This window comes from Micrasema longulum, unplaced genomic scaffold (assembly GCF_059751315.1).
Source record: "Micrasema longulum isolate JH-2025_06_02 unplaced genomic scaffold, ASM5975131v1 h1tg001652l, whole genome shotgun sequence".
Taxonomy (NCBI): domain Eukaryota; kingdom Metazoa; phylum Arthropoda; class Insecta; order Trichoptera; family Brachycentridae; genus Micrasema; species Micrasema longulum.
Window position 1 is genome coordinate 1 of NW_028278831.1, and position 134,361 is coordinate 134,361.

General features: G+C 30.6%; 1 protein-coding gene across 1 annotated transcript; it reads right to left on the reverse strand.

Annotated features, from left to right (window-relative positions):
* Nucleotides 1-1,735: 1,735 nt before the first annotated feature.
* On the reverse strand, nucleotides 1,736-96,853 carry Osi17 (DUF1676 domain-containing protein Osi17). Its single transcript, XM_088237135.1, has 7 exons — nucleotides 96,510-96,853; nucleotides 44,041-44,846; nucleotides 26,845-27,057; nucleotides 10,461-10,717; nucleotides 8,155-8,306; nucleotides 5,163-5,357; nucleotides 1,736-2,184 (listed from the first exon to the last, which is right to left on the reverse strand). The coding sequence occupies exons 2-7, from the start codon at nucleotides 44,687-44,689 to the stop codon at nucleotides 2,076-2,078; spliced, it is 1,575 nt and encodes a 524-aa protein (XP_088093261.1). The 5' UTR covers nucleotides 44,690-44,846; nucleotides 96,510-96,853; the 3' UTR covers nucleotides 1,736-2,075.
* Between the last annotated feature and the right edge of the window lie 37,508 nt (nucleotides 96,854-134,361).

A 134,361-nucleotide genomic window follows, 5' to 3' on the forward strand; every position in this document is an offset into this window, starting at 1 on the left:
GATCTTGTTTCTGTATACTAATAAGAAACGAAATTCCGCTTTGATACCATGTGTGTATTAATCATTTCACTCCCCCGGAAAAAAAATGCTCAAATGTTTTTTTTATTTATTTTTAACAAACAATATTTTAATGAAAAGGCTGAATTCCAATTTATTGCAACAGAGAAGAATTTTTTTTTGAGATGGGAAGTCTATGCATTTACAGGGTTTGTAATCTGCCATTGGCTAGTTTAAGTAGCCACTTTACACACTGCGTAACATTCACCTTTCTATCTATGTTTGAAAATACATATTTTTTTCAATTCTTCCATCTGTTGATTTTTGTTTTTGGCATTGTCCCTTTCAGAATGAGGAAAGAGAAGTAATGTTAGACGATCTAATGGTTGTTACTAGACTGGTCTGGAATTCTGACTTCAGATTATTTACTCAGTTTTTTAGCTCTAAGGCTGAGAAATGGGAGATTCTCAGGGGCGCCCCATAGATTAGTGACCGATGCTTGTGAAATTCTCGTCTTTGAGAGAATTTGCAGAATGTTCGGAAAATAAATTGTACATATTCTCCGGGAAGCCTTATGTGTCTGGGAACGAACTGAACTAATATTTTGAGCTGTCCTTTGCCATCAAAGTAATATTGGTAACCCTTGGTGTTAAAATTGTCAAACGTAGTACTTACCTACTAACAATCCTTCCACTGTGTCTGGATCAAATTGATGTATAACCTTTAAATTAGCGGTGGTAAATGAAAGATTATGGAATTAATATTTTGTTGACTTATATAAAGGGCGTTGGAGTTTGGAAATTTTAAAATAATGATAATAATAATTTAATTTGATATTATTAAATTTATAAAATTGCTAAAACAGTGCAGAGTATTTTTTTAAAATTAGGAAATGTTTCAGACTATGAAAACTGAATTGAATTTGTGAAATGGATTTTTTAAATTAATTGTATTTTCACAATCAATTACGATATTCCGAAAAAATATTTTCACCTATATTTTTAAAAATAAAATTGTTAAAAAAATACGATTCGATACGAAAACGCAACGAGATTGGCCCTGACAATCGTGACGTGAAGAATAATATTCGAATGTTTATTTAAACGGTCACAATCGACAGTCAATATTCAACCGGAACACGACGTATTATGGGCGTGACTAATGTAACGACGCGTTTTCGCGGATACTAAAAATGATTATTTTAATAATATTTTTATACTATTAATAAGTGCAAAAAAAAAGTAATTTTTACTCTACGTATGTTAAAGAGTCTTATTGATTCACAAATTTAAAAAAAAAAAACATATTTTCCTATTGAGAAGAAGACAGGTCTCGTAATATATTGTTACGATCGGTTACGATGTTTTGGCCATAATTTTTTAATATTTTTATAATATATTTTTTTTTATTAATGAATTTCATAAAAGGAAAATGTTTTTAAGAAAAAATATTTACATATCTACTTTTACACATCTAGTAAATGTTATCGCTATAACTCTCCAAAAAAAACTAACTCTTGTGCTTGGAGAGTGACTTACTCTGTTGTAGTTGCTTATTGTTTATTATAAGTGTTTATATAATTTTAAAAAAGAGTACATGAGAAAAAAATAAAAACATCGGATATATAAAGAAAAAACATAAAACAATGCTACATTCATTTTAAATAAATTTAATGTAGTTTTTACACTTGTTCAAAAAATTTCTTTAGATTTACTTTAAATTTATTTATTGATATATATTTTTTAGTTCATTGGGAAGATTATTATAATTTTCTATACCTTTGAAGACAAAGCTATTTTGACCACGACTTGTGTGGAATTTAGGAATTTTAATATTATAATGGTATCTAAGTGACTTATTCATCTCAAATTCTTTTTTTTTTCTATATAAATTTGAATAATGGAATTTACTTAATAAAGAGTGTCTACTGTATGAACCTTAAATATTTTAATTGCGCAATAATAAAACAGGGATAACAATACTCAACTTAAAAAGAAATAAAATACGGAATAATCAAACTTGAATATTTTTTGGATCTGCTAGCCCTTAGAACGTGTGAACATATAAATACGAGTTTATCATTTTATATTTACCAAAGCCTCTTTCTCTGCTTGTGGACTAACAACTCTTCTTTGAGACGCAAAACCTGTATGTGGCGGCCCTTGGGGATTGCCACCGATTTGTTTCCTGAAAGGTGTTTATATATTAATTTCAAATTAATTAACAGCTAACATTTCTTCACTGACTGTACCGGTGTTAAGCCATTATAATTAACAGAAAGAAAATAATCAAGTAAATTTTATTTTATTGTATTCTATTGAAATAAACGGCACTTTGTGTCTTTTACATATTAGTTTCAAATACAGTAAAATATAAATATTTCAAGGTATAATTGTAAAAAAAATATCATTATTATTACAAAAGTTTAAAAATTAATATTAACCCTTCCGGCCCGAAGAGGGGTTTCTAGGGTCCACTCAGGTAGCAAAGGTATGTATTTCGTTTCTTGCATAATTATACCCCATAGCGTTAAGGGTGTGTTCAAATTATTATTAAGTATTTTTCAGCCGATTTTTTCCAACAATAATAATTATTACGATTCATTGCTTTACAGCTTAATGAATATTTTTTTGTTGTTAGTGAACAGTGTTCTGAAGTTTTGAAGTTAATGAACAACAAACAATTTTGATATTATTAATTTATTTTTGCACTTCAACAGGCCGGAAGGTTTCATTACAGAACATCCAGGCTTGGGAATAATCACATTTAATTTGGTTTTTTTCTCCCTGTGAATCAAACCTTACGTGCGTGAGTGCCTATTGATTAATATGTAAGTCAGTTCATACGTGTCTTTTTTACTATTTGGACGCAAATTTCCTGCCATAATAAAAAAAAACGGATTTCATGCTTTACATTTGACATGCATTCCCCTCCCAACTCTCCAGTGCTGTTCAATGTGTCACAATGCAAGCATCGCGATGTCGTTCAACATCCTCTCACAAAAGTATTTTATTAAAAAAAGGTATGAATGTCGTAGATAACTAAAAATATTATAAAACAGTTTTATTTTATTTTACAGAGACAAACAGTCGACAATGATATAATAATATTTGAAAAACACGGTTTAAAGACAGACCAGCGAAGTTTCTAAATAAAAATCACACATATTAAATTGTAGAACAACAAAATGGTGTGTTTATGTGTATTTGTATGAGACTAAGCGTAGAGGTATGTTTGAGTGTATTTTTGTAGGAGTAAGTGTTCTGGGCTGGTATTCCAATCGAAATTATAGCGCAGTATAGCGCGTTTTTACGTACTAAATACGCATTATAGCGCGCTGTTAACACGTTCGGAATACCAGCCCAGATGTGTGTAAATGTGAGCATCATTAAATAGCAAGTGGGATCGGTATCGCAGCCAGAAAAAATGAGTCTTAACTTATTTTAAAATAAATTAAGAGGCATGTTAAATATATCGATAGATAAAAAAAAAACATTATAGTTAGAGCAATAACGATAGAGGAAAGATAAACACTTATATGATAATTCGTCGCTTTAGTTCGTTTTTGTCCAACAGACCATTTTTAACGAAATTAAGTTAAGTGTACAGGAGTTCTAAGAAAGGCTTTATTTATAAAATTCAAATGAAAATTATTATTTTTAAAATTGTTAAAGGGTTTTTATGAGGTATGTTGTCTAAATGTGTAGTCATTATTTGTGTCTTTTTCGTTAAAAAAATTGAAAGCTCTATTTCTGCCGATTTGGTTTTTGGTCTGTTGGACGAAAATGAACTTAAGCGACGAATTGTAACATTTTAAATTATTTTGAGGTCTTATTTGACGCATTTTAGCTGGGGTATTTCTGGTATCTCCTCAGAACTCGCGGGTTTTTTCACATTCTGGCTCTAAGGGGTTAAAAAAATATATATAAATAAATACGAGGCGTATCCAGAAAGTAAGTGTACTGAGGCTCTCACGACCGGACGAATTGTATTTTTTACATGTTGGCTACATTTGCGTGTAGCCTGATCCTTTTTCTCCACAGCGAGACCAATTTAAGGTTAATACACTAAAAAGTGTCGACGCGACAACACGTTTCGTTTTTTTAAATGTCGATCCGATTTCCCGGCAAGTGAGAAATACGCGGCGTCATCCGTTATCCGTTTAGAAGGGAAAACCTCCGGTTGAGGTGTATTTCTCCACTACATCTCCATCGTTACTGGAGATAAAATTTGGGTTGCACACTACACGCCTGAAACCAAAAGGCAGTCTCAACAGTGGCGTCACACCTCAGACTCCGCCAAAAAGTTCAGAACCACAGCCAAGAAAATCATGGCATCCTTGTTTTAGGACTGTCATGGCATAGTTTCAATTTAATATATGCCTCAAGGGGAAACCATCAACTCTGCAAGATGCCGAGACGCTAACATAAATGCGGGGGGCGATTCAGAACAAGAGGAGAGGCATGCTGACAAAGGGAGTCTGCCTGCTGCGTGACAATGCCAGACCACACACAGCTAACGCTACGAAGGAACTGCTCGTCTCGTTTAAATGGGATGTCTTGAACCATCCCGCGCATTAGGGGAACCTAGCATCTTCAGATTACTATCTCTTTACCTCCCTAAAGCTGCACATGGGTGGAAAAAGGTTTTCGAACGACGAGGAGGTAAAGGAGGAGGTGGAAAAGTGGACGAAGGGGTTGTCGGGAAACTACTTCAAGGAAGGCAACAAGAAGTTGATATCCCGCATCACCACCTGCATTGAGAGGAATGGCGACCATGTCGAAAAATAGCTTACATATGTACAATGGTAACCACGTCATTTTTTTGTTTTAATAAAACAAATTGTAACCGACAAAAATTCAGTACCTTTACTTTCTGGATATGCCTCGTATCATAAAAATTCATCAACAAATAACAACAAAATGTAATATTACAGACTGTAGATGCCAAAATGTAATATTACAGACTGTAGACAGCCCTGTAGATGCCTAGACTTCTATATTACCTTCTCTTAAATGTTTTTCATCTCTGTTGTAATATGTTAATATTACAAAGTAAAAAATGTTTTTCACATTGATATTACAGTTTTTTTCTAATTTCTGAGTGAAATAAAATTTATTATTGTCAATTATATAAAATTTACGAGATGTGATGGAAATACTGACCTGTTGGCTTCTGCTTGCCTAATCAGTTTCTGTTCCTCAAAGTATGGGGAGTATGTTAGCGGTCTGGTGTTAGCCACCCCTGGAGCTGACCCCCCGGGCGGGGCAAGTCCCCAAGCCTTAATGTCATTCATGTCTTCCGGACGAGGGTTGAAGCCGGCCATTGCATTCCTATGAACGTCTGAGTAGCCGATGTATCTGCAAATAGGGAAGTTATTTTTTTTACTTATTAATACATCAAAGGTTCAAAAAACCTTTAAAAACAAATTTACAGAAATAATCACAGCAGTGAACCATAATTATGAAGTACATTATATAAAATATAATAGAATAATTGGAACTAAATAATTTAGTGAACATAAAATATAAAAAAAACAAAAAAAATATAAAAGATACGTCATCATCATCGTTCCCTTTCCACACTTAATGGCCGACATAAAAAAACATAACATCCAAAAAGAAACATAACATCTCTAAATAAAATATAACACTTAAAATCATGAAATATTATGTTCGAAATATAAATATTACAAAGTAAAGTTGTGAATAATTTAAGATAAAAATAAAGCGGTTAATATTCAACTAGATAATAATATTAAAATATTACATCAGAGATGAAGAACATTTTAGAGAAGGTAATATAGAAGTAACATTTACTATTCTGCCCATATTTGAACATCTATATCCCTTCGATTCTTTCATGTGTTGATGTTTGTTATAAACCAGCCAATGACAGGTAATAAGCCCTATAGATGCCTAGACTTCTATATTACCTTCTAAAATGTTCTGTATCTTTGTTGTAATATGTTAAAATTAACAGCTTCCCGGGGAGTTGAATCTAGTCGTTGTCTACAAATATTTGGAAAAACTCAAAATATTGTAGGTAATAAAAAAAAAGAAAATGAATACAAAAATAGTTCTTTATAAATAATAAGTTTTTTAGAGAATTAAGAAAACTTAAAATATCTAAATAACATCTTTATTTTATCAGTTGGTTAGAAGTTTCCATTTGGCAATACATCCACCAATTTACAATTAATACTCGCATTATGTCCAACATGTTAAAATAAAGAAGAAAAAACACGTTTTCAAGGAAACGTAGTTAAAATTAATTATATATATATTTAAAAAAAAACAGTATATTAATAGACTATCAAACTAAATAAAATAAAAATTCATCGGCCTCGTGGCGTAATGGTCAGCGCGTTTACTTTCCATGCAAGAGGTCTCGGGTTCGATTCCCGACATAGTTGAAATAAATGTTATTCAAAAGGGTGTTTTCTCACCAGAATATTACATGGTCCCTGGATTGATGCCTGAAGCGTAAGACTGATCATCTTACCTTCATGTCAAAAAAATGATCAAGATACGCTGCGATTGGTGTAAGAATGCAGTGCCCTATGCATTATTATGTGCGGAAAGGAAACGATGTTTTTTTTTCATATATTTTTAAGAAACTTTGCCGTACAATTTAATGTTCTAATTTTCACCGCGCACGTGAAAACATTTTTATATCCAATTTCCCGTAGGGCTAGACTCCTCATTACGTTACAATTCCGCCCGCGTCAACCTTAATCTGACCATCTCTTGTTACTGGTAAACATGAAATGGCGTAACACAGCTAATCTCGTTAATGTCCCTCTTTTATTTAGCAGCGGAAGTTGTAAAAATCATGAAATAATGATAAAACCGTGTTGTTTTAGTCACGCCATGACTGTTTTGTCCAACTCGTTGGATCTAAGTAGACCGAATTCTCTTAATAAAGGGCCTGAGGTATATTGTTACGGAAATTTACGTGACTGTTTAAATAATTACTATGCATCTCCTACACACGAAGTAAAATATGCTTAAATAACAAGGGTTTTGTTAGTGTGTGTACACATTTATGAGAGCAAAACCTAGAACAAATGTGTTAAAAAATATATCAAGAAAAGTTTGTCGTATCCACCATTTTTTAATGAGACCATCACGCGCTAGGCCAAATAATGTTTCTAAGCGAGTTTTCGTGGATCGTACGCATAAAAAAAATGTGTTTAATTTATTTAAAACTCAATTAGGTCAAAAGATGGCCCTGGCTCCCATTTATTAAAAAAGGAAAACAATGTAGACACGCCAATAGTAAATGTCCATAGTGTAATAATAACATACAACAATTACTTTATCTACTACACACACACTTAGGTAATAGATTTCTCTGGATCATGTCTAGTCTGCCTAACTAGGTACAACCTGTTTTAAGGCAGACATTTTTATGCAAAAATAAACAATAACATTACTACCTACTTGTTAATATAATAAACAGTTATAGAATATTAATTTATTAGGCATTTATTTTTAGTAAATTTTTTGATTTTTCTCGACCTTAATCCAGTAACCAATTTTTTACAAATTTATTCAATTGAATCTGGGTGATGGTTTCGCATTGTTTGAGTATCATATTGAATATTTTGGGGCCCAGAAACCTGAAATTTCTTAGCCGGAATTCAGAGTTTGTGAAAGAACCCATGACACATCCTCTAGTTTGACTTCTGGTAGTGTGGGATTGTTCCTTTTGGGATTTGGTAGAATAATTTGCTTTCACAAATATTATTATTCTAAAAATATATAATTTCCTCGTATCTAATATCTCAAATTCCTCAAATAACTTGATGCTGATGTACCTGAAGGGCTTTTTAAAAAATATTTTAATTATTGATTTTTGAGCGGATTCGAGAGGTTTTAATATTGCTTTATTAGTGCCTCCCCATCCTAATTTGCCATAAGTTATTTAAAAAAACGTTTCTCTAGTGCCATAATTCAGGGAAAAAATATGGAAATACGTCCAATGCTGTGTGCGGTATATAGTGGGCAAGCTAATATGCAAGATAATATATTAAATTAATTTAAATTAAAATGGTCCTGTTTTGCAGTCTGCCATTAAAAAATGGGTTATATAACCTGTGGGTAATGCTGACTACATCAGTGACATAAATAAACAGAAAGAAAATGCTTTTACTCTGGTCCAAGGCCGGGTCCTGAGAGCTGCCAATCTTGCTGGTCAGAATAATGGCTTTGGGGAACTCCCGATGGAGGGTACAGTCCCTGCTGGATAGGGGGATGCCCATGTTCCAGGTGATGAGGAGACAAAGACGGGGGTAGATGTGGTACCTGGAAAAAACAAACGCTTAATAAGAAAGCTTCCACCATCTTAATAAATACACTCTAGACTCTTAGTAGATCGTTGGAAACGTTTTAGTGATACTAAATACATACAAACGCAGTTTCTCCCTCAATTAATGCAGAAAACAAACAAATCTACATTGCTATGTCGTAATATGTAAACCTCATTTCTTATATTATATACATGCAACGGGAAGGAGTAAAAGGAAGGGATTTAAACGTTCCGAAATCAACTGACAATCAGACAAGGAATAAACATTCACATTCTATCGCTTCTTCACAATATTTAAAATAATCCCACTTCGCCTTTTTATCTGAGATAGCGCTTACAACCTCTATAGCAACATGGACTATCTCTTCGTTCTAGTAACGAGAGAACCCTTTCAATGTCCTTTCACCGCTCTAATTTTCTTGTCTCCTCTTTCACAGTAATAGCTGCTCGATTGTGGTATAATCTACACACTAATGTTGGAGACGCCCCTTCTTTATTTACATTTAAATCAAGATTGAATCTAAATCTAAATATTTGAGTTGTTCCTTTCCCCTTCTTTTCTTCCCATCTCCTTTCCTCTCTTCAAGTATTGTAATAATTTTTAAAAAATTGTGTAAAATTATAAAATTCATTATTTATTTTTTTATTTTATTTTATTTATTTAATTTTACAATACGCCCGAGGGGCATTTACAAAAAATATACAGTTAAGTACAAACATAGTGCGTAAAAATTTAAAAGATAAACAATGCTTTTTTGTATACATTTAGAAACAATAAGAAGCATACTGCCATGCAAAATAAAAATTGAAACTTTACATAGTAAAAAAGAAAAAAATAATTTTATATGGATATAATAAAAGTAATTGAATTAAAAAGCAAATTGTAAATAACTTGTAAAGAATTCAAACAAAAAAATAAATACATTTTCATATACTTATAAGTATAAAAAAATAAAAAAAATGGTATCAACAAATTATTGTTAAAAACAAATAATGAAAATTAGTTAACAGTAAGTATACATGTGAAAATAATATAATATACGGTACACAAAAATATTTGATAAATTAATATCTGAAAGAGATAAGATAATAATAATACACATCAAAAACAGAGAAAGAATTGTATAAAAAAGAAAGTTACGACATTAATAATTTGTTTCAAACAGTGCATTTAAGAACGTTTTAAAATTGATAATTGTCGTATTAAAAATGTCTATTTCACAAGTAAATTTGTTGGCTAAGGAATGTAAACGCGGAATCGGAGAGTGTCGTGCATAGTTAGTACCCACGTATGTTATAATATTATAATTAATAATATTAATAATATTATATTATAATTTATTTATATAACGCTTTATATACATATACAATTTATATACATATAGAGCGGGCATATTGCCTAAAGGCAATTTCTTTCTACCTACCCAAACCGTTCAGTTTGAGAATATTACAAATACATGGACATATTGAATGTTACAATTTCATACAAAAATTAAAAACAAAGATTAAAAAAAAAAAATACATGAAAATATTAACACTGTACTATGTAGAGAGGAGAGGGGATGGGAAGGAAAGAATTAAAAGAATATTTCCTTAGAATATGTCCATGTACTTGTATTTTTTTCAAACTGAACGGTTTGGGTAGGTAGGAAGAAATTACTTTAAGGCAACATGCCCGCCCTTGTATATATATTTATTGTATAATATTAAAATCTATAACCTACTTCCACTATCTATTAAAACAATTTGTAACGAGAAAATGTTTAAAAAGGCTATAAAAAAATGTGCAGCTAGGTAGAAGTAAAATGGATTGTCTCATTCGTCCATACTTATATTGAACCAACTGCTCCACAAGTGTATTGCTTATGTAAGGTTTTTGTTATTTTCATTGTGTGTTTTGTAATATAAATAATATAGATGTACATAAATACCTTGTTTTTAAATTGTCTGAATATTTGTTAATGATCTTCGTTTTTTTAAGTTAGTCTTCTTTGTGTATTCTCAAATGTTATTTAAAAAAAGTATAGTACCCCAGTGAGGTCACATTATTTTTATTATTAATTATAGTTTGTAAGCAAAAAATATGAATAAATAAATTAATATGTAAATGAAGTGTTAAAGTAAGAATAGATAAACTATTTTTCACTTACCGTATGATGAAGGTGCGAGATTTGATGATGGTGGTGGTGGTATTTTGTTCCGTGGTAGTTATTATGGTACCAGGAGCACAGCTTGAAGATGTGGGTCAAGGCGGGAAAAACGAAGAGCAAGAATTTGAGGAAAAGCTTCTTGGCGTTATGGACTCCTAGGAGCAGTGGCAGGAACACAAACAGCTTAAGTTTGATCAGCTTGACCACAACAACCACTGCAAGTACGGCCATCATAATCTTACTCTTTATAAAGTTTTCTGTAAAAATAAAAAAAAACTATTAGTAAATAATTTTTTGGGTAAAACAAACATTTTTATTAAATCCTTTAAACATACAATATGTAAAAGTCTATAGTATCTTTGTCAAAAAACGTCAGTACGCAACCTAGAACACCTGGTAACATCTTAATACCAAAATTTAAAACAACTACAGCACAACATTTTATGAGTAAAATGCTCCATTTCTGTGAGCAGAATAATATTTTTCTTTTATGAAATGAACAACGGAATTAAAAAGTGCAACCAGGAATACAACATATTTAAGAAAGAATTAAAAAGTCATATTCGTAATTAACATTTAAAAAAATGTTATGTTAACTTACACTTTTTTATTACACCTTCTACTTTATTTTTTATTTTGTTTTTTTTTTTTTAATTTCTCGGTATTTTGCTATTTTTCACATACATTAATTTTTTTTACTATGACTTTGAGTATGTTTTTTCCCCGTGTATTATGTTTTTACTTCGCATTTTACTTTACTTTACTTCGAGTTATTTTTAATGTTTTTTACAATGTTTTTGCTACATTTTTAACTATGTTTTCTCCACATTTATTACTTTGTTTTTACTATTTTTCTACTATGTTTCTGTGAATTAAATACTGTTTTTATATATTTTTTTGACTGTCTTAGAACGGAGTAAATAACCGTAGGTAGGCAGTCAAAGCTACTTTGTATAAATTATAATTTTGTGTATGTAATATTATATGATAATAAATAAATAATTATTATTTGTGTAGCACTGATTAAAAACATCTTACATTATATTTTTTTGTAATTTATGTTGTACTAAAAATATATACTAATTAAAAATAAAATAACACATTATTGTAAGATGTCACTCCTCATTGTGTACTCAAGAATAGAAAAATATCACATACTACGAATACCGATAAAAATATGTGAAATGTATTTTGAATATTTAATTGTATTATTAAAAATCAATTTAGATATTCTGAAGAAATGTTTTCCTAGAAAAAGTTAAAAAATATATATTTTTAAAATATGTCACTAGAAAAACGCGACATGTTTGGCCTTGATAGTTGCGACGTCAAGATTCATGACAATGTTCTTAACAAATTTGAATGATCAAGAATAAATAAGCATAAATCGTGACGTATAAGGGGCGTGGCAAATAAAATGTCCGTTTTGCGGAAATTCAAAATTACAAATTTAAAAATGTTTTTATTTTACTAATAAGTAACAAAAAAAAATTTTTTTACTGGACAGTACTTCATAGACCTTATAATAATTGAAATGTTAAAAAAAATTGATATTTTTTCTATTGTTTTTTTTTCTTTTACGTAATAGTAAACAAATTACAACAGGGATGGAGAATACCATAATCAAGGGAATATGGAAGTCCAGGCATTTATAGGGTTTATGATCTGTCCTGTATTGGCTGTTTTAAGTAGCCACTTTACACACTGTGTAATATTTACCATTTTGCCTATGTTTGAACATCCAAATTTCTTCAATTCTTCCATTTGTTGATTTTAGTGAAGTTAAAGAGCTGAAACCTTTGTTGTTGTGAAGAGATTCATCTGACCGAATTATGTCTAGGTTTTCTTACGTTTCAAATCAATTTTTCAATTTTTCAACTTTTTCTTGGACCAGTTGGTTTCATTACAAAATTTAAGTTTGTCCAAATGTTCGTAGACAAAAGATTGGATTTCACCCCCTCGGGAGTCATTAAGATTAACAATGTAACACTCTATTCCTGTTGTAATTTGTTCATCTTAATGACTCCGGAGGGGGTGAAATCCAGTCTTTTGTCTACGAACATTTGGACAAACTCAAATATTCTAATAGTAAACGTTAATGTAAATATGTTTTAAAATTATAATATATATTTAGTTGTTATATTATTACATACATTATTTTTTTAACTATGACAAATTTGTCATAATTATGAGTTAATTTAAAACGCATATAATGTTCCATTTTTTATGGAACTTCCGAATAAAAAGTAATTAAAAACATTTTTCTTCTAAAATGCAATGTTCTGTAAAAAAATTGAGTCGATCCATCGATTACTTTCCAAAATTTGCGGCCGCAAACATACCGAACCTAATTTTTTATACAGATAGATTTTACTGACGACTTTTATTTTATTTAAATAAAAAATATTTCGGGCGTCCAATCACCTATTTCTCATCGACTTATCACTCGCTAAATAGAGAAAGTTGTTTGACGGCAAGTAGTGGTCAGTGCTTGGCTGTAGTATTTGGATATATGACTAAGTATCCGTGTGAGTTTAACGGAATTTGCAACACTAATTTTGGGCATTCTTTATTCATCTTGTGATTTTGATGTGAACACCCGTTACATTTGCGTCTAGTATTTAATAAATCAATAGACTGTAAATTATTAAATTCATATTTAAAGCATTAACTTTATAAGCAATGTTTCATGTAACTAAGAAAAATGTTTACAATTAGCTGCTGCAAGTCGATAGGAACTAGGTTGTCAATCAAGTTCGAGATTAGCGAAAATTGACTAATTTGCTTTTCTTCCATACTTTTATTTGCGCGTTACATATCTTGATGTTTTAATGTTTTTTTTAATTATTTTATTTGTTGTTAATAGACCACAAACTAAGTAAAAACATTTTTTTAATGTATTTTATTATCATCGCTACGATTTTAAATTTATTCACATCTTCTATATAAATTAACTAGTCGGTTTTCATGTTCTTGTTTATTTTTGCTTTAAAATGTCTGCCTTAAAACAGGTTGTACCTACTTATGCAGACTAGACCAGAGAAATCTATTACCGAAGTATGTTTGTAGTAGCTAAAGAAATTGTTTTTTTTTGTTAATAAACCATGATTATTATTATCAAATATCTACAGTAAATGTCTGACGACGTAATATATACCGTTCGACGTACGATAGAATTATATTTATTTATTTATTTATTTATTCACACTCTTTATCAAAATACAATTCCATGTTCACTTTGCCCAGCTAACAAGGGTACATACCCCGTTCCAAGGTAGGCAATTACATTTTAATATATTATAATAGTTAACAAATTAATATAGAGCACAGACAAACAAAATATAAACTTATTCGGATACACATTTTGATTCATATACATACAGACATACACATATATACACACATATATACACATGTACATACACACACACGTACATACACCCATGCGCATACACATACATACATACTATATATATATATATATATATATATATATATATATACATATAGTATGTATGTATGTGTATGCGCATGGGTGTATGTACGTATATATATATATATACACATATATATATATATATGTTTATTTAAATTGGAAACATGTTAAACATGATTTTATATAATATTTCTAATGAGTTTTTGTAAAAAACTCATTTAGGGACATGCATATAACAATATTTATTTACAGACGTATTTATATTTTAAACTATTACAATTAAAAGCGTTTGAAAAAGTTTCAAAACATTACAAAATAAACAAAATACAAGGTATGGAAATGAATTCAAAATTACGTATACTTAATACAATCTATAAAATAAAAAAGAAAAATGTTAAAAACTTAAAAGTTTAAAAATTACATGTATATATACAGGGTGTTCTTTAAACCCTGTCACATCTGAAACCACGATGATCAGTATGAGCAAGAAGACATATTGGAACATTAAAATAAATTTTTAGAACTACTAAAATCTTAAAAAATAAAATAACGAAAAAAAAATGGTTGCTTACTTCTGCAGGGGTGAAACAAGGAGATGGGAGAGGGGAGTCTGATACACCGGTAACCGCATGGCATCGCCCCCTCGTTTCTCCTCTGCAGAAGTGAGCAACCATTTGTTTTTTTTATTTTAATTTTTTCGTTCTAAATATTTTTTTTAATATGCTAATATGTCTTCTTGCCCATACTGATCATCGTGGTTTCGGATGTGACAGGGCTTAAAGAACACCCTGTATATGCAAGCTAAACCAGAACTAAAAAGTTTTTAAAATTAACAAAATATATTTACCCAATACAGGTTAAAAAATAACAAAAGCGTATTAAAATTACATATGCATAATACAAGCTTAAAAGGTGTGAAAAAGCATAAAAATCATTTTAACAGTATTAAACATTACATATAAAAGAAAAAAAGGTAAAATTATAACTTATATGTTCAAGATGCGCATTAACTAACATTATTTATTCTAAGTCCTTTGGAAAAAATCATTCTACGATTCGCACGTCGTGTTTTTGTATTTTGAAATTGGTACTTTAAATTTTGGTGGCAATTTATTAAATTCATTGAAACCCATGTACTGTAAAGATCTGGTACCAAACTTCGTAGACTTCGCAGATCCAATATAAATATTATTTTTTGATCGAGAACTGTACTGATGGATGTCTCTATTGAAAGCGGGCTTTGTGTTACTGTGCATTGAGTCCACGCTTTATGTAACTACCAAATCCCGAAAAGAACACTCCCACACTACCAGAAGGCACACTAGAGGATGGGTCATGGGGTCTAACACAAACATCGAATTCGGGCAAAGAAATTTCAGGTTTCTGGGCCCAGAAATATTCAATATGTTACCAGAACATTGCAAAAACCATGACCCGGATTCAATTAAATAAATTTTGCCGGGTACTGTGCTAGTATGTACTAAAATCTAGCGATAGCACAGCATTGCCGGGTTCAGCTTGTTTAATATAAATAGCATTTATTTTCATTGCTTTGTTTATGTACCTACGTTTTATTCTGTAGAAATACTTGTAACCAATAGGTACTAATGCATACTAACACAACATAATCTGGGTAATGCGGACGGATGCTATAAACTAGAGGGAATTAGTCATACCTGTCATATTTTTATATGCATCATTGCCAGTCTCGTGGTTTAGTGGTTAGCTCGTTGGGGCAACGTGCAAATTGAACGTAGCTATGCAGAAAGCAGCCAGTCCACAATTAAAAAAAAAATAGATTTATTTATATGTATACGGCCTAAGCCAATTGGGAAATATATTTTTTTAATATATTACAACAGAGATGAAGAACATTTAAGAAAAGGTAATAAAGAAGTCTAGGCATCTACGGGGTTTATGACCTGTCATTGGCTGATTTAAGAGGCCACTTACACACTGTATAACAATCACCATTTGGCCCATATTCAAACATCTATATACCTTCGATCCTTTTATCTATTTATGTTTGTGAAGTTAAAGAGCCGAAACCTTTATTTATGCAGGTGAGATTCATCTAATTGAATTATTTTACCTACATGCTAGGCAACGCCTGAAAATCTTATTGTTTCAATTTTTATACTTCTTCATGGACCAGGTACATTTAAAAAAATATATTTTAAGTTTGTCCAAATTTCTGCAGAAAAGTACTGAATTCAACTCCTGGGGAGCTGTTTATATTAAAATATTACAACAGAGATGACGAACAATTTAGAGAAGGAAGACTTAGAAGTCTAGTCAAGACTTTAAAAATCATTTAAAATCTTGTCGTATATGCATATTTTTTTTGTATTTAAAAAAATAAATGCAAGCATCTACAATATTAATACTCTAGAATTGGTTGATTGCGTCTGTCTCTTATACTCGTGCACAGGAATTTGAGCCTTATTATCGTGGTATCAACGATAAATCAGGGCCATGTCGTGTGTTAAAATTGCTGCTGACACAGCTGACTGCTATCTTTTTTAAATACTTATTTTTTTCTTTTTTCATTGAATTGCTTACCCAGAAATATTTTTATGCAGACATTGAATATTTCTGTAAATTTTGTGTAGTTTTTGTAGCATTTTTAAGAATCATAGATTATTTTTCATTGCACTGAGATTACTCGGAACAACAAAAAAAATGTGACTCAAAGGGACGATATTTCTAGATAACCGAGATTTAAATCAACTAAGGCACGTATTGCCTAAAAGTCAGGCCTTTAGAGTCGATAAAGTGAGACCCGCTATCAAAAATACATCAATTGTTTGAATTTTTTAAACTTTATTTTACGCAATTCTCCTTCTGGGTCATACGAAAACTAAAGCGTAGTTCATACACGCGATTCAACTAAACACATCACTTGAGTTGTTGAATAACGACGCGAGAACGCGCGCACAAGTCAAGTTGAAGGTTGTCAAGGCGTTTACCGTAACATTGCTATTAAACATTATGACGTTTAAATATGGCTCCGTGAAGAGAGAGTTAGACCATTCATTGAGCAATTTATTTTGTATTACTGTGCTTTTTACATAGTGGTAAAAATTGTGTGGCATTTATGGGTAGGCTGTGGTTCTGGGTGAATGAATGAACTAAATAATAGGTTTGTGCATGTGTTTGTGTATCTTTAGTTCAATGAATTAAATGTCTTCCGTCAAATTTTGGAATTTAAGGTATAAGGCGCAAATTAAACGAAACCATTAAAAATGAAAACGAAAAAAGTGTTTTCATTAAGATGACAAGCTGTGGAAAGCAGTTTAATGAAAATGTTTTAGGTAATCCAACGTATTATACTTGTAAAATACTTTGTGTTATATGATTTGTAAAAATAAAATAAAAAAAATAAAATGCAGTTCCACCAAGAAATGTCAGTAGAAAAACTCAATATAACTTTATGAAAGTAAAAAAAAATAGGAGCCATTAGTTTTTGACTGACCCTTCGTATATATTTTATATTTATTTACAAAGAGTATTTTCTCTGCTCCAAAAAGTTACCTGGTTAGGTTAGGTTAGGTTAGGTTTAGCCATCATTTGTCCAGAAATCAATTCGCTATTGTAACTCCGAGTCTCATGATGACAGGAAACTGATGAGTCTCATATATTTATGGACAACCTAGTAACTTCAAACGAAGATTGTCAACGCCAGGCTTTTCTTAACAACGAATTTTGAGCAGGTATATGAGAGAAGAAATTTTATCGGAAAAATACAAATATTTATCTATCGTTACTAACTGCAAATTTTTAATATAACGTCGTTCGGCATGCAACACCGCGAATTCGACATTTTTGAAGTGATTTTTTGATACCATTCGATTCGTTATCTTTTTCTCCACAAATAAGCATCCTCATAATGTCAAATATTTGTATAAATCGTCATTTTTAAGGGCAAAATGTAATACCGCGTATGTTGTCTGCACTGCAACACCGCGAATGTGTCATGGCGGCCATAGTGTATTCACAGATTATATAGTACACGAGTGTATTTTTGACAGCACACCGAACGTACGCCTCGCTGCTTAAGCGGCCTCCGTGGTGTAGTGGTCAAGACGCTTGAATCACGCACGGAAGGTTCCGGGTTCGATTCCCGGTGAAAACACAAAAATTAAAAAATGTGATTTTTCTCAAGCCTGGTTGTTCTGTAATGTAATTCACCACTGTAATTGGGCCTCCTGGCCTGTTGTGGTGCAAAAAAAAAATGAAAAAAAAAAGGTGAGAAGTTTTTTCATTGTGTTTAGGTCTCCAATTTAACGGTAATTAAAAATAAAAAGTAATTATTAGTACTTATTTAAATATTTATTATTTATAAGTTTAATTATAGTGTAGTATTATGTACACAATGTGAAATTTTGTGACATTATAAAAAAAAAAAAAAATCTTAACATACTATTTTTATTATCTTTAAATCCTTGGAACCAATCATAGTTTCAATGGAAAAAAAAATTGTTTCTTAATGGTTGACCTAATATTATTTAGATGCCAAAAATGTGCAAATCCGCGAATGTGCAATTATTTGGCTTAAAAAAATGACACAACCGCGAATGTGAACGTAACAATTACAATAAAATGATTTCTGAATTAAAAACCAATAAAATAAACAAACAGGTATATAAAGCATTTTTTTATTTATTTCATTCATTACTTATGTAAATAACAACTTTATTCGCTCTCCTGAACATTTTGTTTCATGTAGCTTACGCGGTGTTGCCTGCCGAACGACGATAAATAGATTTTAATAATTGAAAAGCAAAAATTGAATGACGAAAATATAAAAAGATATCATTGTAACCTTGACACTGTAACCGAATTATGTTTGCCTACAACAGTAGTTAGGAATTTAACAGAAATGAAACCAGTTTTTTTCTAGAAAGGTAGCCCAGACGATGTCAATATACAAACATAACTGAAAGTAGAATATATAGAACATGAGAAAAATTTAGAACTTGTGTATATTTTTTATTGTTTTATTTCAATCAATAATGTTAGTAAACGTTTGTATGTATATAACTGCTTACCAACTTTTCTTTGTCTATCTAAATACCACCATACCATAAATTAAAAAAATACTTACTTGTTTATTTTTATTACCTTATACTTGTTTTTTATTTTTTACTATTATATCAAATTGCATTGTAGTATTGGCAAATACGCATTTCATAGATACATATTTTTATTTCTTATTTTTTCGTGATAATATATGCTTGCTGGTTTATTAATTTAACATAAAAATGTCTTTCTTGCTTACCGTAACACTTTATTTATTGTTGGCTTTATACTACTTTACTTATACTATTACTTATATCTTTGCATTTTTTGTTTATATGCTTACTGTTTTTTCTTGCATACCTTTGTTATTATTGTTTTTTTTTTTTTTACTTCGTCAAACTTTTTATCATATCCTTTTTAACTAATTGCACATTTTTTTTCTGTATATTTTATGTTTATTATTTAGTATGTTAGCATGTATTTCATTATTATTTTTGTAAATGCCTTTTGGGCGTTAATGAACAAAAAAAAATACTACCATCAGCGTCATAAACAAAAAGACAGATAATTGCAAAAGTCGTATTTTAAAATACGACATTTTTTACTATTTATAAACTTTATGCAAATTAAAAAAAAGCTGTAAAATTTAAAGAAAAAACACAGTATGTCAATTGTTTCAAAAGCATAAAACCTGTGTGTCATATCTAAACTGAGATTTTACTTATGGATTTCTAGGTATTTTTTTAAATATATTTTTTTTATACACTAAACGCCCATAGGGCTTTTAAAATACAAATTTGCTTATATAATACATAATAAAGTTTATAAACAAAAATAAGTAGCAGTTGTAGTAAGGTTAACAAATTAAGTTTATTTAAACATGTTTAGGAAGATATGATAGAAGTAATTCAAAAGTCCGTAATTTACTTGTTACAAAGTGTAATTCAATATATCTGAAAGAATTAAGAAAAATAAAGAAATTAAATGCAAATACACATATTTATATAAACAAATATAGAAAGGTTGTTTCGTCGCTATAGTAATTTACTAGCAAGGGAGTGACTAATTTAAACATTGAAAATGACACTATGTAAGTGATACCTAATAATAAAGCTAGATACTTTAAAATCAATGAGTTAGAGCACAAAAGCTGCTATTGTCAAATAGTGGGCAGACTAATTATACTTAATATTCGTAGAACTCAGGGGCAGTGTAAATCTAAATGATTTATTATCGTGTTGAGAAAATATGATTTATTTTCCAGAGCCTAAGTAGCTCGTAAATTGGCATAATTCGGAAAGATCCTTTGTCCTTAGTGTTTCCAATACGAACAAAGATATAATATAATGTTAGATACGAATAACACTTTATACAATGCTGTTAAACGACCAACGCACGTTTCTAGGCGTGTTGTATAGATTTTCGAAGGTGCAAAATGGCTATCCAAACGCCTGCTCATTGACTTCTGTAAATTACAAAATTTCTATTCAATTGACGATACTCATATATATAATAGATAACAATAGAGTGAAGTGTAATTAATAGTATGAGGTAATATTTCAACTCCTGCGTAGGGAACTAAGTTAAATAATTCAATAATAAAACTACATTCAACACCAGTTTGACATAAAATACTTGACGAAAATTGAGACGATAAAAATTGTACACAAAATTGCACTGAGAAACATACAAGACGATGACATAACATTAACAAAAAATGCCAACATACACAAATATAATACAAGACAGCAAAAACATTACAATTGCTTACAAAATTGCTCTGGAGATAAATTTAAAATCAACCAAAAAAAGTGCATGATGACACAAACCAGATGTGATTTCATATGACTAGACCTTATAATATTCCTTACATAATCCTAACGGATTTTTAAAAATAATAATAATAAAAAAAAAACTGTTATAATATTGTTTTACCAATTCCATGTTTATACTTCTTGAATAAAAGAATAAAATCATTCATTGGTCATTGGTGGAAAATATTTTTAAAAAAAATTAGACAAAACTCTTTAACGTAGTTTTCTTATTATAATTAAAATTCAATTCCGCCAATTGATGTCAGCGGTGAAATTCGATCTATTAATAAATATTCTTAAAAAAACATTACACTTATACAATACCACACAAATGAAATTTCACATTTTTCTTGCAATTCCACATTGTTGAATTGTGTTAGTTAAGGAAAAACCATTACTTTTAGCAATGATTTGAATTTTGATTTTTTTTTGTACTGTGTGTAAATTACATGTACCATTTTTTGCCAATAGACGCCTTGTTTTGGCACAAATTTATTGGCATTTAGGTGAAATCGAATTAACGGATAGAACTGAGCATAATTTGTTTGAAATAATTTTGTGTGGAAAATACATAGATTTTTAGAGAAAAATAAACTTTTGTATAAAAACTAATTAGAAATATTATAAATAGCTACTTAATATAATATTTGTTTAAATTTTGTTTTTTTTTATTGGATAATTCAACAAAGAAACATACTAGAAAAAATATAATTTGAAAGCATTCGTCCATACAATTTTACATGGATAATATATCTTCAATTACAGAATTACACAAAATAGATTTATGTATTAAGATGTTATACTTATTTTTGAACATTTTTTTACACAGGATACAATGCAATAAAAAATAAGTTGTACGTGTGTACTTATTAAATAAGATTTATTCCTAAGAGATTATTCGCAAAGGCTGGGAGAGTATCATAAAAAGTGACAATATTATTGTTTCGGCAGTATATATTATATTCCCGACACATGCGGGCCATAGTTGTGTGGTATGTAGCATTATTTGAAAATAGGGCAGTTTAAATATTTCCCGATGTCTGAGTGTTGTTAATTCCGCATTTATTTGTATTTTATTTTACTTTATAGTTTAATGTTTTATACATACATTTTATATTGAAAACAACGCGGCGTTTTATCAAATAAATAAAATGAAAAAGAGTTAGAAGTTGCTCGTAATTTGAATTTGAACATGATGTATTTATAATATGGTCGGCCTTGTAGTGTAGTGGTCTGCGCGTTTGCCTACCATGCATGTGGTTTCAGATTTGACATGAAATATTGATTTGAAAATGTGTTTTCACGCTAAAATATTTCATAATCCCTAGACTGGCACGTGAAGTGTAAGACTGATTATTTAACCTTCATGTTACAAAAATGATTTTATTTATTTATTTATTTCAACACTTTATATACATATACAATATATATACATATAAGGGCTGGCATTTTGTCTTAAGGAAATTTCTTCTTAACTACCCAAACCGTTCAGTTTGAGAAAATTACAAGTATATGGACATGTTCCAAGGATTTATACTGAATCTTTTAATTGTATGCAAAATAAAAACAAAAAATAACTTTAAAAAATAATAATTAACATTGTCCTATGAAAAAATGAGAGGAGATGAGAAGAAAAGATTTCAATCTTGATTTAAATGTAAATAAAGAAGGGGTGTCCCTAACGTTAGTGGGTAGATTATTCCACAATCGAGCAGCTACTACTGTAAAAGAGGAAGCAAGAAAATTAAAACGGTGAAAGGGTAATAAAAAGATTCTTTCGTTACTAGAACAAAGAGACAGTCCACGTTGTGATAGAGGTTGGAAGAGCTCTTTCAGATTAACAGACGAAGTGAGATTATTTGAAATATTGTGAAGAAGTGATAGAATGTAAATGTTTCTTCAATATCTGATACTGAGGCAGTGTAGTTGCGTGCGATATTCGGTAAATATAATGATCAAGATATGCTGCTACTGGTATATAAATGCAGTGCCCTTTGCACAATCCGGTGTGGAAGGGGGAGTCATTATGATTTTTTAATAAATGAATTAAGGTGCTCCACAGGGGTTCGACTAGGTCTCTCATAAATTATAATATTAATATTTGTATATTTATAACAATGAGATGTGAACTATGTATGTATGTGACCACGTTATAATAGCAACTTTAATGAACAATAAAATAGTTTTAAACTGACTTTTGTGTTGAACAACTAACTATATGGCATTTAACGCTAACCGCATTAGACAAAGAACAATTATAAAATGAGGAATCTTTATGACATGCAAATAGATAAAATCTTTTACTACTTATTATTGCGTTGATTGCTGTTAGGTTAATTAAAACTTAAATTAACATATTACAACAGAGATGAAGAACATTTAAGAGAAGGTAATATACAAGTCCAGGCGTTTAAGTGGCCACTTTACACACTGTGTAACATTCACCATTCTGCCTATATTTGAACATCTACATTCCTTCAATTCTTTCATCTCTTGATGATTGTGAATTTAAAGAGCTGAAACCTTTATTTATGCGGGTGAGATTCATCAAACTGAATTATTTCACCTACATACTAGGCAACGCCTGAAAATATTATTTTTTCAATTTCTATACTTCTTCATGGACCAGGTAATTTACCAACAATATTTTGAGTTTGTCCAAATTTTTTCAGGCGTTGCCTAGTATGTAGGTGAAATAATTCAATTTGATGAATCTCACCCGCATAAATAAAGGTTTCAGCTCTTTAACTTCACAAACATCAACAGATGAAAGAATTGAAGGAATATAGATGATCAAATATGGGCAGAATGGTGAATGTTACACAGTGTGTAAAGTGGCCACTTAAACCAGCTATTGACAGGTCATAAGCCCTGTAGATGCCTGGACTTCTATATTACCTTCTCTTAAATGTTCTTCATCTCTGTTGTAATATGTTAATATAAACAGCTTCCCAGGGAGTTGAATCCAGTCCTTGTCTACAAAAATTTGGACAAACTCAAAATATTGTTAATTAAAACTTTACTTGAATTATGTCATTCGTGTCTGTCTCATTGTTTAGTGGTTTACTGAATGGTTATCATACATTAGTTTCAAAGTTCAATCCTTTACAAAATGAGCATTATTTTAACCTCCCCTCAAAAAGTTTCAAAGTCTTCATCAATACCTTTACGCACGTAATGGTGCATAGGGCACTGCATTGGTACACTAATCACAGCGTTTCTTGATCATTTTGCAACATGAAGGTAAGACGATCAGTCTTACGCTTCAGGTACCAGTCCAGGGACTATGAAATATCCAGTGGAACATTAGTCACAGTTTTAGTTGCACGTACTATTTCGAGCCAATCTCTTATATTGCGCAGCTAAAATGTTTGCCTCTTGCTGGCTTCTCAGTGACAATCTATGTTGTCGTTGATCGTTGGGAGAAGATGATATTTCTCTCGACCACAATGAGATTTTCCGAAACTTCAACGAGAGTTCTCTATCAGTATTCAGTAGTCCTGAGTTCATTACCATCTCGGCCCATGATCTGCAAAGCATTCTGCATTGCAACCCTTTTCGAATACTTCCACCAGGTCATGGTGTCAACTTTCAAGGTCCACGTGTCTACGTCATATAAACGAACCGATCTCACATAGCACCTGATCATTTTAGGACGCAGTTTCAATTGGATATAAGATGAAAATTGCGCCGCATGCAAAATTATTTTTATATTGATATAATATCAATCTAACTGTTCATCTCACCAAATGTTTGTTTGAGCCAATGGTTGGAAAACTCATTAGTCAAAAACCCAAAGATCAGCAGTACAACAATTATGCTTTCTTTTGAGATCCAAATTTTATTTTGAAAGCAAATGTACTTTGATAATAAAATATGTTCATAAGCAACAGAAAACCTGCATATTCACTCGTTTACTTCGACGTTGTAGTATAGATCAAAACTATTCCATTTAAAATAACACCATAATAATCTGTAAGATTATTCTAAATCCACAAAAGATAATTAAGTATTGATAAAATTCGGTTATGTAGCTTAAGTAGGTTTTACTCAGTCAGTAATATCTGATTTGTTAATACCGTTCTTAAAAAGGTTTACAGAAAACATATTGATAGTTTTTGTTGACACACTTTTAATTTATGTTTGTAACAGACTTAAGCCAGCAAAAACGACCTGAAAATACATCTAAATTTTTCGTATTGGTGTTGTTTTTCCGGGTCGTTGTGCCGTGGATTTATTATTTATTTTGCCGACGTTTTGGACAGCGTTACAGTGTCCATCGTCTAAGTCGATGTTGTTTTAATGTGGTAGGGTATTGTAGTCGTGAGAAAAATTTGTACAGTATCCCAGTGGTCTCACGTTTTGGTTTTAGTCTACCTAAAAAATACTAAACTTGTCTGATAAAAGAGCCAACAGAAATCTAAAAGCACTAATTTAATATAAATACTGATGATGGGATGTGCCATATACCAATGCAGTACGCTATGCACCATAAAATGCGGATAAGGAAATTATATACGATCTAAGTAAAACTGCGCTGTGGTTCCATGGCTAAGGTAACAGAGTCACGGATCAGAGATCTATCACAACACTCTTGTTAAGTAAATAACAGCATTTATCGATACTATTCCTGGCCGATTACCTTTCGTTCCCATCCTTCCTTTGACCCATCCTTATGGTACCTACCTAACATCGAGATAGAAGATATTCAAAATTAGAAGATTCGGATTTAGAACAAAAACAAAACAACATTTTTGACTTGACATAAAATCGAATAAAAAGTGGTTGGAATCGTCGCGCCTCGTGGAAAACATTGTTACATTTATTAGTTCATTTTGTCATCCAGTGTCAGAAATTGAAGAACATTCAGATCATATTAAAGGTCCATTCCATGTTCCTATCCTTTCTCAAATATTTCCCATTCACAAAACTGAATGAATTTCGATTTTCATTTACAGTGCGCCTTTTCGTTAACAACTCTATCAACTTGAATCTGTTTGTGGTCCCACGGCTAGTGTTATGGATTCATGAAACATATCCGAGGTTCGAACCCTACTCTACCACAACTGGTTCCCTATTTTTAATAGTGAGTTATTTACAACTCATTGACAATGGTCCCAAAATTAAAATATTTTCGTTAATCATAAGAACGCAAATATTTTTTTAAATATACTTTTGAAAAAGAGTCCAATTTTTTAATGGTCGGCGCGTTTGCTTACCATGCAAGAGGTCTCGGGTTCGATTTCTGACATGGTTGACGGAAAATATTTATTTTAAAAATATGTATTTATTTATTAAAGAATACTTAATAGTTTTGTTCCACTTTTATTTATAATTATTTTTTTATTTTTTTACCAGTAACCTGATTTCGTCGTGACTGACATCGTCAGACTGGTGGGAGACTAAAAAGATTTCTATGTTAAATACAAGTGAAAGCAGGGGTTAATATAAACAGCTCCCCAGAGAGTTGAATCCAGTCCTCGTCTACAAAAATTTGGAGAAACTCAAAATATTGTTGGTTAATTATTTATTACTAAAATAATATAATTAACATAAAATTAAGTATCAAAATGAATAATTTCATTCCATAAACAAATGTATTATCTAAGTGTGTATCTTGAAATATTTCGTCATTCATCTATAGGTATGTAAACTTCCCTGTCAAAAAATCAAAGTATTGTGCTAACTTTATCTGTTAAAATGTGTATCTCTGTTGTATTTCGCCATGTGTTCTTTTCTGTTCTTTTCTGTTCTTTTCCCACCTTTTAAATAATAAAAGCTTAATCTCAATTTCGGTCCAAAAACTCCCAAAAATGAACTGTTTAGCAAACTACATAGTTGTAAATATTTATGTTTTCTGTCCCCTGTTAAAATAATTATTTGGTAATATCTCCAAAATATCGTAAGAATAGTATAAAAACTGTAAGCGTTGTAAACAATACACCAGTCTTGAAGATGCCGATTTAGGCGAAAGCGCTCGTTAGTCAAAATAATAAAAAGTAAAACTAAACCAAGATGTTTCATTGATAAGTTTATTTATAATTTTATCATAATGAGTAAAAAATCTTTATCTTTGTCTAGATGTGAAATAATATAGTAATTTTTCACTTACTTATTTTCTTAAAGAATATTCTTCCTTCCCCTTGTTCCTTTGGCTCCAGGTCCAACCTGACGATGGCTCCATCACCCTCTAGGCTCCTCGGAGATACCTTCAGGGTAGCTCCTCCAAACATCATTTCCGGCAGGGCCAGCTCGAGATCATGGCCCATGAAGAAAGTCATAGCCTTGCCGTAAAGAGCGTCTGTGACCTCCTCCAGTGGACTTTCTGAAATAGAACGTTTGAATGATTAGAAAAATATTGTTTTAAATTTAACAGAACAACGTGTCATAAATAGCAATCAAGTTATTACAATTTATGTAAGTATTAATATAATTCTCTGTGGGCGTTAGTGAAACTATAAGGTGCAAATACTCATGTTATTGGAAATAAATACTCATGATTACCAGGTCATTGTTCAAGAGTTCCTAGGGTAATATTGTGGATCTTTTCGCGGAGTAGAGATTTTATTTCATGAACATACGGCCAATCTGCCTTTTACATTTTTTTTAAATATAAACATACTTGTTGTTATGAATATTTAAAAAAATAAAAACATAAATTACCTTTTACCCAAGATTTATAAACAAAAATTGAAAACAACAAGTACAGTTAAACCTAAAAGTAAACATATTTAGTAGAAAGTTTAAACAATTTAAGATTAAATGTAAAAATCAAATTAAATAATAAAGTATTTTAAATTAATATAACAAGAAAATCGTAAAGTACTGTTTCATAAACCTGGGGAAAGTGAACAAAAAATTGTTTATTGTATTATAAAATGTATAAATAAATAAATATAATTGAAAAAGTTCAAAAGGTAAAGAGATAAAAGAAATTTGGTGATTTTTATTTTTTGCGTGCGAATACTTTGCTTCATTTATCGCCACACTTGTGATTAAACGTCAATGATGTTAAAAACTGTCTCTAAAACCGTTTGGTAAATTGTTTTGGGTAGATCTTAAAATGAAAATCATCATGTTTGATTTTACGTGTTTACGTTTATTAGATGTGTTATCAACAGTGTGGCCAACTATGAAGTAAAGTGTAAACGCATTCAAAAAATATAAATCCCCAAATTAATCACACTTTAGAGGGTAGAGAAGATTCAGAATATCAGACCTGGGGTTGTATTCTGAACGCAAAGGCGCGCATAGACAACGCATTCTTAACGTATGTTTATTTACTAAATAACTACACGCTAAAGCTCGGGTTTCCTAGGACAGCGGTGCCCGTATTTTAACGGCCGTAGTGAACATTAATGCGGTTGACAGCCGTCGTAACGGTGACTTGAGAGTGGTTTCCTATAAAAATGGTGTTGATAACACCGTTAAAAAATAAAACCACTCTCTAGTCACCACTACGACGGCTGTCCACCGCATCACCGTTCACTACGGCCGCTAAAATACAGGCACCGCTGTCCTAGGAAACCCTAGCTTAACAGAGCGATCTCTTTTCACGCTGTTCTATTCAGGATACCAGCCCCTGATAGGTTTTCTTAATTTGACGCTATTAGTGTTTCAATTTTTTTCCAATGTTCATTTTGTCCAAAATTTAAAAAAAAATATTTGTAATTCATCAAAAACAGTATGAACCTAATTGATATGATTTAACACTGTATTAAAATGACTCTTTACCTGTGCACATTTTTATATTATATTAAATATATTTTGATTACTAAATTTTTTTTAATGAATATTATAAAATGTAAAAGTTTTTCTTTAATTAGTTTTATTGCACCACAACAGGCCGCGAACCCAATTACAGTGGTGAATTACAGCACAGAACATCCAGGCTTGAGAAAAAACACATTAATTTTTTTGTGTTCTCACCGATAACCAAACCTTTAGGTGATTCTAAACAAAAATATTAAAACTAATTATTCATGGATGGCGTTTTTTTTTTTTTGTTGAAAAATGCCATTTTTACGTTTATTTTCAATGGAAGTTTTACAAAACTTGATTTGCGGAAACTTTACACTATATTGATTGTAACGAATACCATAACAACATAATTTTGGTCCTTTTTACAAAATGGTGTACAAAACAAAAAAAAAACAACATAATCTATTTTTTCTTTTGTGCACCATTTTGTTTAAAAGACCGAAATTATATTGTTATGGTATTTGTTCCGTAGAATTTTCATCGAAAATAAAGGTAAAAATTGTATTTTTCAATAAAAAAATTATAAAAGCGCCATCTATGAATAATTAGTTTCATATTTTCGTTTAGAACCACCATCATAACTTTATCACGTAGGGCGTTAAAAATAATTACATGATAATTTAACGATCGGGCAAGCAACGAACCGAATTAAAAAATATATTTTATTATTCATTAATAAAAAAGTGATGTGTAAGAGATGTCATACCGCGAAGAAGTTCGATATACTCGAGTGAAGAAATCATACCATCTTGCCATTTTAAAATGAAATCCTTTTAAAATCGCACCCTTAATCTAGCCGGACCAAAGGGGGGGATTCGAATCCCCCATAGACAGATTTTAATTCGATAACTCAAATATTATTAAAGATATTTGCCTTATATTTATTGTAATAGTGAAATTAATAGAAAGAAGAATTTTCATGTTTTTGTTTTTAAATTTTGAAACCGATGTTTTTTCTTTTTTAATATTCTAACAAAAAAAGACGTAAATATTACAAGGGTAAATTTCACTTTATGTACATCAGCATTTGGCAAACTAAAAAAACGAATAAAATACACGAATGTGTTAAATGTGGGTACGCGAAAACATGAATAAATTAGTACACGGTCATAAACACTTCCAACGTTTTATTCTCCTGACGCCATATACAAGTAGGCGCTGGGGTCGTTTGGTCCCCCGCTCGGATCATGTTTAATTTTTGGATGCTTAGTGAGGGAAAGGTTATTAAAATGAGAAAAATAAATCTTAGATAAAAAACAATCATTTTTAAGGCAATTCTGATGAAAAATATACATGCATGTTTTATGTGGGTAACCGCAATTACTTTTTGACCGGTAGATTACGCCTCTTGAAATTTAAACTTTATTTAAGCACATCGGTTATCAAAAAGACAAAGTATTTAAGTAAAATATGTTCCTATGATTTACAGAAAAAACTAAAATTTTGATTTCTCAATAGAAATGAAAGCATTTTAAATCGCTCAAATTTTGCGATAATTTTTTTAAATTCTAGGTTAAATTATTATGCCTACTTAAATACTTTCTCTTTATATGAGTACAAATGTATCTAAGTTTCAAGAAGCGCAATCTGCCGGTAAAAAATGTTTTTAAATTTAAATTATTGGGTGTTAACATATACGTGTTTCCGTTATTTGCAAATAAAAAGAACAATGGAACAAGTCAAAAAAATTACTTAAAATTGGTCAATAATGTATTTTCTTTTATTATTTTAAACAAATAAGTCAATAATGCAAATCATTTTCACTTCAGCTTTATTCCTTCGATTGAACATAAGTGAAGCCGAAAATGCTTATTTTCGTCTACTTGACATTGCACTGTGAAGGCTTGTAATCAAAGAAAATAACATGTGTAACGAAAAAACAAAGACAACAGCTTGTAGAGCAGAATTTTTCTTTTGAATGGCGTATAATTTTAAACATTTCTTTTTCTTTTTGGTGCTCATTTTTAAATTTGGAAAAAAAGGACACAACTTATGTTAATATCATCATCATTATTCCCTTTCAACACCTAATGTTGCATAGGGCACTGGATTGATACACCAATCTACAAACATTTTAATGACTCATTCATAGATAAAAGCAATTATGGTAAATTTCAATAAAGACACTGGATTAAAAGTATTTCATGTTGAAAATAAAATATTAAAATCAGACAACTTATAAATCTTAGAAATTTAAAAAGTAATTCATACTAAGAAAAAAGCAATGAATAACCAAATAAACAATATTTATTTTAGTCCACTCCTGTCTAGCTTCGAAAATATTAATCTCAAATTACCACCCTTTTAGGAAAAATAAGACTTGGTTTACTGGCTCCACGTGTAGTATTTTATCCCCTTTCCACACCTAATGGTGCATAGGGCACTACATTGGTACACCAATCGCAGCATATCTCAATCAATTTTGTCACACGAAGGTAAGGAGACCAGTCTTACGCTTCAGGTACCAGTCCAGGGACTATGAAATACTCAAGTGTAAAAACATTTTTTACAATAAATATTTCATATCAACCATGTCGGTTATCGAACCTAAGACCATGGTTGGCAAACGCGCTGAACATTACATCAATGCCGACTATATATATAATATAACATTACATATGTAAAAATTGTATGTTTATTTTTTATCAGAAAAACCTTTGAAAATTAAGAATTTTAAACTATGATTGTTTTTCTAATGCCGCAGTTTTGAAAACATGGCATTTGAAACAAACAAACCATCACGCCATTTCTCCGTAAGGGTAGGCAGAGAGGATAGAGCGCCACAACACTCTATCTTTGCATACATATCTCGCTTCCTCTAAGTACATCTTCTCATGCACGCGCGCCGATTATTCCGACTTTTGACATGTCCATCTTTAAGTATTTGTTGGATTTGGTCATGCCATGTCTTTCTCGGTCTTCCTCTATTTCTGCATCCATCAACATTCGCATTGTAAATATTCTTAGCCGTTATTTCGCTGTCCATTCGTTCTACATGTCCAAACCAGCGCAGAGCTCCTTTCTTGATTTTGTCGATAATGCTTGGCTCAGCCTTACATAATGTACGGATATCAACATTTGTGCATCTATCGTACATAGTTTTACCACACATTCGTCGGAGTGATCGCATTTTGACAGCATTCGGCCTACTTTCATGCCTGTTTTTCCAAGTCCATACTTCGCTCCCATACATCATGTTTGGGACCGGGACTCCGTTGTGAACTGACAATTTTGCCTCTTGTGACAAATGGCATTTTAAAATCACGAAATCGTATGGTTTTCTTAATTTCTCTCAGACAATATTGAAATTTAATAGTGAGGTCATCATCAATCATTTTAACGCGGCCTTTTCGACATATTTATTTTATTTTATTTATTTACTTAAGTTAGTTAATATTACATTGTATATTAACTAATATATTTACAATTATAACAAATACTTATTAAATATTTCTTACATAACTACATTATTACAATAAACATAACATTTTTTTTTTAAATCCGTAAGTTTTCTTTCATTCTTCATACTTTCAGGCATCTCATCATACAGTTTCAACCCTTTATACATTAAGCTATTTTGTGATTTTGTTTTTTTCTTAAGTGGTAGTCTTATCCTATTTCTATTTCTTGTCCTATATTTATGTACATTTCTATTTAATATAATTTCACTTATAAAATACTTTGGCATGAGATTATTAAACACTTTATATATAAATACAAATACATTATACAATAGTCTTTTCTTTATTCCTATCCAGTTCAATTGTTTTCTCATTTTTTCAACACTATTATATTTGCTTTTTTTCAGTATAAATATGATCAATTTTTATTTTCAATTTTATATGACAGTGCATTGGACTTATGCATATATTCTAAAATATCACCTAACGTACATGCGTATAATATGATCAATAATCAAAGAGAGATTTCACATAGATACGTAATATTTTTAACACCTGAGAAAATTAGCATATTCGCATTAACCATGAGAAAATGATCATAACTTATACAACATTCGATATGACTGCTATGCGTGGATAAGACAATACTATACCGCGGTCTAGTGACACACTCCCCTCAATAGAGCCTTGTAAAATTACCTCAAAAGCCTTTAAGTAAGGCGGAGTTTACAATGTTTTATTCCACACCTCTCATAACTGACAAGTCACATGTCAAGCGAAGGATTGAAGTTATTGTCTTGTCAGAAACATGAATTAATTACGAAGCAATAAACGAAGCGGATGTTAAATTGATGTAAATTACAATCATTATTTATTTATTGTTGATTTCTTTATTTATACACTGTGTGTTTATAAAATAACTGGCTGACCCGACAGACGTTGTCCTGCCCGAACGTTGGCTTGTCAGCTTATTGGCTTGGAAAAATACTTTTTATTTATAAGTAGGTACCTAGATACTTGTTTGTAATTGAATTCCAAAGCTAAAAATTGTTAATATTCAAATATTAAATTAAAGTAGGTACTTAGGTACTTATTTATGGCTGAATTCCAAAACATAAAATAAATATTAGTTCAAATATGGCATTCTTTTTTCAAACGTCAAACTCCGGTCTTCTCAACAGCAGAGGGGTGTGCTTTTTGAGAATACGATTTTTTTTAATTTATTGAATTGAATATTATTTTAGTATTTTATTTTATTTTATTTTTATTTTTATTTTATTAGGGAAATCAACAGTTCTACATACATATTTTTTTAGTAAACAAACAGATATAGTGTATAAGCTCAGAACTAATAACAGATTTCCACATAGTAGGTATACAAAGTTAGTAAAGAAAATATATGTTACATATTAAATAAATACATACAATTTATACATATAAAAATGTTATTTTCATGTACTAGATAATCAAAGATTTTTAAAATATTAATTTTAAGAACATTAAGTTACTGTAAATTGGGCGGGATAAGGACAAAAATGCTTGAATAGAGGATAAGGAGGGGGGGGGGAGATGTACATAATTATTATTATAATGTCTACTAAGTTACATAATGCATTTTTAGTGTAAATTTTAAATCTGACAGAGTGATGTTTGTATAATCTATATTTTTAAATTTTGTATTGTACATTGAAAAGGTCCTACGAAAAAAAGCATTTTTAACATACGATGTTTTACTTATTGGTACATGAAACAGGTGGTACCGTCTACAAATCCTGGCTGGCACATGTATTGTTATTAAACCAAGCAGCTCTGTACAGTCAACCATACCTGTCACAATTTCGTAAAGCAGTAGTTGGTCCGCACACACTCTGCGGTATTGTAGAGAAATGATTCCATGGAAGGTGGAGGTATTACCAGTAAAAATAAATAAATGGGTAGAAATTATAAGGAATTTAAGGAAATAATCTGATTGAGATTCACAAAAAACAAATGCTGTTTGTAAACATTCAAAAACAAACTTTTATACACAAAAAAAAATCTTTCCATTTTTTTGTCAATGCATTCTCCTCGAATGCAACCCTGGTAGATCGACGAATAAAACATTTATGCTCTTTACTTCTTTTTTACACATTTCTTTCTTTCCTTAAATTTTGCTTTCAACTCATTAAGTTCTTTCAGCAGGGCTGCAATATTGGAATCCTTTTCTGCAATATTTTTTTTGAGTTCACGCTCATTTGACTTTGAGTCACCAACAAGCTTACTTGTTCTAGGGACATGAGATTTATATTGAGTTACTAAATCATTATCCCCTCTCATATTTGATAGGATTTTACCTAATACATTCCTAGGTATCAAACTGCAACATTGGTCATTGTCTATCTTTATCAGGTCAAATAATATGAAATAGATGAAAGAATTGAAGGAATATAGATGTTCAAATATAGGCAGAATGGTGAATGTTACACAGTGTGTAAAGTGGCCACTTAAACCAGCCATTGACAGGTCATAAGCCCTGTAGATGCCTAGACTTCTACATTACCTTCTCTTAATTGTTCTTCATCTCTGTTGTAATATGTTAATATAAACAGCTCCCCAGGGAGTTGAATCCAGTCCTTGTATACAAAGATTTGGACAAACTCAAAATATTGTTGATAAATTACCTGGTCCATGAAGAAGTATAGCAATTGAAAAAATAAAATTTTTCGGCGATGCCTAGTATGTAGGTGAAATAATTCAACTAGATGAATCTCACCCGCATAAAAAAAGGTTTCAGCTCTTTAACTTCACAAACATCAACAGATGAAAGAATTGAAGGAATATAGATGTTCAAATATAGGCAGAATGGTGAATGTTACACAGTGTGTAAAGTGGCCACTTAAACCAGCCATTGACAGGTCATAAGCCCTGTAGATGCCTAGACTTCTATATTACCTTCTCTTAAATGTTCTTCATCTTTTTTGTAATATGTTAATATAAACAGCTCCCCAGGGAGTTTAATCCAGTCCTTGTCTATAAAAATTTGGACAAACTCAAAATATTGTTTAAGTGATCACTCCTTTCATTTTCGTGCAGTGACCACGCTCTGAGGTCAGTACAGGAATCATAAGACTTTATTCTTCCTTCGCTACGAGGAGGCAGGTAATAACTATTGGGATATACTAATACTAGTTTACAATTTCGATTTTTTGAAAAAGAATTTATCATTATGTTATCATAAAAATAACTTTATTTAATATACTTTCGTATGATTTTGAATTATCTATCCTTACGTCTGTTTTGTATAAATACATGGAACTCCTTAATAAAGATACCAGTCTCGAAGATGTCGCGAAAGCGATGAAACCGGTCACTGAATATTCCAAATTTTTGGATTAAAGTATCACTTGTCTTTTATTTATATAATAAAAATGGTACATATTCCTTTCTTTAAGGTATTCTCCAACCCTGTTTTAATTTGTTAATATAATTGATTAATAAAACAATTGAAATATCAATCACGGGTAAACGAAATGCTACTTGCGTGCACGCGGTGTTTGAAAGCGAATATTGTGGTTCCGAAAAATAAGTCGCGTAGTTTCGAGGAAGGAAAGAGAAACCCAAATTGGCCGATAGACAAAGTTGTCACGGGTAGTTACCATTATATAAAGGGATTTTACTTTCATTCAACTTCAAAATAAAATGACTTCATTGATGTATATTATGATGATTCTACCAGTTCCCATATCGTGATTTATAAAAAATCGTGAATAGTCGACTACTTCTCATTTCGAAATCACTGTTCTACTTTTTTTAATTTCTAATAAAAATTTTCCCTGCGTCTGAGCAGATATTCTTTATGTTAAATTTAACCAGGGGGAAAATTACAAACGCTGTCTTTATCAGTAGATATCGAAACGGTATTTATTTATTATTTATTATTTATAAAGCCTAATAATAATAACAATAATTATGGATAACTTATATAAAATTCTTAAACTAACATACAACCTACCCTACCTGACCTCTACGACTGAACTGTACAAAAAAACACACCAGTTTGACATAAACTACTTGACTAAAATTGAGACCTTAAAAATTGTGCACAAAATAACACTGGGAAACATACAAGACGACGACATAATATTAGTCAAAAATGCTGACATACATAAATATAACACCAGACAACAAAAACACTATCATATTGAAAAAGCAAAGACAAACACAGGACAATCAAAAATACTACATAATGGACTTAAACACTACAACGACCTACCTTACTACTTGAAAACTTTTAATAGAGACAAATTAAAAATCAATCTGAAAAAGCACATGATGACTGAACTAACTAGACTAGACGAGACATAAATGACTAGACAATATTAAACTTCTAATGTAACCCTAACGGGTTTTTTAAAATTGTAAATAAATAAAAAAATAAAAAAAATAGCGCCATTTTCGTAATATGCTACCTCAAGCTAATAGCCTAAAGCAAGGGTTTCCTAGGACAGCGGTGCCCGTATTTAAACGGCCGTAGTGAACGGTGATGCAGTGGACAGCCGTCGTAACGGTGACTAGAGTGTGGTTTTCTAGGAAAACGGTGTTATCAACACCATTTAACACCGTTTTCCTAGGAAACCACTGTCTAGTCGACGTTACGACGGCTGTCTACTGCATCACTACGGCCGTTAAAATACGGGCACCGCTGTCCTAGGAAACCCTAGCTTAAGCCAATTAGAACGGATTATTTTTATTTTTATTGACATCAGTTCGTTGAGTGCGGCAACTAAAATTTCCATATAACTTTTTAACCAAATGAGATAATTTCAATGTAAAAATAACATTCAATATTCAAATTATTATTTTGATAGTAAAAGTACATATAATAGCGTATCTGAGACTACTGCCGGTTTTTTGCACAAAAACAAAGTGAACTTCAGATTTTTATTTCACCCCAAAAAGGCATTTTTACAATAAAAGTAGACTTGGGTGTTTCGTTCACGTATAAAATAGCTTATTGCTATAATTTTTACATTTTTAACTTCAAAATGGCACTCAACTGAATTCACGTGCTTTATTCTCTAAGGTACATATTTTTTGTTGCACATTTAGTGTACTTTTTACGATGGTACAATATTTATTGTATTTTACGTTTAAAAATAAGATATTTCTATTTTACTGAAAAATAAGCTTATTTTGAAAATAACAGCATTTTAATAATATTAAACAATATTTTGAGTTTGTCCAAATTTTTGTAGACAAGGACTGGATTCAACTCCCCGGGGAGCTGTTTATATTAACATATTTCAACAGAGATGAAGAACATTTAAGATAAGATAATATAGAAGTCTAGACATCTACAGGGCTTATGACTTGTCAATGGCCCTGTAGATGCCTAGACTTCTATATTATCTTATTTGAAATGTTCTTCATCTCTGTCGTAATGTGTTAATATAAACAGCTAACCCGGGAGTTGAATCCAGTCCTTGTCTACAAAAATTTGGACAAACTCAAAATATTGTTGATAAATCCACCTGGTCCATGAAGAAGTATAGAAATTGAAAAAATAACATTTTCAGGCGTTGCCTAGTATGTTGGTGAAATAATTCAATTAGATCAATCTCACCCGCATAAATAAAGGTTTCAGCTCTTTAACTTCACAAACATCAACAGATGAAAAAATTGAAGGAATATTAGATGTTCGAATATGGGCAGAATGGTGAATGTTACACAGTGTGTAAAGTGGCCACTTAAACAGTCATTGACAGGTCATAAGCCCTGTAGATGCCTTGATTTATATATTATCATATCTTGAATATTCTTCATCTCTGTGGTTCTTTATTTTTATTTACTGAAAATTAGGTTACCAGTACATGTGAATAATAAAAGAACAACATGATAAGATAAAAAATCCCACATAGGCATCGCCTGTGCTTGGGTATACTGATTTAACCAGATTAACGTGATAGCATGATATTCTGAACAAAATTTAGACATGCATACTAATACATACATGTGTAGGGTTCATAGTCCATTATCGCTGACACACACGTGCTAAAACGTTTCACTTGAAATAGTGTGATGATAGAAGAAAGCAATGTCATCGTTTTCTAAAGAATTCAATACACCATTATAATGCAACTCTAACAGTATTGCACATAAATCGGGAGCATCGTTCTGCAGTACATTCAAATCGTCCCTACCATGAAGAAATGAACTTCAAAGGAACGTGGTCTATAAAGAGACTACAGAACGCAGTCAAAGTCAGTCAGCCCAACAAATTTAGTTCAGTCAGTCCAGATCGACGAAGACACTCAGTTCTAGCATGTAGTTCAAGTGCAGTCACTTCAACCCATCATCGACGTGACACTCGTCCGACAAAATTCATTATTTATTCGCCATGTTAGCAACGGCAACCTCGTGTCTTCTCTGTCAATCTCTAACTGGAGTAGGAGCTCCAACACATGCAAACGCAAACATCCATACACAACATACATGTGTTTATACACATATACTTTCATACGCATATATTCGCATGCACATATTTAAAAAATACAAAATATAAATAGTTTAGTACAAAAAACAGAACACCAAAAAATAAAATATTTTGCAAGCAATTTAGCTAAAGAAATCAAGCACATCCTCTTTCCGTGATACTTTTTTGGAATACTTTTTAAATACGTGATTGTTTAAACTTTTTGCATCTCTCACATTATTAGAAAATACATTATATAGTTTACGAGTGAAGAAGGGCGCATGTCTTTGTCCTAGGCTAGTTTTACTGAGTTATTTGAAGAAACAGCGGAACAAAAAGTTTTGTTTTTGTGTGTGTACGAGTAATATATATTCAAAAACACGATCAACACATAAGACTTCGAGCTAACTCATGCCAATCCATCTTCATCACATATTGTTTTAGTAGCAAAGATATTTATGAAAAGCCGGAAAATATATCCCAAAGAATTTCGAATTGTGTGACGAATTGACTAATATACACATTCTGGACATTGGGGCATAAAATATTTAAGTGTCTTCGTCGGTAAACTGTAATCGAACATATTTAGAAAAAAATGTGTAAATACATTATTTTTTATACTAAAAACATAATTTTACTTTGTAGATAAAATTGAAGACAAACCTCATTAAAATACTGCAAATAAATAATATTTTCGTAATTTCCGCATATGTTAATTTGGTTTTTCTTTTATTTTCTTTTCTTTCCTTTCCTTTTCTGTTCTTTTCATTTCTTTTCTAATTTTAAGATGTATTTTTCTAGTGTATTTTTGTAATAATACTTCTATGTAAATAATATGTGTATGGAAAAATAAACAAATAAAAAAAAAAAACGAGCCTAGAATCCTGATCAAGTGTTTTTTTTTTACTCGATAGCTACTCTTAAGTAAAAACCCTGAAAAGGGAAATCGAGTGGAGACAAGTCCGCCTCGTAGTCAGTCGCGTGAACAGAGTTTTAAACTAGGGAAGGCAATAGAAAATAAGTAAATTTTAAATAATATAAGTAATAAATCTGACCAAACAGTTTCCTTCACTCGTCACATTAGTTTTTTGTCCAAAAAGGATAGCCGAGAAAACGCGTTGTTTCTTAAAACAATCAAACACATATTTCCGTCACTTTTACAAATTTCAAAGAACTCCATTTTATTTTTTTATTAACAAAATAAAAGTTTGCCATATTTTCGATTGTATGAAATAAATCGATTTGAGGCATTTGAGGTTATTTATTTGACATTTGATATTTGACCGTCTTTTATTAAATAATAATTGAAAAAAACGTAAGATATCAGTAACGGATTTGTTTGTTCATGAAAATCACTGCTTTCTTATCCATACACGCGTAATAACAACTGAAAAAAAACCCACACATACACGTTTTGTTTGTGTAAACTACAACTGCAATATGAACCAAATAAGCATCTGTAGTTTCCGCCTCGTAGTGATATTATTTATTTATATAAATATTTGGGCGGGAATAGGAAAGCATAAACCGTTAACTGATAAGCGTTAATTTTTTTTATGAAGGTATATTGGAGCCTTCGGACTATAAAGTAAAGTGAATAGAAGTGCGAGGGTGCGATAGTCTTCTGCCGTTTAATTTTGAGGGCATGAGAAAATTCTGGGGTTTTTCTTAATTTCTTAATAGACTATTTATTTATTAAAAGACGCATTTTGATATTTAATTTAATTTTTTTAATTTATTGAAATTTTGAAATTACTCCGCCCGTGCAGTCACGATTTTTCGTCGGCGAGGTGAGCTAGCTTTAAAAAAAGAAACCCCGTACGTATGAAAACACGCTGAACATGGCTTCCCGGAAACCGAAAATCTATGGCAACACATAATTGATAGGGTATCTGAACAGCTGTTGACCAGGGCATATGACGCTTTAGAGTAGTTTATTTTTATCAAAACTTATTTTTTTCTTACATTTTCGAGAAACACCACCGTACAATTAAATACTTGAATGTTTACCGCGCTAAAGAAAATATTTTTATATCCAATTTCACGTAGCACTGAAATTCCTCATTAAGTTACCTGTAATAATCCGATATATTTGTGGTCATATTTCCAAAGATCAAAATCATCAAATTATATGTATTTTACGTATTTATTATGTGATATACATGATATAAATCACACATGTTATAAAGAGCAACTAATTAATTAGACATTAATTTATTCTATAAACTAGGTCAAGAGCGTATTTAATCATAAGATTTGTTTGAATTTTGTATGAATGAATGAATTTAGATGCAACTTTCTTTTAAATATTTTAAAGAAAATTAAACTTTCTTCTCACATTATCTTATTTTCAACATGGATTTATGTATTTATACTTGTCCATGTCCGGGTGGATAAAGAATACAGGTATGCGTGTAAAACAACATCATAATCTCGCACGAGTTTTTTTTGTCTCGATAAAAACTTTTAGGAAAAAAACGTATGGAAAATACGCCTTTGGCCTTTTTCGATTTTTTCAACATGGCTTACATTAATCCTGCAAAAAAACTGCTTTTGCAGTTTGGCGGGAATTAAAAAAATTGTTTAGAATTTAAAAAAGAAAAATAAAAAATAAAAAAAAAATAATAATAATAAAAAAAAATTGGATACAAATGCAAATGGCTTTCAAATTATTAATTCAATTCGCTATTATTGATTATTTTCCAAAACACAGGGCTTAATCATCTGCGCAGCGGTGAGGTACAAAAAGCTTCGTCTAAAACCAATACAGTTCCGAGAGTGTAGTCAGTTGGACATTGGACAGTTCTTTGAAAACAACAAACAGCTTTAATACGTTAAAAGTCAATATAACCAGGAAGATTGCTGCACAGGACTACAAAAAAAGAGATACATAAAATAGGCGTATTGTTGTAATTTGGCCAAAAATTATTTATTTATTTATTAATATACAGGGCACGCAGTGCTTTTTAAATAATATATATACTCATATTTAAAATAATATAAAAAAATCAATGTATTGTGTAAAACTTAAAAATTAAATTGAAAAGTATTATTTTACATAAATACTATATATATATATATATAACACAACAGTTTTGTATAAAGAACATTTTTAGATATAAAAAAAACAATGTGTGCAAATACAATTTTAAAAGAAAAATATTTTTTATATATTTTTCTGTATAAGGTACAAAATATAAGTATATTAAATACAATTAAATTCTTTTGTCTCAAAAAAAAGTAATAATAATGACAATTCAAGTAATTTAAAAATAAGCATACACGTAAATATGGTACACAATAGTACCCATACAAAAGTAAACATAAAAAGCACTATAATCATTTAATAAAAAATGTAAATTACCGTTCATCATATTTGAAATGATTAAATAGGGTTGATTTATATAAGTTTTACTTTATGTGAAAAATATCAGCAACGTCGGAATAGTTATTGCCGAGAACATGGAGTCGATACAGAATTGCATTATACGAGTATACGGTTCGCGAATTGTTGCAACTAAACGGAGGTACTTGACGAGTCATTCGTCCTGGTACCTTGAAGTTAATGAGTGCTAATAGATTTGGGCGGTTTTATGTAATGTTTACAATCTTAAATAAATTCATTAATCTATAATTGTTCTTTTCTCATTAAGTTTCAACAAGTTCAAAGTATTTAATAAAAAATCATAGTTAGTAAATTCATATCTGATTCCAAGATTAAAGTTAACGTATCTTAAAAACTTATTTTGAACTGTTTCTAGAGTATATCGGTGAAAACTGTAATACGGAGTCCATATAGTTGAGTTGTATTCAAACTGGCTCCTAACCAAAGCTGTGTACATCAATTTCAAAGCAAATTAAAGAACATCTCAAGTTTTCGGTACTGTTCTAATGTTTACAGCTTCACCGCTAGACGCGCCTGCTGCTGTGCTCCATTAATTAATAGATGATCAATGTAGTGGGTCGATGATGTATAAAGTTTTTTATTTTTTTAGACATCAAACTAAAAAGAGTCCAAAAAGTTGCATTTTAGATTACGTTAAATGTAAAAATTATTTTTTTAAATATTCCATCCTACTTTTGGCCCTCAACCGAGGCTTGAAGTTTACAACTGCCTAAACATTTTGTTAATTATCTTTATTGATAAAATTATTTTTTGTTAGTAAAGATATAACCGAATCACATTACAAATTCGAACATGTTTTAAAACTACGGAAATGCAAAAAGTTTACACTCCGCAGAACTGATTCCGTTAAGCGCCTGGCTAATATTGACGAAAACAATGGCGCATTAAAACAATGCTACCCCTTTATTACAAAATAAAGTGCAACTCACGCCCTTAGATGCTTATTTAATAAGGTTTAATGCACATTATAACATTTAATTGGATTGATTTTCTTACTTAAATACGAAATGACAGCCGGTTTAGAGCAAAAAATTGACTTTTTCGAAAACTTCAAGCTCTGGTTGAGGGCTAAAAGTAGTATCAAATATTTTTTGCATTCCGAGTAATCCAAAAGGCAACTTTTAAGACTCCTTTTATTTAAAAATCCGGAAAAAAAATATATCGACCCACCCTAATGATCAACGATCAATTATCATTATTATTAAAATGGAAGACTCATAAAGCACCACATTCGTAATATAATACCTCAAGCGCACTTTACAGAAGTTATTCCGTGCAATATTAATTTTAATTCAATCTAAAAGTAAGAACATAATTATTTATTGTCAGCCTCCCTACTGATAATGTTTACCGCACGCGCCTGGTACGTATATAAATCGTAGTCAATAAAAACATTTTAAAGATTATCAAAATTTAATTCATGTTAGAAAATATTAGTATTTAACCACTTACCGACTTTTTCTGCCTACCAGTTTTGAGACGTACCCGTCTTTTCGTCAGGACACTCTGAGTCGTGAGTGTCCTGACAAAGAGACGGGAACGTCTCGAAGCCGGTAGACGTAAACAGTCGGTAAGTGGTTAAATACTATTTTTTACTGACGTTAAGTAAAATGTTTGACTACAAAGAAAATGCTTTGAACATAAATACATTATCTAAATCATCACCGTACTGATAAGCCGCTTCATGAGAGTAATTGGTGAGTTTATTGAATAATTAGATAACTTGGAAATCTAAGACATTAAAAAAGCGATTTATGAAAAGAAAATTCAGTCAGATGAATCTCTTCGCAACAATAAAGGTTTCAGCTCCTTAACTTCACTAAAATCAACAGATGGGAAGAATTGAAGAAATATGGATGTTTAAACATAGGCAAAATAGTGAATGTTACACAGTGTGTAAAGTGGCCACTTAACCCAGCCAATGATAGGTCATAAGCCGTGTAAATGCCTAGACTTCCATATTCCCTTATTTAAGGTATTCTCCATCCCTGTTGTAATTTGTTAATAAATAACCCATTAAACATTATTTCCTTTAGTCCACTTCTGTCTAGTTTGGAGCGTATCTTTCTTAAATTACGCTTCCCATCCTTACAAGACAAAGAGACTTGATTTATTTGTTCCATACAAAGCATTATATTGATTTTTATAAATAGGAAAGAAATCATTTATTAAGTATACCTTGATAAAAATAAAATAAAATAATAATAGAATGATGATGACTGTGAAACATAAAATTAAGTCTCGTTGGTTTATGTGGAATACGATATTTTATGTATAAAAAAATCTTACCCGATTCTCTTCCTTCTTCATCAATATAATCTCCTTCCACCGTGTTGTCTTCATTTCCTTTGTTAGCCTTCTCAGAATACTTCCAACTAGCTAATTTATTCTTCTTAAACACGAAACCTTCTGTGATGTTAACATCTCCATTAATTCCTAAGCTTGTATCCAAATACGTATACACATTCTTCTGTATGCAGCTGATTGAAGGTTTTACCATGCACTCATTAAGCAGACTGTCCCAAAGCGAATTTCCCGTGGCAAAAGTCTCGTTAGAAAAACTCCTCGAAGTTGCTTGTTCTTTTACACCTTCTGTTATGGTTTCAGGAATCGGCGAAGGCTCTGTCAGTGGGATGTAAATTGGTCTGTGAGTTCTGGTATCTTCATCCGAGCTTACAACTACGTTTTGATCGGGTGTTTTATTGAAAACTACCGAATTAGACTCGGTTGAACCGTTTATTAATTCAAAACATGAAACTGTTGGAGAAACACTTAAAATAGACAACAAAATCAACACAAAAGTAAAAGTAGTTCTTTGCACAAGCATTGCAAAAAAAATTGAGCTGAAATTGTTTGGAACGTTTTTCCTTGCACTTTTCTGTTCGCTTGCACTGATTTTAGGGCACTTTTGGTTATTATTTTTATTGCGAACTGCCATTTTGCAGATGCAATTTTATCTTTTAAACATTCTACCTTGATTTGATAATCTCTCAGTTTACGATTGAGTAGTAAAAAATGATTTGTTTGACCTACTGCGCCTTTTTGGAGTTTTTACATTATTGAGGATGTCTGGCGTCGCAGGTCCGTCATCAAACCTGAAACAAATAAACAAACCATTCAAATGATGTCAATATTTTCAATGATTCGATCGCACTTCAATTTGACATTTAAGACATTGACGATTTCAAGATTGTATTTCATTGATATAAACTTGTATTCTTAGGTACAAAACGCAAATAAACCCACATAAAAATGACTGTTTCGCGATAGTTTCTTTGTGAAATGAACGGGAAATCAAAAACATTTAAATTCTACAGAATATGGCAATGAGAAGAGAACTCAAAACACATAAACATATATTCAAGAAGAATGCATAAAGATATTAACCTCCTCAGAGTAAAGTAAAAATAAAACATAATATAACAAGTCTTAAAATATGTTTATCGTACTTATGAATATATTGTATACTATTTTTTTATTGCCCTTGTTTGTCTTTGCTACATACGAGTAGTTTTATGTTCTTTTTGTTCAGTTTCTTGTGGGTATATATGTTTCTTCATTTCACTGTTGTAATTGGATTAGGCCGTACAGATATATATTAAACTAGTTGTCCTGCCCGAACGTTGGCTTGCCTGCCTAGGTACTTTTTTATGATTGAATTCCAACACTAAAAATTATTAATATTAAAATGTTGAATTTAAGTAGGTACCTAGGTACTTGTGTATAGTTGAATTCCAAAACATGAAATAATTATTTTTCAAATATGCAATTATTTTTGCAAATGTCAAACTCGACTCTTTTCACCAACAGGGGTGCACTTATGTAGGAATACGATTTTTAAAAAAATATTGAATGTCAGTGAATATTATTTTGGTATTACCAAAAATTCAGTAAAAATAAATAAATGGGTAGAAGTTATAAGGAATTTAAGAAAATAATCTGATTGAGATCCACAAAAAATGAATGCTGTTTGTGAACATTCAAAAACAAACTTTTTTTTATATACAAAAAAACTACATTTCATTTATCCATTGTTTAATGATCTATTGACTAATCTAAGCGTAATCTACCGACTGAAAAGTAATTATATTTTATTTATTTAAAACTTCAAGTACAAAGAATAAGTACTTTGGCGAATTTGTTGCTAAAAGCAATATCTTCCAAACAACCAAAAAACAGACCGCTGAAAAGAAGAGTTCGTTGAAATTTTGTACTAAAAAACCATAAATATATATTAAATGATACATAAAATAAATATAACTTAAATAATTAAAACTATTAGCTGTTTATCAATTAAAAGATAAGGTTTGCTTATATTAACTTATTTTAAATAAAAAGAAAATAATGTTATTCATATTAAATTATGAGGTGTGTGGAATCAAGTAATGAGTTTGAAAGGAGAGGGAAAGAGGAACCAAGGAAAGTAAAATGGATGAAAAATTATTTTAAAAAAAAACAGTTTTTTTTTTGTTTTACATAAAAAACGTACAAGTTTTTTCTTATCAGATATACCTACCTTAGAAAATGAAAACTTCTATCTTATTTTTATGTACTTAAATTTTGCCTTGTGATTCATATTTTTTGCTCGTTGAATTTAATATTTATATAAACACATGTTTCATATTTTACAAAATGGTTAAAAAAACAGTGACTAATTTTGCTTGTTATAGTAGTAGGCTCAGTATATGAATGAGGTAGATTTTTTTCAAATTCAGGATTATGGATATTCGAGCGTTTACAGGGCTTATGACCTGTCATTGGCTGGGTTAAGTGGCCACTTTACGTTTTACAACATTCCCCATTCCGCCTATTAGCGAATATCGACACAAGTAACATTTTTTTGATTTTTGTATATATATGTTATTAAATGAGAAACCATTCACAAGCGTGGTGGAGCGCCATCTATGTATTGATATTGAAGTTAAGTATTTTTAATTAGCATATTACTTTATTTTTATGTATTTAAGAATACATCAATAAGCGGAAAGGGGAATGTTGTAAAACGTAAAGTGGCCACTTAACCCAACCAATGACAGGTCATAAGCCCTGTAAACGCTCGAATATCCATAATCCTAAATTTGAAAAAATCTACCCCATCTCTGTAGGGATATTAATAAAAATATATACCTACTCCCCCCTTGGGAGAAATCCAGATTTGTGTATGTACAAAATACACGTACCTAAAATAATGTCAGTATATGAAGGCTCGGCGAGCCAGAAATATTAGTATGCCCAACGTTGCGATAGGTTCCTAATATGGGCAAATGCCTGTTCTAAGAAACCGATTTGCTGCGGAAAATATGGTTTTCTTATATTTTTCCTTTAAATAAAAATAATATTGAAGAAATAGATAAACAGTTATACCTTGCTTAAAAGAGAAAAGAAAAAAACAATTTACGTAAATATAAAATAATGATTGTTTGATTGGAAGTAAAATTTCATTTTGAATTCCTAAGCTTATCTTTAAATGAGTAATTATTTTCATTCTTAACCTTTCACTCACTAAGCATAAAAAAAATACACATGATCCGAACGGGGGGACCAAACGACCCCAGCGCCTACTATGATATCAGGAGAATAAAACGTTGGAAGTGGTTATGACCGTGCAATAATTTATTCATGTTTTCGTGTACACATATTTTACTCAATATTATTTTTGGTATGTGTATATATATTTACATATCGGATAGAGTCTTAGCTACATAAATAAAGTAATTTGCTTTAATGCTTAACCTCAATATCAAATACATAGATGGCGCTCCAAACGCGCTAGCGAAAGCTTTCCTTGTTTCATAACATATATACAAAAACCAAAAATGTCACCGATATGGATATTCGCTAAATAAGCGGAATGGGGAATGTTGTAGTATCTACATAAAAGTGGCCACTTGAACCCAACCTATGACAGGTCATAAGCCCTGTAAACGCTCGAATATCCATAATTTTGATACAAAAATTCTACCCATCTCTGTAGTGATATAAATAAAAACATATTTTACTCATTCGTGTATTTTTTTTTTGTTAGTTTGCCGAATGCTTATGTTCATAAAGTGAAATTGACTCTTGTATTATTTACGTCTTTTTCTGTTTTAATATGAAAAAAAAAATTTTTTTTTCCATAATTTAAAAACAAAACAGGAAAATGCTTCTTTTTATTAATTTCACGATTACAAAAAATATACGGCGAATAGTTTTTATAACACTTGAGTTATCGAATTAAAATCGGTCTATGGGGAATTTGATTCTCCCCCTTCGGTCCGGCTAGGTTAACTTACATTTTTTTCGGTTTGCACTAGTCATGCGTAAAATCAGTTATAATAATCTCACGACGTGATTATGTTTGTCACCCAATTATCCGAATAAATTAACCGGTTATAAGAATATCTGAATATCCAATTGATCGACTGACAAAATCATTTAAATTCTGTCATTCTTCGACTTCAAGCGACCGTAAAAACAAATCACGCCCAATCAACGCACAAATAAGCGTTATAAAATGGTTTACTTACTGCGTAACACTTAAACAATTACAAATATTTTCTGTGGCGGAAATATAATAGGCAATTTCTAACGGATTATTTTCGCTTAATAATGACCTTATCCGCATCTAATGTTGCATGGAGCACTGAATTTGTACTCCAATGGTAGATTGCTCGCATTGAACATGAATTTTGCATGACTTTTGGAAATCACCTAGACGGTACACTTAACGATCGTCGGTGTGTATCTACCGATCTGTACCGATCGACTACAAAGCCGGCTCTTAAACGTCTCGATACATACATTCGAACAGATAGTAAGACAGATGGAAAAAATATAAAAACTAAATATTTTTTTTAGAGTGGTAACTTTCTGACGCATATAATCTGTGTCTGACGCCTAGATACTCTTATTTGTCAATAGGAGAGAACCTAGCAACATTATTTCTACATCTAGGCGTTCGTTTTATTAAAGTGACATATAATTCGACTTCAAAACTTACTTATTTTTCTCTCATATTTTTAATAGGCTTTTAAGAAATAAAGTGCCAACCTCAAAACGATTAAAAATTTTAATAAATAATAATTAAAGAAAAAATTGGAACAAAATTTTTGGCACTTTTAATGCGTAGATAAACGTATCGAGGGATCCTAGATTCATCGGTATAAAATTATGTACTTACATCAAAACTTGATGGTGGGGTATCGATACTATACCTCTGTAGTCGGTCGGGAGACTTTTATCTTCAAATATGACGTCATACTGAAGCTATGTAATTTTAAAACGTAGATATGTGTACCGTGACGTAAGCTTACTCTTGATTCATATCGATGTACCTACCCAAAACTTAAAGGGGAGGGGGAGGGGTTGGTAGTATATCTTTATAATCGCTAGAGGGAATTTATTTTCAACTATACCGTCAAGGTGAAAGTATGACGTCTTTATCTTTCCATCATAATCGAGGCCCAGGTAAGCGTCCGGAAATTTCGAGACATGTATATACTTAAATATCAAAATATACTATGTTTATCGCGATATGTTATATTAAAAAATGTATTTATTTTGTATGAATATTACTGAAATAGCGAAATAGACGTAACAAATACGTTAATATTTAAAAGCATTAACTTTGCGGTCAAACATTTTACAAAATGCTATTAAATATTTGCGGATAACCACTTAAGCTAGGGTTTCCTAGGACAGCGGTGCCCGTATTTTAACGGCCGTAGTGAACGGTGATGCAGTGGACAGCCGTCGTTAAGGTGATTAGAGAGTGGTTTCCTAGGAAAACTGTGTTAAATGGTGTTGATAACACCGTTTTCCTAGAAAACCACACTCTAGTCACCTTTACGACGGCTGTCCACTGCATCACCGTTCACTACGGCCGTTAAAATACGGGCACCGCTGTCCTAGGAAACTCTAGCTTTACTGACTTTTCTATGTTTCGAGACGTACCGTATCTTCATCAGAACACTAATTAAACCAACATGCAAAACCCACTATACCTTCACCATAGTTGTTGCACAAAATTATAAAGCTAACACGACATGAATTTTAATAAGCAACCCTTACATGCACTGATTCGGTTATGAAAATATTTTATGTTGTGAGAGAAACAGTTGAGAAAAGAGGGAGGGGATGAAGGAAGGGGCGTGAGTTTAGTAGATAGGGGACCATTACAATGGATTATATTGAAAGGTTGTTTGATTATTGAGCATCATCTTCATCATTCCTTTAATTCACTTAATGATGCTTAGGGCACATGGAGATAAGATTATCAATCTTACACTTCAGGTGCCAGTCCAGAGACTCTGAGATGTTCCAATAAGGGGAGAACCTTAAGCCCACCATGCACCCGCAGCTTTTATAGAGTCCTGGGGGACTCTCTGTCAGCTGCGCATAGAGGAAAGTTATTATAAATATTCCTCAGGAATACAAATTCTATGCAGATTAAGGAGGGGGGAGGAGGATGTATGGACAAAGGCCAACACGTCGTCCCCACCCCTCAGGATCCCCTCAATGTCTATGTTTTTTTTAATCAAAAAATATGTATTTACACAAACAATTTACATAAATAAACGTATCCGAATATACAAAAACATTTTTTTAAAACTAAAGTAGCACAACAAACATAAGTCTTAGATCTTTTCAAATGAATACTTCATGTCAACCGTGTCGGGAATCGAACCCGAGACCTCTTGCATGACTCTTAATGATCAATGATTATTTTTTGAAGCTTTTCTCGTGTGAAATATTTCTTTATTATTTACTTTTTACTCTTTATTATCTATATATACAAATATTTAATAACGTTTAGCAAATTTACTTGGTTTAAATAAATATTACATTACGATGTGTGTTGGTTAGGAATAAATAATGTAAGCTTGGAGAAAATTTGCGACATCTTTTGTTGTACCTGCCTACATAATTTTTATTCTGCCCGGCACAGACAAAAAATCGAATTCAACTAAACAGTAAATTTGTATTCTAAGACTACATTTAAATAAATTGAATTACTTTTCTTCTTTAAATAAAATGTATTATGTTATTTAAACGTCCATTTTCCAGCATACAATGCCGCCGTATTTCAAAGTGGACAATATTTTCTTTTTAATGAAACAAGCCAGCATTTCGTATGTGGGTCAGCATTTTTTTGAAAAATTCTTCACTATTTCTTGTAAAAGAGTATTCAGTCAGAAAGCGAATACTAGAAGAAAATTCGTGATTTTCATCACAAAGCCTTAGTCAAAAAACATTCGTGCAAAGACGGTTCATTATATTTTCTAATAATAAAATCACTTTGTTTTTATGTACCACTTATATTTTTTATAATTTTACAACCAACTGGTTTCGGCAATACTATGCCTTCTTCGGGGTTAATTACAAACTAACATAACATATATAAATTTTTCGCAGTGAAGGTAGAGTGGGCGTGGCTACGGGAGTAGGTAAAAAATATAAGTGGTACATAAAAACAAAGTGATTTTATTTTATTTTAATATATTAAATAATAATGTCAAAAACGTTATATTTTCTTTTATCCATTAAAAAAAATATTGAAATTTTTTTCCTTAGCTAGATCGCACCAAACTAACAATTAATGAATGTTTATCGGCGCGTTTCTTATACAAATGAATAAAACATAAAATTGTCACAAATAAGTAAAAAGTCAATTGCACTAAAAAATTTTAAAACATCATGGATTTATTGCCGAGTGGCAGCTTCTTCCAACCGACTGATAAAATAAAGGTATTATTTAGATAATTTAAGTTTTCTTATTGCTCTGAAAAACGTATTAGTTTTCGGTATAAAAGACGTGTGTTTATGAATCTAGGGTTAAATTACTCTCAACTTTACTTTGTTGTATTTACATTTAAAACATACAATTTTCTCATTTTAATCGTAATTTTTTATTTTGAGATGTTATGTTCCTTTTTTACTTTTTTCGTTCTTTTAATATTTTATGCTTAATAAATTGTTTAGTGTTATTATTCATTATATTACATATTATGTACTACATAATATTCGTTCACTGCTGTGATTATTTCTGTAAAACCCTTTTTGTTGTAAAAGGTTCTTTGAACCGTTGGTGTATTTATTTTATTTATTTTCTTTAATTCAGGAAACATACAGTACAGTTACATAGTTTTATAGTTTACACGGTTAGACTTAACTCTAATGGACCAGTGAAGTTTCCATATTACATAATAATTATATGCAAGGTTATCAATGAAAGCACAAAAAAGAGAAGGAAAAAAACATAAATGGAAGTTGTTTAAAAATTAAAATTAAAGTAAAAAAAGTTGTTAAGTCATGAATAAAAAAATAATTTTCAGAAAATAAAAAAGGCGAAAAAATAATTTGATGAAGTCTTGGTTTTTGATAAACTTATAAGATCATATAAAAGTTCATCCTTCCCACCAGATGCATATGACATGATTGAATCTATTTCTACTAAAAAGTAAGTTTTTTTCGTGTTTTTGGGGTCTATAAATAGTGAGAAAATTTGTAATTTCTTCCTTGTCCAAATATATTTTCACATGCATTTTTTCCGCTACGGAGCTTTTAATTATTTTTTAGGTATTTTATTTACAGGGTGGCCGGAGAATTGACGTCCAAAGATAAAATGTAGGTGCCTCATATTGAGGGGTATCTGAATCGACCCCATGTATGTCCGCGGTTTTGCGTAGTTCTCGAGTTATGATCTTTTTAACGAGTTTTTGAAAATCTTCGACCGAATAGGTTTTTAATTTTTGGAGGGTTTTTTTAGAATTATTTTTGTTTAAACTCATTAAAAAAAAATACTTCTACGCATAAAATCTTCGTAACATTGATTAAAGCTACAAAGGTTTTGACCTAAAATGCAGAATATAAGTAAGAGTGAGTCAGACTTGAACCTTCAACATAAAATGAATAATCTAAAAAAGTAAAAATTGCTTCGCTGAACCAATATTTCAAATATCAATTTAAAAATAAAAAAAATGTGTTTTCCAAAAAACGAATTACGATACTATACGAGATGATTAATGTTTCTCTGAAGTTTCGCGTTATGGCTTCGAAAAACCGTATTTACGAGAAAATACATTTCTTTATGATTTTGTATTTTCATTTCGAAACGGAGAATTGTTTTAATTAGACTGAACTCTCTTATTCAGTGGATATTATAGCAAGCTCGTGATAGTGACTTTACCCTGTAATTATGAATTTCTGTAATTCATTTATAAAAGGTATTTGATCTAGCGGAGATCAAATAACACTTTTACCTGTGCATTCGTTCATGCGTGATGCGTGATCTGCACCTATGCAAATAACCATACAATACGTGCAGTTTTCTCCCGGTTGCAGTGTTCAATATCACGATCAAGGTGATTCACTCATTGACATGATATCACATTACGCTTTTGTATATATAATATTATTAAACTGATAAATGGTAAAACAAGTATACAACAGGGCCTCGATAGTCCGAACACCCAAAATTGAACGTAGTTATGCGGAAAGTAGTCAGCCTCAGAAAATTAAAACGGCTAAAAGGATCTACGATGCAAATGTTGATGGATGCAGAAAACGAGGAAGACCGAGAAAGACATGGCACGATCGAGTCCATCAAATACTTGAAGATGGACATGTCAAAAGTAGGAATAATCGGCGTGCGTGCCTGTGAAGATGTATGAATGTAGAGGAAGCGAGGTCTGTATGCCAAGATAGAGTGTTATGGCGTTCTATAATCTCCGCCTACCCCTACGGGGAAACGGCGTGATGGTTTGTTGTTGTTATTGTTGTTGTTGTTGTTAAATATATTATTGTTATCAAAAACATTTGTTACTTAGTGGTATGACATTTTACACTTGTATATTTATGTATTTTTTTTTATTTCTTTTATTTTTCTGTCTCTTTTATATTTCATTTTATTTAACTTTTTGTACGTAATGTTATTAGTACATTGGCGGGATAATTGCCAAATGGCGATTTCTTCTAACCAACCAATAAAATAAAAGTTTTATTTTTATAATTCAAGTTACAGAACATATTCAATAGAAAAAAAAACTAAAAAGCTAAAGATATATAAAAATATAAATAAACGTGTTTATTTATAAATTACCTTAAATCGAAACTATTACTCAATGGTAAAAAGGAAAAAAAGAGGAAAAAGGAAAGGAGGAGAGATTAAAGAAGAGAAAGGAGATGTTTCTTCAGACGTGATTTAAACAGAGATAATGTAATAATAATAATGTTTGGATAATTTATATAGCGCCATTTTTTGTGAAAATCACCTCAAGGGCGCTGTACAATAAATAAATATCCCAACACGTCTTGCAGCTACAGAGCGCATGGACGGTTGGGATTCTAGTTCCTTGTCTCCAATTATGATATATAAGAGCTAGATAACAGAACGTCTTGCAGCTACAGAGCGCATGGACAATAAGAAATCTAGCCCCTATTTACAATTTTATTTTTAAAATTTTTATTTGACAATGAAGTTTAGAGTTTAAGTGATATTTTAAAAACGAAATAAAAAGCAAATTTATAAAATTAGAAGTTAGATAACAACAAATCTTGCAGCTACTGAGCGCATGGACGCTTGAAATTCTAGACCCCATTTACTAAATTTAGATATTTGATAGTTGATAACATTTACATAATATGAAAAATAATATGATAGTTAACATCACAAAAAGTCTTGCAGCTTCAAAACGCATCGACAAATGGAATTTCAACAACAAAAATGATTTTAAAAAGTTAATAATAAAAAATAATTTTAAAAAACGCAAGAATAATACATTGAGCAAAGAACTAGTAAGTTGGCAATTAAGTGAACATGTAACAGCACAAAAAGTAAAATATAAAAAAGTAAACAAAGATAGCATTGATTGATTTGGTGTTTATTTTGTAGAACTCCATATTTAAACTTATAATTAAAATTTGAAAATTTGAAAATGAAAAATAAGGCGAAACAATTGTCACGAAGTTTTTATTTTTATATGTTTATATTTGTAAAAATAAAATAAAGTGTTCAGTAGACTCAAATCAGTGTTTGATTTCTAATTATAAGTTTAAAGATAGCATTCCTTAACTTATTATTAAGGATAACAAGACAATAGACGATACTCAAACTCAAACTCGTCCCTGCTTTATGCAGTAAACAGCTTTATGCTATAAACAGGATCTATTGTCTTTTGCCTAGTAAATAACTGTAAAAACACTTGGTTCCCATTTGGCTGTTCCCTGGGAGATGATAGTGGAAACGCATCTGTATGCGTAGTGTAGAGTGTAGGTACCAAGGAATCTATCCGCTTGTTAATTTTGTTTGTTATTATTATACGCATTATTTCCCGCTTAAAATTTCTGACTATTATTATTTTACTTTGATTAAGATGTCAGATAAACTTGTGTGTGATTACTTTTGATGTTGGAGTAATTTTACGTGATGCAAGAAAAAACGTATCATTTGTATTTTTAATGAACATAGATAGGTAGCACTGTATTATACAGAAATTGAAACATCTTTGATGGTGGATGGGAGATGATTCTACAGTCGAGCCGCATAGACACTATATGAGTTAGAGAAAAAAGAGGAACCGGGTATGGGTATTGTTTTATACAATATTTTATAATATAAATAACAATGCGTTTAATTATAAGTTAGTTGAATTCCTGACGACGAGGTAGTAACCTCGAAACCGGTCGAAGCGTAACTGATAATTTAAGTGGTTTATACATGTTTATAAACATAAAAGTGTGAGATATAAATAATCAAATCTGCACTACATTCACTTTTTCATGATACAAAAAATAATTCAATGATCTATTTGACCAGTTTTAATGGCATTTTAAGTCTGGCTGACCACACAATCTAAGGTGAGCGTTTTGTAGAAAACATCCAGCCCTAGTAAACTTCTTGGGGGGTATTCTGAATCTTCTCTACCTCTAGAGAGTGATTAATTTAAAAAAAAATATTTTTTGAAAGTTGAGAGACTTTGCTTCACATAATGGCCACACTGATGATTTAATGTCAAATGGTGCATAAAACTGCTGAAAAAACGTAAATAAAACTAATATGGTTTGGTCAATTCAACCTAATTAAGTGTTTTGAGTAATGTTTAAGGTCGCAAAAATGCTCTTAATGAAAATCATCATGTTTGATTTCACGTGTTTATATTTTTTGACGTTTAATCATTAGTGTGGCCATTATGTGAAGCAAAGTCTCGATACTAAAAAAAATACATTTTCAAATTCATCACTCTTTGGGGGCGGGGAAGATCCAGAATACCACCCCTGATGCATGTTGTGTCATTATGTGTTGAATTTTTTATTTTATATTTATATTAGAGTACTTAATTTTAAAAAAATCACTTAGTTAATTTGTTACAATTGCTTAAAAATAATTGAATTATCTTTCAAAGGAATTTTCGTGATTTTGTAAAGTCTGGCTAACCACACTTCTAAAATATGCATTTTGCAGAAAACAGCCGGAATTAATATTGAATAACGTCTTATTCAAACTTTGAATTTATCTGCTGACATTTGATTTAAAACGTGTTCTTTAGTTACATCTATTTTTAAGTTAATAAATGTATAAAATTTAAATATTTATGTTTTCATCAACTTTAATTTATTTAGTAGAACTGGATTGCGAAGATAGAATGGAGAATGTTGCACAGTGTGTAAAGTGGCCACTTAAACCAGCCAATGACAGGGCATAAGCCCTGCAAATGCCTGGACTGCCATATTCCCTTCTCAAAAATGTTTTTTCTCCGTGTTGCAAAAAAATTAGAGCAATATTATTAATTATTTTGTAGGTTTTGTCTGAATGTTTTTTTTGGATACCTAAATTTTCTGAATGATTTATCAATACGCCTTTAAATGAAACAAAATGTGAAAATTTTACTTTATACGAATATAAAAATAGATTTGTAGGCATCTACAGTTTATATTAATATATTACAACAGAGATGAAGAACATTTTAGAGAAGGGTATGTGGTAGTCTAGGTACCCACAGAGCTCATGACCTGTCATTGGCTGGTTTATGTGGCCAATTTACACACTGTGTAACAAATACAAAAAAAATTGGTGAATGTTACACAGTGTATAAAGGGGCCACTTAAACCAGCCAATGACAGGTCATAAGCCCTGTAAATGCCTAGACTTCCATATTCCCTTCTCAGATAATTTTTCCCTCTCTGTTGAAATAAATTTAAATATGAACAACTCCCTAGGGAGGAAATCCAGCCAGTCTGCAAGCATTTGGACATAATCAAACATTGTTGACGTAAATGTTTTGTTTATATTTTTGGTCATTAGAAAATGAAATGTAAAAATTTATTGCTGTATACAAAAAACTGTTTCTTTTTCTGTTGGTCCTAGTTTGTTCGCAAGTTAAATTATTTGATGCTGTTGTATTTATTTAATGTATGTTGTAGTTAAAATTCAATTTTATATATGTCTTTTTTTTATTCTTTTTCATCTTAAATATCATTTTTATTTTTTCTGTGTAGATTAATTCCTCTAGATTGAGCATTTTTGTTATTCTATTTAAATCTCTGGTTCTAGTATATTTATTAAAATTAAATGTTACTTTAAGTGCTTCTTTATTCATTGCTCTTTGTATTGAATCTAGCATTTGTTTACTACCTAGACTTCTAAATTCCCTTTTCATCTCTGTTATAATATGTTAATATTAACAGCTTCCTAGGGGGTTGAATCCAGGCCATGTAATGAAAATTTGGACAAAATCAAAACATTGTTGATCTATAGTTTATTTTATGGTGTTGCATACTGAGTTTCAACCTTGTCTTACCTCGTTTCAACCATTACTAATTTATTTTCTTAATGTTTGAGTAGGAAGTGTTTTTTTTTCTTCCTAAAATGGTCAACGTGACAAAACAACGTTCTAAAAATGTCACATTGGTATTCAAAGGTAAAACATGGAACTCGCAACAGCATTGAAAGCCCATTAACAAGTTCCAACAATCTTTACGTTAGAATCGCATGTTCCATCATTCCATATTCACCCAGCACGCATTTAAATATGTATTTTATTTCAAACAGCGGACGAAATGGTTTCATTATGTTAATATTTTTACGAAAAAATACCTTTGGCTGCCAACTGACAGTCACTGTGAAAAAACGCTACAAAATAAAACACTTTCGAAGATTTGTGCTAATGCCCCCATTTTCTAAAGTGTTTATTTACTTGGCCAAAATTCAAAGCAAAGTCCTAAGTACATTTTTGTTTATATACAATTGTCACGTATATTTTGACATTTGTAAAAATGTAGTTTAACTCTTGTGTGATGCCACACTAGTCTACACACGATAAAGTCAAATTTGTATAACTATGCTGGATTTTGATACAAAAACTATTTTTGCTTTAACACAATCCTTGCTACGCGAAAAATGAATGTAACGCGAATACGGCAATTAATCTGTATGTGAGAGAACATGAAGATATAACTCAAAACAAAGATGACAGAGACGCTGTCCTGTGACCGGTGATTGTATGAAATAGATTCCATCGGTTAATGACAATGATGGGGGATGCAAGCATGTGAGAGATGACAGGCGTATTTATGATTTAAAATTTATGTTGCTATATCATGTCTAATTTATATACAATTTTTGAATTTGTCTGGATTTTGTAGACAAGGACTGGATTCAACTCCCTGAGGAGCTGGTAGTATTAACATATAACAATATTATTATTAGAGACGGGGATGTAGAAGTCTAGGCATTCACAGTGCTTATGACCTGTCATAAGCTGGTTTAAGTGGCCACTATACACAACAAAACACACAAGTTTCACGAAACTCCATTCAATTTTTTTAGTAACAAAAAAAACGTGGACCGTATTCTCGGTTGTATGATATAATCGATTTGAGGCGTTTGAGGTTATTTATTTGACACTTGACCTTTGACCGTCTTTTATAAAATAATAATAGAAAATAACGCTTAATGTCAGTAACGTATTCTAAATTTTCATTTTCTAAAACAATGAAACAAAGTTCATGGAAAAGCACTGCCTACAAAGTTACCCATACATGCGTAATTACAACTGAAAAAAACCCACACATACACGTTTTGTTAATGTAAATAACAGCTGCAATATGAACAAAATAAGCATTTGTAGTTTGTGTCTTAGCCGATCCTGGCCGATGGTGGCGCGTCGATCGGTACGATACAGTACTTAACCAAATTATTTCGGGCGAAATTTTAAATTTTACCAATAGTTACTCGAATATTTTATATTATTTTTTGTTATTGTTTTAATGAGATTCTTGTAAGGTAGGCTCTGCTTATATGCCTATATGGAACGCACGCTACTGTGCAAGAGATCTTGGATTAGATTCCCGACATAGTTAAGATGAAATATTTATTTATAAATATATTTTTTCAATAGCATATTTTATAGTTCCTGGATGGGCACCTGAAACGTAAGACCGTAATCTTACCTTCATCGAAATCAAAGTCATCAAAAAAGATTGACATACGCTGCGATCGATGAACCAATGCAGTGCCTTATGCACTATTAGGGTGCGGACATGTGTAATTCATTTGATAAATGTTAAACACATAATATTTATGATGTTTTAACCTTAATATTTATATAAAATTAAATTATGTATCTTTACCTTTTTTCTAAATGGTTATAATATTTCCGGTATCATGATCATGTTCGAGTGGACTTTGATCGGTTATTAAATGTTAAAGCATTAAATTTAAAATTTTATAAAAAAAAAACAATTTTTTGTCGTTCTTTAAGAAAATAATTTATACTAATGGTTGATAAGTTTCAATTCGAATGAATAAAACAGTACGAAAATGGGATGTTCAAAGTGCATAGAAAATGTTTGCTTTCGATTATGATAGAGTTTGAATAAATTATCTATATGTAATTGCTACAAAGGCAATATTCTGTTCTGTAGATTTTAATTAATTTGTAAAACTAGAGGCGATCTAGGTAAAGATTGCTGGACCAATTACACGCTTTCGTTACCACGTGTGACGTAATAACGCTTATAGATACAGTGAAATTACTCCAGATAAAATTTGGTCCCGTTTAGTAGAACTTCGATAAAAAACAGAAGCGTGAAATTAAAATTTTAAATTATTAACTTTATGGAAGTGAGTATATGTATGTAGGTGTATAATTACATATCTCTTTTTCCCAAAAATAGTGACAGACTTGTTAACTGCATTTTTGTTAATTTTACGATTTATATGAGAAAATGTTATTTGTGTGTGCCTGCATCTATGGTGTAAACAGTACACTTTTACGACAACTTAAAATATAAATAAGCAACATTGTGACTTTTAAACGTTGTTTTTATAAAATTATTATGCGCATTTGTGTCATATTTTCAGAGGCACAAATAGTACAAGATGATCTCAGTAATATAAGTAGACTCATTGTTATTATTCATTGAGTGGTACAAATAGTACACATTAGTTCGAGTAGAGTGAAAATGCTTATTTCTGTCCCATCTTTAATGGTTAAAATAGTACATGTTGAATATTCCTGTTATTCAAACAAATTGAATCGGGTTGTGGTCCCGTGGCTAGTGTCTCGGACTCACGGCTCAAATCCCACTCTATCCCAACTTGATTCCCATTTTCTTATAGTGAGTTATTTATAACTCGTTGGAAATGGCTCTCAAAATTAAATATTTGGGTAAATCATAAAAACGCAAATATTGTTTTTTATTTACTCGAATCTGGTTACATTGATGAAATGATCTGTAAATAAAAACCCATTTTGCAAAATATGAGTTCATAATAACGTCTTTTGCTCCCCTGAAAAATAACGCTTCTGCAGTTATACTCTTTATGACTACACTTCAAATAATTTTTATAATAGATATATGTTAAATAAGATGAGCACTGTGAGCAGTGAGCAGATCATTTTTCTATATACTCTTTTTCTATATAAAATACTAAACAGTGTCTTTTATATTTATAAATATATATGATTACTCTGTACATTTGATGTCACTACATTCCTCCTAAACGGCTCAGGCGATTTACGTGCGGAATTCAGAGAAATATAGATCTTTGCACTATGCGTGTTCGTAGATATTAAAATCTTCGATCTAATATGTTAAAAAGAAGCAAGGAGCATACATGTTTTGTTCATCGATTTGCCAGGGTTGCATACGAGGAGAATTTAATTACAAAAAAATGGAAAGATGCTGTTTTTTTGCGTATAAAAAAAATTGTTTTTGAATGTTTACAAACAGCATTTGTTTTTTATGTATCTTAATCAGATTCTTTTCTTAAATTCCCCATAACTTCTACCCATTTATTTCTTTTTACTGGATTTTTGGTAATAATAAAATAATGTTAAATTCAAAACATTTTTAAAAATCGTATTCCTACATAAGTACACCCCTCTGTTTGTGAGAATATAATGCCATATTTGAAAAAATATTTATTTTATGTTTTGGAATTCAACCATAAGTACCTATTTAAATTCAATAATTAAGTATTTATAGTTTTTAGTTTTGGAATTCAATCATAAACAAGCACCTAGGTACCTACTTATCAATGAAAAGTATTTTTCTAAGCGAATAGCAGGAAAGTCAACGTTTATGCAGAACGTCTGTCAGGTCCGCTAGTACTATATATATCATTAATTTAGACTACATATAAAATTATACATGTAATTACCATCAGACGAAACATAACATGACTTGACCTATAATATGTTTATATACGGCAGGCGGGTTTCAAAAATTTATAAATAAATTATAACGTGTGGCTAAATAAAAAAGAACGTGTATAAGGAACTCGATCTCGATGGACAAAAGCGACTCGTGTCCCTCTTTAGGCCTCCAGAAGCGCTGAAGATAGATGGGGATGGAGGCGGATCGTAAAGACGTGCTTTCCTCCTGCCAATGTGACCACGACTGCTCTGCCAAGAGCAAACGACTAAGAAGAAGAAAGAGGGTATGTGTGTAAATAAAAAACCCTATTTTTTGTACATTTTAAAGAAGTTTCACCATGCTGTAAAATGTTTGGAAAAAATATAATTTCGGGTCGTTTAAAACTTTCTCACAACAGTAGTGGCTACTGTTTCTTATTTATGCCGAACATAAACAAAAACTGCGCCATCAAAATTGACCGTAGAGATAAATAGAGTTGATTCAACAATGAAGAACAACAATTGCTCTTTTTTCTCGCTCCATTCATGTCCATTCAACTCATATCACGAATGTTCCACTGAAGAAAGTAAACTTCTAAAATTTATTATGTCTTAAAATGATAGAGCGCGTGACAGTCACTTAGCCAAATTCCGCAACACAATGTTAAAATACTAATGTTTTTACCCACTCTTTTTCTTCAGTTTAATTTGCTGATTTTAATAGAGTAAATACCTAAAAGCTTTATTGACATATGTGAGATTTTCCCGAATGAATACATGAGAAAACACGTATTTGCATTTTGAAAATTATTTAACCTAAAAAATTTTTACTATGTCCATATTGTTGCTGTAAAATACTGGATTTAACTGTTTGTGAGAACCTCTTCTAAAATAGAAAGTCAATGAGAGCCTGACCTTCCATTTTTCCTCATATAACAATAATGTTTAAGTTGCTTGTCATTTATTTTTTTCCAAAACAAATGCAATATATTACTTTATTTTAGAAAAAAAATATTTATTTATTTATTTTAAAGAAACAAACAGTCGACGATGATATAATAACATTTTAAAAAAATACGGTTTTAAGACAGACCAGCAAAATTTCTAAATAATAATCATACATATTATTAAATTATGTTACAACAAAAGGTAAAAAGGTGTTTATGTGTATTTGTATGAGAGTAAGTGTAGATGTTTGTTTGTGTATTAGTGTGGGAGTAAGTGTTCAGGTAAGTGTGAGCATCATTAAATAGTAAGTAGGATCGTATCGCAGCCAGAAATAATAAGTCTTAATTTATTTTTAAATAAATTAAGGTCATGTAAAATATGTCAATAGATGAAAAAAAGCATTATAGTTAGGGCAAGAATGATAGAGGAAAGAGTTGTGCCTAGTTAGTGCTAGACTGGCAGATGGAATAAATACTTATTTCTTGTCACGCAAAAGGGGACATTAATATTAATTTTGGAGAGTAGATTAAAAGAGTCTACTTAATTAATAAATGGTATATTCTGTAATTTATTTTTGTTCTTCAATTTTTAATTACTAACGATATATTTTCAAATTTGTATTTAAGCTTCAATTTTTATTATTATTGGTATGTTTTCCAATTTATATTTTTGTTTAATTTCTTAATTACTAATTCTATATTTTATAATGTGTATTTGTGGCTCAATTTTTATTATTATCGGTAGGTTTTATAATTTATAATAATTGTGTATCATTTATTTACTATTAATGGCATATTTTCTCATTTATTTTTATGATTCTATTTTAATTATTATTACTTGCATGTTTTCTAATTTATATTTATATTGATTTTTTCTAATGTTATTATTATTCTTTGAATTTATTAAGCATCATTTAATTAAATTAAAAATATAAAAAAAACACATGAAAAAAATAAGGTCCTTCCTAAACACAGGAATTTCCTAGCTAGTCGGGACCTGAAACAAATAAACTCTGTACATTTTAAAACTGTGAAATACTAAATAAGTAAATAAAAACAAATATATATATATATTTAATAATTTATGTAAACATCATAATTCAGATACAGTGCGTCTATTTTCAAGGGTAAAAAATCAATGTGTTTGGCCGATTGGCTGTAAGTACAAAGCGTTTTATTGTTTTTATAATCTAGGTATTTTTAATCTAATAATCTAGGTATTTAAATTTTCGTTGAACATCTTCAATCCTTTCTATGTTTGGTATGTGTTACATATGTACACAATTTCATATAAAATTGCCAAGGTGATTTGGTAAAGCTTTTTTAGAGACTTATAAAATTTATAAAATTATTTTTAATTTTTACTTTTTACAATTTAAGACTGTTTCCACAAAAATATTTACAAAAAAAAAACAAAATGGGTTTTACGACGGAAATCGATTCTTCTATATGAGATCAATCGATTGGTGGAAAAGGTATAGTGAGTTGATTTATATTGGATTATCATTTCAATTGTATAATAATATGAAAATATTTCAGAAATAAAATATCTTTACATGGGAATATGTAGGCATAAAAAATCATTTTATAATGATTTTACGCAAATGTAAACTTATATTATGTTCCCAACACAAATCAACGTTTCTATAGAAAGGCAAAATATACACATAATACATCGTTTTTGAGAAAATTCAAAAAGTTTGATTTTTTAAAACGAATAATTCCACTGCTTCTATATTATTTATTTCCAGTATATGAATTGAAATGGGGAATTTCCATAAAAGGGTATTTTCGTTTTTGCAATAATTATATTTATTTATTTATGTATCAACGGTTCAAAGAACCTTTTACAATAAAAAGTTTTACAGAAATAATCACAGCAGTGAACAATTCATTATGTCATATATAATATGAAATATAACTATATAATTCAACTAAATAATTAAAACTAAACAAATTAGAGAATTTTTTTTTTTTTTAAAACTGCAAAAAAGTAAAAAAGAAACATACAAATATAAAATGACAAATAAAAGATAACAAATTGAAGTGAGAAAACCTTATGTTCTAAATATAAATATAGTAAATTAAAATTGTGAATAATTTAACATACACCTAAAGTGACTTGTATTTAGCTAGATTATAATGAAAAAGAAAAATAAAAGAGTAAAAATGCTACAATAATAGTATATGGTAATTAAATAAAAAAAACCTTCTCTTGAAAATTTTAGTTTATGTAGATTTTTCGCTATGTGCAAACGGTCCTCAATGGGGGGGGTATTTTTACGTGTTTTTTTTTTATAAAAAAAAAGTATGATGTTAACAGTATTCATGTTTTTTTCGTGCAACGTCGGATAAATTTTCTACAAAGGTTTGAAATGTACATTTGTGAATCACCCGAAAACGAGATGTTTTGCGCCCTGTGGGACAAACGGCGTTGACGTTTTGGCGACAAACTTGTACGCAATATTTATTAAAACCTTGGTCGGCGGTCGTAACGCGTAGTGTCAAAATGACGTGATGCCAACTGAGAGCCGTTTCGTATGTGCTCATTTTTAAACCCGAAAATTATTAATGAAAACTCGTTTCGGATACATGTCGGTTATATCATTAGCATTGTAAAAACCCGTCCTAAATATATATATTATTTTTAACGTTATTCGCGACTGGTGAAAATACCCTATTGTGTACAAAAACATAATCAAAACAATGATACATTATAAAATAACAACTTAATCAAAGAAGTTAATAAAGAAGTGGTACAAATTATTTTGTAAGGATGCGTCGCACTCCGAGTATAAACACAAGTTGGTACACGATTACAACACCAGGTTTACTGGTATGGAAGGGCTAGCTGTTCCTAGATATTGCAGAAAATATGGCAAAAGGACACTGCAATACAGTATGCCTAAAATATTTAACATGTTACCAAACAATATTAAAAATGCTGAGTTAAATACAGGAGTGAAACGTTTGCTCAAATTATGGTTATTAGAAAAAAGTTTTTTGTATTAGTGATAGTTTTTAATTTTTCATAATGTAATATGTAATGTTTTTCAAGTAAAATTATTGTTAATGTACGTTAAGTGTAAATAATCGATGTAATTTATAAGAACCTGCTGACGAGTTGTATGTATGCAACTCAGCGGGACTTTAATTTAAGACTATTTTGTAAATATTTTTGAAAAAAAATTAAATAATAATATTAGATATAAAAAAAAAAAAATTAAAAGAAAGAATGAAGGGGTGGTGATAGCTCCGCATTACTCCGCATGGATTCGCCGGCGCCGGCCAAAGGATTTTTAAGTCCGAGTAAACAAAAAACTTTTTCTGTTATTTTCTTTTTATTTTATTATACGAGTAATTGTAATATTTCATTTAATTTTTACGTGTGGAATAATACGGAGTGGCTATTTAAAGGTACGCTTTTTTTCTTCTTTTTTGACATTGTATTGTATACAAAAATATAATTGGCCTATAATTTTTGTTTATTTGTAAAAATATATTTTGTTGTTTCTTTTAATAAATAAAATTTAAATAAATAAAAAAAAAACTAAATATTGTATTTTAAAAAATTACATCTCTTTTTCTCTATTTATACCTTCTTCCTGAAGACTAGCACGGATATTAATTATTTTATATTAATTAATTTATATTAAGTAATTTATATTAATTTATTGCTTGTTCTTTTTTTATATTCATTTTATTTTTTCTCCCATTAGTTTCAAAACAAAAATTATATAAATTACACCTTTATAATTATTTTTTTTGTTTGGAAGAAATTGCCATTTCGCAATAAGCGCACCGATATATAAATACGCACATTTGAAAATCCAATTAAATAAAGATTATTTTTTGTTTACGTGTCAGTATTTGTAATTATTCATCGGAGATCCAAATTTTACAGGTAGCCATAATTCAATTAATATAGCTGATATCACAATTTCTTATCCTTGATTGTGCCAAGTTAGATCTTTTGCCTTTTATCATGCTTCAGATCTATGTACTTTTCAGAGTCGCCAAAATCGGCGTTCATTTAAAGTTCCTTTAATTACAAATTATCCGGACAGTTATGAGAAGTTCACGGCACGCACGCGCGCCACAGTTTGTTGGTTTTAAGACCGTGATGATTTGATAATAAGCGTTAAACCTGAGACTGACTACGGATTAAAATAGAATAAAGGCATCATCTCTCTATATTTATCAACAGGAACGAAGAAATAACTTCTATACATGTAGGTATTTAAAAATATTTAAAAAAAATAATATTTAAACCTCAATTACACAAATACATATATGCACATTTATTGCTAAAAGCAATGTCTTCTAGCCAACCAATAAACGGGCTGGTCAAAATTTTTTTATCATTTTATATCCTGTTTGCCTTTTATGTAAAAATGATTTTATTTTCCTAAAATAAATAACATATTGATAAATTCTAAAGTAAAGTGCTATCTTTTAATTTGATCTCATACTACTCTATATTTGTTGCCATACTTAGGACCCACTCTTTTTCTTTCGCACTTCATTATAAATACAGTCATTCTATAGATTTTTAGAAATAGGTAACCGATTTTTTTCTTTCATTTTGTGTGATTAATTTGTTTTTATTTTATTTCTAAGGTTAGGTAAAAACGTCTTAAGAAATAAATTAAACCTATTTTTTTTTTTTAGCTTACAAGGACAAAAAATGTTTTTAAGAGAGGAGTTGAGGACTGAAATTTCCTTAGTGGGAGTGATTTGAGTGGGATATTCCTCGATAATTTTCCGAATGTTTGAGTTTACTGTTTATCATATAGATGTGCCACATATATGTGTTTTTGAATTTTTTTGTGTTTCTGATCCTATATTTGTGGTGATATACTCATGTGTCTGTGTTAACTAATTGCTCGTCCCATCTCAACACAAGACTTTTAGTCCCATGGAGTTGGGACTTATGTCTCAAATAATGTGCAGTAAACTAATGTATGCATATAAATAAATATCAAAATGTATCAAGGTTTATGTAATTTGAGGCTTCATTTCTTTTATTTCTTCAGGTAACTCGCTGTACAGTTTAAATCCGTTGAACAGTGAGTATTGATACTGTTTTTCTTCTCATTGATCATCTTGTATTTTATTTATCTCTTTTTTGTTTGTAATATCGTCTCATTTCAGTATACTCCGAGATATTGTGTATTCTACACACAGAATTAATGTTTTTTTTTATATCATTATTAATATTGTATTATTAGGTTTTTTCTTCCCAATTTTCATTCATTTTATTAATTTTAAAACATTAAAAAAAATAACCCAAATTATAGAACCTAAATCATCATTTCTTAAATTATTTATATATATGTATATATAGATAATCTCTTACTCATCACATCAAGTTTTTTACAATATTTAACTTTATGTAAAATTTATTTAACTTTAACTTTTTGTTATACATATATATATATATATATAGGAATATAAGAACTATTTATTTGGCTATTTTAATTTTTTGGTTTTACTTACTTAAATTTATTTTTCACGTGTAGACAATACTTCTATATAATAAAATGTATTTATAATTTTCTTCACTTCGCGCATACTACAATATAATAATTTTATTACAACAGCATCATCATCATTCCCTTTCCGCACCTAATGGCGCATGGAGCACTGCATCGGTACACCAATTGCAGCGTATCTTGATAATTTTTGTTACATGCACGTAAGATGATCAGTCTTACGCGTCAGGTACCAGTCCAGGGACTTTGAAATATTCGAGTGTAAAAACACCCATTAAAATATATATTTCAAATCAACCACGTCAGGAATCGAACCCGATACCTCGTGCATGGTAGGTCAACGCGCTGACCATTACGCCACGAGACATTACAACACTTAAGACCTGTTTTCATTATTTTATTGGCACGTCTTTTTAAAAAGACTTCATTTTATTAAATATTTTGTAACGGTCATAATTTGCTTGCTGTCATAGAGAATAATCATACCACCAATCTTTTGGTTTTTTCTGTGCCGATTGCGCATCTAAAATGGCGTCGTATCTAAGCTTGACGCCTGTTCTCACTCGAATTATTTAATTCTGAGTCTTTGAATTAAAAAATGGTTCGTTAATATTTATTCATCTTAGAAGAATTGCATTTATAACTCAGAATACAAACTGGAATTGTTTATTTGTATCTGTTATCTTAGAAGCATTATATTTTTGACGTAAAATAATTTTAACCAGGATTACTTTATTTGCCAGTTAAGATGGTTTGTATTTTAATTTTAGTGATTTGAAGAAAAAGGTAGTTTATTAAAAACATTAAAATGAATTTTTAAATCAAGGAGAAACTGATATTGCAAATATCAAATGTATATCACTTATTGATTCAAAAACTACTCTTACTCAAATGAAAGACACAACCCCCACAATACATCACATATAAATAATACAATCACTAGATCCTCAACACATAGACAACTTAAACAAATACAAACTAAAACCACTTTCGGACAAAGAGATTTTGAGTATTATTTAATTAAAATCTATAACCTACTTCCGCTATCTATTAAAACAATTAGTAACAAGAAAATGTTTAAAAGGCTATTAAAAAATGGATAGTGGAGCTAGGTAGAAGTAAAATAAACTGTCTCATTCACCCATACCAATATTGAATCAACTGCTCCACAAGTGCATAGCTTTTGTTAGGTTTTTGTTATTTTCATTGTGTGTTTTGTGTGGTATAAATAATATAGATGTACATAAATACCTTGTTTTCAAACTGTCTGAATATTTGTTAATTATCTTTGTTTTTTTAATTTAGTCTTCTTTGTGTATTCTCAAATGTAATAAAAAAAAAGTATATTGTTATGTGTCCTCGGCACGGGAAACCCCAGTGAGGTCACATTATTTTTATTATTAATTATAGTTTGTTAGCAAAAAATATGAATAGATAAAATAAATATATTAACATTAAACATGTTTATGTATTAAATTCACATACTGCAAACCAAGTGTTTCATTTCAGATATTTTGTCTCCGATATATTTATATGTTTAGTATGTTAAACATTGAGCATACGTATTCTTTTTTAAATATTTTTTTTATTATTTAATTTTTTGTACATAATGTTAATTGTACATTGGCGAGCTTGCAATTTCTTCCAACCAACCAAATAAATAACAGTTTTATTTTTACTATTCAAGTTAAAACATATTCAATAGAAAATTAAGATGAAAAAAAGCTTCAGATATGTAAAAATAAAAATGATTGTATTTGTGTATAAAACCTTAAATCAATACTATTATTCAATGAGAAAAGGGAAAAAAGAGGAAAGAGGAAAGAGGAAAGAGGAAAGGAGGAGAGATTAAGGAAGATAAAGGAGATGTTTCTTCAAACGTGATGTAAACAGAGTTAATGCAGTAACATTTTTGATGGTGGATGGGAGATGATTCCACAGTCGAGCGGCATGGACACTTTATAAGTTAGAGAATAAAAAGGAATTGTGGATGGGTGTTAAGAGTGTCCTTTGAAAATTAGAACGAAGAGATAAACCAAGAACTGATAATAAATTGTTCTCATGCTCTAACATTATAGCCTAGCCGGTGGCCGCTGGTTTTGGGAAGGAAGGATCGCGGGTTTGTAAAGGCATTTTTCGGACAAACGTTTCCAGTATTTAAATTAAATTGATCCTTCCTGGCTTATAGTGGCAATATACATACAAAACGCTTTATTTTATTACTTTATTTTTTATCCTTTTCTCTATGTGTAAGAGCCTACCGGGCGTTTATATGAATTAAATAAACAAACAAATTGCAATAAACTTTGATACATAATTTTTCAACAAAAAACGTTTGTTTTGAACAAATGTTTTGCATATTTTCACCTAAATAAACATTCCGTGTATCTACATAAGTGCCAAAAATTCATTCATATTTTTTATTAGCATTTTCTTGGTCATAGAGTTAGTACTTTTACCAGGTAAACACGACTAACTTTGTAACATTTTTGTATTTTTTTAGATGTGCCACTTTTCGTCTAATAAGAATTATACGAAGAACGTTTGATAGAGATTCATAGAATAGGTCTGACCTGTTTTTACGATCAATGTGTTCGCTTGATTTAATAAATATTATTACGATTATTGTAACAGTACTTACTTACCAAGCGAAAGTTTGATGAAATTAAAATATGCTGACTCTATCTTACAATAATTGTACGCCTTACTAGTTAAAATAAAATATGCTGACTCTATCTTACAATAATTGTACGCCATTTTAAAAAAAATGTTAATAAGCCCAAAAAAACCTTTTTGAGATATATTCTTTCCTTCGCATCCCCCTTCCACTCTTCATTGTATAATGTAAATAATTAGTTAATTTTTGTATCTATAAAAAAATGTATGTTAAACTGAGGTTTGGGTAAGTTGGAAGAAATGGCCTAAACTCTTCGAAATCTGGACTTCTTACCACCGCTGGTGGTATAAAAAAATGTACCACATATTCATTGTATTTTTTTGATTTGTGGAAAATATTAATTGTAACATTAAAAATACAATATAGACTTTACATTTTCGCTAACATATTTTTTTTTATTTATTTGACAGACTTATGCAGTCCATTCTAACGATGGTAAATACAATTTCTTATAAGAAATAGAGGTACTAATAAAATAAAATAAAAACTAGGACAGAAAAAATATAAATTACTTCTTCAAAACAAGATCCGGTCTATCTTAGAGATTTTTAAAATCTATAAAAACTTCCACCAAAAAAGTTCAGATCTTGTCTCGAGTTTACAATACGACACAATGTATCTGACTGATTATATGATTTATTTATTTATGACAAAATACAAGGTTTTTAAACTTTACATATTACATTACCTATATTACATATTTTATTTGTAAAAATTGATTGCCGTATAAAAAAAACTGTTTCTTTTTCGGATTTAGAAGTTGTTAATTCCTTACTGAAATTTATATCACCTGGGCTGGTATTCTGAACGGAATAGGGATATATAACTTTTTTAAACATTTTTAAAGTAATAAAGGTCTATAAAATACTGTCCAATTAAAAAATATTTTTTTGCTTATTATTAGTAGCTTAAAAAATATTTTTAAATTCGTAATTTTGAATTCCGCAAAAACGGTCATTCCATTGGCCACGCCCCTAATACGTCCCGATTCATGTTTATTTGTTTCTGGCCATTGAAATTTGTTTAGAACCTTATCACGAATCTTGACGTCACAACAACCAAGGCCAAACACGTCGCGTTTTTCTTGCCTCGTATTTTCATTGAATTTCTTTTTTACATTTATGCATGAAAACATTTCTCCACAATATCCATATTGATTTTGAAAATACAATTAATTATTCTCAATCCATTTGATATATTTTTATCGGTATTCGTAGTATGTGATATTTTCCTATTGCGCGCTAAAGCTAGGGTTTCCTAGGACAGCGGTGCCTGTATTTTAACGGCCGTAGTGAACGGTGATGCGGTGAACAGCCGTCGTAACGGTGACTAGAGTGTAGTTTCCTAGGAAAACGGTGTTATCAACACCATTTAACACCGTTTCCCTAGGAACCCACTCTCTAGTCGACGTTACGACGGCTGTCCACCGCATCGCCGTTCACTACGGCCGTTAAGATGCGGGCACCGCTGTCTTAAGAAACCCTAGCTTAAGAGATCGATCTGTTAGCGTGTATTCAGTGCGTTGAAAACGCATTTTTATCGCACGATTTTGCGTTCAGAATACCACCCCTGGAAAAGCGATTTCCATTTTTTTTGTTGTGTTTTTTTTACACTCACAATTCAAAGAAATAAAAGTAACTAATTATTTTTTAATTAAATTTTTAAAATGTAAAGACAATATGTCCGCCCTTACCTATATGTTAACATTTTAAATAAGGAAATATGGAAGTCTAGGCCTTTACAGGGATTTTGACCTGTCATTACACATTGTGTAACAATCTTGATGTTTTTTGTTGATATTTCTTGATAAAACTCTATAGTTAATGATTATGATAAAATTATAAATAAACTTATCAATGAAACTTCTTGGTTTGGTTTTACTTTTTATTTTTTTTCCCATTCTGTTGTATTTCGCCATGTGTTCCTTTCCGACCTTTTAAATAATACAACAAGAACAACAACACAACAAACCATCACGCCGTTTCCCCGTAGGGGTACGCAGAGAGGATAGAACGCTATAACACTCTATCTTGGCATACAGACCTCGCTTCCTCTACATTCATACATCTTCTCATGCACGCACGCCGATTATTCCTACTTTTGACATGTCCATCTTCAAGCATTTGATGGACTTGATCGTGCCATGTCTATCTCGGTCTTCCTCGTTTTATGCATCCATCAACATTTGCATCGTAGATCCTTTTAGCCGTTCTTTCGCTGTCCATTCGCTCTACATGTCCAAACCAACGCAGCACCCCTTTCTTGATTCTGTCAATAATGCATGTCTCAGCCTTACACACTTCACGGATCTCGACATTTGCGCACCTATCGTATATCGTTTTACCCCACATTCGCCTTAGGGGTCGCATTTCGACAGCATTCAACCTACTTTCATCATTAATTTTCCAATTCCATACTTCGCTCCCATACATTAGAGTTGGAACTAGAACTCCGTTGTGAACTGCTAGTTTAGCCTCCTGCGATAAACATTTTTTTGCCAAAGTAGATTTTAAAAAATAAAAGTTTAATCCCAATTTCGGTCCAAAAACTCCCGAAAATGAACTGTTTAGCAAATTGGTTGTAAATATTTATGTTTCTGTTCCCTGTTAAAATACTTATTTGATCTTATCTTCAAAATATGTTAAGAAAAGTATAAAAACTGTAAATTCTGTAAACAATTCACCAGTCATGAAGATGCCTATTTAGGCAAAAGCGCTCGTTGGTCAAAATAATAAAAAATAAAACTAAACCAAAAAGTTTCATTGATAAGTTTATTTATAATTTTACCATAATTATATTGTTTTGTTATTGTTAACAAAAACATTTTTCACTTTGTGGTATGACATTTTACACTTATTTGTTTATAAATTTGTATAAACCACTTAATTTTTTTAATTACAATTCGCCCGGTTTCGAGGTTACTACCTCATCGTCAGGAATTCAACTAACTTATAATTACACGCGTTGCTATTTATATAATAAAATATTGTATGAAAGAGACAGAAAATTGAAAGAAAGAGAGAGAAAAAAGATAAAATAAATCATAACGGGAATAGTTTTAAAAGAGGACTCGAAGTTAAATTTAATTGATTATTTATTATTTGAAGTTTTTAATTGATGGCTTTACTAATTTCTAATCGTTCTAAATTATGTAAACGAAAACCATTTTTATTGACATGCAAAATTTCTACATACGTTTCTTGATTATTTCATGGTTTTCGGATATAAGATGATTTGCGAATTCTGAAAAATTATTATTACTCAGACATCTTATATGTTCTTTGATTCTAACTTTAAATTTACGTGAAGTTTTTCCAATATAGAAATTTGGGCAATTTAAACAATTTAATTTATAAATTCCCGAATGATTTAATTTATCATCCTTATCTTTACAATTTGTTAATATTTTACCTATGTTATTATTAGTATAAAAAGCTGGTCTAATATTGTTAGGTAAAATTTGTGCTATATTATTAGAAAATGAATTAATGTACAAAATTCTACGCCAGTTCTCATTTTTATTGGAAATATTTTGGGAACTGTATAATTTTTTATATGTTGTTTTGTTTCTAATAAAGAACTGTTTGTGTTTTTGATCCGTCCTGATGCTGCAGAAATAATAAATAAACAAAATTTCTACATGCCTTTGAAATTTCCTTGTTTCTTGAAAATTTATCACTGGTGCACCCTTTATTGACTTACTAATTCATATCTCGAGATATATGAATGTTTGGAAGACTCAATAAAACCTGTTTTGGGTTCGTTTTCAGGTCAAAATGCGAAATTTGGGTCGGTTTTAAAATGTCGTCTTGTTGGTGATATTTTCAAAGAGTCGTCGCAAAGCAACTTTAGAACGAAGCGCTAAGCAACACGAACTCAACCAACCACTTTTATTTGTTTATTAATGATTTGCACATTATAAACAATTATACGCTAAAACAATACTCACTTATAGATTCAAAAACTACTCTTACTCAAATGAAAGACATAACCCCCACAATACATCAAATACAAATAATATAATCACTAGATCCTCAACACATAAACAACTTAAACAAATACTAACTAATACCACTTTCAAACAAAGGGATTTTGAGTATTATTCAATTAAAATCTATAACCTACTTCCACTATCTTTTAAAGCAATTAGTAATGAGAAAATGTTTAAAAAGGCTATGAAAAAATGGATAGTGGAGCTAGGTAGAAGTAAAATGGATTGTCTCATTCGCCCATACCAATGCTGAATCAGCTGCTCCACAACTGTATAGCTTATGTTAGGTTTTTGTTGTTTTCATTGTGTGTTTTGTAATATAAATAATATAACCACTAGATCCTCAACACATAAACAACTTAAAAAAATACAAACTAATACCACTTTCGGACAAAGCGATTTTGAGTATTATTCAATTAAAATCTATAACCTACTTCCACTATCTAATTAAGCAATTAGTAATGAGAAAATGTTTAAAAAGGCTATGAAAAAATGGATAGTGGAGCTAGGTAGAAGTAAAATGGATTGTCTCATTCGCCCATACCAATGCTGAATAAACTGCTCCACAACTGTATAGCTTATGTTAGGTTTTTGTTGTTTTCATTGTGTGTTTTGTAATATAAATAATATAGATGTACATAAATACCTTGTTTTTAAAACTGTCTGAATATTTGTGAATTATGTTTGTTTTTTAGGTTAATATTCTTTGTTGATTCTCAAATGTAATTTAAAAAAACTAAATTATTAAGTGTCCTCGGCACGGGAAACCTCAGTGAGGTCACATTAGTTTTATTATTCATTATAGTTTGTAAGCGAAAAATATAAATAAATAAATAAAATAAATAATGATTAATAATAAAATGAATGTGACTTCACTGGGATTACCCGTGCCGAGGACACTTAACAATTTACTATTTTTTTGTTTACATGTGAGAATATACTCGTACAAGGAAGACTTAATAAACGGAGATAATTAAAATGTTTTGACAGTTTTAAACATCATGTTGTTATGTTTATATTTTATTTGTGTATATTTTAATTATTTATGTTATAAAAGGCACAATAAAAGAACAAAAACAAATTGGCCCTACGGGATAGAATGCTTTCCAAGTAGAGGTGCGAGGCTGTGAAAGTGAAGTGATGTTTCAGAAAAAAATTCAAACCCACTTCTTCTCTAAATTATTTGCAGCTTAAAACATATGGGTGTTCTAACATAGGCAAAATGGTGAATGTTACACAGAGCGTAAAGTGGCCACTTAAACCAGCAAATGACAGGTCATAAGCCCTGTAGATGCCTAGACTTCCATATTCCCTTCTTTACGGTATTCTCCATCCCTGTTGTAATTTGTTCATATTACAAGGTTTTTTTATTTATTTTTAAATTATAAGTTAAATTTGTATTGTACTTAAAAATGCCCACTGGGTGTGCATATAAATAAATCAATTTAGCTTCTGCCCTGTGGGTTGGTTTCATATTATTTAATTGAAGTGAAATTATGCATACCAGCGCGCTATTAAACGCCTATTCAACCATAATTTATATGATATAACGGACCATCTTGTTTCGTTACATATTTCTACATACGTAGCGTCAATTACTATCGACCGGTTGGGATGGTTAGTTACTGCCCTAGAAAGGACCTTACGTGGAATCGAACCGGCGATGCTTTAAATTAAATAAATAAAAAAATAATGACCCTTTTTGACATATTTGGAACAAAAATTCAGGGCAACTTCTGAACTTTTTAATCTGATCCCATTTTTTCAATAATTAGTTTAAAATATATGAATCGTATAAATTTACCATCATAATTCTTGTTCTGAACCTAATGGTACATAAGTCACTACATAAATATATTTTTAAAATATGACCCTTTTCGACATTTGTGGAAAAAAAATTGAATAATTTCTGAACTTTTATATAAGATTTAATTTTTTTAAATAATGAGTTAAAATGATATGAATCGTACAAAACTACCAGCATCATTATTTTTATAGACAAGTACATAAAGCACTGCATTGATACACCAACCACAGCGTATTTGATTATCTTTGTCATGCGAAGATAAGACAATCAACCTTACGCTTCATGTGCCAGTTCATTCACTATAAAGTATTTTTATGTTAAAAAAAAAACACATGTTCAAAGCCTTTTCATCCTTGTAATAGTGGTTTGACAACCATGCATCAACTCTTGGGTTTAGTTTCTAACACGGTTGACTCAAAATACTAAGTTCAATGGCAGGCCTAGAATTTCATATTTCCTTTTCAGAAATGTTTTCCATCTCCGTTGTAATATGTTGATTAGTTAACGGTGTCGTTGGTTTGGCAAATAAGAAGTAAGACTGCTCATTTTACCTTCATGTAACAAGAGGAAACGCGTTTTCACTTTTCTTCACACAAACGTATTCCCGTATTTTCTCCTTGGATTTTGGCACAAGTGCAATGATTTTTTTATGTACTATAGATATTTACCATTGGCGTGTTTTTATTAGCAAGGATAACGCAAAGTAACAAAAACACAAAAGATACTGAAATAAAAAATCATTGTGATACTCTTCCATGAATAAAATAAACAAATCGGTTCAGTTTTAGGATGCGGAAAACGGGACAGCGAAACGTCAATGATTTTGATTCAATATTAATCCGACCCATAGTGCAGTTGTCTTTTTCAAATGCAAAATGTTGGGTTCGCCATACAGTGGCTCTAATTCGTGTTTAAACTGTCTTCTCCACACTCCGTTTTGGTTAACTGCAAATATCTTGTTGAATATTTCGAGCATATACAGGGCGCTCATTAAACCCTATCACATCCGAAACCACGATGATCAGTATGAGCAAGAAGACATATTGGTATATCAAAATGTTTTTTTAGAACGAATAAAATTTAAAAAAATAAAATATCAAAAAAAGCAAATGGTTGCTTACTTCTGCAGGGGAGAAACGAAGAGGGGGAGGAGGGAGTCTGATACTGCGCCGCGCTCCTTTCACTTCTCCCCTGCAGAAGTAAGCAACCATTTGTTTTTTTAAACATTTTATTTTTTTAAAGTTTCTTTGTTCTAAATATTTTTTTAAATGTGCTTATATGTCTTCTTGCCCATACTGATCATTGTGGTTTCGGATGTGACAGGGTTTAAAGAACACTCTGTATAACAAAGTATATGAGGGTACTATTTGCAAACCCGGCAAAATCCATCTTTCTTTATTTTGAGCAAATCACAAAAAACTGATACAATACTTACCTTCAACTTTTATTTTAAACTTCATTTTTTTATAATAATTAGTAAATATTTTTTGCGTAAGCAGTCATAAAATAAGCATGATTATGTCAAGAAACAGTAGTGATATGATACATTTAATTTTATACATTCCAACTTTACAATACTCTAGTAAAGATTGCCATGTTTGCAACAACCTCGATTATTTAAAAGTCAAGTTCTTACAAATAAAGCCGTATTTTTAACTGACAATGTTATAATTTTTGTAAAAAATTGTATTTTGAATAAGTTTCAAATAATATCTCACTTTTTTTAGATTTTGGATTTTGCCGGGTTTGCAAGTGGTACCCTCGTATGGGCTACAACATTTTACTCTCCAGAGATAACCAGACCGCTGGGCTTCAGAGGAGGATCGGTCTTGGGTGGGCAGCATATGGAAATCTGAAGAGGGTCTGAACAAAGTCTGAAATGCAGAATGTTGGACCAATGTGTACTTCCAGTATTGACATATGAAGCAGAATCGATTATGAGGAAGCTCCTAGTAGCAGAGAGAAAACGTGAATAGGCCATACACTCTCCGATTCCGCGTTTACATTCCTTAGCCAACAAATTTACTTGTGAAATAGACATTTTTAATACGACAATTATCAATTTTAAAACGTTCTTAACTCTTGTGTGGCTGTGATGTCACACTAGTCGACACAGGACACAAGACTTGATATATCTCTCTTATTTTTTAAAATGATGAATTCTTTTTTTTATGTAATCTTCAAATGGACATTTTCACACCCGATTTAGAAAGTAAAATTTGCATAACTACGCTATACGTAAATACAAAAAATATTTATCCTTGCCACGCGAAGAATGAATGTCCGCTAATTCAGCAACACATATATACAGATGCCTTATACAAGACAGAGCACGAAGATAAAAGTCATAACAAGGAAGACAGAGACGCTACTCTGCGGTGGATGTCGTCTAAAACAGATTTAGTCTTCAGTCGGTTGATGATGGGGGACGCACGCGCGTAACATGAGCGGCGTATTTGTGATTTTTAATTTATTTTGCTATAACAGGGCTAAATTATATGTTTATTCCCATAAATTATGGAAAAAGCATTATTAAACAGTAGTCTCCATGTTTTTCATTTTTTCAAATGTCTGAACTTTAGAACATTCCGTCTTTTACTAGTGGTAACACGATGTTACATCACCGCGCGCAAAGGGATTATTTACCACAGTCTTTTAAGAGTTAAATGCACTGTTTGAAACAAATTATTAATGTCGTAATGAAACTTTATTTTTCATACAATTCTTTCTCTGTTTTTGATGTGTATTATTATTATTATTATCTTATCTCTTTCTGATATTAATTTATCAAATATTTTTGTGTACCGTATATTATATTATTTTCACATATATACTTACTGTTAACTAATTTTCATTATTTGTTTTTAAGATTAATTTGTTAATAACAATTTTTTTATACGTATATATGTGTATATATGTGTGTATATATATATTTAGAATTCTTAACAAGTTATTTACAATTTGTTTTTTAATTTTAACATTGTTCTTATATTCATATTTTTAATATTTTTTTTATGCAAAGTTTCGCTTTTTATTTTGCATTGCAGTTTGCAATTTTATTGTTTCTACATGTATATAAAATCTTTTTTTATTTCTTTTAATGTGTTTTGTATTTATAAAATTATTACTTTCTTTGTTTGTAGTTACCTGTATTTTTTTTTTATACTTTTAAGTATGTATATGAAAATGTATTTTTTTTTTGTTTGAATTCTTTACAAGTTACTTACAATTACTTTTATTATATCCATTTAAAATTATTTTTTTCTTTTTTACTATGTAAAGTTTCACTTTTTATTTTGCATGGCAGTATGCTTCTTATTGTTTCTAAATGTATACAAAAAAGCATTGTTTATCTTTTAAATTTTTACGCACTATGTGTGTACTTAACTGTATATTTTTTGTAAATGCCCCTTGGGCGTATTGTAAAATTAAATAAATAAATAAATAAAATAAATATTACATGTGAAATTCTGACTGAATAAGAAACACCAAGATAGGTAAAAGGTTGGGAGTAACGGACGTAGTCGAAGGATTGGCTAAGCTTAGATGGTCATTTGCGAGACATGTTGCCAGATTAAAAGACGTAACATGAACCAAAGGGGTAGTTGAGTGGAAACCTCTTGAAAACAAAAGAAGTGGAAGGAGACACCCCCACACAATATGACGGTCAGATTTTTTTAGTTGATTTCTGGAAGCACATACACATTGCATATAATCCAAATATACCGAAAGAGATCGATTTGTATGTTCCTAATAACTTACTACACCAGGGCTGGTATTCCAAACGCTCTCTTGGCCGTATTATCTCGTGTATTTACATACAAAATACACGAAAAAAACTGTTTTCTCGTGCCACGAGAGTGGTTTAGGATAACACCCCAGGGCTGGTATTATGAAAGAAATTTTAACGCGTCACGTAATTTTTATTAGTTATTACATTTTATTCTACTCTTCCATTCCTTGAAATCCTTTAAATCCATGTACTAAACGAAATTAAATGTCTCGATTATTCAAATTTTCATTTCAGGATCTTTGCCAGAGTGTAGCTATCGAGTCAAAAACACTCGTCCTGGTTCTGGTTCTATTTCATACACAGAACTGTAATCTTTAAAAATATACCCGCTTGATTTATTTCCATGTACCGACAGCTAATAATTTCGATATCAAATTGATAAAGATACCTGATTTACCTGTCCTAATTAATAATGATGTTTCTCAGTTTTCCTGTTCTCGGGCGTCCTACTTCCAGTTTCCTCGACATTCATGAATCGCCTTGCGTCTCGCGTACATACCGCAGGCGCAGGTCCGAGAGACTTTGTACTGCCCAAGACCAGGTAATAAGCTGCGGTCATTAGACCGCATCTTCAGTGCAACGCAGCGTCCTTGACCGTCCAGCCTACTTTCAATTGTAAATAGTTTATTCACTTCATTTTGAATCGACTTCGTAAGACCGCCTGTTCGCTTTACTAAATTTCTCATTTCTGATAGAAGCTGCGCAATTTGCGTGGTCTTTACCGCGAAGCTTGACACCAGCAGCAGCTCCTTTAAATTAATTTAGCTATTTTTAAAACACCCATGAATATAAAACGCTCATTATTTTTAACACAAGAAAACGCAGAGTTACAAAATTGTCGAAAGAAATTAAGCAAACAGAATTAAGAATAGTCCGGAAAGAGCGTAGAATCCCATTTGAATACATCGGACTGTGTCCAAAAATCCTCCACTTTACCCCACTTTAGCCTCGCGCATGCGTAAAGTCGCCGCGTAATGTTGCCAGATCGCGAAAAACATAATCAGAACACAAATGTGAGATAATTATATTTAATAAAAAAGCAACTTGTTAATTTCTCTAAAATTTTATTGTACGGGCGGAAAAATTTACTGAGACGACAGCGTAAATAAATAAAGGGTCATTTAATAAGGGTTATTGAATTAATGAACTTTCAAAATAAAAAGTAAAACAAATTTTATTTTACATAAAACGTACATGTTAAATAATATTAGATGTTTTAAAGATAATGTCGGTCGAATTTCCACCACGGCGCTGTTTAATCCGAGAAGTCCAATTTTCAATAGTTCTCTCATTAGATGAGCAAAGTAGCGAGAAAAACTTGACTACCCTGGCAATACTAACAAAACGTCTATTTTGTTTTCTTTGACTATCTGACACATGGAAAAACAATTCAATTTTAATAGTAAAGTAGTGAAGTAAAATGGATTGTCTCATTCGCCCATATCAATGTTGAATCAACTGCTCCACAAGTGTAAAGCTTATGTTAGGTTTTTGTTATTTTCATTGTGTTTTGTAATATTAATAATAAAGATGTACATATTATATATTATAAACCTAGTTTTTAAAACTGTCTTGTTGAAAAAATTTTAAAATATTTTTTTGATTATCTGTGTTTATTAAGTTGGTCTTCTTTGTTTATTCTCAAATATAAAAATATTTCAAAAAAGAATATTGTTAAGTGTCCTCGGTACGGGTAACCCCAGTGAGGTCACATTATTTTTATTATTAACTACAGTTTGTGAGCAAAAAATATGAATAAATAAACACTTAGAGGGTATTTTACTATCTCCTTGTAAGTTCTGATTAACAAAATTTAAGTCAAAATTAGCTACCCGGTTTAAATTATATTTGCAACTAACCGAATTCACCATTGAAATAATGCTAAATCAATCTTTCAACTGGTGTGTTTAAAGATTCCTTGTGCAACACACTCGCGGAAAGCTCTGACTGAAAAAATCTGTGTGGCTGTAAAAAATCACGCATCTTTTAAAATTCACACTCCTACGCACACCTAACTCCATCATTCTTCAGTTAATACTCGTACGTTTAATTTAGTTAGTTTTCGTTAGTTTTAGACATATGCAGTATTTTTTTTTTTTTTTTTTTTTTATTTTTTTTTTATTTATTTTTTCTTTTTTAAATTCAAAACAATTTTTTTTTTAAATTCCCGCCAAACTGCAGAAGCAGTTTTTTTGCAGGGATTTCTCTCTTTAAACATTTTTGTAACATAATATAATAAATGTTTACATGAAATATTTTTTTTAAAAAATCTTAAAAATATCAATAAAATAAAAGTTAAAAAAAAATTAAATACAAGTTAATCAAGTCTTTTTTGAAAACGAAATATATAAAAAATAATAAACAAACACTTTTTTTGACACTGTTTTAGATTGTTTGGTTTCCCCATTTTTTTATATATATTTTTTTTTTTTTATAGACTAAACTTAGAATTTAAGAAAAAGATTTTTAAAACCAATTTTACTTTGTTTTTATTCATATCACTATTTTTTATTTCGTCCGGGAGTCTCTTTACTATGCGAGGGAGTATATACGCCCTGGTCCTCTCTCCATACGCATTTATGGCTCTTCTTTCTATGAAGTTTCCTCTCGCTTTTTGGCGCATTTCATGCTTATGTGATATTGGCGTTTTATAGAAATCCATGAAGTCCTCTGTTACCAGGCGATAGTATATCATATTCTGTACCGTCAAAACTTTACACATCGGGAAAAGATTTTCGTAGTCATTTTGAGTTATTAAGTTGGTTTTACTTGCTAACATTTTAAGGAACCTAATTTGTAATTTTTTTATCCTATTTGTATACGTTGTAAATGTTAGCCCGTAACAACTCACTCCATACGATATAATTGACTCAACCAGCGCATGGTATAAACAGTACAAGGTACCGCTTTTAGTTTTTGGCAAACACTTTCTACATGTAATTTCCAATGAAATTTGATATGTTATTAAAAATTAGAATTAATAATTAAGGTGTATTTTTTATGACGTTAAGATTAATTAACGCCTAAAAATTAATCTTAACTTTAACTTTACAATTAACTAACTTTAACATTAACATTTTACAACAGAGATGAAGGACATTTAAGATAATGTAATATAGAAGTCTAGGCATCTACAGGGCTAATAACCTGTCAATGGCTGGTTTAAGTGACCACTTTACATATTGTGTAACATTCACCATTCTGCCCTTTTTTGAACATTTATATTCCTTCAATTCTTTCATCTGTTGATGTTTGTGAAGTTAAAGAGCTGAAACCTTTATTTATGCGGGTGAGATTCGTGTAATTGAATTATTTCACCTACATACTAGGCAACGCCTGAAAATGTTAGTTTTTCAATTTCTATAGTTCTTCATGGACCAGGTGGATTTATCAACTATATCAAATACTGCATTTGATATGTTATTAAAAATTAGAATTAATAATTAAGGTATATTTTTATGGCGTTAAGGTTAATTAACGCCTAAAAATTAACCTTAACTTTAACTTTAACTTTACGATTAACTAGCTTTAACATTAACATTTTAAAACAGAGATGAAGGACATTTAAGATAATGTAATATGGAAGTCTAGGCATCTACAGGGCTAATGACCTGTCAATGGCTGGTTTAAGTGACCACTTTACACATTATGTAACATTCACCATTCTGCCCTTATTTGAACATTTATATTCCTTCAATTCTTTCATCTGTTGATGTTTGTGAAGTTAAAGAGCTGAAACCTTTATTTATGCGGGTGAGATTCGTGTAATTGAATTATTTTACCTACATACTAGGCAACCCCTGAAAATGTTAGTTTTTCAATTTCTATAGTTCTTCATGGACCAGGTGGATTTATCAACTATATTTTGAGTTTGTCCAAATTTTTTGTTTTTGCTCAGTCGCGGACAGGGTATCACACGCATAACGGTGTGATCACAGCAGATAACGAGAGGATGAGAGACGAGTTTCTGGCGCCTCCACACCAGAACCAACCAGCTAAGGGAAGGTAACCTCGACAGAAAAATCTACGGGAAACCACTCTGGTCATCTTTTCCCCAGAATCGCTACGGCGAGTACATCCAATAAGCAGTTGTCCTGGCTGCTGAATACAAGAGTAGCGCAGAACCGAGATGCTTTCGCTGTAGTTATCGCCAGCGTCAGCAGGGCCTAATAAAGCACCTCAAGAAGTAGAAATAACTCCCGAGGGCTGAAATCTAGTACCAGCCTACAAACATTTGGACAAAATCAAAACATTTTTCATACATCGAATTCTCACAAATAATTTTAAAATAAATTAACTATTTTACATAAGATTGCATTGTGACTGAGTACATGAGAATATAATGTTCATGATTGTTATTGTTAAAGCGTAATTATGTTGGTCGTTACTCTTGTGTTTCTGGTTCACTGCCAAAATAAACAGTTATGAGTTCCACAAAACATTAGATAATAACAAATGTTCTTACGAACCTTTAAACAAACGTCTGACAGTCATTTCAAAATCATTAAAACAGAGTTACGATGTTTAATTACTTTGCACTGAATACGCAAAATTACCTCAAGTGCAAGCATTGCATTTAGTAAAAATATTTGAGAAGAATAATGAATATTTTTGTTTATTTTATTATTTTCACGTTTTCGTATTGTTGTTGATAGGAATTTGCGATGGGCGGGTCAGGTCCAGTCACTTGACTCTAGGTCAGTGGTACCCAAAATCTTTTGACCCACGGACCCCTTTTTAAAGTCAAAACTTTCCCACGGAACCTGAGGGAAAAACTACATAAATGCATAATAGAAAAATCACAAATTCAACTTTGATGTCTTGAATGGTTAATGGTGACGTAAAAATAAAATATAAATAAAACGTTTTGTTGAAGAAGTATTAATTGAAATTCATACTTTTGTTTTAAAATACAAAAAAATAAAATAACTTGGATAAACCTAATGGGATGTTATAGGGTATTTATGTCCGGCTTTATGTTTGTAAGTAGCAACCAAAAATCCCCACGAGCACTAATTTCTAGCCGGTCTCTTTTTTTTGTGATGGTGCTCATCGAATTTTTTTTTAATTCAGTAAATAACGTTTCACCTTTAGTATCGGTTTCCAAACATTTATTTAATATAATTTACCAAATAACATTTTTTCTTCTTTTATAAATCTCACATAAGCTTAAAATAAAGTTTTGTTTCTTGGTAAAATTAACTCGTCAAGCTGTAAAGAAAATTCAGATGTTTTTAACTAGTCGCATAAAGAGATTTCTACACACGGAACAATACTTAATGATTTTTTTAAAAATTATCTAGAACTCGAAGAGTCAGTGATAGGTCCGTTTTTATTTATTCTCTATGTCAATGACATATTTTGTCAAAATTTAAATTCAAAAATAATATCATAGGCCGATGATACGGTTGTTTTAGTTGAGGGAGTTAACTGGAACTCAGACAATTTAGTAGCTAATGACGTTATAAGTAAATTGAAATGATAGTTTGACAAAAACATATTATCTTTAAATATGAAAAAGACAAAAATCATCCCATTTTTTATTAACGAGACAAAAGCAATTGTAACAAAACTAACTGCGATCTTACATGTTCAGTACTTGATACAACAGACAAAATTAAATATCTCGGTGTCATAGACCAAAACTTAAAATAAAAATACCATATTAGTGAACTCGTTAAACGAATTAGAAAATGTATATACATATTTATTATTTTAAGGAATATTTTTTAAATCAATAATTTTAAAATAGTTTATTATTCAATTGTACAATCTTCGTTACAATATGGTATTGTAGGGTGGGGTTGTTCATATGCCTATATATTAAACCCTCTTAAAATAGTACAAAGATGGATTATTAAAGTAATTCCTAAGCAACCCTCAACATTCAACACGGAAAGTCTATTTGAAATATTTAAGGTTCATACAGTAGACACTCTTTATCAAATAAATGATACTAAACAAATATATAAAAAATAAAAAATAAAAGAATTTGAGATGAATAAAACTCAGATACCAACAAACCAACATAATATTAAAATTCCTAAATTCCACACGAGTCATGGTCAAAATAGTTTTTTATTTAAAGGTGTAAAAAATTATAATAATCTTTACAATGAACTAAAAACTATTAAAAATAATAAATAAATTTAAAGTAAATCTAAAGAAATTTTTTGAACACGTGTAAAAACAACATTAAATTTTAATTAGTATGAATGTATTATTATTTTATGTTTTTTCTTTATATATCGAATAAGATTTTAAATTCTGACATAACTGTCAGTCAAATAATATCGCTAGGTTCTGTCATATTAACATATAAGAGTATCTAGGTGTTAGAAAGTTACCACGTTAAAAAAATAATTTAGTTTTTATATTTTTTCCATCTGTTTTACTATCTTTCTGAGAGAACGTATCCAGAGTCAGCCTTATAATTTAAATAAGATTTTTAAGCATATCGTTTTGGCAATGGTTAAAAGTCATATAAAAATCATATATAAGCGAGCTTTTTTGCTTGAATTAGGATTTATTGGAGTTTAAAATCGCTTTGAGGTGGGCACTTTCTATCACAGAAGCATATTTAAAATTGAAATAATAACTACTTTAAATTTAATGACGTAAGGAACGCGGACTAACTATTTGCGGGCATTCATTGGCTAGTTTCGATCATATGATGTCGATATGACAAGTAGGTAGAGCATACCGAGGTAAGATACAGATAGTACAGAAGTTAAGTATACCGTCTCGATATATACAGATGAAGATAGCGTTCATAATCGAGGCACTGGTACCAATCATTCAAATAGAGAACTAGATTTTTCTTAAACCCAGACCAAGAGTAATTATGTAATTGTACTGATTTTGAATTAAAAACACGAATAATTTATGGTTAGCTTTTTTTCTGTGGAAAAATACACCAAGCGAGCGGTAAATACATACACCTACACATACACATACACATTACATCGTTTTATATTTATTGCACGCGAGTGAGACTGGAACTCACGATCAAATATTTACATGGAAAGTGATTTCATTATCTGAACCAATTAATACATGGATGATAATCATGACTACGTCAATGACTGACCAAACAAAATAAACCTCAATGCATTCAACGTGAGGCGTGAAGGTGTCAAACTGTTACTCATTTTTTAAGTACGTTCATAAGATCTTAAAACTTTTTCATTTTGTATTTTGAAATGTTAATCAGTACCTCAGAGTAAAAACGCGCTGTCCGCTTATTGAGATACCATTTCACTCTATTTTCGGCACCTTTAGCGCTTTTCAAAAATAGTTATTTTAATTTTTAAAAATATATATATTTATTTTTAATCGTGAAATACTTCATACACAAACATATTCTCATGTGGCTCTAATAATAACAATGTACATATATTTCATTTACAAGTTATTCAACACATATTTCTTAACCTTTTGCTTGAATTTCGATATTTTTTTTCTTCATAAATGCTAATCTACTTGCAAACCCGGCAAAATGTACTTTCAAACCCGGGAAAATCGAAAATCCAAAAAAGTAAGATATTAATTAAAAATTATTCAGAATACATTTTTTTACAAAAATTATAATATTGTCAGTTAAAAATACGGCTTTGTTTGTAAGAACTTGACTTTTATATTATCGGGTTTGTTGCAAACATGGTAACCTCTACTGTACTGTAAAGTTCGAGTGGATAAAAATAAATTTATTATTTTACTACTGTTTCTTGACAAAATCATGCTTATGTCATCACTGCTTACGTATAAAATATTCAATGATTATAATAAAAAGTTTAAGTTTAAAAAAAAAGTTAAAGTTCAGTATTGTATCAGTTTTTTTGTGATTAGCTCAAAATAAAGAAAGATGGATTTTACAGGGTTAGCAAATAATTTCCTTAAATGTATTTTTACCATTTTATAATATTTTTAAACGGCCATATTTGTGTAACGTACGTTTAAAGACAGCAGATAAATCTGGACGCTTTTAAGGGCTTACAGGTGGATCTAGTTCCCATAATAAACAATTTATAATAAAACAAAACCGTAGGGATAAATGATAAACATCCATAGTGTGTAAATCTTAAAGTAATAATATGCCACTGGCTAATAGAGACTCCCATATGGACAAAAACCATTAAATGATAATAAACCACGAAGTAAGCTACAGTTTACAGCAATATAACATGCTCAGATCGAGAATTCCAAGCTCAAACTATAACCGTCCGTTACACATTCGTTGTTAAACTAAAATCCAAACCATTTTTTTTTTAATTTTTGTTCTATGTAACAGAGCTATAGGGTTTCTCTTGTGAATTATAACTCTGAGGATGAAATATACTTATGTGACATTGATATATATGTATATCCTAGATGCAGCACTAACCACCTGTCCTGTGTTTCATTCAACCTAAGTTCCTGAACCTAACTTGTAGTCAGTAAACGTGAATTTGTGGTAAAATGGCATAGACAGTTAGACTTTTTTACTCTACTACGGGTTTTGCACGACAACACTTATTTTTTGATTGAATTTTTAATGTTAATTGTACATTGGCGGGCTTATTGCTAAATGGACATTCCTTACAACAAACCAATAAAACAAAAGTTTTATTCTATAATTCAAGTTACAAACATATTTAATAGAAGATAAAAATAAAAAGCTTTAGATATATAAAAAACATTGTTTCAATCTATGAAAGTACTGGGCATAGCACATTTTTTTTAAAAATAGTTATTGACACAAAATTGATAAAAGTAGTTATTGAAGCCAGTCCAGTCTCGTATATTTCGCAGCCAGGACATTTGTCTTCTTCCAGCCCCTCTGTGACCCTCAATATTCCAAATTAAATTAAGCAAGTGGTACTTTTCTCCACGCATTATATGCCCCAGATACGAAATTTTACGAACTTTCGTGGTGGTTAAGAGTTCTCTGTTCGTTCAAGCTCGACTTAAGACTTCTGAGTTTGTTATCAGGTCTGTCCAAGATGTCTTAGGCATTCTGCGATGCAATCACATCTCAAAAGCCTCCAGTCTGTTCATCGTGTTCACCTTCAGAGTCCAAGTCTACCTGCCATACAACAATACAGACCACACATGACATTTTACTAATCTTTGCCTTATTTTCAAGTTTAGATTAGCATTGCAGAATAGGGATTTCATTTTATTAAAAGTAGCTCTTTCTGTCACAATTTTGCATTTAATTTCTACATATTTAATGTCATTTTTAGCATTCTATAATAATATGGACGCTTCTAAATTGTTTTTAAACCTTTGACGCATAAACAGACTGACCTCAAAAGCAGTTTTCTTCCGGCAATTGTTTGGTTAGTTAGTACCTATTACCTATTGAAATGACGCAGTGACTATGGGATAGTATATTAAGGTATTATGACTGTCAAACTAAAGATATGTGATTGCTAAGTTGACCTAAAGATTTGTCCAAAATGAATAATTGTATTTCAAAAACTAAGTAAGACAGCGAAGAATAGAAAGATTTACTGAGTAGTTTTGTTTGGTAATTAACGCCATTTTAATGTCATTTGAGCAGATGAAGACTACAGTTCTGTGTGCGAAATGAAACCTTAACCTTAACCTACTACTGACCTACTTGGGTTTGGAAAAGATAACAAATTATCATGGACAAAACATATCAAAGCAGTTATAAAAAAACTCGGCTCAATTATTGGGGTAGCGGAAAGAACAGAAGTATTTATTTATTTATTTATTTTGTTCATTAACGCCCAAAAGTCATTTAAAAAAATAAAAATGAAATACATGCTAACATACTAAATAATAAACATAGAATATACAGAAAAAAATTGTGAAATTAGTTGAAAAGGATATGATAAAAAGTTTTACAAAGTAAAAAAAAAAAAACAATAATAACAAAGGTACGCAAGAAAAAACAGAAAGCAAATAAACAAAAAATGCAAAGATATAAGCTTATGAAATAAATTATTAAAGCCAACAATAAATAAAGTGTTACGGTAAGCAAGAAAGACATTTTTATGTTAAATTAATAAACAAGCAAGCATATATTATCACGAAAAAATAAGAAATAAAAATATGTATCTATGAAATGCGTATTTGCCAATACTACAATGCAATTTGATATAATAGTAAAAAATAAAAAACAAGTATAAGGTAATAAAAATAAACAAGTAAGTATTTTTTTTAATTTATGAAATTGAATTGTCAATAATAGTTTGACGAGCATCTACAAATAAACTTGATATTGTGGACTTATAAGATGGTAAAGAATTGGACATAATGTTTGCAGCCGTTCCATAAGTGTTACCTAACCTATGCAGTCTCGGCATCAATGAATTGTTTTGTTGGTTGGAAGAAGTACTGGAGAAATTAAACAATAAAGTACTCCTAGTGTTGACAGCAGGTACTCTAAAATTAATCAATTCAAGTATTTTTGGTGCGTCAAAAAGAGAGTTTACAATTGTATACAGTACAATGAGATCATTAATAGTTAATATTTGTTAACATCATTAATATTTGATAAAATAACAAAATTCATGATATACAATGCTTTCATACTTCCACACTTTGTATATGGATTAATAATATGGTCACAGTGTAGTAAACAAATGCAAGATTCAGTTAAAAGGACAATGAACAAATCACTGAAAGTAACATTTAATTCTAATTAATATACTAGATCTACAGATTTAGATAAATTAACAAAAATGCTCAATTTAGATAAGTTAATTTACAGAGAAAGGTAAAGATGGTATTTAGGATGAAAAATAATAAAATTAGGAATAATATTAAATTTTATTTGAATACAATATACATCTAAGAAATATAAGAGCTCCACATAATTTAACTAACGAACAACCTAGGACTAATATAAAAAAAAACAGTTGTGTGTAAACAGCGATAAAATTCTACAATTCACTTTCCAATGACTACAAAGATATACATACTTCAAAAACACCTTAAAAAACTATTCTTATTGCCCGGGTGACAAGTGTTATTTTTTCGACTTTAAATAGTGTCATAATATATTTTACCCCTTATACCAGCACATTTGCTGATTGGGAATATTTTGAACAAATAAAATATGTAATGTAATATGTAATTTAATAAATTAAGTAAAACGATGTATTTTGTCATCTTAAAAACTGGATAGTACTTTTTGGGATAGTAGGATTTTACTGGATAATATTTCAAACCCTGATCACTTTAAAAATAGTGATATTTTACTTTTTTGTTTTTCTATTATTTTCTGTTAATGATGCTTTTATTTTTTATATTTGATTATGTATGTAACTAAATTTGTATAATATATTTCGGATTATTTTTATTTTTTTATCTTTGATTTTTGAATAAGAAACCAAAATGACATAAAAAAACTACAACGACAGCAAAATAAAATATTAAAGCTAGTGTATGCCTCCCTTATATAATAACTTTAAAAGAACTAAACAATTAAACGTTATTCAACTAGAATCTTTAAAATTCATTCATAACTTTGCTACTGATATCATTGTAGACAAAGAACTAAAACTTGAAAAAAAAGTCATAAACATGAACAAAATACAAGAATAAGAGAACAATATCGCAAACAACATTTCAATACATCAGGGACTGAAATTATAGAATAAATAACCAGACAAAATTAAACAAAAGACTCAGTCAAACTTTTCAAAGGGTGTAAAAAATTCTTAATCAACAACAAAGTATGAAAAAAAATTAAATATAATTTTTGTAAAATGAACTTTTAGAATCGGGTTGTGGCCATGTGGCTAGTGTTTCAAACTCACGGATTAAAGGTCCGTGGTTCGAATCCTACTCTACCCCAACTTGATTCCCATTTCCTTATAGTAAGTTATTTAAAACTCGTTGTAAATGGCCCTCAAAATTAAATATTTGGGTAAATCATTCAATTGTTATTATTACTCAATTGTACAATCATTGTTACAATATAGTATTGTAGGGTAGGGTGGTTCATACGCCAATATATTAAATCCTCTTAAAAAAGTACAAAGATTAATTATTAAAGTAATTCTAAAGAAACCCTCAACATTCAATGCGGAAAGTCTATTTGAAATATTTAAGGTTCATACAGTAGACACTCTTTATAAAATAAATTATATTATACAAATTTATCAAAAAGAAAGGAAAAAAAATTCAGAAGAATAAGTCGCTCAGATACCAACATAATATTAAAACTCCTAAATTCCACACATGTCATGGTCAAAATAGCTTTGTCTTCAAAGGTGTAAAAAATTATAATAATCTTTTCAATGAACTAAAAACGATTAAAAATGACATATCAATAAATAAATTTAAAGTAAATCTAAAGAAATATTTTGAACACGCGTAAAAACTACATTAAATTTTAATTAGTATGAATATATTATTGTTTTATGATTTTTCTTTATATATCTTATGTTTTCATTTTTTTTCTCATGTACTCGTATTTAAAATTATATAAACTCTTATAAATAAACAACTACAACAGTGTAAGTCACTCTCCAAGCACAAGAGTTAGTCTCTTTTTTTGGAGAGTTACAGTGATAACATTTACTAGATGTGTAAAAGTAGATATGGATAGAATTTTTTTAAAACATGTACCTTTTATGAAATTTATTAATAACAAAAATTATAAGAACGCAATATTTCTTTTTTTAATGTAATATTTTTAAATCCGTAAGGGTTAATAAATAAATTTAAAAAATTTTTTTGGTTTTTAAAAAATGTTCTTAGAGTACTCTTTTTTTATTTTCTTATTTGAAATTGAATTTTTTCGCTTTATTATGTAACATGTTCTGTTAAATTTGTAAAAAACTTGGATAAAAAATAGTACATACACAGGATGTATGTACTATTTTTTATATCACATTTCTTGTTACTAATGAAAATAAAATAAATAAAAAACAAAATTCTGATAAATAACACAGACGCGTTTGACCGACATTTAAAAGCCTTTCCAATCAGAAACAATTTTGTATCGTTATTAATAAGCATCATCAAAAGTACGAATAACACGGTTAACTACAAACGGGTAAGTGCTTGTAAACATCGTTAAAATTTGTGGTTTATATTATTTTTTGCACACTTTAACCAAAATATCGTATAAATATTGTCTTGAAATCTATGTAGTATAAAGAGAGCGAATACAGAATGATGACGATCATGAACTCCTTATAAAATTCTGCATAATTCTACGCACTTGTAATTTTCTCAATCTAAACGGATTTGGTAGGTAGGAAAAAATTGCCCTAAGGCAGTACGCCCGCCCTTATATGTACATAAATTGCATATGTATACTTAAAAAAAAAATTTTTTTTTTAATAATAAATTTCATAAAAGGTACGTGTTTTTAAAAAATTCTATACAGATCTACTTTTACACATCTAGTAAATGTTAACACTGTAACTCTCCAAAAAAAGAGACTAACTCTTGTGCTTGGAGAGTGACTTACACGGTTCTAGTTGTTTATTTATAAAAGCTTATATAATTTTGAATAAACGAGAACATGAGATAAAAAAAGCTTAGGATATATAAAGAAAAAAACATAAAATAATAAAACATTTATACTAATTACCATTTAATGCAGTTTTTACACGAGTTCAAAAAATTTCTTTAGATTTACTTTAAATTTATTTATTGATATATTATTTTTAATTGTTTTTAGTTCACTGGGGAGATAATTATAATTTTTTACACCTTTGAAGACAAAGCTATTTTGACCATGACTTGTGTGGAATTTAGGAATTTTAATATTATTTTGGTATCTGAGTGACTTATTCATCTCAAACTCTTTTATTTTTTCTTCTTTATAAATTTGTACAATGGAATTTTTTATATAGAGTGTCTACTGTATGAACCTTAAATAGTTTATAAAGACTTTCCGTATTGAATGTTGAGGGTTTCTTTAAAATTAATTTAATAATTAATCTTTGTACTATTTTTGGAGGGTTTAATATGTCAGCATATGCACCGTTGGATGTGTATATAAAGTGAAAAATAAAAAAGCTCCCCAGGGTGTGAATCTTGTCCGTGTCCTCAAACATTTGGACGAATTAAAAACATTTTTGATACAACTATAATTCTACGGAGACAGGAGTGATAAGAGTACTGTCTGACATTATAACGGCGGTAGACTCTGGTAATCTAGTGTTGTTGAATCTTTTGGACATGAGTGCTGCATTTGATACTGTAGACCACAACATTTTGTCTGGAAAAAACTTATGGTATCCGTGATCAGGCACATATGTGGTTCAGTTCATATCTTAACGAAAGAGAATATGCAGTTGTGTTCCAGGGTGATAGCTCATCCAATGTTAAGGTGTCTACTGGAGTACCCCAAGGATCAGTACTCGGACCACTCCTCTATCTCCTGTATACCAAAGATATAGATACTATTATCAAAGAATGTGGATTGTGGTCTCACTGCTATGCAGATGATACGCAGATTTATTTTTATTGTAAACCGAGCGAGAGAAATGTGCTTGTTGATTTGATTAATGGATGCATTGAGAAAATAGGAAACTGGATGGCTGAAAATAGACTAACACTTAATCCATCTAAAACGGAACAACTATTGATGGCTTCAGCCAGACGACAGAATTTGATTAAGGATACGGCACTACCCGATGAAAGGAGTACCGCTTTACCCACCGTTAAACTACTGAGAGTCATCCTTAATTCTGACCTTTTTCTTGACGCTCAAATTAGTAGAACGAAAAGTTCCTGCTTTTACCAGCTGAGACAGATTAAATGCATACGCAAACATTTGCCAGTTGATGCCGCCCGTCAATTAATAAATACGTTTGTAGTGTCTAGAGTCGATTATTGTAATGGTATCTACGCAGGTTTACGAATTAATAAAATAACTCGCCTGGCTGTATTAAATGCCGCAGCGAGACTTATTTTTGGAATCTCTAAATTCAGTCATATCACTCCACTACTTCGGGAGTTGCACTGGCTACGTTTTCCACAGAGGGTGGAATACAAACTCTGTTGGCTTATGTATAAGTCACTGCACAACTCTGCTCCAGAATATCTAAGGGAACTCTGCATTCCAGATGAACTAGCTGATCTAAACATTTATTTTAAAATATGTTTTTACACTAGAATATCTTTGTCCCGGAACAGGCGCCTGAAACGTAAGACTGATCATCTTACCTTTATATAACCAAAAAAAAATCAAGATACGCTGCGATTTGTGTACCAGTATAGTGCCCTATGCACCATTAGGTTCAAAAGGGGAAAGATGATGATGATTTAGTGATTTTATCAACATATTAATTTACAAAAACTTTATTGGTCTTTTCATATAAGAAAGTTTGTTTTAATTATTTATTATGTATGACTATAATATGTTATCAAAATATATTTAAAAAAAAAAAACAAAAAATCTCCTTCCATGGCGCTATTTTACTGTGAGGGTAGGCAGAGGGGATGGGCTGCTACACTATCTTATCGACGTCTATCCTGACATACATTCCTAGCTTTTTCTACATTCATATACGCTCTTCATAACCCTGTCATACATTGGTTTCCCACACATTCGACAAATGATATTTGGATAATTATCATATTACAATATAGATGAAGAACATTTTAGAGAAGCTAATATCAAAGTCTAGGCATCTACAGGGCTTATGACCTGTCATTGGCTGGTTTAAGTGGCTACTTTACATACTGTGTAAAATTTACCATTGTGCCCATATTTGAACATCTATATTCCTGCAATTATTTCATCTGTTAATGCTTGTGAATTTAAAGAGCCCAAACCTTTATTTATGCGGGTGAGATTCATCTGATTGAATTATATCACCTACATACTAGGCAACGCCTGAAATGTTTATTTTTCTATATTTATACCTCTTTATGGCCCAGTAGGATTTATCAACAATATTTTGAGTTTGGCCAAGTTCGTAGACAAGGACTGGATTCAACTCCCTGGGAAGCTGTTGATATCAACATATTACAACAGTATAGATGGTCGAATATGGGCAGAATGGTAAATGTTACACAGTGTGTAAAGTGACCACTTAAACCAGCCAATGACAGGTCATAAGCCATATAGATGCCTAGACATCTTTATTACCTTCTCTAAAATGTTCATCTCTTTTGTAATAAGTTAATATTAACAGCTTCTTAAGGAGTTGAATCCAGTCCTTGTCTACAAAAATTTGAACAAACTAAAAATATTGTTGATATTTGGAAGAGATTATTGTTTATCTGGATTTAAGAACGTGGTTTTATATATTGATTTTTTTATACGATTTTTTTTTATTTGGATTTTTTTATTTTTGATGTACATGGGATATACATACAAAATTTACATATTAGGTTAAATTATTAGAACGCTAATATTTCTTTTTTTTTTAATAAATTTTATAAATAAATAAAATCAATTATAGTTCGATTTACAAAATATTTAACATATTCAAAAAATACGTACCTTGAAAATTAAACCATCCAATGAACTTGATTTCCAATCACTTATCACTTCAGTCAACAATAAAAAAAACAGCCCGCTACCAAAATAACAAATTTTAAAAATGAAATATCAACTCATAATTTGAAAGGTTTTAATTCTGGATTAAAAGATTTAACCGTTCTTAAAATATTTTTATTTGCATACTCGTTTTCTTTTCTTGTATTGGAATTTTTGACGTTTTTTAACGCGTGTTCGGAATTTGAAATCGACGTACGGACACACGTGACTGCTGTGCTAAGAATCGGCTCGCGACAGGTCCGCCCAGCGTGAACACTGTAATACAAATGGGAACATTCTTCGACCGTGCTAGTTTTTAACGTCTGATTGCCCAGATTTTCAAAAAGAGTTTGTTTAGTCGTAAATTTAGTAAAAATTGAAGACAATAATAGATAAAAGTGTAATTTAAAAAAAAAAAACAATTTAAGTGTTTAGAACCGCATTAATTTGGTATTTTTAGTAACGTATTCATCATCATTCCCTTTCAGCACATAATTTTCAATTTTTCAATTTTATTTATTTATACAGGATGTTTAATAAACCCTGTCACAACCGAATCCACGATGATCAGTATGAGCAAGAAACCATATTGGCACATTAAAATCAAGAAAGGAGCTCTGCGCTGGTTTGGACATGTAAAACGATGGACAGCGAAAGAACGGCTAAGAATATTTACAATGCGAACGTTGATGGATGCAGAAATAGGGAAGACCGAGAAAGACATGGCATGACCAAATGTAAACTACTTGTTCTTGTTCTTCAAAAGTCGGAATAATCGGCGCGCGTGCATGAGAAAATGTATTAATGTAGAGGAAGCGAGATGTGTATGGAAAAATAGAGTGATGTGGCGTTCTATCCTCTCTGCCTACCCTTACGGGGAAACGGCGTGATGGTTTGTTGTGGTGAATTTTTTTTAGAACGAATAATTTATTATTTTAAAATATCGAAAAAAGCTAATGGTTGCTTACTTCTGCAGGGGAGAAACACGGAGCGGGGAGGGGGGAGCACGATACTGCACCGCGCTCCCCTCACTTCTTCCCTGCAGAAGTAAGTAACCATTTGTTTTTTTAAATATGCTAATATGTCTTCTTGTCCATACTGATCATCGTGGTTTCGGATGTGAGAGGGTTTAAAGAACACCCTGTATACATGTACATTATAAAATGGAACATCTTAATTCATACATACAGAAATACTATAAATAATTAGGTATATTTTTATAAAATAATGGTGCATAGGGCACTGAATTGGTAAACCAATCGTAGAATATCTTGATCATTTTTGTAACATGAAGGTAGGATGATCAGTCTTACGTTTCAGGTACCTGTTCAGGGACTATAAAATATTCTTGTGTGAAAACCTCCTTTTTAGGTGTTATACTCGTAATAAAATCTTATTTTATCTTTAATAATTGATATTTTATATATTTTTATATTTTTGACACTTGTGCAATAATATTTACACACATGTCTACCCTCATTCCATTAAAACACCCACTCACCGACCCTCTCACACACTTACACTAACACAAACACACTAGCATGAATTGTACGAGTATTTAATGTATTTCTGTGGATATCTGTCATTAGTTTTATTCTCTGTATATTTTATTTGTTTTATTTTTTTACATGTATTACTGTTGATATCCCTAATAAATAAAATAAATATAAAGATGAAGATGACGAATGGTGAATGTTGCACAGTGTAAAAAGTAGATACGTAAACCAGCCAATAACCGGTCAGAAGCCTAGACTTCAATTTTCTCTGCCCAGAAATGCTTTATATCTGTTGCGATAAGTTTTAATAAAATTATGTTGACCTTCATAAATAAATCAAAACTTCAAGTGAAAAACGTGTCAAAGTCAAGTTTTTGACCAAGTCCTCGAATGTAGGTCAGTCCCCCCAGCCACAGTGCGGTGCATCTCCGGCCTGTGAGTGTCTGGGTGCGCTGTGTCTGTGTGTGTGTGTGTGCCATACTACCATCACAAGAACTTACTCGGTGGATTCCTCACAACTTGCAAATGGGTTATTATGGGAATGGTATTATACGTAGACCTCACAGTGCTGTTTATCACCTCTAGCTAAAGGGCTGTATTGAGGTTTGCATGAACTGGCTCAATCACAAATAACTATCGACGTGCTTAAAAACATGCTAAGCATTTGAGCGATCACAATGAACAATAACGAACATGCTTAAGGTGTCGCAGTCATAAGTGAAAGTGTGTGTAATCTCTAAGTCAATTCTCGAGTCGGTTTGTTTTTTTGTTTTCCTCGTAAATAAATACAGTTCACTGGCAGAAAATCGGAAAAATAATGCAATATATTGCATTTGCAAGATAGTAAGGAACATCCGAGAATACCTAATATTAAATAGCAAAATATTTACGTTTCGCGACGCATAATCCTGCTGCGAAATCACATATTTGAATTTTTCCGGTATAAAAATGTAAAATATTCCAAAGCTGCTATTTTTATTTATTTATTTTTTATGCTATTTATTGCATTAAGCCGGCGGTTGGAAAGCCAAGTGTCAAGAAAAGCAGTCGCCATGGTAATTGTAATTTAATTTTCACTTTTTTGTATTAAATACTCCTTACTGTTTTGCTAATGCAATATATTGTATTATTTTTTATAGTAAACGCAGATTTTTGCCAATGAACTGTATTTATTTACGAGGAAAAAGTTGACTTAGAAATTACACACGCGTTGACTTATAACTTAAGCATGTTTATTATTGTTCATTGTGATTGCTCAAATGCTTAGCATGTTTTTAGCACGTCGATAGATATTTGTGATTGAGCTACAGCCGCGTGATTCCCGACGGAGAATAGCCTATTTCACATATATCGTCTTAATCTAAACGGCACGGTAAAATTATGGTGGATTGACATTTATTCGATTCGTTCGCAATTTGAAAATATATTTTTTTCTTTTTTGTCTGTATTTTGCGCGACTAAAAATTGAGGCGGAAGTATTGTGCTGGCGGTAATAATGCATTCATGGTACACATACAAGACACGATGTCTTTTTCAGAATAAAATACGCTTTTGCATGTCTTTGTTAGTCGAGTTCGGTTCTGCAAACAAGGCTGTAATGTCAATAATGCACAATTATGTCTTTACATTGTAAACTTGAAGCATTTGCGTTTAAGTGGGTATACACTACGAAAGACGAAGTCTATAGACGGAGAAGATAAACACACACAATATTCTTGTATGCAATAGATTGTGTGAGGCACGGGGATAAGCAAATAAAATGAATAACTAATGAAAGGTTGTTTAATAATTTATTGATTAAAGGGATATTATTTTTCCGAGCCTTCCTCATGTGAAATATTTCTAATATTAAAAGCATTAACTTTGTGGTCAAACGTTTTACTAAATGTTATATTTATAACTACTTACCGACTTTTCTATGTCTACCGGTTTCGAGACGTGCCCGTTTCTTCGTCAGGACACCAATCAATCCAACATGCAAAACCTCAATAATAATAATAATAACAATTAAAGCAATTAAAAAATGAAGTATACACGTAAATATGGTCTACAATAGTACCCATACAATATTTTATTTTATTTTATTTAAGAAATCAACAATTCTACATACATATTTATAGTAAACAAACATATATAGTGTTTTATGCCCCAATGTCCAGAATGTGTAGATTAGTCAATTCATCACACGACTTGGAATTTTTTGGGATAGATCTTCCGGCTTTTCGCAGATCTCTTCGCGACTAAACAGTGTGGGATGAAGTTGGATTGGCATGGTTTAACTCAAAGTTTTTGGTCTTTCGTTTTTTTTTAATATATTGTATACTATTATTGTTTTGCCCTTGTTTGTCTTTGCTAAATAGTTTTATGTTCTTTCTGTTCAGTTTCTTGCATTTATGTTTCTTCATGTAACTGTTGTAATTGGCTTAGGCCGTATATATATAATAAATAAATAAACTCAGAACTAATAACAGATTTCAACAAAGTATACAAAGTTAGTAAAAAAAATATATTACACATCAAATAAATGCATATAAGTTTATACATTTAAAAATGTTATTTTCATGTACTCGTAAATATTTTTCAACAATCAAAGAATTTTTTAATATATTTTTTAAGAACAGTAAGTTATTGTAAATTGGGCGGGATTAGGATAAGGATGCTTGAAGAGAGGATAAGGTGGGGAAGGGAGATGTACATATTTATTATTATAATGTCTACTAAGTTACATAATGCATTTTTAGTGTAAATTTTAAACAAAATTATGTTTTTAGTGTAATATTAAACAAAGAAAGCACTATAATCTATCAAATGTAAATTACCGTTCACCATTTTTTTTTTATTCAGATAAACAATATATTGGCATTAACGTTTCATATTACGTAAAAGAAAAAAAAAACATTTTGTGAAAATAATGGGGAGTGACGTTTTACAGTATCTAGTTTGTTTATTTTATTATTAATTATTAATATTTTTAAAATAACATTCATGAATTACAAAAAAAAATAGAAACGGTGTTTTTTATCAATGCTAAATAAAGAAGAAGAATTTTCATTTATTTATTTATTCATTCAAAATTACAAAATTAAATATTTATGAACTTATTCGGGCTTTTTAGGCTATGCCCGTGTCAAGCCACAATAAATAACAATAAAAATACATAGTAAAATTAAATAGATCAAATTATTATGACATCTAGAAAAACAATCTAGAAAAAAAGGTAAATGTAATAAATAATCAAATTCCAAAGAATACAATGCAAAAAAGATAATCAGAAATAATTTTTAAAATATAAAATTATATAAATTAAGAATCACAGATAATCAAATATACAAAATATTGGTATCAATAAAATCAACAAAATAATAGTAAAATATAGTAGTATTAAAAAAAACAAAATAAGAGTATCATTTAAATCAACAGAAAAAGAATAAATACATAAAAGCATACTTGAAATGATAATATAGATGTGTATTTTAGAAACTCACTCAATACTATAATAAAAAATATAAGAAATAGGAGCAATAAATCACATGTCAAATAATAGTACGTACTAAATTAAATTAAACAAAAATACATAATGAAAAAAAAAACATAAAAAATTATCAATATATATAAAATAGTATAAATGTAACATTTTATTTCCTTTTTAAATATATTGTATTCCTGATTGAACTTTATATTTTATTTATACATTTCATAATAGAAAAGTATTCCTCTGTAAGTATAATGATGTTGTGCTGTAGTTGTTTTTAATTTAGGAATTAAGATATTTGAAATTATTAAATGGAGTTGATTTATATAAACTATACTTTATGTTTACAATATCAGCAACGTCGGAATAGATATTGCCGCGTACATGGAATCGATTCAGAATAGCATATTACGATTCCAATTTCAATTTTATTTATTCATATATATGTGCATTGCACAATGGAATATCTTAATTCATACACATAGAAATAATAAGGTAAAATTAGGTGTATTTAAAAATAACACATAAGTATACATAATATCCAGAAAATAATAATATGTTAAAAAAGTAAGAGAATCTAGTAACGAAAAACTCCCTCAGAGACGTGAAAAATGTCAATGTCCAAAGTGATATTGTTCAACAAAGTGATAGCCCTTCCAACAGGCATAACTATTGGCAGGTTGTCCTGGATATTAGAACGTGAAACAGTCTATGCTGACGCTGTCTAAGGTAATTATCCAGAACATAAAAGCTAATGCTCCGCATAATTTCAGGGTTGTCAATAATACCGCGCAACAATCGAAAGAAGTGCGTAGTTAAATACACATTCCTTCTGGCCTTCAAACTGCTGCAACAAAGCATACCCAGGAGGAACTCAGTGGGATAAATCCATGGATAATATTCAAACTCCCTCACGTAGAGAAATCAAAATGCGGGCTCGTTCTTTCCGTTAAAAAAATTAGGACATAATAAGGCTTTTTGTAGATCTCTTCGCCGATAAAACAGTAAGGAATGATGATAGATTGGCATGGTTTAGCTCAAAGTCTTAAATGTTTATTGTGTTCATGAATATATTGCATACAATTATTATTTTATTGTCCTTATTTGCCTTTGCTTCATAGATTTATGATATTTTTATTCAGTTTCTTGTAAATACGTTTCTTCAGGTAACTGTTGTAATTATTGGCTTAAGACGTCGGTATGTAAAATAATTAAATAAATACTGTTTACTGTTTATAACAACTATGAAATTTATAAACAAAATATGTGCCACTTCTCATATTAAATAGTTTAATAAACATATCATTATCAAATAAAATATTCAAAGTATGAATATTTCATATCTGCTCGTAACAAAATACTTAAATGTTTTGCATTTTGAATCGATTAACCTAAATTTTACCTACATAACATGCAGATCTTTACTTGGTGAATCAAAATCCAATACAAACTAATTTTCACACAGGAACGTTATTTTTATGTAGATAATAATATAGCTTGACTGAGAATTTTGATGAATAGATATTTGAACATTGTTTATCTGACACTCCCTCGCAAAGGCCTCCCCAATACTGTGCGAAAAAGACAATAGAGAAGTGTCACTTTTTTAAACATTTTTAAAGTAATAAAGGTCTATGAAATAAACATATTACAACAGAGATGAAGAACATTTTAGAGAAGGTAATATGGAAAAAAAAACTTGCCTAGTGTATAGGTAATATAATTCAATCAGATGAATCTCTCCGCATAAATGAATGTTTCAGCTCTTGAACCTAAAAAACATCAACAGATAAAAGAATTGCAGGAATATATATGTTCAAACATGGGCAGAACGGTGAATGTTACACAGGGTGTAAAGTGGCCACTTAAACCAGCCAATAACAGGTCATAAGCCCTGTAAATTGTCTTCATCTCTGTTGTAATATATTAATATTGACCGCTCTCCAGGGAGTTGAATCCAGTCCTAGTCTACAAAAATTTGAAAAAAAATAAATTATTATCGAAGGAACATATGGACAGCTTTAATTTTTTTTAAATTGAAATAAAAAATTAAATGCATCCTGCAATCCTGTTTTTGTAATACCAGCACATGTTAATCTTGTTTTTCTTTTCATGGTTATTGGTTATGTCATACCATATTTATATGCTATATACTTATAAATCATTAAAATAGGAATGGCCTACGCTCAGATGCTTGTGGGCATTTTTTCCAAATTACGTTATAGCTTAATATTAAGAAATATTTTTTTAAAGTGTATTTTCGTCATCAAAATTTTATGTAAATATAAGTACGGAAAAATAAACCTAAATTGACGTTATGTTGTCCCGTTTTCCGCACTCCAAAACTGAAACGATGTTGTTGTTTTTAAAGAAAGAGGATACGAATAAAATTTTGTGTGTTAGTATTTTTCTCGTTTTTGAAAAATAGTTATAATATTTGTATAACGCACGCCCGATGACGGCAGATAAAACTAGGTGCCTTTAAGGGTTTTCGGATGGTCTTAGTTTTTATAATGAACAAATAAAAAATAAAAACAAAACCATAGGAACACTAGCTATAGAAATAGTAGCACTTCAGTTTATTGAACTCTGCTCGTAAGTATTTTAAGTTGTATATTTTTTCTGTCAAAGTTTAAATGTAGATTTTAGTTTAGCCAGTGGTTCAAAATACTTAACAGATTAAGAATCAATTTACCATTGTTTTTATAAACATCACACCGCACAAAGCCACACTCGACCGTATGAACTAGGTGACTATAGGAAAGAAATTTTGAAAAATAAATCTATTTATTTATTTAACTTTTTGTTTATAATGTTAATTGTACATTGGCTTATTTCCAAATGGTTCTTCCTACTAACCAATAAAATAATAGTTTTATATTTATAATTCAAGTTGCAAAACATATACATAGATAGAACATATTAATAGAAAGTAAAATAAAAATGCTAACGATTAATAAATTTATTTGTGTATAAATTATCTTAAATCAATACTAATACCCGTATGCAGAGACAAATCTTAAGGTGAGGAAAGTACATTCTATTGTCTTCACCTTGGGGTTATTCTCTTCATATGAGATTAGAATGTACGTTCCTCACCTCATGTTTTGTCTCTGCATACGGGTATAATACTCTATGGGAAAAATGGAAAAGAGGAAACAGGAAAGAAGGAAATAATAATTTTATTTATTTTAATTTTATTTCAACAGAGAGGGAAAGAGTTTTCGTGAAGAAATTTGGAAGTCTAGGCATTTACAGGGCTTATGACCTGTCATTGGCTGGTTTAAGTGGCCACTTTACACACTGTGTAACATTCACCATTCTGCCCATGTTTGAACATCCACATTTCCTCAACTCTTCCATCTGTTATAATCAAACATTGTTGAATTACTACCTGGTAAAAGAAGAAGTATAAAAATTGGAAAATTGTTTCCAGGCGTTGCCTAGTAGGTGATTTGGTTCAGCCGGATGAATCTCACCCACGTGATAAAGGTTTCAGCTCTTTCACTTCACAAAAGTCAACAGATGGAAGAGTTGAGGAAATGTGGATGTTCAAACATGGGCAGAATGGTGAATGTTACACAGTGTGTAAAGTGGCCACTTAAACCAGCCAATGACAGGTCATAAGCCTGTAAATGCCTAGACTTCCAAATTTCTTCACGAAAACTCTTTCCCTCTCTGTTGAAATAAATTTAAATATGAACAACTCCCTAGGGAGGAAATCCAGCCAGTCTGCAAGCATTTGGACATAATCAAACATTGTTTATTTATTTTATTTTATTTGGGTTTTTACAGCTTTTCCATGAAAAAATATGTAGAAATATATTAACAATACCAGAGCCAATTAAAAAAATTCACTGTAAACCTAATAATACATAGTAGATAAGAAAAGAGTTTACATAATTGTATGTGTGTTACGTTTGTATTCATGTGTGTGTATGTGAATGTGTGTATGTGTGAATAAACGAGGGAGAGGGGGCGTGTGAGTGGGTTCGTAAGTATTATAAAATAATAATTTAAAACTTGTTAATATATTAAAAAGGGTACTGGAAAGGAATAAGGGTTAATAGAATGTAATAGAAAAAAAAAACAAAAACATTTGTCATTTTTAAAAATAAACAAAAATGTGATAAACAATGCATTATTTTCACATCGCTTAATTTTTTATAATAGTACTGAATCATGTCCATATTTCTATATACGAGAGGTAAACTACGGTAACTCTAAATATGATGAAAATGAGTTATTACTGTGTCGAAATATTTTTTTTGTCATCTATTACATGGTAAAAAGTATTAACTCCTAATTTCATAATTTACAAAAATCATTTTTTTGTTTTTTATTGTAACTCCACACCAAATTAGAGGTTAAGGACAATAAGATAACTCCTAAAGATTTTTAAAATGTGTGTTTTTTATAATGTGTATCAACGTGTTTTAGGAAACAAATTTACTTGAAAGCTTCTCATTAAAAAAATACAAGATGTTTAAAGTATGATTAATCACTAATTTATCTCTCCCTAAAAGTTGTGTCTTTAAAGATACTGCAGTTTACCTCTCCCATTCAGATTTGTTCTTTTGATTGTCTAAGTGATAATTTCACACACTGTGTAGCGTTCACAATTCAGCCAATGTTTGAACAAACGTGCTTCAACGTTTATTACATCTGTTGCGTTTTATAATTTTAAGCTGAAATCTTTATTATAGCTTAAATTCTTCTGACCAGTTTTCTTAAACAGACGGCGTTGAATAAATCAAGGTTCTCCTATAACATTGCATGTAGGCGATCGTTTTGGAACAGTCTAGGTACTGAAGTGCTTACAAAATGTTTACGGCTGAACAGGTAAACTCCTTCGCCGCCCTACTTCGCCAAAGAGCCTAGAGCCTATGGCAACGCCAACGCTCATAAAGCTCCAGCAATACGCTCCTCTAGCCACTGCAGACTCGATAAACTTAATTGTTATGAAAGAAACATAATTTATAAAATATACAGAGTACTAAAACTTCCAAGCTGTTGTATTCATCGATTTGTAAAATATTTTTTTGTTTTTTAAAATTACAAATATTACCTCAGAAAATTGTAAAACGAACTCCATTAGATAAAGACGTAAAGTATGAAGTGTAATGAATTAGGTTGTGGTCCAGTGACTAGTGTTACGGACTCACGGATCAGAGGTCCGAGGTTCGAATCCCACTCTACCCCAACTTGATTTTCATTTCCTAATAATGGGTTATTTACAACTCGTTGTAAAAGGCCACCAAAATTGAAATGTTTGGGGAATTTATAAGAAGGGTATTTTTTTTTCTTTTTATTTTTTTTAGTAATAATCATAATATATTATGTAAATATAATAAAATAAGATTGTAAAACTTTTTTTTTTAAATGTTATAAATATTTCAATGATTAATATTTTGAGTTCGTCCAAATTTTTGGAGACAAGGACTGGATTCGACTCCCTGGGGAGCTGTTTACATTAACATATAACAACAGAGATGAAGAACATTTAAGAGGATTTGATGGATTCGAATCCAGTCCTTGTCTACAAAAATTTGGACAAACTCAAAATATTGTTGATAAATCCACCTGGTCCATGAAGAAGTATAGAAATTGAAAAAATAACATTTTCAGGCGTTGCCTAGTATGTAGGTGAAATAATTCAATTAGATGAATCTCACCCACATAAATAAAGGTTTCAGCTGTTTAACTTCACAAAAATCAACAGATGAAAGAAATGAAGGAATATATATGTTCAAATATAGGCAGAATGGTCAATCTTACACAGTGTGTAAAGTGGCCACTTAAACTAGCCATTGACAGGTCATAAGCCCTGTAGATGACTAGACTTCTATATTACCTTCTCTTAAATGTTCTTCATATCTGTTGTAATATGTTAACTATATTTAAATATTTTTATTTTGTTTATTCTTTTTAGACTATCTTAATTTGTAAATTAATATTTTTGTTTTAAATGTTCTATATTACTTACATTTATACTTACATGTAGTATATTCTACTGTTTTTGTAACTTTTCCATCTGTTGACTTTTGTGAAGTAAAAGAGCTGAAACCTTTATCACGTGGGTGAGATTCATCCGGCTGAACCAAATCACCTACTAGGCAACGCCTGAAAACAGTTTTCCATTTTTATACTTTTTCTTTTACCAGGTAGTAATTCAACAATGTTTGAATATGTCCAAATGCTTGCAGACTGGCTGGATTTCCTCCCTCGGGAGTTGTTCATATTTAAATTTATGTGGATGTGTATGTTGATGTTCAAATATGGGCAGAATGGTGAATGTTACACAGTGTGTAAAGTGGCCAATTAAACCAGCCAATGACAGGTCATAAGCCCTGTAAATGCCTAGACTTCCATATTCCCTTCTCAAAAATGTGTTTTCCCTCTCTGTTGAAATAAATTTAAATATGAACAACTCTCTAGGGAGGAAATCCAGCCAGTATACAATCATTTGGACATACTCAAACATTGTTGTTATTCTTCACTTTGTCCCTTTATTTACACGCTTACATGACGCATAATTAATTGACGAATCATGTTACAATTGCATTTATATATTTTGATAAAAAATTCTTAAAAATATAAATTTTGTATAATAATACATTTATGTTTATATAAATTTCTTCATAATATTTTAAAAACGTTTTAAAATTAAAAAGAACAGCAACTTATTATAATATTATTGATATATTTTCTACAACAGTTATCTAAATTTATAAAACTATAAAGTTTCATTACGTATTTCACATTTCATACATGTATGTCAATAAATACTCACTTTGTTATTTTTTTTTCGAAATTCAAATATAAATACTTAAATTCCTCATTACCTATTAAACACTTAGCCTCACCCTTAACCATTGGTTTTTCCCTCAATTATGATTAATGTTCATGCTATAGTTCATAAGATTATTTTTATTTTCTACTTAAGTTTCTTGAATTATGTAACTATATTAGGACATTCAATCCATCTAATCTTCACATTCGTTTGGAAATGCCCCAACAAGGCAAAAAAATTGTCACGAAATTTTTGTATTCTTATATTTTTTTTATTTGTAAAAATAAATAAAGTGTTCGGTGGACTCAGATCAGTGTTTGATTTCTAATATTATAAGTTTATAAAATTTGTACTTGAAGCACTAACTTTGTGGTTTGTGGAAGCTTGTGTAGCTTTAAAACCGGTCAGTAAAAAAAAGTCGTTAAAAACAAAGTTGTTTTTTATTTATTTTATAAATTTTAAGTTAATTATACCGATTGAATACGTAAATTACACATACTTAAATGATTATTTAAACATCCAAACATTATAAAACAGACGAAAATTAAATGACTTGCTTTTTTTGTTTAAAATGATAATATCAATGTTCGATTGTTGTGAAATTATCAATTTGATTAATGTGCGAGTGCCTGGTCGAGTTACTCTATGTAATACTCTGTTCTACTGCGGTCCACCATCGACCTATTACAGCGCAAATTCACCAGTAATACGGATGCATGTACTCGCGAACCAATATGCTAACAACATCGATGTCTTTAGCGTGAGTCTTGTAAATTTTAAATATCAATGTATATGTTCCATATCAAATAGAATTTAATATTCTGTTCATATTGTATTTTATAAAATTATGTACCTAGCTGCCTTAAACCTTTAACTGCATTTCTTTAGCTTATTAAAAAATATATAAATATATATATATATATAAATATGTACAGTATTATTATTATTTTTGTTTTTTTTTAAACCAACTAAACTTCTTTTACACGGTTCTATATTACTTTATTTGGTTTTTTTTTTTTTTAATATATGTTGTTAATACACTTATCTTTTTATTTTTATTTTTATACCAACTATACTTCTTAACACTGTTCCTATCTTTTATTTCTTTATATTGTATATATTTTTTTTCAATTATGTTGTTTATATTTTCATCTTCTTTTTTTTATACCAAATTTACTTCTAAACACTGTTCTATCTTTTGTTGCTTGATATTGTATTTTTTTAAATTTTATGTTGTTTATTTACTCATATTTTATATAACTTTTATGTATGTAAAATCCTTGGGGGCGTAAAAAATTTATAAAATAAAAAAATAAAATAATTTTTTTTACAGGAATACCTAAGCATTCAATTAAACCACAGTAATTTAAAACATATCACAGCTATTACGATTTGCATGGAAAGTTTGTGGTCTGCGAGGAAATGTCAAACTCAATTAAATATTATTATAATAATATTCTCATGCAATGAATCGTGTCACATCGTTCTATCTAACTTCAAGATACTTACATTTGTAGAGTTATGAACTTTGAATCAAGAAAGTTTAGTTTTGACCTCAAATACACAGCATGTGCGTCAAATAAAATGCATAGATTATGCATAATTATAATCAATAGGCAACCCAGAGGTGAAATGGTTTTATTGATTTGATAATGACATATATAACGGTAAACATAATTCTCGTGGTCCTGGTGACCTAGTGAAATGGGTATTATCAACGATGAATGATTTGATGATTATTCAATCATAATTTATAAAACCCGTCAGGGTTTAATATTTATATCGACGATATTAAAAAATTTGCAAGAAAAATATTCTCCCAAAAAGAGTGACAAAAAACAAAATTTCGAGCCGTAATCGGCAGAACAACGTAAACGACAAATAGTGAATTGTGCAGGAGAAGGTTTTTTTTAAATTTTTGTTTTAATTATTCGGTAAATGAGATTTATATTGGTTGGTTACTGCCAATACTTTTACCTTTAATCGATCCAAAAAACCCGTTGTGTCAAATTATTTTATTAATAATGTAGCCATTGAACAAATCCATTATATGAAATACCAAGGTGTTACTTTTAACACTAAGTTAAATTTCTCACATCACTATGAAAATATATCCAATAAGGCTATGCAAATGTTGGGTTTTGTTATTCGTAACACTCAGCATTTTCAAAATAAAGAAACAATCGTAATTTTATTTTGTTCTATTGTAAGATCACAGCTAGAGTATGCATCTGCAGAGAGTCCTGTTTATTACTGCGACTCATGTGATTTTAAACGAGTACAGATAAAGTTTTTAAGATATATTTAATTTTAATTAGGTCTATCTGTGTCAGAAATAAATTATTAAATAATAAAATAGATGGCCCCGAACTGTTAACTTTAATAAACTTTCGTATTCCACATAGACCAACAAGACTTATTTTTTTGTTTTACAGTCATCATCATGGTACTAATTATTCATTTAATTCACCGATTATTCGCATGAAGCGACTTGCAAATCAATACAGTGATGATTTAAATTTATTTTATACCACGCCCGCTGATGATTAAGTCCTGTGTTTTGAAAAAAAAATAACAATTTTAAATTCAAATAATGATTAGTTCTTCACTTTTAATTTAACTCTTTACTCTTGTGTGTATAATTATTTTTAATATTTATTATTGTAAATTATTAAAATTTATATAAACCATGAAGAAAATTGTATAACTTTCCTTTTAAAGCTGTACAGAGCTGCTTGGTTTAATAACAATACATGTGCCAGCCAGGATTTGTAGACGGTACCACCTGTTTCATGTACCAGTGAGTAAAACATCGTATGTTAAAAATGCTTTTTTTCTTAGGACTTTTTCAATGTACAATAAAAAATTTAAAAATACAGATTACACAAACATCACTCTGTCAAATAGGTGCGAAGGTTTTCACGGTCATTGTTATCAATATTATGTATCTTTTTTGGGTGATACCGTGTATGTTGGATTTGATCGGACGTTTCGGCTACCATTGCAGGAGCCATCTTCAGGGAAAACTGTGTGTTTTATAGAGAAATGTATGTATGTGTTTATGTACTAGTAATTTGTACCGTGTCACAATCAGCAGTAGGCACATTTCTAGTTTTGTAGGAAATAATAATTATGTTTATGTACTAGTAATTTGTACTGTGTCGCAGCCGGCAGTAGGCACATTTCTATTCGTTTTTGTCATATGTAGTGCTGGGAACCATGTTAAATTTAATTTAAGCCCGTCGTCTTTGTTTATATTATTTGGATGTCTGTGAATTTCAATTGCTCTTTAAAGGTAAAGGTTAATACTTTCATTTGTAACAGATATTATATATTTTTTTTATAAATAAATACTAATGGTACACCATTGTATAATTTTCTCTATGTTTTTGTTCTTTTTTTAATATTGTGTTATTTTTTGTTGTTATTTTTTTTCACTGGTTTTATTATAATTACGTGCAAGGTTCATGGAACCGTAAATAAATAAATACTGAAATAACAGCCAAATTGGAAAGTTGTTGTAGATTATTTATTTTTTGGATTTATACCTTCCGCTTGTCAGATAACGCAGGTAACGCTGTTTTGCCTATAACTCTGACAGGTTTATTTTTTGGTGTCGAGCTAACGTAACCGCCTACATTGTCGTCAGTTACGTTGTTTTGATTACCTTAAAAGTAATATGTCAACAAGTTTAAACGCTTAAAGACACTTATTTCTGTTTTTTTACTAGTATAATGATGCGGAGTAATATATAGTAAACTATAATTATGGTTAATTTGTAAAAAAAATATTTTTTTGTTGAAATGACTGTCGTTTTCTTTTGATAAATAAAATAAATTTAAATAAATATCCTTAAATGTGGCAGGTGAATTTTATAAAGCTATGGTGTTTTTAACACTTGTGCAGGGGGCAATAAGGAACATTTTCCCTTAAAATAAACGCAATTCGCCAAAAATGTCGCTTACGTTGTCCTGCCGATTATGACTCGCTTTCATCAAGCAGCTTTGAACTAAAATATTTTAATTTTTATTAAAGGTTATTAACGGAATGATTCAACCTAGAATTTAAGGAAAATACCAGAAAATTTGTGAGGTCAAAATGATTTTATTTCTTTGGAACCTAAATGTTACTTTTCTCTTAATATACTTCTCTTTGCAATTTATAATATATGGGTAATACTTATAAATTTGGTATAAAGTTACGCCTTGTCATAGTGGCATAATACGAATGGGAATACCATCCTTATTATAGTGGTAGAATAAGGATGTTATTTCCATCCTTATTCTACCACTATGGTTTGGCGTAACTTTATAGGTAAGGTTCTTTAAAATATTAGAATGATTTTAATTTTACCTAAATGCACTGTCTTTATATGATTAGTACTAACGTACTGAAGTTTAGTCTAATTTTCAAGAGGCGTTATTTGCCGGTCAAAAACTAATTACATTTTAGTTATATAATTTTTTTTACCACATTTTAAATCAGAAATACATTAGGAAATTGTTGTATTTATCTAAAATGTTCACGAGCTATTTTTTTTCTTTGGTGATTTTTAAAAACGGCGTTTTTAAATGACAAAATGAATGATAATTTGAAAAATTTGTTTATTTGTTTACTTAAAAACCGGTGTGGTTTAGATAAACATGTTTTTTTAAAATAAAAATAGTTGATTAGTGCAATCAAAGCAATAAATCGAATCGGAAAACTTTATGAAACATAGTTGGAAGTTCACGAAAATATTTTAATTTTCAATTAAAAATGGCGGCGTAAGAGCCCAAAAGCTAGCTCTCTTGTGCAAAGCGTTCCGCGGCCGGAAAAAATTCTCCTGTAGTTTTTAACCTAGAACACAGAACGGTTTTCTTTTATAAATTGCTAAAGAACTACGTACGGAAATTAGAAAATAATGTGTATAAAAAAAACTGTGGATTTAAATGAAAACTTTCATTTGTTAGCAAAAAGTCACATAATTATTTTTAACAAAATAAAAAAAAAATCAATTGAGAATTCCGAACGTAGTTCGATGGGGAATATATCTGAAAAAAATATTTAGAAATTTTAAATCAATCGGTGCTTTTTTTGATAAATTACATGTCCGGCCAGTTTAAAAACATTTTTCAAGAAAATCGCGTTAAAAGTTTGAATTGGCATTCAACAATAGAAAATTTTGATTAACATTTAATTTGTAATGCCAGCACCATACATTTGGCCTTTTAAATGAACATTGTTCTCTTTTTCTTCCTTCCTGCTTGACTTCAAAGATTGTCGAGCGGCTTAAAATTTTGGAGAAATGCGCCCTCAATCTTTAGCAAATTTAATAGCAAACTAAATTAAAATACAACATTATTTTTTGGTATGTGTATTTTTGTGCATACACAAATCTGGATTTCTCCCGAGGGGGAGTAGGTATATATTTTTTATTAATATATATGTACAAAAATACACATACCAAAAAATAATGTTGTGTAATAAGATCTGGTCAAAATATAAGTATAAATAAATTGCAGAATCATCTCCAGGCGATTACTAGTACTTAATTTAACTCGGAAGAGTCTTAAATACATAAAATAAAGTAATATGCTAATTAAAAAATACTTAACTTCAATATCAATACATAGATGGCGCTCCAACACGCTAGTGAATGGTTTCTCATTTAATAAGATATATACAAAAATCAAAATGTTACCTGTGTCGATATTCGCTAATAAGCGGAATGGGGAATGTTGTAAAACGTAAAGTGGCCACTTAACCCAGCCAATGACAGGTCATAAGCCCTGTAAACGCTCGAATATCGATAATCCTGAATTTGAAAAAATTCTACCTCATCTCTGTAGGGATATTAATAAATTAGAATATGTTATATGGCGGTAAATATGATAATTCGCAAAAAACAGTTAGTTTTTATTATGAGGGAATTCTGTTAAAATATAATTATATTTTATGTCAACATGTAATTACAATAAATCTGTTTTTATTACTTTTTTAATAAAATCATACAATATTAGCCTATATTTCAAATATTTAAGTAGTTAACAAAAAACGTCCTATAAGTCTTAGTATCTGGTTGCGCGAGTGGTTGATGGGATTGAGTAGCTGAATGGACCGCCGGTGGATAAAGGTCCACCTACTATCCTACCCATCTCCCAACTTTCAATGTTTGGTATTCTCCTCGTCTCTAAGGCCATGGGTAGCTACGGTTGCTACGGGAACAATTTTCCATATCCATAACAACCAACATCAACAATCACACATGTTTTCTCTTTTTAAACTTCAAAATATCAAAAGAAGAAAAAATTGAAGGAATAAAGATGTTAAAAACAATTTGTAAAGTGGTCATTTAAACCAGCCGATGACAGCTCATCAGCCCTGTAGATGCCTAGACTTCTATAGTACCTTCTGTAAAACGTTTTTCATCTCTGTTCTAATATGTTAATTTGGACATACTCACAATAAAAATTAAATTTTAAAATAAAATCCTTTTTTTTTTCTTTTCAGAATATATTTTTGAAATTTAACATACTTTAAAAAAAAAAATTTATAACATTTCTTGATTTGAATTTTAACAAAAAGGTTTAAAACTTTTATACTAAGCTCTTTCTTGTACATTTTAATACAGTTACAAGTTTTAAACTATTATTTTTTTATACTTACCCACCCACACACACGCACCCTCTCCCTCATTCATTCCCACACGCACATGTACCCTCTCCCACATTCATTTACGCATACACACATTCACATACACGTGAAAACAAACGTCACACACATACAATTACGTAAACTCTTTTTTATATATTATGTGTCATTAGATTTACAGTGGATTTTTTTAATTGGCTCTAGCATTGTTAATATTTTTCTACTTATTTTTTTTATGTAATAGCTGTAAAAATCCCAAATACAATAAAATATAATAAATAAAATAAAATACACTTAAAAACGTAATTTTTTGAAATTAGAAAAATATGTATGTGGGAACAGAGCACGTTATAGATACTTTATGAGTGTACTTGTAAAAACGGTTCTTTAAATGTGCAAGTCAAACCTGAAAGGACTGCACTCGAAACGCTTTTTGGCATACTTATTTTGTACATTGAGACCACGGACTAAAGAATTATTTCTGAGAAAAGTAAGGTTGATCTCGTTTTGGTTAAAATTAATGGTACGCGGGTACTTACTTGAATCGATATCAGAACCGCATTCAATTTATAAAGAAAAATGCATGTCAGTAAAAATATTCGTTCAATTTCAATTTATTTATTTAAATATAACATTTACATTACAAGCATATATTCAATAGGTACATATTACAAAAAAGAAAAAAATACATGAAAGAGACTCATGTCAAAGTAGTGGGAGAATCCTGTTCCGGAAAACCCCTTCGGCTGCATGGAACAGATCAATATCCAGAGCGATGTTGTTCAGCATAGGCGTCAGCCCTTCCAACAGGCATAACCATAGGCAGGTTAGTCCTGTATATCCGAATATGAAACAATCTATGCTGACGCTGTCTTAAATCATTATCAGGAACATACAAACTAATGCTCATCATAATTTCATAACTATCAATCACACCGCGCAACAGTCGATAAAAATGTGTAGTCAAATACACATTCCTTCTAGTCTCAAAACTGTTGTAGCTAAACATACCCTGGAGAAACTCGGTCGGGTAGAGCCAATAATATTACCCGCACTCTCTCATGTAGAGATATCTCAGAAAATTCTTTTGGATTTTCTCAATCATAAGAGAGTACTTCAGTTCATGTGGCCCCCAAATCATCGAGCCACTCTCCAGTCTACTTCGCACCAAGGAGTTGTAAAGAGTTCTCAGTACGCGGGTATTTTCGAAAACCCTGACAGTACGCGGAACAAATCCTAACCTCTTCAATGCATTACCACTGATTGTCTCTATGTGTTCATAAAATGTCATGGTGCTCACAAATCTGACGCCCAGATCCTTAACATTCGATCTTCGTATCAGATTCTGGTCATTCATTGGCGCTCGGTTTTTATCATAAACTTTAATTAAAACCTAGTACTACTTTTGTATGTTGGCTGGCTGGTAAAGAATACAGTTTTGCGTGTCAAATTGAACCCGATCTCGGGAGGTGGGCTTTACATTCGATGGCTACTCTCAGATTAAAATCCTGAAAATTAAAATCAAATAGAAAAACGTTTACCTCATAGGGTATTTATTTGACTCTTTATATACATATACAATATATATACATATAAGGGCGGGCATATTGCCTTAAGGCAATTTCTTCCTACCTACCCGAACCATTTTGTTTGAGAAAATTATAAATACATAGACATATTGAATCTTACAATTTTATACAAAAATTAAAAACAAAGATTAACAAAATAAAAATATATAAAAAAATAACACTATACTATGAAGAGAGGAGAGGGGATGGGAAGGAAAGAAGAAGGATAAAGGAACAATTTAAATATTTCGATAGTGACATTTCAATCTTGACTTAAATGTAAATAAAGAAGGGGCGTCTCTAACATTAGTGGGTAGATTATTCCACAACCGAACGGCTACTACTGTGAAAGAGGAGGCAAGAAAATTAGAGCGATGACAGGGTATTAAAAGGGTTCTCTAGTTACTAGAACGAAGAGATAGTCCGTGTTGTGAAAGAGGTTGGATCAGCTCTCTCAGATAAACAGGCTAAGTGGGATTTTTTAAAATATTGTGAAGAAGTGATAGAATGTGAATGTTTAGGGTAGTGGTTGGCGTGTTCCCGGGATTGCTCATTTTAAATCCCGGGATTGCTCATTTTAAAATTCGGCATTGCTCATGTCGAATTTAAGAACAGCTAATTTTAAGTCCCTTTGTTTGGTCAGCTTAATGCCTTTCAGGCTTTGTATACTGATAATAGCGGAAATTAGAATTTAGTGGACTGTATAGAAATTGTTACTCATTTTTAAAGTTCTTTCGATTGTTTCATGTATGGAGTACTTCACTATTGCCGTTATCGTGTAGATAATGACGAACTGTATAATTAAGGAGGTTTATATAACACTAAACTTCACTTTGTACGAAATATGCTGACGCAGGATATGATAAAGATTTATCAGAGAGACAATTTTTCACATCGCACGTTTAAAGACAAACCGTAACGAAACGAAAATCTAAAATTTTACACAGGAGCTAAAATAAAAAAATGCAAGGATTTTTCGCTATAAAATTTTAAATCATGGTGCTTTGAGTGGGGTCGTAAATGGGTTTGTTTTAATTTATAATTTGTTACTGTTTATTTTGAAATTATTAAGACTAAGCGATAGAAGAATTATAACTGATTTATTAAATTTATATAAAATAATCCATTCTATGTTTGATACCCCTTCAATTTTATCACTTATTAATTTTAATGTACCAAAAAGGACAACTCGGCAAACCTACCAATACTGTGGCAAACAATACTTCGACATCATATGGTAAAAATGCAGTCATCAATAGACTTCACTCTCTAGGCAATGAGTAGCAGGACGTTGGTGGCTCATTTACATGAAATTTAGTACATGTAGAACGGCTCTTCTTCTTTATTTCATTGGTAATAGTTCTAGGTAACTATTTATTACTATTGTTAAGAATTGTTTTAAACTTCTTTATTATTGTTTTTTTTTCTTTTTTCGTTTCTTTTTTTGAATTAATTTATAAGTACAAAATATTTCTCTTCATCATTTTTTTTACATCATTATATAGTTTATACACAAATATATACTATTTACCTAAGTCTTAATAACAATACATGTGCCAGCCAGGATTTGTAGACGGTACCACCTGTTTCATGTACCAATAAGTAAAACATCGGATGTTAAAAATGCTTTTTTTCGTAGGACTTTTTCAATGTACAATACAAAATTTAAAAATATAGATTACACAAACATCACTCTGTCAGATTTAAAATTTACACTAAAAATGTATTATGTAACTTAGTAGACATTATAATAATAAATATGTACATCTCCCCTCCCCTCCTTATCCTCTCTTCAAGCATTCTTGTCCTCATCCCGCCCAATTTACAGTAATTTAATGTTCTTAAAATAAATATTTAAAAAATCTTTGATTATTGAGTACATGAAAATAACATTTTTATATGTATAAATTGTATGTATTTATTTGATATGTAATATATTATCTTTACTAATTTTGTATACTATGTGGAAATCTGTTATTAGTTCTGAGTTTATACACTATATCTGTTTGTTTACTAAAAATATGTATCTAGAACTGTTAATTTCCCAAATAAAAATAAATAAAATTAGTTTTAAATAATAATACATCTATTTTGTAATTTTTTTTTAATGTTATTCAAAATTGTTTTCTTAGTTTTTTTTACACTGGTTCAAAGTATTTCTGATACCAAATTATCTTTTTTTTCACGATAATTCTATAACTAGTAATATTTTATTATTTTATATAGTTTTTCTTTTTTAGACTTTCTTAATTCGTTAATTAATAATATTGTTTTAAATGCTCTGTGTTACTTATAATTATGCTTACATGTATGTATATTTAATTGTATTTGTAACTAAAATGTAAAAGGCACTAAGTGCCGTTTATTTCAATAAAATTAAATAATGATGGATATTTATTTAACAATGTTTGAGTATGTCCAAATGCTTGCAGACTGGCTGGATTTCCTCCCGAGGGAGTTATTCATATTTAAATTTATTTCAACAGAGAGGGAAAACATTTTTAAGAAGGGAATATGGAAGTCTATTGTCCTTAGGTATGCTAATCGCTGCTTAGCAGTCATGCTTTGAGTGCAGTCCAGAAAAGTCATATTTTAGTATAGAACCACCATTTATATTAATATTTAACGTAAACCCTGCAAAAAAATTGAGCCAAGATCTCAAACATGGTAGGGAAATGTACCACCATTTCGAAGTGGACTTATCTTTGCTCGATTTTTAGAAAGCAACTGTTGCGTCGTGTTGAAAACACTCTTTTAGGATTCTGGTTTTATTTTACATACATTGGACACAAAGAAAATGCATATTTTTTTATTAAAATACTACAATAATTGTTATAACTGAACTTCAAGTAGTGGAAAACTTAAAAAAAAAACGAAACGCGTGACATCTGTAGATGAAACTTCAAACATTTAAACCGCAGAAGCCTCTGTAATTATTAGGTTTGATTTTTCGAAGTTGATGAAAAGTCTCACGAGGTGGCAGTAATCAGCAACTTATAAGAAGCAAATTGAAAATTTCATATTTCGTACTATGCTTCAGTAATCTGGAAAACCTACATAATTTATTTTAATTTGACCTAAAATTAATCAAAAATAATTTAGGAAAACAATATGCCACGGATCGGTTCAAATTATTTTGAGAACACGGGGGTTTTAAGTTTGCTTAAATTAATAAACATTAACCGTTTTTTTTTTAAATTATCGAGGCATAGAAGTGAACTCTCCCCTAACTGTGCCACTTGGAGAACGCAGATGATGCAGCTCTTCTTGAAAATTCTGTTGGTAATATTCAGGAAACTGTCGGCAAACTGCAGGAAAAATGTGCTCGTTTGGTTCTTAATGTTAATACCAAAAAGACTCGGATTATGTGCAACAAATCTTGCCCTGACCCTAATCAGCCTCTCTAAGATAATGGAGAGAGGATAGAGAAAGTTGACAGCTTTAAATACTTAGGAGTTCACAAAACTGAGGATTGAAGCATGCACGAAAAGCTAGCAACTCGCCTAGGAATTACTGGAACAACTTTAAACATTATGCGTGTTGTCTTGAACTTTAGTCTATACTTGATCAAAACGAAATAGTGATCATTCAACTCCTGTACTCCTTTGTCGGTGCGAATCTTGGCACAATATAATTAAGAATAGTCCAAAAGGAGCGTAGAATCATATTTGAATACATCGGACTGTGTCCAATAATTCCCCCACTATGCCCCACTTTCACCGCGCGCATTCGTGATGTCGCCGCGTAATGTTGCACGATGGGAAAACATATAATCATAACACAAATGTAAGGTTAAAAAAAAAAAAAGCAATCTGTTAATTTCTCCTAAATTTTATTGTGATATTGAAAGACACAACAGAGTAGATAAGTAAAGAGTCATTTAATAAGAGTTATTGAATTAATGAACTTTATACTTAAAATATAAAACAAATTTTATTTGACATAAAACGGATATTTTTATATCATGTTAAAATTAATTTGATGTTTTAGAGATAATGTCGGTCAAATGTTAACGATAGAGTTGTTTAATCCAATATCAAATTTTCATTAGTTCTCTCATTAGATGAGCAAAGTATAGTAAAATAATTAACTATCCTGGCAACACTAACGAAATGTTCATTTTGTTTCTTCGACAATCTGACAGATGGCAAACTATTCAATTTTTAAAAAATGCATTTGCTACATACACATTCATTTGCTAATTACACATGAAATGTGATTGCATCCTGTTACTTTAACATCCTAGCAGTATTTCTATACTTTAAAAGGACATAATACGGCAAGGTTAAATTCAAATCAGGAGTTGCGTACTGAGCGACGTCTACAAAGAAACTAATGGGTCAAAACGTAAACCTACTCATTTATGAGTAGTTATTTGCCTTATGGTTAATGTTCGTATGCGGTTTTCGGACTATCTTAATTCTATGCTTGGCACCTTACCAAAACACAAAACACCAAACTTCTCAGTTTCGAGAGTAAGTACATGAAGAGTATATGAGGCATAAGGTGGGGTAATTTTATAATTGACATTGGAGTCCGAGAACGGACGCAACAGCCTCCTTTAAAGAGCATCTTAATGATGCGGTGGTGGACCCGGCTTGGATATGTGCTGCGCATGTCTCGGGAGAACCTAAATGAAAGTTGCCCCTTCTTTATATCTGCGGGCTCCCGCCGTCCTGGAAGGCCGTCAATGACGATCTTTTGACTTTATTCGGCGGAACTAAAGAAGGCAGAGAAGAGGCAAGTTTGCTGGCTGGCGATAGTCTCCTTGGGGCGTCTGGTGATGTCCACATGCTCCACTTATCAGCAGATGTGGAAAAGGAGAGAAAGTAATAAACGAAAAGATTTGTAATGATTTTATTTCAATATCATGATATTTTTTATATTACATTCACCATTCTGCCCATGTTTGAACATTTTCTTCAATATAAAAAGCTGAAACGTTTATTTATGTGGGGTTATTTCAAATTGACATTAAAGAGTATAAGGAATATCGATGTTCAAAAACAGTGCACACCAGCCAATGACTGATCACAGGTAATGTCTTTACTTCAATATTTTCTTATTTAAATTTATTTCAACTGAGAGGGCAAACATTTTTGAGAAGGCAATATGGAAGTCTAGGCATTTACAGAGCTTATGACCTGTCATTTAAGGGTTTAAGTGGCCACTTTACACACTGTGTAACATTCACCATTCTGCTCATGTTTAAACATCCCCATTTCCTCAACTCTTCCATCTGTTGACTTTTGTGTAGTAAAAGAGCTGAAACCTTTATCACGTGGGTGAGATTCATCCGGCTGAACCAAATCACCTGCTAGGCAACGCCTGAAAAAAAAAACAATTTTTATACTTCTTCTTTTACCAGGTAGTTAATTCAACAATGGAAGGAAGTTATCCACCCTGAGATATGCTGATGACACCACACTTATTGCATCGTCAGAGATTGAAATGAAAGAACTAATTGACCGAATAGATGCTGCTAGTTCAGATCTGGGAAACTCGATGAATATGAGCAAAACTAAGCTTATGATCATTGATCGAGCTAATAAAGTAGCGCCATTATCCTTACTGCGCAACTTAGAAAAAGTCATCAAATTCATTTATCTAGGTTTTTTCATCAGCGATGGCGGTGGGTGTGAAGGTGAAATACGGCGACGTGTTGGAATTGCCAAAAGTGCTATGAGTCGGCTGGTGAAGATCTGGAAGAATTGCAGTATAACCATTAACACCAAAAAGAGACTGGTGAAGGCCTTGGTTTTCTCAGTGTTCATGTACGGCGTGGAGTGTTGGACACTGAGGGAATCTGAAAAGAAAAAATCTAAGCTTTCGAGATGTGGTGTTGGCGCCGAGTGCTGCGGATCCCGTGGACGGCCAGACGTACGAATGCACCTATTCTCCAGGAACTGGACATAGAAAAAAGACTGATATCCATGTGCGAGAAAAGAATCCTGCAGTTCTTTGGGAATATTTCCAGGGGAGACTCTGATAGTTTGGAGAAAACTATTTTCCTGGGAAGTGTCGAAGGGACAAGGTCGCGTGGACGTCAACCGACAAGATGGAGCGGCACTGTCACTGAGTTATCAGAATCATCACTGACGAATGCCTATAGAAGAGCACAAGTCCGTTCCAGATGGAGAGAGACTGTCTACAGACGAGTCATGCCTGGAGTCAGGCGTAATCACCATCCTCAGATATGAGGCACGGATTGAAGAGAATTCAACAATGTTTGAGTAGCCAGTCTGCAAACATTTGGACATACTCAAACATTGTTCAATATTTTCTTCTCTAAAATTCTCTCCATCTCTGTTGTCATGTAGTAAATCATAACTACGCATTTATTTCTTTTTTTTTAAATCATGTAGGTAGTTTTTCTTGTGCTATGAGAGAAACGAGTAACAATAATAATATTTCTATTTTACCTTGTATGGCGTATAACCCATGAACAATAATATTGTGTGTTTATATTATGAGTAAATTAATACTTAAAAGAACAAAGATTCCTATTATAGTGTTAAGAAGCCGATAAAATCATGATTTGTATGTAAATATTATTTCACAAACAATCCTTATGTACAAAATAATTATTATTAAATAATTACTTACTGTTTATTTTATGCCATTTTATTTAATCGCAATTCGTTTCGCCACTTTGTAATTCTCTTTATGTAAACATACTTTAGATTAATTTATCAGGAGCATGCGATGGTCGATGACTATTTACACCATCAACCATCACCCATCACCATACCCCCTGTCTGCACCGATGGCGCATAGGACCATCGGGTTGCGGACAGGGCACACTGCGTTTGCACAATCAATAATGTGTATATCGACCATCTGTTACATCAGTTAAAATAATCAGCTTTTACGCTTCATGATTATGATAAAATTCTAAATGAACTTATCAATGAAACTTCCTGGTTAAGTTTCACTTTTTATTATTTTGACCAACGAGCGCTTTTGCCTAAGTAGGCATCTTCAAGACTAGTGAATTGTTTACAACATTTACAGTTTTTATACTATTCTTAACATATTTTGGAGATAAGATCAAATGAGTATTTTAACAGGGGAAACATAAATATTCCCTATTATTTTAGGAGTTGTTTCGTTGTTGAATTGTTGAAAAAAATATTTTAGTTACATGTCCAGTAGTTTGGCTTAAATTCCGGTTATTCCAAAATTTAAGAGTTCTACTCCTTTTTTTCTTTTTGACAAAAGCACAAGGAAAAGTGAGGAAAGGAGCTGTATTCTTAAAATTAGCTTCTCTAGCCTATGTACCGGTTTTTTCATTGCCTTGGAGTCCGCAGTGTCCTCTTATCCACCCGATGTGCACATTCTGTGAGCTGGATTTTAGTAATTGTATACCAGTATATGTGTCAGGGGCGAACCGTGTATAGAAGCGATTATGCACAGCTTACCATTATATTTGACTAACCATAATAATGTTTTATTGTAACTTTATTTACAGAAAAACAAATAAATAATTACCATTTATTTTAAAATCATTTAAATCATTTGTATTTTTATCCTAATATAAATAAAAAAATTAGTGCCTGCAGTGAGCCAAGAAACTAGCCGATTATTCCAGCTTACTTTTTCATACAAATAAGTGTACTATATTTTGAATGTATTAACCTCAGAGCGGGTTTTTTCTCCTAGATTAAACTTGCAGATTACACAAATTATTTGAAGATTCTCGATTTGGAAAACAGTATTTCAAACATTGTTTCTTAAGGACCATTTTTCTTTGGGATGGTACTTATGAGATAAGACCATAATAACTTTCATGCGTCATAGTGCAGGACATATAGCACTCCACGCGGCCGTTTTAAGAACTAGTAATTACTAGAACAATGCGGCCAGTTGACATTTTAATTGAATACCTAATATCGGCTGAATTCATAGTGGTATTTTTGGTTTTTTAAAATGAATTATAGATTAAAGTAACGGAGAATATATATATATAATATAATATATCACAAAGTTACATCATTTGAGTTGATTTCATGGATGCGAGTTGTTGTATCACACAGAATCACAGAAAAATATCAATTTATGGTATATATTACTTACATTATATTATGTACCTCGTATGTAGGTACAAATATATGTATATTATACTTTTTATAGCTTACCTGTAAATAAAATCACCATTCGCCACTGATATGTGTCCATATAAATATGGTTGACCGAACTTCGATCAACGATTGCTTGGACCCCTAATTGTCTCTTGACTGATCTGTCAAAATCGTTATTTGTTTTCACCTGTTTGGTGGTTTCTTGAAGATATAAATTAAAGGTTCTCTGATTGCAAATAGTTCCGCCTAAAAAACAGAGCAGAAATCATCAAGTTTCAGCTTTCTTGCCAGTTTCTCTCTCATAATTAAATCAAAGTATTCTTATGTTGTCGTGGCCGTCGGTCACAGATTTACAGTTTCCAGGATAGCCATGTTTTTCGACGTTTAGTAGGTACAAATTATAATTTATTTATTGATTGACGTATTTCACAGTTTTAAAATGTACAGAGTTTCTTTGTTTCAGATCCCGACTGGCTAGGAAATTCCTGTGTTTAGGAAGGACCTTATTTTTTTAATATGTTTTATTTTATTTCGTTAAATGATGCTTAATAAATTCAAAGAATAATAGTTACATTAGAAAAAATCAATATAAATATAAATTTGAAAACATATGCAGGTAATAAAAATTAAAATTGAATTATAAAAATAAATTGGAAAATATGCCATTAATAGTAAAGAAATGAGACATAATTATTATAAATTAGAAAACATACCGATAATAATAAAAATTGAAGCATAAATATAAATTTGAAAATACATCGTCAACAATAAAAAATTGAACAAAAATAATTTACAGAATGTACCATTTATAATTAGAAAATTAAAGATACGTGTAAATACTAGTATTAATACGAAAAATAAAACGTATGTAAATGAATAAACATAAAAAGTAAAAATAAAACATACATGAAAACAATAAGGAGATATTTGTCAATTAAAAGCAACACAATTTTTAGTCATAAAAATATATAATTGTACGGAGTTAAATGTCATTTTAAAAATAAACTGTTTATCGTTCCTACAAACTAATCCGATCTTAGAATCCCGGCAAATCAGCGGTTCGTATAATAAATGTCAGTTAAACCCATTGTCAAGCAGTGGACGAGGTGTGAAGAATACCTTGTCTTAGGATGAGAAAAAAATAGATAAGGGACTGTATTGTTGGGGAAGAAAGGTTGCGCAACTTTACTAACCTGCTGATGATGAGGCAAAACGTGTGCTGGAACCTAGCTGCTGAAATTGGTGGTCTTAAGACGCTGACACACTTGGTTGATGTTAGATTAGTACAGCAATTCGAATGTTGTTGCCGGCACTCACAAGTAGAATTATTGTTACGTGGAGTGCGCTGGGAAATGGGAAGAACGGGTAGGTAGGTATAGATTAGGTTGAGAGTTGGTTCGAGCACCCATGTTTCACCGTTCATATATGCGTTTTCACCACTCACCGACCAGGACTCGTGACGTCCCTGGCGAAGTATTTTGGAGTTTCGGTGGGGATTTTCAGAATAACGAGACCAAGAAATCAAACCGATGATAATACGATACTTAAAAATATTTTTTGCATACTTAGTTAGATAATTTATTGACAAATATTTTTATTTAATAAAAAACTTAACTTCCTTATATTATTCATAATCCCGGGATCGGGGATCCCAAAAAGATTCGTAATTAAACGTAATTTCAAAATATACTCGGAAACACATTTGACATACTTAAATTGTTTACATCTTAATCATTTATTAGCATTAAAATGTTGCAAATGTATTTCACTTAATATTGCATAAACTCTTACTAAACAAAAAATAATATTTAAACAATCACATTCAGCTCACTCGAGTCCGGTAAATTAAAAACCATTACTAAAAAAATATACAATTTCTAATACCAAATCAGATTTAATACGAAACAAACGCTTCTTTTTTATCAAGTGCCACAATATACTCGTAGAAATTGGTTGCATGTATTTACCGATTTGTAATACACCTTAAGTTCAATCACAGGTAAATAAAAAATCTTGAAGTCAGTGCTGTAAAATTCACCCCCGCGCAAAAATGTTGTCGCAAATAACTGCCACAATTTATCGATCCAAGTGTTTGATTTGTAATTTTTACTACAATATTCAGTTATGTTTTACTGTTCCGTTAAAAAACTCGTCAGTGGTTAGTTGCAGATAAACTTCCGCGCCGGATACTTGTGTTTTAAAAATAAAAGCGCGCGAACGAATTGCACTCTATTCTGAATTCGAATTATTTTTGTTTTATTTATTTATTTAAATTGACAATAGAAACCATTACTATTGCGTAAACGCCAATAATGTAAATTTAAAACTTTTAGTAAATTCCATTTTCGCATGTTTTACAATTATAAGTTTAATAATTAAAAATTAGTGTGTTGTGTCATTTTCAACTCAAAGGAATCGTCCGAATAATAATTTTACAAGGTATGTACATTTTTTCAAATAATTCATAGCGGGTTTTCATGGCTTTGAATCGGGTTGTGGTCCCGTGGCTAGTGTCTCGGACTCACGGACCAAAGGTCTGTAGTTCGAATCCCACTCTACCCCAACTTGATTCCCATTTTCTAAATAGTGAGTTATTTACAACTCGTTGAAAATGGCCCTCAAAATGAAATATTTGCGTAAATCATAATGACGAAAATATTTCTTTTTCTCAAAAAAATAAAATAATAATAATATAAATTTATGTCAATAGTTTTCATCGTCATTCCCTTGTGGTACATAGGGCACTGCATAAAAAACCGAACGCAGCAAATCATGATCATGAGTTACCTTTGTAAGATGATTAATCATATGCGATGCATTTTATCATATATGTATCGAGCCATAATCGGCAGAACAACGTAAGCGACATTTTTGGTGAATTGCGTTTTTTTAAGAAAAGGTGTTCCTTATTGTCCCCTGCTAGGATATTTATTTTATTTATTAAAAGAAAACTACAGCCATTATAAAAAAAACAAAATACAATATTTAAAAATAAACCAAAATTATAGGTCAATTATAGTTTTACTATGTATTACTCCGCATCACTCCACTCTTATTTTTTTTTTTTGAATGTTGGTATATTTATTTTTTTATTTATATTTTATCCATTATACACTAATAATTAATGATAAAAATAATGTGACCTCACTGGGTTTACCCGTGCCGAGGACACTTGACAATATTAAAAAAAATATATTTTTACATTTAAGACTAAACAAAGAATGCTTAATGAAAAGAGATAAATTAACAAAATGTTTGGACAGTTTTTAACACTACGTATATTTTATTTTATTTGGGAAATCAACAGTTCTACATACATATTTATAGTAAACAAACAGGTATAGTGTATAAACTCAGAACTAATAACAGATTTCCACATAGTATACAAAGTAAGTAAAGATAATATATTATATATCAAATAAATACATATAATTTATACATATAAAAATGTTATTTTCATGTACTCAATAATCAAAGAATTAAGAACATTAAGTTACTGTAAATTGGGCGGGATTAGGACAAGAATGCTTGAAGAGAGGATAAGGAGGGGAAAGGAGATGTACATATTTATTATTATAATGCCTACTAAGTTACATAATGCATTTTAAGTGTAAATTTTAAATCCGACAGAGTGATGTTTGTGTGATCTATATTTTTAAATTTTGTATTATGCACTGAAAAAGTCCTACGAAAAAAAGCATTTTTAACATACGATGTTTTACTTATTGGTACATGAAACATGTGGTTCCGTCTACAAATCCTGGCTGGCACATGTATTGTTATTAAACCAAGCAGCTCTGTACAGTCAACCATTCCTGTCATAATTTTGTAAAGCAGTAGTTGGTCCGCACACACTCTGCGGTATTGTAGAGAAATGATTCCATGGAAGGTGGAGGCAGTGAGAGTAGATACATAAGAAATACCGGTTTTGTATTTAAGGTACTTTATACATTATTTATGTTTATAATTAATTCATTTACATCTATATTATTTATATTCCTAAACGCACAATGAAATAACAAAAACAAAACATAAGCTATACTTTTGTGGAGCAGTTGATTCAATATTGGTTTGTGCGAATGAGACAATCCATTTTACCTCTACCTAGCTCCACTATCTATTTTTTTATATCCTTTTGTTGCCTTTTTAAAGTATTTAGCTTTAGTATTTCTTTAAAGGCGTCATATAAAATAATGATGAATAAATAGATCAACAGTACTTTGAGTTCCAGATGTTTGTTGACAGGCTGGATTTTCTCACTAGGGAGTTATTTGAATCTAAATTTGTTACAACAGAGAAGGAAAATATTTTGAAAGGGGAATACGGATGCCTAGGCGTTTCCATGGATGGCTTCACCATTCTGCCTGTTTAAACATCTACACTTTCTCAACTCTTCCATCTGTTGACATTTGTGAGAAAATACAGCTGAAACCTTTATTTTGGTGGGTGAAATTTGTCTGACTGAATCATTTCACCTAGGCAACAGTTAGTTTTATCAACAATATGAATAAATGATACACAGTGCGTAAAGTGGCAACTTAAACCATCCAGGAACAGGTTATAAGGCCTGTAATTGCCTCGACTTCCATATTACCTTCTCAATAAATCAACAATGTTCGAGTATGTCCAAATGCTTGCAGACTGGCTGGATTTCCTCCCTAGGGAGGAAATTTCCTTCATTTTACTTCACAAAAGTCAACAGATGGAAAAGTTGAGGAAAGGTGAATATTCAGACATGGGCAGAATGGTGAATGTTACACAGTGTGTAAAACGGCCACTTAAACCAGCCAACAACAGGTCAAAAGCCCTGTAAATACCTAGACTTCCCTATTCCCTTCGCTAAAATGTTCTCCATCTCTGTTGTAATTTGTTAATCTTAATGACTCCCAAAGGGGTGAAATCCAGTATTTTTATCCAAACATTTCTACAATCTCAAAATATTACAATTTGTTTTGTTTGGAAATTGTTCATTGTTTTGTGTTAAGATAAGAAAAAAAAAGGTTTTTTTTAAATTAGTAAGCTTAATTAAATTCTATAATTGTTATGAAAGTTATTGCAATGCATTATATTAACAGGTTATTACAAATGATTTAATCTAACTAACATCGAATTGAATCGGGTTGTTGTCCCGTGGCTAGTGTTGCGGACTCACAAGCCAGAGGTCCGAGGTTCAAACCCCACTCTACCACAACTTGATTTTCATTTTCCAATAGTGAGTTATTTACAACTCATTGAAAATGGCCCGCAAAATTAAATATTTGGGTAAATCATAAGAACGCAAATATTTCTTTAAAAAAAAAAAAAAAATAAATAAATAAATTGTCTATGTTTTATGAATGTATGTATGGGTATGCGCATGGGTGTATGAACGTGTGTGAATGTACATGTGTATATATGTGTGTATATTTATATATATATATGTGTGTATATATATGTATGTGTGTATGTATATGTATCAAAATGTGTATACGAGTAAGCTTGAATTTTATTAGTCTGTGATCTCTATTAATGTGTTAACTATTATCATATATTGGAATGTAATTGCCTAGCTTGGAACGGGGTATGTACCCTTGTTAGCTGGGCAAAGTGAACGTAAAATTGTATTTTTGATAAAAATTGTAAATAAAGAAAGAAATAAATGTTACCCGCGACTTGCAGTTCGTAACGTATTCTGTTGGTTCAATTCAAGGGAATTTTTTTTTCAACAAATCCGGTTTTATTTCCGAAATGGTGCGTGTTAAATTAAATTCGTTTCTAATTCTTCAATAGTTTTTTTTTTAAATACCATGGACTTAACGTAGCTATATAAGAAATAATCCAATGGCGTCAAATATAGCCATATAAAACAATCCAATAGCGTCAAAAACAGGATCGCAGAGGCCAATTAATAGGAGCATTTTTGGAAATTACTTTGTCGCCAAACTTGATGATGCTGAGCCCTGAACGATTGGCGAATCGAACAATAATTTTAAGGTAAATTTCTACAATTTGCAAGCGTTGTTCGAGTGAAAGGCGTTCCATCATTAATTGAGTATTGTTACAGATTGCAAAGACAGCATAATTGACAGTTCTATCACGCCGAAAAATCAATCTTTATTATTTATTTTTTAAAGAAACAAACAGTTGACAATGATAAAAAAACATTTAAAAGAAAAACGGTTTAAAGACAGACCAGCGAAGTTTCTAAATAAAAATCATACATATTATTAAATTGTGTTACAACAAAAGGATGTTTTTATGTGTATTTGTATGAGAGTAAGAGTAGATATGTGTTTATGTGTATTAGTGTGGAAGTAAGTGTTCAGGTGTGTGCATTATTAAATAGTAAGTGGGATCGTATCGCAGCCAGAAATAATAAGTCTTAATTTATTTTTAAATAAATTAAGGGATATGTAAAATATATCAATAGATGAAAAAAAAATTATAGTTACAGCAAGAACGATAGAGGAAAGAGTGTTGTGCATTGTTAGTGCTACAGACTGACAGATGCAATAAATACTTATTTCTTGTCACGCGAAAAGGGACATTAGAATTATTTTGGAGAGTAGGATAAAAGAGTCTACTTTATTATTTAATAATTTATGTAAATAGTATAATTCAGATACAGTGCGTCTATTTTTAAGGGTGAAAAATCCATTTTGTTTGGCAGATTGGCTCAGTAAGTACAAAGCGTTTAATTGTTTTTATAATCTAGGTATTTTAAAAATTTTCGTTGAACATTTTCAATCCTTTCTATGTTTGTTATGTATTGTGGGCTCCACACAACGGATGCAAACTCCAAATTACTGCATACAAAAGTGTTGTATAAAGTTTTTAATATATTTGGTTTTTTAAAAGGTTTGGAAATGCTTAAAATGAAGCCTAACATTTGGTAAGCTTTATATACATATTTCCTTGATGTTGTTTTGTTGTGCATAAAAAAGTTAGTTTTTGAATGTTTTCAAACAGCATTTGTTTTTTGTGGATCTCAATCAGATTCTTTCCTTAAATTCCTTATAATTTCTACCCATCTCTTTCTTTTTACTGGATTTTGGGTAATGCTAAAATAAAGTAAAATTCAATACATTAAAAAAAAATCGTATTTCTACATAAGTACACCCCTCTGTTGGTAAGAAGACCGGAGTTTGACGTGTGCAAAAAGAATACCATATTTGAAAAAATAATTATTTTATGTTTTGAAATTCAAACATAAACAAGTACCTACGTAAACAATGTTCGACTATGTCCAAATGGAAGAGTTGAGGAAATGTGGATGTTCAAACACGGGCAGAATGGTGAATGTTACACAGTGTGTAAAGTGGCCACTCAAACCAGCCAATGACAGGTCATAAGCCCTGTAAATGCCTAGACTTCCATATTCCCTTCTCGAAAACTTTTTCCCTCTCTGTTGAAATAAATTTAAAAGTACCTACTTAAATTCAATATTTCAATATTAACAATTTTTAGTTTTAGAATTTAATCACAAACAAGTATCTAGGTACCTACTTATCAAGGAAAAGTCTTTTTGCAAAGTTATAGCAGGCAAGCCAACGTTCGGGCAGGACAACGTCTGTAGGGTCCGCTAGTTATTTTTTTTTTTTTTCGGGATTTCTACCCGCGAGTGGTCATAGTTACAAAAACATTTATTTGAATTCAATTCTATCAACTTATATCATCATTATCAATATTCTATTTCCTCACCTAATGGTGCATAGGGTACTGCATTGGTTCACTAATCCTAGACTTTATCGTATTGCAATTTTAGACGGTTGACTCAGAATACAGGTCCAGATGAATCTACAAACTTACCTAAACCCAAACTCTCCAAACTCGAAGGAACATGGCTGACGCCATTTTTATGTTTAAAACTTTGAATAACATGATAGATTGCCGAAGATTCTATCACTTATTAATTTTAGAGTCCCAGTAATGCAGACCAGAAACCAATCTCTTTTTAAAATTTCTAAATGTTCCAATAAATCTTTTCAAAATTTATTTGTGAATATAACCTGCACTATGTGTAATTAGAAATTAAATTGTATTGATATTAATATCTTTAACTTCCTTTAAAAGTGAAATTTTCAAAAATAATTCAAGTTATGATGCTGCGCCTTGAATCCGCAGCCTATATTATGCAGGTTATGTGCAGTTCTGTATGTAGGCACATTATAAATATACACTGTATGGTCAACATATTTGTATTATATATTATAATGTGCAACTGTGTGACCAATATTCAAAAGTAGATATATTTTGAATTTTTTTTTTTTTTGAATGATTAGTTATTTTATGGTATGTATAATTTTTATGTGACAACATTTACAATAACAATATTATGTGTAAGCCTCTAATTGGACTTTATGATATGTATTTGTGGTATAATTGATTGTTATAAAATGTCTATTGGCTTTCCAATTAAATACAATAAAAGATAAATAAAATTAAGTATCTCGATAACACGTCGGGTATTTACGAATATGTGAAGCGCCGTCGGAAAGAGAGATTTTAATAAATTTATAATTTATTAAATTTAAATTTATAATTTATTATTATACGCACCAATTGACTAATTGAATCAATGCAATTCAGTACGATTTTATTATTGGTGTTTTTATTTTTATATTTGTAATATTATTTGTAACCGCGTGGTAAAATAAAGAAATGCTAATTTAGACGAAGTATAGGTCGACTTGAAAACACTTTTTTACTGAAATATTAGTATTTAGGTAGCGTCATACTTAGGTAGCGTCATACTTAGGTAGAGTCATACTTAGGTAGCGACAACGCAAATCGTATTAGAGACAAAAACTGACGATTATAAAGTTCGCAAGAGTTTTTGATTTAAATAATTATTTGCATTTCTAATTATGTCTGGTTTGTCAATTTTTGTAAAAAATATACAAATATCAAGGTTGATTTTGCCTGAGCAAGCAGCAACCAATATTTTTAAAGATATATTTAAAAAGAACCGGGTTGTAGTCCCGTAACTACTATGGATTTATGAAAGTAAGTTATTTACAACTCCTTGAAACTCACTTCAAAATAAGAAGGTTCAGGCTATGGGAAATTAGATATTAAAAAAATCACAGGTGAGGTAAAAATTAGATGTATAAATTCTAATGTATTTATTTATTTATATATCAACGGTTCAAAGAACCTCTTACAATAAAAAGTTTTACAAAAATAATCACAGTAGTGAACAATTTATTATGTAATATATAATATGAAATATAATTATATAATTCAATTAAATAATTAAAACTAAACAAATTAGTAATTTTTTTTAAAAACTGCAAAAAAGTAAAAAAGAAACATACAAATATAAGATGACAAATAAAAGATAAAAAATTGAAGTGAGAAAATATGTTCTAAATATAAATATAGCAAATTAAAATTGAGAATAATTTAACATAAACATAAAGTGACTAGTATTTAATGCTACAATAAGATTTTATAAATAGTACGTTTTTAGGATCGATATGAAAGCTTAAATAATTTAAATAACACCTTTATTTTATCAGTTGAAATTTGTCAATTAATCCACAAATGTATAATTTATCTTCTTCTCTGGTCTCAATCAGGGGATTGGCTGGCAGCAATTACATTCATTCTTCTCCTCCATTCTTCCCTGTCTTGTGCGGCTCTTTTAAAGTCCACATATGATGAGCAGCGCACGTCCTCTAATAGGCCCTCCAGGTACTCTCGGCGTGGGCGTCCCCTAGAATTTGTCCCCTCGGTCATCCCCTCCATTATGACATGCAGGAGGCCTTCTTGACGTATTACATGGCCGATCA

Bases quoted from the DNA above. Each gene is read 5' to 3' on its own strand.
- Osi17 (XM_088237135.1), bottom strand. From the start codon at position 44,689: ATGGCAGTTCGCAATAAAAATAATAACCAAAAGTGCCCTAAAATCAGT. The intron at 10,718-26,844 runs GTAAGTGAAAAA...TTATTTTTACAG, and splicing joins AATATTCTTTAAGAAAATAA to AAAACTTTATAAAGAGTAAG. The intron at 2,185-5,162 runs GTCAGTATTTCC...AACACCTTTCAG, and splicing joins AGGCAAGCAGAAGCCAACAG to GAAACAAATCGGTGGCAATC.